The 144,179-nt window shown below is 49.9% G+C and overlaps 2 protein-coding genes and 7 non-coding genes across 13 annotated transcripts; 1 reads left to right on the top strand and 8 right to left on the bottom strand.

The window, feature by feature from the left end:
- Positions 1–34,358: 34,358 nt before the first annotated feature.
- On the bottom strand, positions 34,359–34,452 carry TRNAI-UAU (transfer RNA isoleucine (anticodon UAU)). Its single transcript has 2 exons — positions 34,415–34,452; positions 34,359–34,394 (listed from the first exon to the last, which is right to left on the bottom strand). It is a non-coding gene; the product is annotated as a tRNA-Ile (tRNA).
- Positions 34,453–35,309: 857 nt separating this feature from the next.
- Positions 35,310–35,403, bottom strand: TRNAI-UAU (transfer RNA isoleucine (anticodon UAU)). Its single transcript has 2 exons — positions 35,366–35,403; positions 35,310–35,345 (listed from the first exon to the last, which is right to left on the bottom strand). It is a non-coding gene; the product is annotated as a tRNA-Ile (tRNA).
- Positions 35,404–36,663: 1,260 nt separating this feature from the next.
- Positions 36,664–36,757, bottom strand: TRNAI-UAU (transfer RNA isoleucine (anticodon UAU)). Its single transcript has 2 exons — positions 36,720–36,757; positions 36,664–36,699 (listed from the first exon to the last, which is right to left on the bottom strand). It is a non-coding gene; the product is annotated as a tRNA-Ile (tRNA).
- A 1,068-nt stretch (positions 36,758–37,825) lies between these two features.
- TRNAI-UAU (transfer RNA isoleucine (anticodon UAU)) lies at positions 37,826–37,919 on the bottom strand. The gene is made up of 2 exons: positions 37,882–37,919; positions 37,826–37,861 (listed from the first exon to the last, which is right to left on the bottom strand). It is a non-coding gene; the product is annotated as a tRNA-Ile (tRNA).
- Positions 37,920–39,484: 1,565 nt separating this feature from the next.
- On the bottom strand, positions 39,485–39,578 carry TRNAI-UAU (transfer RNA isoleucine (anticodon UAU)). The gene is made up of 2 exons: positions 39,541–39,578; positions 39,485–39,520 (listed from the first exon to the last, which is right to left on the bottom strand). It is a non-coding gene; the product is annotated as a tRNA-Ile (tRNA).
- An 848-nt stretch (positions 39,579–40,426) lies between these two features.
- On the bottom strand, positions 40,427–40,520 carry TRNAI-UAU (transfer RNA isoleucine (anticodon UAU)). The gene is made up of 2 exons: positions 40,483–40,520; positions 40,427–40,462 (listed from the first exon to the last, which is right to left on the bottom strand). It is a non-coding gene; the product is annotated as a tRNA-Ile (tRNA).
- An 849-nt stretch (positions 40,521–41,369) lies between these two features.
- On the bottom strand, positions 41,370–41,463 carry TRNAI-UAU (transfer RNA isoleucine (anticodon UAU)). Its single transcript has 2 exons — positions 41,426–41,463; positions 41,370–41,405 (listed from the first exon to the last, which is right to left on the bottom strand). It is a non-coding gene; the product is annotated as a tRNA-Ile (tRNA).
- Positions 41,464–44,818: 3,355 nt separating this feature from the next.
- On the top strand, positions 44,819–68,080 carry HAAO (3-hydroxyanthranilate 3,4-dioxygenase). Of its 2 annotated transcripts, none has more exons than XM_078872220.1 (10): positions 44,819–45,412; positions 46,544–46,622; positions 51,095–51,178; positions 54,276–54,382; positions 57,163–57,252; positions 59,511–59,554; positions 59,941–60,089; positions 60,536–60,604; positions 61,362–61,444; positions 66,938–68,080. In XM_078872220.1, the coding sequence occupies exons 1-10, from the start codon at positions 45,330–45,332 to the stop codon at positions 67,029–67,031; spliced, it is 882 nt and encodes a 293-aa protein (XP_078728346.1). In that variant the 5' UTR covers positions 44,819–45,329; the 3' UTR covers positions 67,032–68,080. The 2 variants fall into 2 exon arrangements, with proteins under 2 accessions (XP_078728346.1, XP_078728347.1); XM_078872221.1 differs by having other exon boundaries at positions 54,315–54,382.
- Positions 68,081–71,621: 3,541 nt separating this feature from the next.
- On the bottom strand, positions 71,622–98,513 carry LOC144944038 (metastasis-associated protein MTA1-like). Of its 4 annotated transcripts, XM_078872059.1 has the most exons (21): positions 98,216–98,513; positions 95,780–95,847; positions 95,421–95,514; positions 93,007–93,151; positions 92,371–92,434; positions 91,985–92,102; positions 90,948–91,056; positions 89,459–89,558; positions 88,033–88,221; positions 87,130–87,204; positions 86,956–87,014; positions 86,200–86,312; positions 85,841–86,058; positions 81,316–81,544; positions 80,324–80,413; positions 79,309–79,458; positions 77,526–77,561; positions 76,911–76,942; positions 75,950–76,107; positions 75,522–75,552; positions 74,355–74,442 (listed from the first exon to the last, which is right to left on the bottom strand). In XM_078872059.1, the coding sequence occupies exons 1-20, from the start codon at positions 98,241–98,243 to the stop codon at positions 75,522–75,524; spliced, it is 2,106 nt and encodes a 701-aa protein (XP_078728185.1). In that variant the 5' UTR covers positions 98,244–98,513; the 3' UTR covers positions 74,355–74,442. The 4 variants fall into 4 exon arrangements, with proteins under 4 accessions (XP_078728184.1, XP_078728183.1, XP_078728181.1 ...); XM_078872058.1 differs by lacking the exon at positions 75,522–75,552 and having other exon boundaries at positions 71,622–74,442; positions 93,007–93,127; XM_078872057.1 differs by lacking the exon at positions 75,522–75,552 and having other exon boundaries at positions 71,622–74,442; positions 79,318–79,458.
- Between the last annotated feature and the right edge of the window lie 45,666 nt (positions 98,514–144,179).

Genomic DNA, 144,179 nt, shown 5'->3' on the forward strand with positions numbered 1-144,179 from the left:
ATCCCCACACTCACTTCACCTCACCTCCCCTATCCCCATACTCACCTCACCCTCACCTCCCCTATCCCCACACTCACTTCACCTCACCTCCCCTATCCCCACACTCACCTCACCTCACCCTCCCCTCCCCTATCCCCACACTCACCTCACCTCACCCTCACCTCCCATATCCCCACACTCACCTCACCTCACCCTCACCTCCCCTATCCCCACACTCACCTCACCCTCACCTCCCATATCCCCACACTCACCTCACCTCACCCTCACTTCCCATATCCCCACACTCACCTCACCTCACCCTCACCTCCCCTATCCCAACACTCACCTCACCCTCACCTCCCATATCCCCACACTCACCTCACCTCACCCTCAACCTCCCCTATCCCCACACCTACCTCACCTCATTCTCACCTCTCCTATCCCCACACTCACCTCACCCTCACCTCCCCTATCCCCACACTCACCTCACCCTCACCTCCCATATCCCCACACTCACCTCACCCTCAACCTCCCCTATCCCCACACCTACCTCACCTCACCCTCACCTCCCCTATCCCCACACTCACCTCACCCTCACCTCCCCTATCCCCACACTCACCTCACCTCACCTCCCCTATCCCCATACTCACCTCACCCTCACCTCCCATATCCCCACACTCACCTCACCTCACCCTCCCCTCCCCTATCCCCACACCTACCTCACCTCACCCTCACCTCCCCTATCCCCACACTCACCTCACCCTCACCTCCCCTATTCCCACACTCACCTCACCTCCCCTATCCCCATACTCACCTCACCCTCACCTCCCATATCCCCACACTCACCTCACCTCACCCTCCCCTCCCCTATCCCCACACTCACCTCACCCTCACCTCCTCTATCCCCACACTCACTTCACCTCACCTCCCCTATCCCCATACTCACCTCACCCTCACCTCCCCTATCCCCACACTCACCTCACCTCACCTCCCATATCCCCATACTCACCTCACTCTCACCTCCCCTATCCCCACACTCACCTCACCCTCACCTCCCATATCCCCACACTCACCTCACCTCACCCTCAACCTCCCCTATCCCTACACTCACCTCACCTCACCCTCACCTCCCCTATCCCCACACTCACCTCACCTCACCTCCCCTATCCCCACACTCACCTCACCCTCACCTCCCATATCCCCACACTCACCTCACCTCACCCTCACCTCCCCTATCCCCACACTCACCTCACCTCCCACATCCCCATACTCACCTCACCCTCACCTCCCATATCCCCACACTCACCTCACCTCACCCTCCCCTCCCCTATCCCCACACTCACTTCACCTCACCTCCCCTATCCCCATACTCACCTCACCCTCACCTCCCCTATCCCCACACTCACTTCACCTCACCTCCCATATCCCCACACTCACCTCACCCTCACCTCCCCTATCCCCACACTCACCTCACCTCACCCTCCCCTCCCCTATCCCCACACTCACCTCACCCTCCCCTCCCCTATCCCCACACCTACCTCACCTCACCCTCACCTCCCCTATCCCCACACTCACCTCACCCTCACCTCCCCTATTCCCACACTCACCTCACCTCACCTCCCCTATCCCCATACTCACCTTACCCTCACCTCCCATATCCCCACACTCACCTCACCTCACCCTCCCCTCCCCTATCCCCACACTCACCTCACCCTCACCTCCTCTATCCCCACACTCACTTCACCTCACCTCCCCTATCCCCATACTCACCTCACCCTCACCTCCCCTATCCCCACACTCACCTCACCTCCCATTTCCCCATACTCACCTCACTCTCACCTCCCCTATCCCCACACTCACCTCACCCTCACCTCCCATATCCCCACACTCACCTCACCTCACCCTCAACCTCCCCTATCCCCACACTCACCTCACCCTCACCTCCCCTATCCCCACACTCACCTCACCTCACCTCCCCTATCCCCACACTCACCTCACCCTCACCTCCCATATCCCCACACTCACCTCACCTCACCCTCACCTCCCCTATCCCCACACTCACCTCACCTCCCATATCCCCATACTCACCTCACCCTCACCTCCCATATCCCCACACTCACCTCACCTCACCCTCCCCTCCCCTATCCCCACACTCACTTCACCTCACCTCCCCTATCCCCACACTCACCTCACCTCACCCTCCCCTCCCCTATCCCCACACTCACCTCACCTCACCCTCACCTCCCATATCCCCACACTCACCTCACCTCACCCTCACCTCCCCTATCCCCACACTCACCTCACCCTCACCTCCCATATCCCCACACTCACCTCACCTCACCCTCACTTCCCATATCCCCACTCTCACCTCACCTCACCCTCACCTCCCCTATCCCCACACTCACCTCACCCTCACCTCCCCTATCCCCACACTCACCTCACCCTCACCTCCCCTATCCCCACACTCACCTCACCTCACCCTCACCTCCCCTATCCCCACACTCACCTCACCCTCCCCTCCCCTATCCCCACACTCACCTCACCTCCCCTATCCCCACACTCACCTCACCTCACCCTCACCTCCCCTATCCCCACACTCACCTCACCGTCACACAAACACTCACCTCACACCTCACCCTCACCGTCACACACACACACACCTCACCCCACACTCACCTCAACCTCACCCTTACCGTCACACACACACACACCTCACCCTCACCTCCCCTATCCCCACCCTCCCCTCACACCTCACCGGGGCCGCGTGAGTTGCCCACGTGGTTCTCATTCCCCCCGGCGGCGATGGCCGGACACGGAGCAAAACGCCACCGCGTCGCTCCGAACCGAAACACGAAAACCGACCAACCGATGAAACGACTTGGACATGGCAGACCACACACGCGGTGGGTTGTGGCACCAGATGACCACGGTGGGGGTGGTGGTCGTGGTTGGTGGTGGTGGTGGTGCTGGTAGTGCTGGTGGTGCTGGTGGTGCTGGTTGTGGTGCTGGTGGTGGTGCTGGTGGTGGTGCTGGTGATGCTGGTTGTGGTCCTGGTGGTGCTAGTGGTAGTTGTGGTGCTGTTGGTGCTAGTGGTGGTTGTGGTGCTGTTGGTGCTAGTGGTGGTAGTGCTGGTGGTGGTGCTGGTTCTGGTGCTGGTGGTGGTGCTGGTTGTGGTGCTGGTGGTGCTCTTGGTGGTGGCGGTGCTGGTGGCGGTGCTGGTTGTGGTGCTGGTGCTGGTGGTGCTGGTTGTGGTGCTGGTGATGCTGGTTGTGGTGCTGGTGGCGCTAGTGGTAGTTGTGGTGCTGTTGGTGCTAGTGGTGGTGGTGCTGGTGGTGGTGCTGGTGGTGGTGCTGGTGGTGCTAGTGGTGGTGGCGGTGCTGGTTGTGGTACTGGTGGTGTTGCTGGTTCTGGTGCTGGTGGTGGTGCTGGTTGTGGTGCTGTTGGTGCGGGTGGTGGTGGTGGTACTGGTGCTGGTGGTACTGATGCTGGTGGTGCTGGTGGTGCTAGTGATGGTGGTGGTGCTGGTTGTGCTACGGGAGGTGGTGCTGGTGATGGTGGTGCTAGTGGTGGTGGTGGTGGTGCTGGTTGTGGTACTGGAGGTGGTGCTGGTTGTGGTGCTGGTGGTGCTGGTGGTGAACTGTGAACTATTCAACTCTGTTGGTCTCGGGTATCCACAAACACAGCCGCCCAGCCACAACAGCGGGGGCAGGCGAGGCTGCTGCTGCTGTTGCTGCTGCTGTTGTTGCTGTGTGTGGGGGGGCATTCGGTTCAGTAACAGAGACCCTGACCCGGACGCTCGCAGTCCATGTTGTGTATCAGGTAGCGCGTATTCTGCGCGCAGAGTTTTGTTTTGTTCAACTTGGAGGTCGAATATCTGAAATAGAATGTGCACGATAATAATAATAATATCGAGAAGAATAATACATTCCAGCCATTCTCCAAAATTACCAGCGGATTAAGAAGGCCGCGTCAGCCACGGTTGGGGCATGTGGAGGATTGGGTGTGGGGGGGAGACTGTTTATGCCATACTTCAACACCGCTGGCCAGCGTGCGGGTTGGTGCAGACCATCACTCGTCACTGATGTTAGTCGTGACCCCGGAATCGAACCGAGGTCCGCCGGGTTTGTTGTGCAGTGCACTCGCTGACTGCACGAACTGCGTTTGTGACGAATCACCGTCACTAAGCACAGGCCCACCGGTTTGTTATCATGCAAAGCGGCCAGCATACTCTGATGGTGCATTGTCTTTGAGTTGTGCGCCTTTTGGCGTCATCTCGTCCAACACCATGTGAGACTAGGCTCTAAGAAAAGCTGTTTCGGGTGTGGACCAATCAACTTCAAGGACAGTGCATACATCATCAGAGTTGTGTTTTTGTTTGCATTCCGACTGCAGGTATTGTGGTCAATGCAAATATGACTACTTGTATAAAAAAAAGGTGTCAGTTTTGTTGCCAGATAAAAGGGTAAAAAACCAATTATCATATTTTGCTACTGGCAAATGAGGTTCCAATGGTGTAAATCACTCATGATATTGGGCAACATTTGTTCCCTGCGGAGTAGCCATCCACGGAGTACACATAGCTGCGTTGAGACGGACACGCGCATTAAAGGGCACGCGCCACTTAGCAGGACATCATTCTGACCGTTCACTCAAACAAACGGCGGGGTATCGGTACAGCCCACGTCGCTCGTTGAGTGGTCGAGGCTAACTAACTAGAAACTATCTCAACTTGTTATTTTTATTTTAGCAGGTGAGGCCCCACTGAGCTCTATAGCTCGGTTTCAGAAATGTACGGCAGCCTAATAATCTAAACGCGTGTCGATCATACACAGTGGAGGGGAACGAAATAACAACCCGCAGGGCTCGGAGAAAATTCCACGCGACCACGGGGAGAGAATTTTTGACTTTTAAACAACTTTTATTGCCGCCAGCAGCAAAAACACTGGAGGCGATTTCGATATGAAATACACAAAGTCACCAGCAAACAAATGAAAATAAACGCTACAAATCCACGCGCTGTGGCACGGGGAGAGAGAGAGAGAACACGCAAACTCCAAATATGCAGCAGGCGTCAGGGTCGGGATGGAACCCACGACCTCCTGTACACCAGGCGAGGTAGTAAACATCTCGCCACCGTGGCGCCCACGCCGGAGTGACAGCCGGAGGAGGACTGACTCGCACTCCTAGTCCCACCTTGCAGACGGAGCGATGAAAATCGGCCTCGTTGGAAGACCGGTGGTGGTGCTGGCTGTGTATTAACACACCGCACCGGGTACACATTTTTAAGGCTGAGTCGATGTAGGGTGACGCCCAAGAAAGTAGTTTAGATACTCGCCACCGTTGTTAACCGTGAGCGGGAATCGATCTCGGGTCGCCGGGTTCGTAATGATCACGTTCAACATACATACAGCAGCGCAGTGCGCTAACCGCAGCGCCACCGCTCCCCACGCATATGCACCCCTCCCTTCTTAACAGGCGCTCTATTATCGCGAAGGCGTGTGCACTGTACGTTGAACTTCTTTCGCACCGTACGTAGCCAACCGCGCTAATCGGGAAGTGCTCAGGAAGGATAACAAACTGAACACAAAAAAGCAGTGCTCAAGATTCAGAAATGATAGGTGGCGGTGACTGCTTTTTTTGGGGGGGGGGGGGAGGGGCATCATCTAGCAGTGGATAGATCACGGCTACTGCTGCCGCTGATGATGAGGATCGTTAGATCAATACGGGTGTAAATAACATTCCAGATACGAGCCCGTGGATCTCTGAATTTGACTCGTGCAGCTGTAAGCCTCGCGCCGTCACTCGCTCAGCCGCCAAGGGCTGGGCCTGGGACGAATTTGCCGTGCGTCAGTCGGCACGTGACCGTGATACTCACAGAGGCACACAAAGGCAAAGATCCCCCGTATAGCCTCAACGGACCGTTGGGGGCAAGTGCTGTTTGCGACTATGAAGGCCGGAACGGTACACGACTGGGGTGAGGTGACCAGCACCACGCCCGGCCGCCTTTGTCTCACGAGTGGCGATGTTTACACACCGCACCAGGAACTCATTTGAGGCTGAGTCGACCTAGGGGAGGCCCCAGGGCCGGTTTATATAATCGTCACTGGTGTTGGCCGCTGGGTTCATAGCGCAGCGCGCTAACCGTTACACCACCGCTCCCCACACACACGTGCACACACACACACGCATGCACGCACACATACGCGCACACACGCGTGCACACACGCACACACACACACACGCGCGCACACACACACGTGCACACACGCGCACATACACGTGCACACACGCACAAACACACGTAAACACACGCACACACACACACGCGCGCACACACACACGTTCACACACGCGCACATACACGTGCACACACGCACAAACACGCGTGCACACACGCACACACACGTAAACACACGCACACACACACGCACACGCGTGCACACACACACGTAAACACACGCACACACACACGTGCACACACACACACGCGTGCACACACGTACACGCGTGCACACACACACGTGCACACACACACACGCGTGCACACACACACGCAAACACACGCACGCAAACACACGCACACGCGTGGGCCGCATTTCTTGGAAGGAACGATTCAACCTCCCGTCTTAATTATCTTTTCGATGTCTTCTGTTTCGCGGTCGTCTTGGTTCCGCTTCATATTTTGTTGTGCACTTTTGGTGGGTTTGTTTTGCGCCGAGTTATGTTTTGTTAATGAAGGGTGGTTGACCGAGGTCACCCTATGCCGTTCTCTCCAGTGCTGCAGGCGGTTAACCGACATGGAAAGAGCAATCTCACGCGGTGCCAGAGGAGGAGGAGGGGGGGGTCCGTAGTCACACACATTGTCTTCATCATTGCATTATTACGGCTATTATTAGCATCATCATCATTGCGCAAGTGACCGACGAACGGCATTTTAACGTCATGGGAAAGACTTGCGTTTATTTTCCAGGACATCGACGACTTAAAAATAAAATGAAACAAATAAGACATTTAAAATATGAAGAGGACCTGGAAGGGAACTATGAAGAGGTTGGAACCCCGTGCCTCGTGAGTCACTCGTGGATGGTGCCTCCGGCTAGAGGAGGCTACGAGGTCCTTCTAGAGTTTTCCAGAACTCAGCCATCGTTGTAACACGTGGGATGGTGGCGGTGATGGCGATGCCGCACCAGTGCTCGCTTCACCGTTGCGAGTCTACGCGTCTCTGTGGGAGTCTGAGACTCATGGATCAGTGCAACACGAAGGCGATGTGATGATGATGATGATGCTGCTGCTGCTGATGATGATGTACTGGTGCTGGACTCCCACCGGACCAGTTCCCATGGGAAGCTGTGTGTACTGCGAGCGCCATTCTGATGGAGAAAGCGCTCACGATGAAGGCACTGCAGGCGTGGTGCAGACTCTGGGTGTCTACGTGAGTCTCTGATTCTCTTTAATAAAACTTTAAATTAAGTCTGGGTGAGTCGATGGGTCTCTGTGCGACCCTATGGTTCTGTGTGTGAGTCTACGGTGCTTTTTGTGAGTCTATGGTTCTCTGTGTGAGCCTATGGTTCTCTGTGTGAGTCTATGGTTTTCTGTGTGAGGATATGCTTCTCTGTGTGAGTCTATGGCTCTCTGTTTGAGTCTATGCGTCTCTGTGTGAGTCTATGCTTCTCTGTGTGAGTCTATGGTTCTCTGTGTGAGTCTATAGACCTCTGTTTTTGAGTGTCTGGTTCTCTGAGTCAATGGCTCTCTGCGTGAGTCTATGGTTCTCTGTTTGAGTCTCTATCGTTCTCTGTTTGAGTCTATGGTTCTCTGCGTGAGTCTATGGTTCTCTGCGCGAGTCGATGGTTCTCTGTTTGAGTCTATAGTTCTCTGCGTGAGTCGATGGTTCTCTGAGTATATGGTTCTCTGTTTGAGTCTCTATGGTTCTCTGTGTGAGTCTATGCTTCTCTGTGTGAGACAATGCTTCTATATGTGAGTCTATGGCTCTCTGCGTGAGTCTATGGTTCTCTGTTTGAGTCTATGGTTCTCCGTGTGAGGAGTCTATGGATCTGTAACTTGAGAAACCACTGCAAGGACATTCCAGATTCCCAGCGAATCCACGTGCACGGGTCACGCACATCGGATTGTTGGAAAAAAGCAGAACGCGGGAGGTGAACTTCTCTGAAGCCTCCTGGACCTGGACCAAAGGAGGAGCCAATGAATGTGAACCTAAGATGTGATGATGCTCATCATCATCGTCATCATCCTACTTACATCATCACCACCCTCCTCCTAACACGTAGGGCTTTTGAAACGTCGCGTAACTGATTGCTGCTAAATTCGGTGGTGAAAATTGTCCTGCAGCTGGAGCTGAACGCCTCGCCAAAGGCTTGCACGCGTGGCAATTTCGATTTAGTTTGACTCCGTCGGTCGGTGGATGGTCTTGCGACATCAGCTTTACATTAATATATATGTAACGCAACGACGATGATGACGATGATGTATGTGGCGAGATCAAACATTCGGCATGGCCTCTGCAAACACATTACGCGTGGCGTGACGCACAAAGCAGTCACAGTCACACACAGCCCCTCCCCCTCCCGCTATCACCCTCAGCTTCTGCTGCTTCTGCTTTACAGTACAGTAAAACCTTGGATTGCGAGTAACTTGGTCTGCGAGTGTTTTGCAAGACGAGCAATTTTTTAAAAAATATATATTAATTTGATAAACGAGCGAGGTCTTGCAATACGAGTAGTACGTGTATAAGCTTTGTCTTCCGAGCGTCACGTGATCACAACTGATATACGAGTGCTTTGATATACGAGTGCTTTGGGTTACAAACACGTTTCCGGAACGAATTATGCTCGCAATCCAAGGTTTTACTCTACTTTGTTTTAATTCCAAGTTCTTCGCAATCTCCTGGGAAATTCAAGTCGCTGAAGGAGGGGGTGAAACCTCAAACCCTTGGCAGCGATCGACAGTCGCCGGGTTCTCCGTTCAGAGAAGAGGAAGGAAGAGGGAGGAACGAAACGAAAATTTCGTTCGTTCGAGTTGAGTTGGCCGCATTTGCGCGCCGCCGTTCGTGCATGCGCCTCGATTTTTCACGGTAGTGTCCCGATTATGTCTGCCTTTGATTGGCATCTTGTATGTGCTGCGAAGGAAGGATCATTGCCCGAAACGTCGCCTATTATTAGAGGCCATCGACGCCTCTGTTGGTGTTGTTGTTTTTGATTGGATGGCATCGGTCACGTGTATCTCATTTCCACTTAAGATTTCATCACCCGAGTTTCGCATGCTCTATGGCAGGGGTGGGGCACCTGTTTTCTGCCAAGCGTCATTTGGATATGTATAACATCATTCGCGGGCCATACACAATTATCAACTTAAAAATTAGCCTGTTATATTTGGTCAAACATTTAATTAACTCACCCCTAATGCGATGGCTGGAACTGCTTCTCTTTGGGCGAGGCGTGTGATGTGAGCTGGTATTGATGATGTTGCTGCTACTCGCAACTGCTTTTCCAGGTTTGCTCCGAGATTTATTGAATTTCGAGTCCCGCCTTCGGTTGCCTTGGCAGGGCCACACCACATGATTCCGCGGGCCTTGTACAGCCCGCGGGCCGGTCGTTCCCCACTCCTGCTCTATAGAATTCACGTATTGAGGAGGTGCGGGGATGCCCAGCTGCTTGCGAATGGTATGAGAGTTTGTGTGGAAGGGCGATTGCTGGACGCGTGAACCATCACGTCAACTCCGGTCATCCTCGCAGCAGCGACTTTTGGCTGGCCATCGAACCCAGGCGGTCACCGCGTCGCACGGCGCTTTCAGAAGCGCGCTTCCGCGGCCGTACGTAGCCAATGGTGCTCATCGGAGGTTGAGGGGGAAGGACAAAGAAACCAAACAGGCAAAACGCATTTCTACAAGAAATTAGTTTGGCACTATAAATGGTTTGAAAGTGGCTTCCTAATATCGTAAGGAAGAGCGTTCCAGACGGCCGCAGAAGCGCGTCTGAAAGCGCGCGATGCGGTGGCCGTCCTTGTTCGATGGGTGGCACGCGTGTGCAGGGTGCAGGAGGAGGAAGGCGGAGACCCAGACCAGCAGTGGAGTGGCACTCAGAGATCGGTGACCAAGGGGAAGAGAAAACCAGACGGTGGTGGCGGTGGTGGCGGCGGTGGTGGTGCCGGATTATCCCAGTAGAAAAAGTAGCGTCAAATGCTGCGGGCCCCGCACTTTCAAGGGCCCCGCGCTAAACGCTTTCAAGTTATCAATTTCGGTTCAGTGATTCTGCACTTGCTCTATTATTATAGTACTATACCGCCTTCAACTTTTATGCACGACTGGGTGTTTAAGGTTAGCGATTTGTTGTATTATCTGGCTGTATAGCAAATGAAAAAATACAATTACTTTACTATGCAAGTAAAAAATAAAATATTTTAATATTTACGTGTTTTTATTATTCTGTAGGGCCCCTGTATAACAACGCATGCTACAGGCCCCGCACTAGCTTAATCCAGCACTGGGTATACCTACGTGACTTTACCGAAAAGTGGTGGTGTTGAGATTGCAAGAGCGGATCTTAAAGGTCACGTGTCAACATTACAACAGCTACAGGATCTGGCAGAAGGAAGGAAGCGATGGTGAGGTGTGGTGCCATCAAACGGGTATTCGTCATGATGACCCCTTGACCTCCCCCCCGCCACGTCCTCGGTGGCTCGCCGTGCTGTGAGAGTTGTAGACATCGCGGTGGAGAGAGACGCCTGGGAGTTTTTTTCTTTGTTTAATATTTCCGAGATGGAGTTGTAGTTTTTGTTGTTGTTGTAACAGCAAGGGAGGGGGAGAGAAAGGCAACGCCGCCTATGTGACCTTGAACTCGCGCCCTCCCCCCCACCCACCATCCCCGTGGGGGTGGAGGAGCGGCCAGATTTAGTGGGGGAGTGGGAGGAGGGGGGTAGAAAAGGGATATTAGTCCAGGGCCCAGCATTCCTCCTCTGATCTCCTAAATCAACTGCACTGGTTACCAGTTCAACAACACATCCTGCTTTTTTTTTCGATTTAAAGCTTTCGTGACTGCAGGGATTCATCTTCTTGGTTCTTTCGGTAAAGTCACGTAGAAGGGAAATAATAAAATAAATAAAATAAAAAACAATTCTTTTATTATTTTCCTTTTACGTGACTTTACCGAAAGAACCAAGAAGATGAACACATCATGTGCTGAGCGTTGCTCTTTCTCTGCCGTAGAGAACAACGCGCGTTGGCTGGCTCGTCACGTCCCATCCCACCGCACGTCCCCTCCTCGGTCTCCTCCTCGGTCTCCTCCTCCATCACCTCCTCGTCCTACTCTTCCTCCTCCTCCTCCTCCTCGGTCGCTCCTCCATCACCTCCTCTTTCTCCTCCGTTACCTCCTCTTCGTCGAGTCTGACACTCGAACCAGACGACGGGAACGTCGCATACCCCTCTGCAATGCACTCCCTCCATGGACGATTCCCCATGGACTCGCGCACGCGCGCACACACACACGCACAGACGTAGACTGTGCGTGTGTGTGTGTAGTCTGTGCGTGTGTGTGTGTGTCTGCTCACGTAGAGTGGAGCTCTCGCATCTCCGCTCATCAGGAGCTCATTCCCTACCTCCACTTCGCCCCACATCGCCGCGGGTGTCTCCCTGCTGTCGTGGGAATCTCAAAGAGCTTCCTCTCTGCTCCCAATGACCCTTGTTCAAGTTCGCAATGTGCGCGTCGTCAATGCTGCTTGCGAATGAGACTTCAACGGCGGCTGTAACGCTGCTGCTGATGCTGAAGCCTGCTGCTGATGCCTGATGCTGATGCCTGCTGCTGCTGAAGCCTGCTGATTCTGCTGCTGATGCCTGCTGCGGTTGCTGATGCTGCTGAAGCCTGATGCTGCTGCTGATGTTGTTGCTGCTGTCAAACAGGGCGGCAGCATCAGCAGCCAACAGCAGCTGTCAGCAACAACCATCAGCGGCAACATCTAGCAGCAGCAAGCATCAGTCTGATCCAGCAGCCTACGTAAGAAGCGGGGTGGGATGTGTGTGTTTGTTGCCCGCGTGGTTGTGGAGGCTGCTGTGAAGGCCTCTCTGTAGGGAGCGGTGGTGCCACGCGCGTCACGGATCAGCGTGGAGCCTGAAGCAGCAGCTGAGACAACACTCGGGGGGGGGTTGCAGTGGGGGGGGGGGCAGTTGGGGGGGGCAGTGGGGGGGGGGGCTGGCAGTGGGGGGGGGGGGGCAGTGAGGGGGGGGCTGGCAGTGGGGGGGCTGGCAGTGGGGGGGGGGGCAGTTGGGGGGGGGCTAGCTCCGATTAGCACGGTTGGTTACATAGGGTGCGAAAGAAGTTGAACACACTTACCTGTATGTGTGTTCAACTTGAGACGTTAACTACCTTGCCTGCTTTACAGGAGCTCGTGGGTTCGATCCCGACCCTTGACACGTGTTGGCTAAATTTCGATTTTAAGCTTTCGTGACTGCAGGGATTCATCTTCTTGGTTCTTTCGGTAAAGTCACGTAGAATGGAAATAATAAAATAATAAAAATAAAACATAATAAAATAATATAGTATAATAAAGTAAAATAAATTTTATTATTTTATTTTATTATGTTTTATTTTTATTTCCATTCTACGTGACTTTACCGAAAGAACCAAGAAGATATGTTGGCTATTTGGAGGTTGCGTGTCTCTTTGCCCGTGGTCAAGTGGATTTTTCTCCGGGTCCTCCGGTTTTTCCTTCCACATTTAGAATAAACGCGCTTTTCCGGTATTTGGCTGCTATAAATTTATACTTGATAAACCACTTCGCTGAGCCATCATTTTACGGTGGTCAGGTCGCCTACGCGGTAGCTCAGTTAACCTCAACCTGGTAAAATAAAAGCATTGTCAAGTTGAGTTCATACATCTCTCTTCCTTAGGCCCTTCATGTCATCGACTTGTCCGCCTTCGACAGCTGCCCTAGGTACGCTGACGTGTGCTGTTACCCCATTTGTTTAATACTTCTTGTTGTCATTGTTTAGTGTGCACAGCCAATGAAAGGCACAGGCGCAGCCCTGCAACGGCTTTGCTCACGACCCCGTTGGTGGAAAAGTCTTCGCTGAAGAGAGCTCAAGAGAGGCCCCGCTCAGTGGGGGGGGGGGAGAGGAGGGCAAGGGGCTACATTGGCCTACTCGTCCACGCTGCTCAAACGCCGTGGAAGATGTGGAAGTCGCCACACTTTACCCCACCACGCGCCACCTGCCGATCAGCTAACTGCGACGTACTGTGCTCATTGCAGAGGTCGCAATCGGGTACCCGATACCCGTACCCTACCCGATACCCGGCTACCCGTACCCGGTCGGGTACCCGGTCGGGTACGGGTACCCGTTTGCGACCCTGGTGCGGCCGGGTACGGGTGGGCCGTGAGTCACTGGTGAGTAACCGTTTGTCACTCATTTCCCAACGTCTTGTCTCTTCTCACAATTCAAGTTCCTAGAATCAACCCACCCGCGCCTGCAACATGGCTTCATCCCAGAGGTCGCAATCAGGTACCCGATACCCGTACCTTACCCGTACCCGGCCGGGTACGGGTAGGGTACGGGTACGGCCGCGTACGGGTACGGATACCCGTTTGCGACCCTGGTGCGGCCGGGTACGGGTACGGGTAAGGAATCAAAACCCGTTTGCGACCTCTGGCTCATTGACACTGCTGCGTACACAGAGGGTGAGGGATGGCGTGGTGGGGGGCGGGTGGATTGTGGGGGGCGGGGGAGGTTAGAAAACTCGACCCATAAAGAAACTCGCACAGTTGTTTTAGCTGCCACGCCGGGAGATAGAATCCAACCGGTAACTTTCTGGATTGCATTGCCCAGTCAGTGGTGCCCTGCACCCATTGCACCAACTGTGGCACCGTGCCACCCCTCCCAACAATTACGAAGTGACATTTTTTTTCTTCAAATTATTCGACCCTGATATAATTCGCTTTAATTGGCCATTCAAGGTCGAGAGAGAGATAGAGAGGGAGGGTGTTGGTCATCGAATGTCATCTCAGGCACACAAGAAGGACCGCTGCCCGACACATCGGCCGACCGTGATGTATTTCCTTTGAAGGGACCACGCGAGTAATCTCTATCTATGGGACCCCTGTTTTTTGCCGGTGTCAAGATGATGATGACGACGATGAATAAATGAATGGCACTAAAACAGGAGGCGTGAAGATATCCAAACGCCAAATAGAGAATTATCGCAAGGCGTCGCGTCCGCCTTAACTACACAGACTCGTGGTAAAAAAACACATGCACCGTGTTTTCGACGCGTGTTTTTTAAATATATATTTTTTGTTAATTCTTATAGCCGAAAACACTGTTTTGGCCTTAAAGTAAAACAATCTCGACGTATCGGGCAATGCCCCCCCCCCCATTCTTCATAGTTACGTAAGAAAGGGCCATTGCCTTAAACGTCGCCTATTATATATATACAGGGTGCTTAAACATGTTTTAAACACTTACATGGGACCATCGGAAAGAAAACAAATTCTCAGAAGTGTCATAACTTACTTTCGTGAAGCACCCTGCATATAAAATGCCCTTGAAATTGCCCACTGTGTTGTTTTTCTCTCTCTCTGGGGGTGACGCTCGCACAGAGACGAGATGTCTCAACGGGTTCCCAGCTGGTGCAACGTGTGGGGGGGGGGGGGGGTGCGAGAGGGGGTCCCGGTGCCGATCGGCGACATCGCTGCATTCCGCAGTAGCGAAAGCGAAGTGCGTTTAAATTTCGATTGAAAGCTTCTTTCGTGACTGCAGGGATTCATCTTCTTGGTTCTTTCGGTAAAGTCAAGTAGAAGGGAAATAATAAAATAATAAAAATAAAAATCATAAATTTCGATTTAAAGCTTCTTTCGTGACTGCAGGGATTCATCTTCTTGGTTCTTTCGGTAAAGTCAAGTAGAAGGGAAATAATAAAATAATAAAAATAAAAATCATAAATTTCGATTTAAAGCTTTCGTGACTGCAGGGATTCATCTTCTTGGTTCTTTCGGTAAAGTCAAGTAGAAGGGAAATAATAAAATAATGCAAATAAAACATAGTAAAATAATTCTCACGACGTTTCGGCCACAACGCAAGCAGCCGTCCTCAGGTGAAGACCAGGTCTGTCGGGGAGACAGCGTCTGAATGAAACACCACCACGCTTGGAGCGTATATTTAAGCTGGGTTGGACAGACCTGGTCTTCACCCGAGGACGGCTGCTTGCGTTGTGGCCGAAACGTCGTGAGAATTATTTTATGTTTTATTTTTATTATTTTATTATTTCCCTTCTACGTGACTTTACCGAAAGAACCAAGAAGGTGAAGTGTGTTTGTACGCTGCTGCGGAGCAACGAAAGCGGGGATCGCGACGGGATCGCCGATCTTTGCCGATATTTGGCAATCAAATGAAGGGGGTGGTGGGGGGGGGTCCCGTGTCACGTCGTTGCTCGATCCATGGATCCGTTGGCGGTGAATCGACAACAGTGAATAACTCAAAACAGGAATGGTCGCGGGTTCGATCCCGAGCCGCTGACGCCTGCTGTATATTTGGAGTTTGCGTGTTCTCTCTCTCCCCGTGGTCGCGTGGATTTTTCTCCGAGTCCACCGGATTGTCCCTCCACGTAAAAAAAACCCATGCGTTTAGAAGCAGTGGTTCTTATCCTGGGGTGCACGCATCCCCTGGGGGTGCAAGAGGCCCTTTCTGAGAGCAGTAAAAGTTAAGAACCACTGGTTTCGAAAAAAAAAATTGGCTGCGATAAATGTCCGCTTGATCAGCCACTTCGTTGAGCTATCATTCGTGGCCAGGTTGCTTCTGAAAACGAGCTGTATAGTTCAGTGGGGCCTTACCTGGTAAAATTATTTTTTGTTAAAGTATTTTTTAGTTTGGTGGTGCAACTGGTTATTATATACGTACATTTCTATGTATATTTACACTTTTGTACCAGGCTAAGGCCCACTGAGCTGTACAGTTCTTTTTTCAGAAGCAACCTGGCCACAAATGATTGCTCAACGACGTGGCTTACCATGTGGGAATTAATAGCAGCCAGAAATTCCAAACGCGTGTTTCTAAATGCGGAGGGGAAAAAAGTAAGGGACGCGGAGACAATCCACACGACCACGGGGAGAACTTGCAAACTCCAAATATACAGCAGCAGCAGGCGTCAGTCGGGATCTATCTCAGGCGCTCCTGCATAGCAGGCGAGAGAGATAACATCTCGCCACCGTGGCATTTAATTCAAGTCTAGGCAGACTTCCGCTCCTTGCCCCCCCTCCTCTCTCTCTCTCCACGTCCACACACGAATACAATGATTGCTTTGGTCCGTCAGCGTTTATGTTATTGGCTTGCCAGACCAATATCGCATGAAGCAGCGATTGTTGAAAGCGAACAAACTCTGGACCGATTTCAACCACCCGGGTATCATCAGTAGAGCCAGGCTTTGCAAAACAAAAAATGCTGCTGCGTTACCAAATGTGTTTTTGGCAAGGGAACTCCATGTTAGACATTGCACCTCAGTGAACAACGCAACGTGATGTACATGTGTGTGCTGTACAAAGAATCTGGTCGTGTGGAGCAGTGGATAGAGAACAGAAGGACAACTTTGTACATGTGTAAGGTTGCACTTTAGCCTGGCACACAGTGTGACGTCGTGGGTTCAAGGAGATGACCAGCTGGTTCAGAGGTCAGAGATCAGAGTCGGCACCGGGAAGATCCAAGGATCGGATTCTGGTTTTATCGGCTGCCCGTGGTTCAAACGGCTTCTCCAATTGAGCCGAGATGATGTGGCCTCAGCCCAGATACCAATTGCTCATGTGGACCCACGGACTCACTCAAGAGAGACCCACACATTTACCTATCGACTCATGTAGAGCGACTGCCCACGCAAACGTGAATAACTACAACCTTGGGTTGTTATACACTTAACTTTGTTAACTTAACTTAGTTCAACTTCTGCTATCGATATTTCACGCGACACACCTAGCCTGGCACCATGCTTGTTGGTGATGTCAACGTCACTTCCTGGCGAATGTTGTTTTTGTGTGTGTGTGCGTATCTGAGTGTGTCTGCGTGGAGCGTTAGCGCGGTGGTTAGCCCATTGCCCTACGGACCCGACCACCCGAGTTTGAGTCCCGGCTATGGTCAAATGTAGTTTACGATTATTATCTGCCGATTATCAGAAATTCCGGGTCAACTCCTAGGTCGAGTGCGTGGTGCAGTGTGTAAAATTTCAGCAATGGAGAGACAAAGGCGGCCGAGCGTGGCGACAACGACACCATCCTCGTGGCGGCTTTCAGACAAATACGCACACGTGTGACACACACACACGTGTGACACACACACATGCACGTGTTAGACACACACACACGTGTGACACACACACACATGCACGTGTTAGACACACACATGCACGTGTTAGACACACACATGCACGTGTTAGACACACACATGCACGTGTTAGACACACACACACACATGCACGTGTTAGACACACACACACACATGCACGTGTTATACACACACACGTGTGACACACACACACATGCACGTGTTAGACACACACACACACATGCACGTGTTAGACACACACACACGTGTGACACACACACACATGCACGTGTTAGACACACACACACACATGCACGTGTTAGACACACACACGTGTGACACACACACACATGCACGTGTTAGACACACACACACACATGCACGTGTTAGACACACACACGTGAGACACACACACACATGCACGTGTTAGACACACACACGTGTAACACACACACACATGCACGTGTTAGACACACACACATGTGACACACACACACATGCACGTGTTAGACACACACACACGTGTGACACACACACGTGACACGAACGTGTCATACACACACACGCACACGTATGACACAAACACGTGCGTGTCAGACACACAGACAGGCATGACATACACACAACAACAACATTGGCTACGACGTGGCGGTGACGTCACCACGGCGCTTGTGCCAGGCTAGGTGCACTCCGAGCTCACGTGAAGTGTCGTAGAAGGTTCGCTGACAGAATGTCACGGGACAGACCCAGCAGGTGCCATGGGTTGACTGACTGAGATGACTGGCAGATGCACCACCTGTGCCCCCTACTCTGCCAACGTTCTGTATTTTATCCGCCCGGCGCTCAGCTCGGCCGCCTTTGTCTGTGACAGTCCCACCTGATGACGGAGACTTGTGTTGCCTCCGAAACGTCGTGATTTATTATTTTATTTCTATTATTAGTTCTATTGTTTTTATTATTTATTTTTATTTTTTACCTACGTGACTTTACCGAAAAAAACATAAGAGTATAAACAAAACTAATCATGACTTGGCAGAAAACATATATTTTTTTAAACACCCAGTGAAAAATGACTCAGAGTGGTTATTTCTCTTGGACAAACAACTTTATTATTATTCTGATGGCGCTCGCTGCTGGTCATATTATATCCATGACTGGGAATTGCCGGCAGGTGACAGGCGGATATCGTGGGTTTAGCGAGAAGGGGGGGGGGAGGTTGAGAGAGAGACTGGCGGGAACTGCACGGGACGCTCTTGAAGAGGGCGAGTGCGATCTGGACATTGATCCGCGGGATTGCATCGGACTGGGAGCCCGGTTGGAGGGATGATGGGGAGGGAGTCCTGCCGGGGGTCACGTGCTCTCGTTTAGGGTTTGCAGGATGAGAGACGTCTGGCTGTCGCATCTGGTTTCATCACAATGGGCGCTTCGCCATCACTCAGCCGCGCTATTGATTTTCCCATGGTGCCTCTTCTCACGATGTACATTTTGATCAATTGACGCCGAATTCAAACCAGGTTGTACAACAACAGCAGCAGCCACCAAGTGGCGGTGACGTCAACACGGCGTCTGTGCCAGTCTAGGTGCCACTTTGAGGATAAGTGAAGTGTCGAAGGCTCGCTGTCGGCAGGAGATCACGGGACAGACCCATATGCCATGGGTTAACGTGTAGAGTATTTGACTGATATACATTTCCACGTGATAAGCCACTTCGTTGAAATATCATGTGTGGCCAATGGGCTTTACTTGGTAACATAAAAAAAATGTTGAATCGTTTATAGACTCCGATGACTTGCAGATGCACGACCCTGTGCTAATCCACTGTGCCATCTCGCTGCGTTTTATTGGCCCGGGCGCTCCGCTCGTTTGTTGGTGAACGTCGCTCCTCCAACCCCCGGTCGTTGTTGTCGTTGTTGTTGTTGTTGTCGTTGGGCGACTTCCTCCAACTGACCAGCAGTAGTAGCATAAGGCAACTTACAAACCCAACAACTACTTCCCACGCAACCGCGTGAAAAATTGCCGCAGACGGATTTTGTTGTTTTTCGTCTTCTTCGTTGAGCCTGACTGAACCCTCGCGTCTGAACGATGTCGGTGCGGCTTTGCGGTGGCTGCATCTGTTCTGAGCAAAACACTTCCTCCGATGTGACTAATCAGATGTTGGAAGGAAATGGCTTTTGGGAAAGGATAAAAACGCGCGACTCAGCGCAAAACACGAGCAGTTGGCTCGGAGACGAGATGCCACGCACATCGTCACGCACAGACCAACAGGTGCTGCTGGTGGGGTTATTGAGCGTCGTGTATTTGGAGTTTGCGTCTTTTTCTCTCTCGCTCCCTCGCTCCCCGTGGTCGCGTGGATTTTTTTTATTCTCCGGGTTTTTTTTCTCTCTCTCTCCACATTTAGAAACGTGCATTGAGATTATTCAGATTCAGTTTGCTGTTGTGGATTTGCACGCGATAAGCTACTTATGGCGAGCCATCATTTGTGGCCAGGTCGCTTCTGAAAAGAAAGTTAATACTTGAGTGGGTTTCACCTGAAATAAAATAAAAATAAGTTTTATTGAAATACTTTTCGGGACTTTGTACTCCTGTTGAGTTTCTTGTGCACGGTTTGTTGTTGCGACGTTCTTACCTGCCCCTGTGGGACATGAGTGCAAAAATAGCTTTTAGAGCTCATCGAAATCCTCCAGTGCGAATAAATATTCCCCATTCTGTTCAAACGGGGGGCCGGGCTATTTAAAGAGTGAGCGTGATGCCGGCCCGTGGCGGTGTAACGGTCATCACGCCGCACTCTTCAATCCAGAGGGCCGCAGGTTTCAATTCCATCTTGAGGCCTCGGCAAGTTCAATGAATCTCGAGCAATGCGATGGCTTCTTCAGCACCGCAGCCTTGGGGTTACATTAACAGATTGACACGCTAATCTCTAGCAACACAATAACGAGGTATGCCCAGCTCTGCGATCTTACATTTACTTGCAAATTCCATCTCTAGCCCCGCCCGCTTACCCTTGGGTTGTACCCAAATCAAACCTTTATAACCTTTGGCTGCAGTGGCTCTCTCGCTACATTTATTCCTGCCTCAGCAGTCTGCCTGCTGTATTTTTTCACCTGCAGACGATTGCTTGTGTTGCGATCGAAACGTCGTGATTTTTATTTACTTTTTAATAATTTTTTTTCTATCTACGTGGCTTTACCAAAAGACCCAAAGATTAAGTTTCTTAAATTATAATTTAATAATAAAAAGCCCCCCCCACCCCCCCCCCCGTCGTGTCAGCCATGGGGTTGTTGTTTTGTCCCCGCCTCACCACGCTGGTCGGTGCGGGTTGGTGATGTCTGCTTGGCAGGACCGGCAAGCAGACACCACTCACTACTGATGTTAGGCCGCGGCCGGGCCCATGACCTCTGCCCCCTCCCAGTGATCGCGGACCCAGATGAAACGGGTTCGGTGTGCACTGCGTTCCCCCGTCATCAACGTGTCCGACTCCTCGTCCGCCACTGCATTTCTGCGTCCACCCCACGTGTCTGTCCGTGTGATGAGTTGGCACAGTACGGGGGCACAGGTGGTGCATCGGCACAGTCATCTCAGTCAGCGGAGCCAGGGCACCTGGGTCTGTCCCGTGACCTCCTGCCAGCGGGCGTTCGAAAACTTCACGTGGCCTTAAAGTGCACCTAGCCTGGCACAAGCGCCGTGGTGACGTCACCGCCACTTAGTAGATAATGGCGGTTGTTGTTGTTGTTGTGTGGGGAGCGGTAGCGCAACGGTTAGCGCGCTCTCGCTACGAACGAACTCACCCACATTCGATTCCCGCTCACGGCAAACACCAATGATGATTGTCTGAACCGGTCTTGGGCCTTCCCTAGGTCGACTCAGCCTCAAATGAGTACGTGTTGCGGTGTGTAAACATCGCCACTGGGGAGACAAAGGCGGCCGGGCATGGTGCTGGCCAACCACCCCCTCGTGTGTCGTTCCGGCACTCATAGGTGCTCGCTAACAGCACTTTGCCCCACAAGTCTGTTAAGGCTACCCGGGGGATCTTTGTCTTTGTTGATTTGTTGTGTCCGCGCCGCACTCGGAAAGGGCCGTGTGAGCGCCACATCAAGTGCCCTCGATCTTCTCGACCCCCCACCCCGACCCCCCCTCCCTCCCCCTCCCGTTCCCTGTGAGCGCGCACAGGAGGAGGCAGTGAGGCACTCATCCCACTCAGCCACTCGCACCGGGGACACGGGCGAGGGGGGGGGGCGCGTGAGAACCGCCCCCCCCCCTCGCTCCCTTTGTTTCTCGAGTGGCATCCCCCGCCCCACCCCCCGCCCCGCCCCTCCCCCATCCCCCCCCGCCCCCTCCCCCGGGCTGTGGCGACCAGAGTGGTACATTGAGCGGTGACACACAGAGAGAGAAGGGGGCAGTGCAGGGGGAGATGAAAGGGGAGATGGTGGCGGAGGAGGCGGATATGAGAGGGGAGATGAAGGGAAGACGCGGGAAGGAATTAGAGGAGTAATAATGATGATGACGACGGCGGTGGTGGTGGTGGAGTTGTAAGGAGCGATACAGGAGGAGGTGTTGGAGGAAGAGGAGGATGAGGAGGTGATGGAGGAGCGACGGAGGAGCATGAGGCGGTGTCTTTTATTTTTAAAATCGGAATTCGTCACCCTCGCCCCACTGGCCCGCTGAGCCTGCGGGAAGCCAGTGAACAGCTCCTGTCTGCGGTCACGGAGTTTCCCGGTCGCATGGAGCCATTTAAACGTCGTGTTTTACCAGGTAAGGCCCACTGACAGCTCTTCTTACAGAAGCGACCTGGCCGCAGATGATGACCCAGCGAAGTGGCTTATAGCGCGGAAATGTCCAGCAGCCAAATACTCTGAACGCACGTTTCTAAAAGTGGTTTGGAAAAGTCAAAAATAATCCACGGGACCACGGGGAGAGAGACACACGCAGACTTCAAATATATACAAGCGCAAGGGTCGGGATCGAAACCACGACCTCCTGCATACCGGGCGAGGTAGTAAACATCTCGCCACCGTGGCGCCAGGCCAGTGGCAGATTACACGTCCCAGGCCTCCCGCCATCTCCACCGTCAAAGGGGAACGCAACAGGCGGCGTCCTCTGCTGTGTGCAGGAGGTGTCTGCCCACACCCCTCCACCCCCCCAAGGTGTCACGCGCGACGCCGCAAAGTCTCCCCGTGTCTGCCACAAGTCCTGGGGAAGGGCGTGGGGGAGGGGGTTGGGGCGTTGAGAGGGTGGGGGCGGGGGGGGTGGGGGTCAAGTGGACGTCAAAGGGTTAAACTGCCGTCCGCCGAGTGACGACTCGTGACGCCCCTGCCGCTGTGGGAATGAGACGTCGGTGGTGGTGGAAGGGGCTGAAGACTCCGTCAGAGATGGTCCTGAGATGATACGCGCGCGCGTGTGTGTGTGTGAGTGTGTGTGTGAGTGTGTGTGTGGGGGTGTGTGTGGGTGTATGTGTGTGTTGTGTGTGTGTGGGTGTATGTGTGGGTGTGTGTGTGGGGGTGTGTGTGTGTATGTGTGGGTGTACGTGTGTGTGTGTGTGTGTGAGGGTGTACGTGTGTGTGTGTGTTTGGGTGTGTGTGTGGGTATATGTGTGTGTATGTGTGTGTGGTGGTGTGTGTGGGTGTGTGGGTGGGTGTACGCGTGGGTGTGTGTGGGTGTGTGTGTAGGCGTGTGTGTGGGTGTATGTGTGGGTGTACGTGTGTGTGGGTGTGTGTGGGTGTGTGTGTGGGTGTATGTGTGGGTGTATGTATAGGTGTATGTGTGGGGGTGTGTGTATGTGTGGGTGCGTCGTGGTGACGTCACCGCCACTTAGTGGCGAATGGCGGTTGTTGTTGTGTGTATGTGTGTATGTGTGGGGGTGTGTATGTGTAGGTGTGTGTGTGGGGGCGTGTGTATGTGTGGGTGTGTGTGTGGGGGTATGTGTGTGCGTGGGGGTGGGTGTGTGTGGAGAGTGGCGGCGCAGCAGTTAGCGCGCTGCGCTACGAACTCCAGCAAACCGGGTTCGATTCCCGCTCACGGCCAACACTGGTGACGATTATATTATCTGAACCAGTCCTGGGCCTTCTCCCCTAGGTCGACTCAGCCTCAAATGACTACCTGGTACGATGTATAATCATCGGCATTGGGGAGACAAATTCGGTCGGGCGTGGTGCTGGCCACCCAACCACTCGTGTACCGTGCCTACCCTCATTGGTTCTCGCTAACAGCACTTGCCCCAACAGTTTGTTAAGGCTATACGGGGGATATTTGTCTCGTAAGTATTTTGAACTTCATTCGCACCGTACGTAGCCAACCGTGCTTATTTGAGGTGCGGTTATGAATTTTTTTTTTTGCTACTGAACTTTGGCTACACAAATCCAGCTCTGAGAAGAAACAATAATATTATTTGGTTCTTTCGGTAATGTCACGTGGATAAAAAAAAAACAAGAAATAAAGTGAATAAAAATGAAAAGAATAAAAAATAAAATAAAAATAATAAAAACAAAAAAATCACTAATGTTAACAATAAATATTGAGTTTCGCCATCCGGCCACGAAGGTTATGCCCGGTGGCAGGAGGGCCGCGTGCGCGCGGGAAAGTGTGCGGACCAGAAGTCGCTCGAAGTGGTCTCAGAAGTAGCTCTGTGATATCCCGCATCGGTGGTCCCGTTCCCCCGACGCGAAGGGCGATGTCACTGTCCTGCGAGCGATCTAAATGTGGCATTTCCTCGCAGACAACCTCGCGTCTCGTGTACGAGACGTTACGTGTTTGTTAGGCATGATGTTAATCTGCTCCACGTGACCAGAGCTCGGCTCTGTGGGTGACCGAAATATTCTCTGAAGACACAGCCTGTTTCCCCTGGCCCATTGAGTGGGTGAGTGAGTGGGTGAGTGGGTGAGTGGGTGAGTGAGTGGGTGAGTCAGTGAGTGAGTGGGTACGTGAGTGGGTGAGTGAGTGGGTGATTGAGTAGCTGAGTTAGTGGATAAGTCAGTGAGTGAGTGGGTAAGTGAGTGAGTTGGTGAGTGGATGGGTGGGTGAGTGAGTGAGTGAGTGGATGGGTGGGTGAGTGAGTGAGTGGGTGAGTGAGTGAGTTGGTGAGTGGATGGGTGGGTGGGTGAGTGAGTGGGTGGGTGAGTCGGTAACTCTGAAACGTGGGGGACCGAGCCTGTGCATGCACTGCGCCAAGACTCTGGAACTCCCTGCTGCTGCCACTCGTGGCTAGACAGGCGAGCTCACTCACCCCGTGTTCACGTCCTCTCTGAAGACTCAGCCTCTTTCCCCTGGCCCATTGAGTGGTCGAGTGAGTGAGTGAGAGAGTGAGTGGGTAAGTGAGTGAGAGGGTGAGCGAGTGGGTGGGTGGGTGAGTGAGTGGGTGAATAAGTGGGTGAGTAGGTGAGTGAGTGGGTGAGTGGGTGGGTGAGTCAGTGAGTGAATGAGTGAGTGAGTGGGTGAGTGGGTGGGTGAGTGAGAGGGTGAGTGGGTGGGTTAGTGAGTGGGTAAGTGGGTGAGTGGGTGATTGAGTGGGTGGGTGAGTCAGTGAGTGAATGGGTGAGTGAATGGGTGGGTGGTTGGGTCGGTGAGTCAGTGAGTGAGTGAGTGGTTGGGTGAGTGAGAGTGACTCTGAACCGTGAGTAATCGAGCCTGTGAGTGCGCTGCGCCAATGTTCTTGATCCGCCTGCTGCTGCCACTCGTGGTTCGACAGGTGAGGTCACTCGCCCTGTGTCCACGTCTTCTCTGAAGACTCAGCCTCTTTCCCCTGGCCCATTGAGTGGTCGAGTGAGTGGGTGAGTAAGATGGTGAGTGGGTGAGTGAGTGAGTGAGAGGGTGAGTGGGTGGGTTAGTGAGTGGGTGAGTGGGTGAGTGAGTGGGTGAGTTGGTGGGTGAGTCAGTGAGTGAATGGGTGAGTGAGTGGGTGGGTGGGTGGGTGAGTGAGAGGGTGACTCTGAACCGTGAGTGATCGAGCCTGTGCGTGCGCTGCGCCAATGTTCTTGATCCGCCTGCTGCTGCCACTCGTGGTTCGACAGGCGAGGTCACTCGCCCTGTGTCCACGTCTTCTCTGAAGACTCAGCCTCTTTCCCCTGGCCCATTGAGTGGGCGAGTGAGTGGGTGAGTGAGATGGTGAGTGGGTGAGTGAGTGAGTGAGAGGGTGAGTGGGTGGGTTAGTGAGTGGGTAAGTGGGTGAGTGGGTGATTGAGTGGGTGGGTGGGTGAGTGAGAGAGTGACTCTGAACCGTGAATGATCGAGTCTGTGAGTGATGCTGCCACTCGTGATTCGACAGGCGAGGTCACTGGCCCAGTGTCCACGTCTTCTCTAAAGAATCAGCCTGTTTCCCCTGCAGGCCTACACTTCCCATGTGTGACCAGTGGACTCCAGACTACCTGGTAGAATTTATATTTCCTAACTTTTTGCAAGGCGCACTGAGATCCCTGGAAACAATTTTGCCTATAAATACAATCATTATTATTCGATACTCTCTGGACACCATTACAAACGAGATGTTCTATCTCAAGGGATTATCCAAGTTAAGTGTTTTATGTTTATATGTTTTTAATGATGCCGACAGCACAATGGGGGTGAACGTTTTTGGTGGAAAAAAAGACCGAACTTTTTTTGTTTAAGTGCTCTGCGCTGAGTCAGTCCCATGACGATTTCAAGAGGGATTACATCATTGGGCTGGCATAGTTCAAAGGGCAAATCTCCCTCTGACCCTCTGGCAGCCTCTTAAGTAAGCAGCGACTGCGTTTTCTACTTTTTAAAAATTTATTTGATCTATTGTGCATTCACTTCAACTTCAATTGTTCACTTCTGCCAACTTGCAAAATAGGACCCTCTGAAGGGAACACACTCCACCGAATAGTCAATAACAATGTTTTACTTTCTTGGTTCTTTCGGTAAAGTCACGTAGAAGGGAAACAATAAAATAATAAAAATATAAAACAATGAAATGCTCACGACGTTTCGACTGCAACACAAGCAATCATCATCACCTCATCATCATCACCTGATGATGATTGCTTGTGTTGCAGTCGAAACGTCGTGAGCATTTTATTGTTTTATATATTTTTTTTCTTTTATTGTTTCCCTTCAACGTGACTTTATCGAAAGAATCAAGAATATGAATCCCTGCAGTCACGAAAGCTCTAAATCAAAAGTTAATGTTTTATTTGTATAAATGTGCGTTATTCGTGCAAACTACGTTTCAACATCAACGTAGAATCTGTAACGCGTGCAAGTTTCGCAGGGAGGCGCAAGGGTAAAGCACAGAAGGGCACCCCCGATGAGCACGGCTTGGCTACGGAGGGCGCGGTCGAGGGCGAATGTTCCAGTTCTGTCCAGGGTTATGGCGGGCCCCACGCAAGAGTTACGGCTGCATCTGCCGCTGGGGTTTGAGTTTTGACTCTACGAGGTCCGTGCAATCTCGCGTCGTCTCACGCAAACACCATCGCAGCCCTGCTCACCCGCTCGTCGCAGCTGGGGGGAGGGGGGAGGGATGGGGTGGTGGTGGTGGGCTGGATTGGACGCTCACTGATAAGGGGCCATCTGCAGTCCACGTCTCCTCTGCCCATTCTCCATCCATTGCTCTCGGGGCGATGAAACTGTCAAGTGGCTCCTCGACGCGGCGGCTGCGATTCGTGACAGCTGCTCGACGTTTCGCACGGCCACGGGGTAGAATGAATAGCAGGGGAGGCAATAGATAAATAAATACACAGATCAGCTGAGACACGACACAGACGCGGGCAATTGAAGCCTCTCTCCATTCGGTCTGCACGTGACGCAGCCTCTGAGCGCACTGAGTTGTTTCAATGCAGCAGTGCTGAGAACGTGGCGCGAACGTGAATTCGATGGATGGCGCTGATTAAGATCGTCAACTTTCCCAACGTCTCTTTATTTGCGATTGTTTTAATCCACGATGTCCAGTGTTATCAGGACACCGGAGTCTAAAGTGAAATCTCCAACCGACGACGAGTGAGTGAATGATTCACTCTCCCTGTTTCTGAAGAAGGAGACATTGACCGAAACGTCAGCCTACTGGGGTGTATCCTCACGTCGTACGGCAGCGTTACTGACTGGGACGTGTAACGGCGAGTGCGGCCTGGCCTCAATCCGGCAGTACCCTGAGTTGAATTCCCGTCCATGGCCAACATCCGTTGAGAGCTACAGTACATTTTAACCGAGACCACACTCCCGCCCAACTTGGGGAAGTATGGTCAAGCATCCCACAGCCCCACGACCCTCACGGCAAGGGGGAGGACGTCGTCCACCTTGGCGAGATGGTATCGCCCTCGCCTTGTGTTCAGGAGGTTCGTGGGTTCAATCCCGACGCTGACGCCTGCTGTTTTTATGGGGTTTTGCGTGTCTCTCTCTCTCGCGCTGTGGTCGCGTGAGTTTTTCTCCAGGTCCTCCGGTTTTTCCCGTCCACGTTTAGAAACACGCCTTTAGAGTATTCGGCTGCTATATATTTCCACGTGATTATCCACTTGGTTCAGCTATCATTTGTGGCCAGATCGCTGACGACAAATTGCAAAAGCAGCTCAGTGGGCTCCACCCGGAAAAAAATAATACACACGCAAATAGTTTAGTTTTTTCGTCCAGCACTCTTGAAGACGGGCTTGACGAGCTGATACCTCGTTGAATCCCAGCACCTCGTCGCGTCTAATATCGGATATGAAATGCAGACTCTGGACTCGGTGGCAATGTCCTTCTCTGTACCACGCCGGGCGAACTTTGACCCCGAGAAGTAGGGGCTGGAGGTGGGGGCTGATAGAGAGTGGGGGGGCGGGGCGGGGCATTTGCGTCCAAGGGAATTCACATGACCACTTAATTCGTGAATTCGTTCATTCACTGAGTCGCTCGTGGATTCGTTCGCCGAGTCGTTCGTGCATTGGTTCGTTCACCGAGTCGTACACTCGAGTCCCGCGTTCTTCACAGCGCGTGGCCACGCGTTCCCACCCAACCCAGTGAGAGCTCGCTCGCCTTCTAGCCCTCTGTACCAGCGGCCTCAAAGTGTACCTAGCCTGGCACAAGCGATTTGGTAGCGTCACCGACACTCGGTGGCGAAAGGCTGCTACTGTTTCGCTCTCCCTCCCTCCTCTCGTTCAGGGGTCTGCTTAAGGCGCGGCTCCGGCTGGAGCACGCATAACCACACACATGTCGGTGATGTGCACGTCTCCTTCGAACGCTGGGGAGCCGGAAACGCCCTCTGTACCAGCGTGGACGGCACCCTCGTGTTCACCTTCTAAAGCGCTCGCTCGTCACCGTGGCGTGCGCGATGAACACCACAACAACCTCGTGACTTTTCTTTCGTGTTGTGCGCGGTGCTTTTAGCGCCACAGCGCGTGGATTTGTAGCGTTTATTTTCATTTGTTTGCTGGTGACTTTGTGTATTTCATATCGAAATCGCCTCCAGTGCTGTTGCTGCTGGCGGCAATAAACGTTGTTTAAAAAGTCAAAAGTTTTGTATAAAGAAACACTGTCCACGGTGGATACATCTATCCCCCACTCCCCCCCCCCGTCTCTCCTACTCTCCTACTCTCTCACTCTCTCCCACTCTCTCTCAGGCTCTACGACTCTCCCTCTCTTCTCCCTCTCCCCACTATCTCCCCCACTCTCCAACTCTCCCACGCTCGCCCTATCTCGCCCACTCTCCCCCAGTCTCCCTTCCTCCCTCGCGTTGCGCAACAGGCGCGCGTGTTCCTCCTCGCTGCCGCTGCTGCTGCGAGGAAAGGGCGCGCCTCTTACCCAGAGGGGCGGCGGGGAAACGCGGAATGCCCTCCCTGCAGCAGCAGCAGCCGCAGCCGCAGGGAGCCACACGGAGCCACAGGAACGAGGAGGGCGGTGCGACCTCAGGGGTTCACAGCGGGGTGGCGAGGAGCGGTGGCGCAGCGGTGGGCGCACTGCGCAACGAGACATCGGGTGGTAGTGCAGTGGTTAGCGCTACGCTGCGCTATGAACCTGGCGGCCCGGGTTCGATTCTCGCTCACGGCCAACACCGGTGACGATTGTCTGAACCGGCCCTGGGTCTTCCCTAAGTCTACATCAGCCTCAAATGAGTACCTGGTGCGGTGTGTAGACATCGCCACTGGGGAGACAAAGGCGGCCGGGCGTGGTGCTGGCCACCCACCACCTCGTGTGCCGCTCCGGCCTTCATAGGTGCTACTCGCTAACAGCACTTGGCCCAGCAGTCTGTTAAAACTATAGGGGGAGCTTTGTATTTTTATGAGAGAGAGAGGGGGAGAGCGAGGTGAGTGTGAGAGACTGTGAGGGAGAGTGGGTAGAGCGAGGTGAGTGTGAGAGACTGTGAGGGAGAGTGGGGGCGAGTGTGAGAGACTGTGAGAGAGAGATTGGGGGGTAGCGAGGTGAGTGTGAGATACTGTGAGGCAGAGTGGGTAGAGCGAGGTGAGTGTGAGAGACTGTGAGGGAGAGATTGGGGGGTAGCGAGGTGAGTGTGAGAGACTGTGAGGGAGAGTGGGGGCGAGTGTGAGAGAGAGAGGGGAGAGCGAGGGGAACCGCTTCCTCCGGGGTTACCGGAGTAACGCCGCTTCCCGTCAGCAGTCGGGGGAGTGCGGCCGCGCAGCTGCACGATTTGTCCCCGTGCTCGACAAAGTCCGCCGAGAGGAGCGGTGGCGCAGCGGTTAGCGCGCTGCGCCACGAAACCCCGACCATCTGAGTTCGGTTTTTTCCGAGCACGCCGAATATCCGAACCGGTTCCAGGCCACCTCCATCCGAGTCGGCCTTCACTGAGTACTTGGTTACTGGGTGTAAAATAAATACAACATCAGCGCTGGGGATGCAAAGACCCCCACCTCCCACTGGCCTTTCGTAGGTGCTCGCTCAAAGCCCTTGCACAAAAACAATGTTGAGGCTACCCGGGTCATCTTTGTCCTTTCGTGCGTGCGTACATAGAGTACACGTGCATCTAACTCTGCGTCCAATGAGCACCTGGTGCGGTGTGCAAACATCGCCACTGGGAAGACAAAGGCGGCCGGGCGTGGTGTTGACCACCCGCCCCCCCCCTCGCGTGACCGCAGTGCCGGCCTGCATAGGTGCTACTCGCTCACAGCACTTGCCCCAACATTTTGTTAAGGCTATGCGGGGGATCTTTGTCTGTTTATGCGTTGGGAGTTTCTTCCAATTAATTCCGTTCAGCCTATTCGTGGGGGCAATCTGCGTCTTGTTTGTGCGTCTGAGCGCAACGTGTGCGCTCGTCTGTTGGGGCAAGTGCTGTTAGCGAGCGCCTCTGCGTACGCGCATTTGCCCGCCTAAGCTAACGCGGACGGTGCCAACGTTAACCTCGGGCTAAGTTCACGAGGGGTAATCCGGGATAACAGCTGGACACGCGGTGGTCGTCGTCGTCGTCGTCGTCATCATTAGCCGGAGTATTATTCATGGCGATAATGTCATCATCGTCCTGATTAGTGTTATATTGCCGCCGCTGTGAGAGACGCGGTTTCAGTCGCGAGTCGAGCGTTACGTTTCAAGGCCGTCCCACTTGCGGTGCAGCCCGGACAATAAATATGACGGGAAACTGGAGCCCTCTAGAATGTTCCACAATATAATACCAAAATAACAAAGAGCCAATAAACCGGCCCCCTTCAGCGTGAGTGCGTGCGTGTGTGTGTTTCGGGGAGTGGTAGTGTAGCGGTTAGCGCTACGCTGCGCTATGAACCTGGCGACCCGGGTTCGATTCTCGCTCACGGCTAACACCCAGTGACGATTGTCTGAACCGGTCCTGGGCCTCCCCTAGGTCGACTCAGCCTCAAATGAGTACCTGGTGCGGTGTGTAAACATCGCTACTGGGGAGACAAAGGCCACCGGGCGTGGTGTTGGCCACCCACACCCTCGTGTGCCGTGCCGGCCTTTATAGGTGCTCGCTAACAGCACTTGCCCCTACAGTCTGTTAAAACTACACGGGGGATCTTTGTCTTTGTTTCAGCAGTTGTGCTTGGAACCCTTGCGACCTGAGTTCGATACCAGACCGCCACGGCTACCATAACAGGCAGTGGCGAAGGATGTCAGAATCTGTGCTGGGAGCACCCCCCGTACCCCCATATATCCCACAACACCAACCACCACTTCACCAGGAATCCGCACTGACCAGCGTGGTGAAGTATGGTCAAACAAACCCCCATGGCCAACATCGTGGAGGCAGGCCCTCCTTCAGCGGTGGATTGATACACATGATATTAAAATACTCTGCAAGACTCGGATTTCTATTGTATTATTCACATTGTTATTGCCTATATTACGAGCCGTCACTCACAACCAAGTGACCGTAACACAATTTCCAGTTCTCTTCTCCAGTCGGCAAACTGCAGTGAGGGATGAGTGACTGTCAACACGTGGCATTGATGGACAGAAGGCGCTCACATGGGCAGGGCACGGGCTGGGGGCGGGGGATGGGCTGATGCGGTACAGGAGGATGTGGAGTTGGGTGGACGTATCGATAACTCGCTACCTCTCAGCGGTGTCAATGTCGGCCTCTGTGGAAGGAGGGACACGAAGGACGCTGCTCCTGCTGCTGCCCAGTTGGTGGCAGTCGCCCTCCGGCAACAACGGAGGGCAGAGGAGCGACGCTCACAACAGCGAGCGGAGCGCCGGGCGGCTAAAACGCAGCTGGGGAGCACGGGTAGCGCACCTCTGCCCAGTCATCTCAGTCAGTCAACCCATGGCACCTGGGTCTATCTCCGTGACTTCCTGTCAGCAGCGAGCCTTCGACACTTCACGCGGCCTCAACGTGCACCTAGCCTGGCACAAGCGATTTGGTAGCGTCACCGACACTCGGTGGCGAAAGGCTGCTGCTGTTTCGCTCTCCCTCCCTCCCTCGTTCAGGGGTCTGCTTAAGGCGCGGCTCCGGCTTGAGCACGCATAACCACACACATGTCGGTGATGTGCACGTGTACCAGCGTGGACGGCACCCTCGTGTTCACCTTCTGAAGCGTTCGCTCGTCACCGTGGCGTGCGCAATGAACACCACCACCACTACCACCACAACCACCACCACAACCACCACCACCACCACAACCACCTCCACCACCACCACGTGACTTTTCTTTCGTGTTGTGCGCAGTGGATTTAGCGCCACAGCGCGTGGATTATTAGCGTTTGTTTTCATTTGTTTGATGCTGGTGACTTTGTGTATTTCATATCGAAATCGCCTCCAGTGCTTTTTCTGCTGGCGGCAATAAAAGTTGTTTAAAAGTAAAAAGTATCACACTCATCTCGCTCTCCCCTCTCTCTCTCTCTCACACTCATCTCCCCCCCCTCTCTCTCACACTCACCTTGCTCTCCCCTCTCTCTCACACTCACCTTGCTCTCCCCTCTCTCTCACACTCACCTTGCTCTCCCCTCTCTCTCACACTCACCTTGCTCTCCCCTCTCTCTCACACTCACCTTGCTCTCCCCTCTCTCTCACACTCACCTTGCTCTCCCCTCTCTCTCACACTCACCTTGCTCTCCCCTCTCTCTCACACTCACCTTGCTCTCCCCTCTCTCTCACACTCATCTCGCTCTCCCCTCTCTCTCACACTCACCTCGCTCTCCCCCCTCCCGCACTTGCGAGTGCAGATACCCAGGGAAAACTATTGCAGCCCGGCAGCCCGGGGGTCAGACGGATGGAGTAGAAGGAAGGAGGGGGGGGAGGTTTGGAGTGCTTTATGGAAAGCTGAGCGTGGTAATGCAAAAGCAAGGCAGCAACGTGGCCTGAATGGAGCACCAAATAGAAATCGAAGCGATGGGTGGAACTGCTACCTCGGGCCATGACAGCTGAGATCAGAAACGTCAACTAGCATCGCCCGACAAAGAATATTGGAACACAAAATAAAATTTAAAAAAATGCGCAGAGAAGCGTGGAGAGGTAGGTAGGTAGGTGCACGCTTTGAATAGGGTGCAGAAAGGGGCGCCACGGTGGTTAGAAGATGTTAACTACCTCGCCTGGTATGCAGGAGGTCGTGTGTTCGATCCTGACCGTATATTTGGAGTTGTGCATGCTCTTCCCGTGATCGCGTGGATCTTTCTCCTGGTCCGTCGGTTTTTTCCCTCCACATTTAGAATCAACATCACGCGTTTAGAGTATTTGGCTGCTATACATTTACACGTGATATAAGCCACGTCGTTGAGCTATCATTTGTGGCCAAGTCGCAACTGAAAAACACCTATCTATTCAGCTCAGTGGGGCCTAAGCTGGAAAGAAAAAAAGTTTAGTTTCGTAATGAGGAACACGTGGATCAGAGAACAAAATCGAGTTGGAGACATCATATTGTATGCAAGTGGATAGATCATGGCAGAGGGACCACGGTAATTATGAAGTCAACTTCCAGAGCATCGAGTCAGTGAGCCACTGCTTGACAATGCTGCCACCTGCTGTCGGGAGTAGAGAATGAGACGTGGGCCCTTTGAGCGGTGGCCACGGCTTCATTTTGGCTTCGGTGTCGATGTCTCAAAGTCGCATCGACACCTCGAGGGATGAGTTTCGCAAAACCAGAATGGGCCCTCGAACCGCTTTGTCCACATCCGAGCGAGCGGCTGCGCAATCGAATTGCCCACCAAAATCGTCGTGGGTGAATCTCGTTTCATTTTCACAGCAGAGCACGCGCGGACGCCACGATACGGGTGGGTGAGGCGGGTGGCACTGTGAGTTCTGTGCAAAGCAACGGAAAATGATTCGTCATTGATTTTTCGGGTTCGGCCAAAGCAGAAATTATTTGAGCAAAATTATTTTTTTTGCGGCGACACGTCATAAATTGTCATGTGGTGTCGGAGCATTGCATGCCCTTATTTATTCGTGGTATTATGATGATTCATGATTGTAACAATTCTCTCCACCAAATCGAGCAACGGTTAGTAGACGCGACGTTATGGCTTAAGAACTGCGCCAAGCATCTGCAGGAAGATCCGAGAAGCCAGAATTAAATCCTGAAAGTCAGAACCGACGCGGTAAGTTAAGAACGAGACAATACGACCACCATGCTTTCTGCAAATCTCACCGCAGATCGATCAGATGTTTTTTAAGTGGCGAGTGTGGGGGGGGATGTCATGTATTCCCACAGCTCCATCATCACCGATGCCCCAGAAAGGTCAATTGAATAAAAAAAAAGCCCTCTGCTCCAGGTGAGGCTCGAACTCACAACCTCGGCATGGCCAGGGCAAGTACTGCCTTATAAGTACCGCGCGCTAACCGGTTGCGCCACTGGAGCATTGAGATGCCCTGCGAGTGTAGTGACCTCTTAAAAGTGGTTTAACAAGAATGGCACGGAAGAGAGATCATCTATGAGAGTGACAGAGCGGTGGTACAATGGTTAGCGCGCTGCCCTTCGAGCTTGGAGACCAGGGATTCGATTCCCCGCTATCAACACCAGTGACGATTATGCAAATTAGTCCTTGCGACTCCCCTAGGTGGACTCAGCCTCAAATGAGTGCCTGGTGCGATGTGTCACCATCGCTATTGGGGAGACAAAGGCGGCCAGGGGTGGTGCTAGCCACCCACTCCTCCGTGTGTCGTCCCGGCCTTAATAGGTGCTACTTTAAAGCCCTTTTACTGGTAGGAACCTCCTGGTTACACCAGCCCACAGGGGATTATTGTGTCCGTCCGTCGTGAATCAAAAAATGGGAGGGGAGGGGCTGGGTGGGGAGGGAGGGGCTGGGTGGGGAGGGTAGGGTGGGGAGGGGCTTGGTGGGGAGGGTGGGGAGGGGCTGGGTGGGGAGGGTGGGGAGGGGCTGGGTGGGGAGGGTCGGGAGGGGCTGTTTGGGGAGGGTGGGGCTGAGAGGGGTGGGGAGGGGCTGGTCACCCCGTGGTGCCCTGATAAAATTCAACGTTTAGCCTACTCACGCCGACTTGTGCCCGCCCTCACAGTCGGCCATATTTGCGGAATACACCACGCCGCCGTTGACCCTGGCAATTGACCGAGCAACCCAACGTTCCTACCAGCTCCCTCCGCAGGAATGTGTTTAAGTCGCGAGTGTGGAGGGGTGGCGGTGGGTGATATCATGTATTCCCACAGCTTCATCATCACCGATGCCCCTGAGAGGTCAATTGAATAAAAAAAAAGCCCTCTGCTCCAGGTGAGGCTCGAACTCACAACCTCGGCATGGCCAGGGCAAGTACTGCCTTATAAGTACCGCGCGCTAACCGGTTGCGCCACTGGAGCATTGAGATGTCCTGCGAGTGTAGTGACCTCTTAAAAGTGGTTAAACAAGAATGGCACGGAAGAGAGATAATCTATGAGAGTGACAGAGCGGTGGCACAATGGTTAGCGCGCTGCCCTTCGAGCTTGGCGACCCGGGATTCGATTCCCCGCTCACGGCTATCAACACCAGTGACGATTATGTAAATTAGTCCTTGCGACTTCCCTAGGTGGACTCAGCCTCAAATGAGTGCCTGGTGCGATGTGTAACCATGGCTATTGGGGAGACAAAGTCGGCCAGGTGTGGTGCGAGCCACCCACCCCTCCGTGTGTCGTCCCGGCCTTAATAGGTGCTACATTAAATACCTTTTTTAGAAGCGACCTGGGATCACAAATGATAGCTCAACGACGTGGCTTATCACGTGGAAATTTATATCAGCCAAACATTCCAAGCGTTTTTTATTCTAAATTTGCAGGGCAAACCCGGAGGACGCGGAGAAAAATCCACGCCACCACGGAGAGAGCGACATGCAGACTCTGAAAATACCGCAGGCGTCAGGGTCGCGATCGAACCCACGACCTCCAGCACAAGCAGGCGAGGTAGTAAACACCTCGTCACCGCGGCTTGATTCGAATAAGAATTCTCACGATCAAATCGAGCAGCGGTTAGGGACGCGACGTTGTGGTTTAACAACTGCGTCAAGCATCTTCAATAGGATCCGAGAAGAGAGAATGAAATCCTGAAAGTCAAAACGGACGCGGTAAGTTAAGAACTGGACAAGACGGCCACCTTGCTTTCTGCAAATCTCAGGGCAGATTGATCTGATCTTTTACTGGTAGGAACCTCCTGGTTACACCAGCCCACAAGAATAATTGTGTCCGTCGTGCAGGGAGGGGCTGGGTGGGTAGCGGAGGGAGGGAAGGGGCTGGGTGGGGAGGGTGGGGCTGGGTGGGGAGGGGAGGATGGGGAGGGGCTGGGTGGGGGGTGGGGCTGGGTGGGGAGGTGCTGGTCACCCCGTGGAGCCCTTATAAAACTCAAGGTTTAACCTACTCACGCCGGCTTGTGCCCGCCCTCACAGTTGGGTTTATTTTCAGAATACACCACGCCGCCGTTGACCCTGGCCTTTGGCCGAGCAACCCAACGTTCCTACCAGCTCCCTCCGCAGGAATGTGTTTAAGTCGCGAGTGTGGAGAGGGTGTGCGGGTGTGGTGATGTCATGTATTCACAAAGCTTCATCATCACCGATGCCCCTGAGAGGTCAATTTGAATAAAAAAAAGCCCTCTGCTCCAGGTGAGGCTCGAACTCACAACCTCGGCATGGCCAGGGCAAGTACTGCCTTATAAGTACCGCGCGCTAACCGGTTGCGCCAATGGAGCATTGAGATGTCCTGTGAGTGGTCTTAATAGGTGTTAGCGAACAGCACTTTCCCCAACAGTCTGTGTGTGAGACAGTGGTGCACGCTTGCAAATGCACTGAGAGAGACATACTGAGAGAGAAGACCCACGTCTGGTTCTCTGACCGAGAGGGTCAGAGACCCAGACGTGAGTTTGACTCTGGAAAAAAGGTGTGCAAAAATAGGTAAAACGAACAAAATAAAACATTTCTACTTGACCAGGTAAGGCCCACTATAGATCTCTTTTTCATGAACGACCAGGCCACGAACGACGGAGCGGCAGCCAACATTGTCTTATCACGTGGACATTTACAGCAGCCAAACACGCTGAGCGCACCTTGATTCTACATGTGGAGGGGAAAAATCGGAGCACCCGGAGAAAAATCTACGCCACCACGGGGAGAGAGACGCGCAAACTCCAGGAATACAGCAGGCGTCAGGGTCGGGATCGCACCCACGACCTCCTGCATACCAGGCGAGGCAGATAACATCTCGCCACCGTAGCATTGGAAATTGGGCAGGACACGTCCCTTGAACGGTTGATGGAAAGAGGTGGTAAGTTAATAACTAGACAATACGACCACCATGATTTCTGCAAATCTCACGGCAGATTGATCTGATCTTTTATTGGTAGGAACCTCCTGGTTACACCAGCCCACAAGGGATTATTGTGTCCGTCCGTCGTGCATCCAAAAATGGGAGAGGTGGGGCTGGGTGGAGAGGGGAAGGTTGGGAGGGGATGGGTGGGGTGGGTGGGGAGGGGCTGGGTGGGTAGGGGCTGGTCACCCCGTGGTGCCCTTATAAAACTCTACGTTTAACCTACTCACGCCGGCTTGTGTCCGACCTCACAGTCGGGCATATTTTCAGAACACACCACGCCGCCGTTGACCCTGGCCATTGGCCGAGCAACCCAACGTTTCTTCCAGCTTTCTCCGCAGGAATGTGTTTAAGTCGCGAGTGTGGAGAGGTGTCGGTGGGTGATGTCATGTATTCCCACAGCTCCATCATCACCGATGCCCCTGAGAGGTCAATTGAATAAAAAAAAGCCCTCTGCTCCAGGTGAGGCTCGAACTCACAACCTCGGCATGGCCAGGGCAAGTACTGCCTTATAAGTACCGCGCGCTAACCGGTTGCGCCACTGGAGCATTGAGATGTCCTGCGAGTGTAGTGACCTCTTAAACTGGTTAAACAAGAATGGCACGGAAGAGAGATAATCTCTGAGAGAGAGAGTGGTGGCACAATCGTTAGCGCCCTGCCCTTCGAGATTGGCGACCAGCGATTCTATTCCAGGCGTGGTGTTAGCCACCCAATCATTCGTGTGTCGTCATGGCCTTAATAGGTGTTAGCGAACAGCAGTCTGTGTGTGTGAGACAGCGGTGCACGCTTGCAAATGCACCGAGAGAGACATACTGAGAGAGAAGACCCACGTCTGGTTTTCTGACCGAGAGGGTCAGAGACCCAGACGTGACTCTTTGGTTCTTTCGGTAAAGTCACGTATGAAAAGAAAATAATAAATTAAATACTAGCATACGACGTTTCGATTGCAACACGAGAAATCATCATCAGGTATAAATGAAAAAGAAGCACAAATCTAGTATACTTAGAAATGTAATGTAATACAAGAGAGAGTCGATTAACATAACAGGCAACACCCTACCTGGTTGATTACGTTCTTCCTGAGAATGCTAAATTTGAGAGAGAGATAAAACACAGAACCAGAGACATATAGACAGACATATTAGTAGAGACAGATATCACAGAGATACATAGAGAGAGACAAAACATAGGCACACAGAGAAACCACGCCTCTGTGTCGAGGCCTTAAATAGAGAGAGGGGGCGGGGACGGAGAGAGAGGGAGGGGTTAGAGAAATTAGCATGTCAATGAGTGGCACGGTGAGTGGCACGGTGCAAAAGCTTGAAAAAATTAGGAGACAGGGAGAGAGACACACTAAATTAAATAACCTAGCAAAATTTCGAAATGTAATGTAATGCAACACAGAGAGTCGGTCAACACACAATTAACGCATAGCCTGGTTGATTACGTTTTTCAAAGATCGCTAAGTTAGAAGTTAAGTGTAAATCATTTTTTTAAAGAGAGACAAGACACAAACCCAGACGTGAGTTTGACTCTGGATAGAAGGTGTGCAAAAAGAGGTAAAACGAACAAAATAAACACATTTTTACTTGACCAGGTAAGGCCCACTATACATCTCGTTTTCATGAGCGACCAGGCCACGAACGACGGAGCGGCAGCCAACATTGTCTTATCACGTGGACATTTACAGCAGCCAAACACGCTGAGCGCACCTCGATTCTAAATGTGGAAGGGAAAAAATCGGAGCACCCGGAGAAAAATCCACGCCACCACGGGGAGAGAGACGCGCAAACTCCAGGTATACAGCAGGCGTCAGGGTCGGGATTGCACCCACGATCTCCTGTATACCAGGCGAGGCAGATAACATCTCGCCACCGTAGCATTGGGAATTGGGCAGGACCCGTCCCTTGAAGGGTTGATGGGAAGGGGTGGTAAAGTTAATAACTAGACAATACGACCACCATGATTTCTGCAAATCTCACCGCAGATTGCTCAGTTTTTTTTAAGTGGCGAGTGTGTGTGTGGGGGAAGGTGGCGGTTGGTGATGTCATGTATTCCCACAGCTTCATCATCACCGATGCCCCTGAGAGGTCAATTGAATAAAAAAGCCCTCTGCTCCAGGTGAGGCTCGAACTCACAACCTCGGCATGGCCAGGGCAAGTACTGCCTTATAAGTACCGCGCGCTAACCGGTTGCGCCACTGGAGCATTGAGATGCCCTGCGAGTGTAGTGACCTCTTAAAAGTGGTTAAACAAGAATGGCACGGAAGAGAGATCATCTACGAGAGATCAGTGGCACAATAGTTAGCGCGCTGCCCTTCGAGCTTGACGACCAGGGATTCGATTCCCCGCTCACGGCTATGTGCAACCATCGCTTTTGGTTAGACAAAGGCGGCCTGGTGTGGTGCTCGCCACCCACCCCTCCGTGTGTTGTCCCTGCCTAATAGGTGCTACTTTAGAGCCCTTTTTTAGAAGAGACCTGGGATCACAAATGATACAGTAGCTCAACGAAGTGGCTTATCACGTGAACATTTATAACAGCCAAATATTCTCAGCGCGTTTTGATTCTACATTTGCAGGGCAAACCCGGACGACCCGGAGATAAATCCACGCCACCACGGGGAGAGCACGCAGACTCCGAATATACCGCAGGCGTGGGGAGGGAGGGTGGGGCTTGGTGAGGAGGGGAGGGTGTGGAGGGGCTGGGTGGGGAGGGTAGGGGCTGGGTGGAGAGGATGGGGAGGGGCTGGGTGGGGAGGGTGGGGCTGGGTGGGGCTGGGTGGGGAGGGGCTGGTCACCCCGTGGTGCCCTTATTAAACTCAACGTTTAACCTACTCACGCCGGCTTGTGCCCACCCTCACAGTCGGCCATATTTGCGGAATACACCACGCCGCCGTTGACCCTGGCCATTGGCCGAACAACCCAACGTTCCTACCAGCTCCCTCCGCAGGAATGTGTTTTAAGTGGCGAGTGTGGGGGGAGGGGTGATGTCATGTATTCCCACAGCTTCATCATCACCGATGCCCCTGAGAGGTCAATTGAATAAAAAAGCCCTCTGCTCCAGGTGAGGCTCGAACTCACAACCTCGGCATGGCCAGGGCAAGTACTGCCTTATAAGTACCGCGCGCTAACCGGTTGCGCCACTGGAGCATTGAGATGCCCTGCGAGTGTAGTGACCTCTTAAAAGTGGTTAAACAAGAATGGCACGGAAGAGAGATCATCTACGAGAGATCAGTGGCACAATAGTTAGCGCGCTGCCCTTCGAGCTTGACGACCAGGGATTCGATTCCCCGCTCACGGCTATGTGCAACCATCGCTTTTGGTTAGACAAAGGCGGCCTGGTGTGGTGCTCGCCACCCACCCCTCCGTGTGTTGTCCCTGCCTAATAGGTGCTACTTTAGAGCCCTTTTTTAGAAGAGACCTGGGATCACAAATGATACAGTAGCTCAACGAAGTGGCTTATCACGTGAACATTTATAACAGCCAAATATTCTCAGCGCGTTTTGATTCTACATTTGCAGGGCAAACCCGGACGACCCGGAGCTAAATCCACGCCACCACGGGGAGAGCACGCAGACTCCGAATATACCGCAGGCGTGGGGAGGGAGGGTGGGGCTTGGTGAGGAGGGGAGGGTGTGGAGGGGCTGGGTGGGGAGGGTAGGGGCTGGGTGGAGAGGATGGGGAGGGGCTGGGTGGGGAGGGTGGGGCTGGGTGGGGCTGGGTGGGGAGGGGCTGGTCACCCCGTGGTGCCCTTATTAAACTCAACGTTTAACCTACTCACGCCGGCTTGTGCCCACCCTCACAGTCGGCCATATTTGCGGAATACACCACGCCGCCGTTGACCCTGGCCATTGGCCGAACAACCCAACGTTCCTACCAGCTCCCTCCGCAGGAATGTGTTTTAAGTGGCGAGTGTGGGGGGAGGGGTGATGTCATGTATTCCCACAGCTGCATCATCACCGATGCCCCTGAGAGGTCAATTGAATAAAAAAAGCCCTCTGCTCCAGGTGAGGCTCGAACTCACAACCTCGGCATGGCCAGGGCAAGTACTGCCTTATAAGTACCGCGCGCTAACCGGTTGCGCCACTGGAGCATTGAGATGCCCTCTGAGTGTAGTGACCTCTTAAAAGTGGTTAGACAAGAATGGCACGGAAGAGAGATAATCTCTGAGAGAGCGGTGGCACAATGGTTAGCGCGCTGCTCTTCGAGCTTGGCGACCAGGGATTCGATTCCCCGCGCACGGCTATCAACACCAGTGCCGATTATGTAAATTAAAATGAGTGCCTCGCGCGATGTGCAACCATCGCTATTACTTTAATTTTGTCATCTTTTATACAACGATTTGCAAAAAGCAACGCACAAATGTTATTGTTTGGCACTGCACATCCAATGAACACGTGGATGGAAACTGTGTTTGCGTAGTGTTAGATGCTTATAAACATCAGTGCAATTCTAAATCATTCTGAATGTGGTGGGAAGCGGTGGGATTAGCCCCTCTTCCTACCCCCCCCCATCTCCCCGAATCCCCGCGGACTCGGTCTCGGGGGTGAGGCACGAGAGTTGTGAATTTCATCTTCCCCAGCCACGATGCCCCCCCCCCACGCCCCCCCCCCCCCCCCCAGTGCGGAGCGCGTGCGCCCCCTGCTGGTGAACTCCACCCGAGGCGGCTCGATGGTGGCTCTCGGCGTCCCGTTTTGACAGGCGCAGCCCCTGCAAGTGCCGGCTCACGCCACTGCTGGCGGAAGGGCGTGCACTCGAGGGAGCTTCTTTCCGTTTCTCTTCCTCTCTGTCTGTCTCTCTGGCTATCGAAAGAGACGGTGCACTGGGGCCAATATTCCACGTTCGCCAAGACGTCTTGGCAGGGCCCCCACGCTTTACCCCCCCAGCAGAAGCGACCTGCTGGCCATCGCTTGAGGTGCAGCGATATACGGCGATGGTCCAGATGTCTTGTGATCCCCAATTAAATGACCCCCACCCCCCAAAAAAATGTACTTCCAAAAATATCAACTTTAAGAGAATTAAACGCGCTTCACAAGACATCTGGACCACGCTGGGTCCATTGCTAGGTGGTTCGAGGAGGGCGTTGGCGCGCTGCGGTGGGGCTGAGTCTGGATTCAGGAATCGGGCACCGTCGTTTCAAGTGGCGCTCCTGGAGGTCGCATGGCACCGGCGACCTCTGCAATGCGCGTCCAGGGTGCTGAGCCATCGGTGTCGAGCACTACACCCGCAGGCATCGAAGAAGGTGGAACGAGAGCTGAGCAGGGTGCCGAGATGTGAACTTCTTCGCCTGGTTATGCAGGAGGTCGTGAGTTCAATCCCGACCCCGACTGACGCCCGCTGTATGCATTTGGAGTTGGCATGTGCTCTCTCGCACAACGTGGTCGCTCGGATTTTTCACTGCGGGCTCTCCCGGTTTTTTGCCCCTCCAGATTTCGAATCAACGTGCGTTTAGCATAATTTGTCTTGCGTATACATTTCGAGCTATCATTTGTGATAGCCAGGTGGGCCTTCATCTGGTGGAGTGTTTGTGTCTCTTTGGCAGTCTTTGGGTCTCTAAGGGAGTCTATGAGACTCATGGATCAGTGAAACACGCGATGTGCGGTTTAGTTTGGAAGCGTGGAGAGGCGCGCGCTTGGAGCTACCCTGGAAGCCAGAAAGAAGAGCGCGTGGATCAGAGGACACGCGCAGCTTAGAGAGACGTGGTGAGGACTGCAGGGGGACGTTGGTGGACTTGGGCATGCAATGTGTCACGAGGGATGATGATGATGATGATGAGGACAACACGGTGCGTGGAAATGTCCAGCAGCCAAGTCCTAACAAACGTGTTGTTCATCTTCTTGGTTCTTTCGGTAAAGTCACGTAGAAGGGAAATAATAAAATAATAATAAAACATACGAAAATAATTCTCACGACGTTTCGGCCACAACGCAAGCAGCCGTCCTCAGGTGAAGAACAGGTCTGTCGGAAAGACACTGTCTTTCCGACAGACCTGTTCTTCACCTATTATGTTTTATTTTTATTATTTTATTATTTCCCTTCTACGTGACTTTACCGAAAGAACCAAGAAGATGAATCCCTGCAGTCACGAAAGCTTTAAATCGAAATTTAAACGTGTTGTTGTTGTTGATTCGACATGTGGAGGTGAGCTGGAAACCCGGAGGGACACGGAGAAAGATCCACGTGACCACGGGGAGAGAGAGAGAGAGAGACATCTAAACTCTAAATATGCAGCACACTTCAGGGTCGGGATCGAACCCACGATCTCCTGCGTACCAGGCGAAGGAGTAAACATCCCGGCACCGCAGCCACCCATAGGCAAGGGAACACGCGCGAGAGGACATCCATCGCGGAGATGGAGCGATGGAATTAGCTCGCGCTGGGCCAGGAGGAGGGGGATCGTGACATCACATCGAATGACGGCAATGGATTAGCGGAGGCTTTCATCCAGCAGTGGATTGATTATGACTGATGATGGCAATGGGCATTCGTTCAGCCGTGGCTGTGAAATAGCCAATAATCATGATGAGAGATGTTTTATTCGTGATTATTATCATTCATTGATGGTGGAGATTGTGCGCGTCATGTACATTGCGAGAGGCACTTGCAACAAAAACAATGTGATGACGACGACGATGATGACGACGACGACGAATCCGAACAAATCGATTCGCCGATGTTGTGTCGTTGGCTGTGGGTCAACAATTGTCGGAGCGTGGAATGCGCTGAGCTCGCAGAATCCTCGAGCCAATGGGGGGGGGGTGGACGAGGGGGGAGGGGCAGCGGTGGGGAGACGCCCCTCCCCGCAACCCGCCCCACACCCACCCTAATCAGCTGATTACCGACACCCCCAAGACGACCATCACCTGCACAGCTTGGCATTGCCATTAACACGACATCGCCAGCAGCACGGGCATCACCGCGACATCGCGAGCATCGCCATCGCAACCATCACTCACGCCACTAGCATATCACAACCACAGCAACATCGCCAGGAAATATTAATAAAATATCAATAACATCATCCCCACTCCCTTCCCCCGCCCCTCCAATCAGCCGGTGCACCAATAACAACAGCCGCCAGTCGCCACTGAGTGGCGCTGATGTCAAACCACAGTACTTGTGCCAGGCTAGGTGCACCTTGAGGCCACGTGAAGTGTCTGAGGCTTACTGCTGGCAGGTCACTGGACAAAGTGACAGACCCAGCTGAGACGGAGTTGACTGATCTGCGACGACTGGCAGATGCCGTCACCTGTGTTCCCCACTGCCAACTTGCTGCGCTTTTTCGTCGCCCTCCCCCCTCCCCCCCAACGCAGATCTTCCGATTATGCAACCACGAGTACACGAATGATCTCGTCTCGCTGGGGTTTGAGTCGAACGCACGAATCCACGCCTCTCTCCGCCTCCCGCGTCAAACTCTCTCTCTCCCCGATTGCATTCCGCGGAGTCAACACACCCGCCACTCACAGCGACGCGCTGTTCGCCGACGGGACACGCGGGGCCTTCGTTGGACGGGACGACGTTGTTGTTGTTGGTGGTGGTGGTTGTTGTTGTTGTTAGAGTTGGTGTTGGTGGTGGTGGTGGTGAACTTGGTGGTAGCGGTGGTGGTGGGGTTTCTGGTGGAGTTGCTGGTGGTGGAGTTTTTGGTGAAGTTGGTGGTGGTGGAGTTAGTGGTGAAGTTGGTGAAGTTGTTCGTGGTGGAGTTTCTGGTGAAGTTGGTGGTGGTGGCGTTTCCGGTGAAGTTGGTGGTGGTGGAGTTTTTGGTGAAGTTGGTGGTGGTGGTGGAGTTAGTGGTGAAGTTGGTGAAGTTGTTCGTGGTGAAGTTTCTGGTGAAGTTGGTGGTGGTGAAGTTTCTGGTGAAGTTGGTGGTGGTGGAGTTTCTGGTGAAGGTGGTGGTGGTGGAGTTTCTGGTGAAGTTGGTGGTGGTGGCGTTTCCGGTGAATTTGGTGGTCATCTTGGATCATGGAGCTTCAGGTGGTGGCCGTGAGAAGGTGGATCGAGGAGAATTCGCCTTTCTTCACTCCTCCCGTGTGCAATAAACTAATGTGAGTGACGCCGACGCGGGATGATCGGTGGGCTTACAGCGACATTCACTCACGCGGGGTGGGCTTCGTTGATTTCTCAGTGATTAGGCACCGTAATGAGAACCACGGCCATCGCGAGATGTACACTGGATGTGGGTGTGCCGCATGCTGACACATGTTCTCGGTCACCGCTCGTCACGAGTTGGTGGCATGTGATTGACTGACAGAGCGAGAGGTCCACTGGTTGGGGGCTGTGCAGGATTTGGACATTTCCTGCACACTTGAACGTTGTGTTTTAATCCGTCGTGAATTTGATGAGCCGTCCAAAAAAAAAACAATAACATCACCGTTCGTAAATGGGCGATATACTTTGACCTTCGTGGAAATAACGACGTTTTTTGTAAGCCTCATTGAGTCTCGTGACCCGTTTTCCAGGAGGGTCCTGCCACGTGGCGACGTTTGTCCCGTTCTGAAAGAACAATGCTCGCGTTAGGGGTCATGGTTAGCGTTCGTTAGGGGTGTGTGTGGGGGGGGGTATGGCTGGTTAATCTTCTTCTTGATCTTTCTTTCGTATGGATGATGGAGCTGCAGAGCAACAGCTACACTCTCACATTCAGGTGGTTCAGCCAGTTACCTGCGGCAGGAGCAACGGTGTGATGTTATCTTCTTCGCCTGGTATGCAAGGAGGTCAGGGATTCGATCCCGACCCTAACGCCTGGATGTTTTCTTTTTCTTTCTCCGGCTCCTCTACATTTAGAAGCATGCGTCTCGAGTATTCAGATAGTTTTGCTGCTATAAATGTCCAATATGATAAGCCACTTGATTGAGCTATCATTTGTGGCCAGGTCGCTACTGAAAAACAAGTTGATACCTCAGTGGGCTTTGCCTGGTAGGAGAGGGATGGTTTAGTTTTTCTTTGTATGTTGTTTGGGGTGATTTGTTTACCTTTCTTGTACTTTGAACTCCTACCGCGTGTTTGTACGGTTTGTTGTTATAACGACAGAAATTCATCACTCATCGTATCCCTCCAGTGTAAACGCAAGATTCTGATTCTGTACCCCCGCGATGTCTCCTTCGAATGTGTGGATCGGCCATTGCGTCGTTATATAATTATTATTATTTAAATGACGTCACTGCCCCCCCCCCCCCCAGGCACGCGGCCCAGCTCAAGGTGATGTTCGTGGGGGGGCCCAACCAGCGCGAGGATTACCACATCGAGGAGGGCGAGGAGGTAATCCACGGGGGGGGGGGGGTTGGTGGGAGGGGGGGTTAGAACGTTACGTCAGAGGGTGGGGGGGTGGGGGTCAACCTCCACCCCACCCCCCTTCTACTGAAGGCGAAGCCCTCCCGACCACGTCGAGATGTTAACTACCTCGCCTTGTACGCAGGAGGTCGTGGGTTCGATCGCGACCCTGACGCCTGCTGCTGTATATTTGGAGTTTTAGTCTCTCTTTCTCTCTCATCATCATCTCTCCGGGTTTTTCCTCCACGTTAAGAATCGAAATCACGCGTTTAGATTGTTTGGCTGCTTTGAATGTCCACGTGATTAGCCGCTTCGTTGACCTATTATCTGTGACAGCCAGATCGCTTCTGAAATAGAGATAGATAGCTCAGTGATCCTTACCTGGTGAAAAAGAAAATAGTTCAGTTAGACTAAATTGTTAAAAACATAGGTAGAAACACTGAATTCATGCATTCAGAAATAAATAAGAAATATTGTGAATGAGTGATTTTCGAAGCAACATGTTTTCACGATTAAACTACCAGAGCTCAGCATTTCCATTTAGCTCCTGTACACGTATATACATACATTTTGCCATCGTACGCGAGGATGGAATAAACATTTCTAACCCACACCCAACTGAACATGCAAAGAACATTCAGCCGCACGGGAGGACACCTGAGAAAGAGAGCGAGGAGAGCGAGAGAGAGATTGCTGCAGTGAGTGGGAGAGAGGGAGTGGATTAGGGAGGAGTCGCGCACCCTGTAAGGCAGCGGTCTTCATCGCAAGGCCCGCGGGCCACTGGCGGTCCCTGGTGGCCTCTAGTGCGGCCTCTGACGTGCGGCGCCCCCGACAGCCCACGAGGATTCATCTTCTTGGTTCTTTCGGTAAAGTCACGTAGAAGGGAAGTAATAAAATAATAAATAATAAAAATAAAACATAATAAAATAATTCTCACGACGTGTCGGCCACAACGCCGAAACGTCGTGAGAATTGTATTTTATTATGTTTTATTTTTTATTATTTTATTACTTCCCTTCTACGTGACTTTACCGAAAGAACCAAGAAGATGAATCCCTGCAGTCACGAAAGCTTTAAATCGAAAAGCCCACGCGGAGTGACAACACCGCCCATCACCATCGTCATCCTGCTGCTGTCAACCCCCTTGACAATGGGTTCAAATTTGTGGCTGTCCTCACACTGATGATGTCTTATTGGCGAAATTGAAGAACACTGCTGTAGAACTTAGTGAAGAACTCTGCTGTAGAACTTAGTGAAGAAAACTGCTGTAGAAATTAGTGAAGACCACTGCTCTAGAACTTAGTGAAGAACACTGCCCTATAACTTAGTGAAGACCACTGCCCTAAAACTTAGTGAAGAACACTGCCCTAGAACTTAGTGAAGAACACTGCTGTAGAACTTAGTGAAGACCACTGCCCTAGAACTTTGTGAAGAACACTGCTGTAGAACTTAGTGAAGAACACTGCTGTAGAACTTAGTGAAGACCACTGCCCTAGAACTTAGTGAAGAACACTGCTCTATAACTTAGTGAAAACCACTGCTGTAGAACTTAGTGAAGACCACTGCTGTAGAACTTGGTGAAGACCACTGCCCTAGAACTTAGTTAAGACCACTGCCGTAGAACTTAGTGAAGAACACTGCTCTAGAACTTATTAAGCAATGGGGAGTCGCAGCCTTTCCCCGTGTGCTGTGAGCACAGTGGCGCATCTCTTGAGAGCCAGGCCCGAGTGCGGGCTCGAACCCAGGCGGAGTGCGTCTCGCGGACTCGTTCCGTGCAGCCTTGAACGTCTGTTTAAAGTTAATTTAACGTCGGCCTTCTTGCCAACGAGCCGTTGAATGCCTTTCTCTTTCAAACTGGGTCACGCTACAGGGCTGCGTGGGTCGGGCCAGCGCAGAGGGTCGGTATTTTGTATTATTATTAAGGACCCACCGACCCTATGGGAACCTCATTTGCCAGTAAAAATATGATAATTGGTTCTTTACCCTTCTATCTGGCAACAAAACTGACACCTTTTGACAAGGAGTCATGTTTGCATAGACCGCAATACCTGCAGTCATAATACAAACAAAAGAACATAACTCTGATAATGTGCACTGTCCTTAAAGTTGATTGATCCACACCCGAGACAGCTTTCCTTAGAGCCTAGTCTCATATGGGTTGGACCAGATGACGCCAAAAGACGCTTTTGGCGTCATATGGGTTGGACCAGATGACGCCAAAAGGCGCTTTTGGCGTCATCTGGTCCAACCCATATGAGACTAGGCTCTAAGGAAAGCTGTCTCGGGTGTGGATCAATCAACTTTAAGGACAGTGCACATTATCAGAGTTATGTTCTTTTGTTTGTATTATGACTGCAGGTATTGCGGTCTATGCAAACATGACTCCTTGTAAAAAGGTGTCAGTTTTGACCCACCGACCGTCTGGTATTCATCCAGGCGCATAGCGGCTCTTCAACTACCGAGTCATTTTTTTTTGTATCAAATTCGACAAAAAATATTCTCTCTTCTTGTCAGTTTGGTTGCTGTGCCCTGGGCTAGGGAAAGGTTCAGATGAGTTGAGGGTCAAGGCCGGGGGGGGGGGATTGTGAACTGTTGATGGGACTGTAGTCAGACTGGGAAGATGACCAATAGCCCCTTCGCCCGGCCCCCACCTTCATCCAGCAGTGGATTAACGACGGCATTGTCAATGTGAACGAGCAGAGGACCACCCCTTCGTCGTCGTTGTTGTTGTTACCCTGCAAAGGAAAACAATAAACTGATGTCAGTGTTCATAGTCGTTGTATCGCAATGCTCCTGTAATGATCGGAGCACTACAAGTTATCTGCTTTTATGTAGTCGAGTAGTAATAACAAAATGCCAAGATAATGTATTGTAGGTTATTTTTTTTATGTATTCTCAACGATTTTAAAAATAAATTCGGGCGAAAGAGTAACATTAGTAGGAGCACAGATTGAAAAGGTAGAGGGCAATTCTAGATTGGAAATTTTCGTGACTGCAAGGATCCATACTCTTTGGTTCTTTCGGTAAAGTCACGTGGGTATAAGATGAATTAAATCAGGAGGAGCATTGTTAAATGAACCGTGGTAAGTCTGCTGTGTTCGTTTTCCCGTCTCTTCGGCAGAGGTCGCAAACGGGTTTTGATTCCTTACCCGTACCCGGCCGCACCAGGGTCGCAAATGGGTACCCGTACCCGGCCGGGTACAGGTAGCCGTATCCTACCAGTACCCGTACCCTACCCGAAATGAGTGACAAACGGTTACTCACCAGTGACTCACGGCCTACCCGTACCCGTACCCGGCCGCACCAGGGTCGCAAACGGGTACCCGTACCCGGCCGGCCGGGTACGGTAGCCGGGTAACCGCCGTTTCAGCTCAACTCGGTGTTGATTTGTTACGCAGAACAACCCACGTGGCCAGCTACCCATCTAGTGTCGGTGGCGACAGCCAACAGCGGTCACTAACAACAGAGCTATCGTCATGGGACCTCCTTTGCCAGTACCAAAATATATTAATAGGGGTTTATCCCCTTTTTTCTGGCAACAAAACTGACACCTTTTGCAAGGAATCATGCTTACATTAACCACAATACTTGACTGCAAGTATTGTGGTTAATGTAAGCATGATTGTGGTTAATGTAAGCATGATTCCTTGCAAAAGGTATCAGTTTTGTTGCCAGAAAAAAGGGGAAACCCCCTATTAGTAGAGCTATCGTCGGCGTGGAGAGGAGGCCCAGCCAGCAGCCAGCCAAGATTCTCGACGAATATATTTTGTTGTTGAATAGCAGCTTCATGGCGATCGCTGTTCATACTCTCCCTATCAGTCCACAGTTCACGTGTTCCCTCGAGTTACTAATTCACCTGCGTCAACTCACGCCATGCTGCATATGGTTCAAGACAAACGTGTAAAAATATATTCCCCATTCCATACGGTAAAACCTTGACCAATGTCGCGCTCTAGTAAATCCTCAGAGAGCCACAATGATTTGCAACGATCAAGGTCCAGATTCAAATTTCATCGCAGCCAAATCTGTCAATGCCACCACCACCACCATCACGGTCGTCCATAGTGGGGGGGGGGGGTGGTGGGAGGGGCGGGGCACGTGTGTGTGTGTGGGGAGCGGTGGCGCAGCGGTCAGCGCGATGCGCTACTAACCCGGCCACCCAGGTTCGATTCACGTTCACGGCCAACACCAGTGACGAACATCTAAACCCGTCTTGGGTCCTCCCCTAGGTCGACTGAGCCTCGAATGAGTTGCAGGTGCGGGCGGTGTGTAAACGTCAGCACCGGTGGGGTAGACAAAACAAAGACGACCAAGCGTGGGTTCCTTACCGTGAGTTCTATGCCGTGGGTCCCTTACCGCACCCCGCCCCTCCTCCTCCTGCCAGCGGTCTGTTGAGATGACACGGGAGCCCTTCGCGTCTCTCGCTGTGTTTGTGTTGCCCACCGCTCTGTGGCGAGCAGCTCTTCTTCCAGATCGAGGGTGACATGTGTCTGAAGATAATGGAACGCGGCCAGAGGCGGGACATCCACATCAAGGAGGGAGAGGTGAGGGAGCCGTTGCTCGGTTACCCCCAGTGGCGCAGAAACTAAACTAAACTACTAAACTCTTTAAACCAGCATTGGAACCTCATTTGCCAGTAGCAAAATATGTTAATTGTTTTTTTATCTGGCAATAAAACTGACACATTTTTTTTTTACCAGGAGTCATGTTTGCATTGACCACAATACCTGCAGTCGGAATGCAAGCAAAAAACATAACTCTGATAATCTATGCCCTGTCCTTGAAATTTGAAGGACAGTGCATACATTATCAGATAAAAGGGTAAAAAAAAACAATGATCATATTTTGCTACTGGCAAATGAGGTTCCAATGGTGTGAATGCTCACCCCGAGCTCTCATACTCTGATGGTGCATTGTCTTTGAGTTGTGCGCCTTTTGGCGTCATCTGGTCCAACACCATGAGAGACTAGGCTCTAAGGAAAGCTGTCTCGGGTGTGGACCAATTAATTTCAAGGACAGTCCATACATTATCAGAGTTGTGTTTTTTGTTTGCATTCCGACTGCAGGTATTGTGGTCAATGCAAACATGACTCCTTGTAAAAATAAAAATAAAGGTGTCAGTTTTGTTGCCAGATAAAAGGATAACAAATTAACCCGTAAAAACAAAGTTTTTCACTATGAATCCTTTATATGCGTGGCATCGGTTTAATTTTATTATTCATTTCTGTTTTTCTTGAATAAGAGTTTCATTTTTATCACATTGGTATCTTAAATAAAATATTAAATTTTATTTTTCCTAAAAAGTGGAAAATTTAGGGAAAAAATTTTCACGAAAATAAATTGTCACGCACAACGAGTCTGTGCAAAATGTCAACTCGATTGGATCACGGGAAGTGGGTTAAAAAACGACCGAAAGATTTGCACGGTCGTAAGCGCGCAAGCAAGCAAGCGAACTTAATATAAAGGATTTAAAAAACAATTATCTTTAAACCAGGTGTGGCCCACTGAGCTGCCTCGCTCTAAACCAGTGGCTCTGCACCTCGGCTGCACGCTGCACCCCCTGGGGGTGTGAGATGCCCTTTCTGGGGGTGCGAGGCAAGGCCAGATATTGTTCTTAGAGGGTAAATCATCGAAAACACAAATTAAGCACGGCCACGTAAGTTACAACTAATTTATTTAATCAAAACCAATGTAGAAGGGAAATAATAAATTATAAAAACAATAACATTCTCACGACGTTTTCACACCTGATGATGATTGCTTGTGTTGCAATCGAAACGTCGTGAGAATTGTATTGTTTTATTGTTATTATTTTAATATTTCCCTTCTACGTGACTTTACCGAAAGAACCAAGAATATGAATTCCTGCAGTCACAACAGCTTTAAATATAGACAAAACCAATGTAGTTATTAACATCATAATTTTTTTTTAAGATTAAGAACCAAAGGGGTGCATGGCTTCAGTAAAGGTTAGGAACCACTAATCTTAACGCACATTGATCCTAAATGCGGAGGGAACACCCAGAGAACCCGGAGAAAAAAAACCCACATGACCACGGCGAGAGAGACACGCAAATTCCAAATATACAGCAGGCGTCGGGGTCGGGATCGAATCCACGACCTCCTGTATACCAGGCGAGAGAGTTAACATCTCCTAGCCACCGTGGCGCCGACATTATCAGCTCAGGCGGTGCGGCGAGCGGTCACGCGAGACCCCAATGTTTGATTTGTCTCACACGGCCGCACCTCGGGCTTGTTCCTCTTGCCTAGTCGCAGCATCACTGCGCTCACGGTCTCGAACATTTCAACGCTTGCAGGGGCGCTCCGCCTTCGCCAAGACGCAGCCGTTCGCGATCTTTGAGTTCACGAGCCCGATGCTGAAGTCACCTCGCGACCGCCGCTCATTCTCCCCAAGACGCTTTTGTTCACGCGTCTAAATGCATAGGGGGGTGACGTCCCCCCATGGTGGTTAATTATCCGATTGTAAAATCGTGGCGTTGTTGTGCGTGCAGCGATTGGTAGCCTGGTTGAGACCACGGACTGTCACTTCATTGGGGAGCCTGGTTTGAATCACATTGGCGTTTTGTCAGTGCAGAGGTCTCTGTGTAAGTCCATGGAACTCTATGTGAGTCTATGGGTTGCCACGCAAGCTATCGGCGACCGGGTACAGACAATCAACTCGCTACACTCGTGAACCCGGTGTTCATCGCAATGACGACGGCTAAATGTAGAGATTCATATTCTTAGGTTTTTTCGGTAAAGTCACGTAGGTAAAAAATTAAAATTAATAAAAGTAAAATAAAAATAAAATAAAAATCACGACGTTTCGGAGGCAACACAAGCTTCCGTCTTCAGGTGGAACCAATGGTTCCACCTGTGATGGTTCCACCTGAAGACGGAAGCTTGTGTTGCCTCTGAAACGTCGTGATTTTAATTTTATTTTTATTTTACTTTTATTAATTTTATTTTTTTACCTACGTGACATTACCGAAAAAACCTAAGAATATGAATCCTTGCAGTCACGAAAGCTTCAAATCTAGAATAGATGTAGAGAGTCTATGGATCTCCGAGTGAGTCTGTGGGCCTCGGTGTGAACACGTGCTTCTCCACGTGAGCCATTGGTGCCCGAGCCGAGCCCATCAATTCACTACAGTGCATTGACCTCGAGGCTACTACTCCAAACAAATACAAAGATCGCCCGTATAGACATAACGGACTGTTGGGGCAAGTTGCTGTTCGCCAGGGCAGGTTCATCGCTGGTACTGCCCGTGACCGGGAATCGGACTCGGGTCGCCCGGTTTGTAGCGCATGCACGTTAACCGCTGCACTACCGCTCCCCACACACATTCACACACGCGTACGCATTGACGTACACATACATACAAAGATCCCCCGTATAGCCGACACAGGCGAGCTGGCAAAGTGCAGCTCGCGGGAACCTCAAACCGGAGAACCCGGTTTCATCACAGGCGGCTAAAACGTCAATTCGAACGCAGAATCAAAGCGGTGCCGACGAAGCTCCCTGACCTCTGACCTCCACGGCTGCCTCATGCATTCCCAAGTCACCCCCCCCTGATCACCACCTTGTGAGCCCCCCCCCCGACTCGTCCCGTGTCTCTGACGACCCCCGCCACCTCGTAGATGTTCTTGCTGCCAGCTCGCATCCCGCACTCTCCCCAGCGCCGCGCGGGCACCGTGGGTCTCGTGGTGGAACGAGAGCGCCAGGAGTCGGAGCTCGATGGCCTCAGGTTTGTGGGGGGGGGGCTAGGGTGGGGGGGGGCTACGGTGGGGGGTGGGGCGGTGGAGGGTGGGAAGAAGGGGGGATGATGATGGAGGAGGGGGGATGGGTGTGTGGTGTGGGGGGGGGCGGTTATCGTCCGTGACGGTGGTGCCCTCTTCTGTGATGCCACTTGGCCACGTGGTTATGTTGCCAGTCATATTGTAGAGAGAGAGAGAGATTGGCAGTCATCGGCACAGCAGTGGAGTCTTGAGCCCGAGCTCTAAGAGTGGCAGGGAGCCCACAGCACGAACTGCTGGGGGAGGAAGTTTCAGGCAAGAGGGGCACCAACAGCGGCAGGGGCGACACTGGCGATGTTGCCATTGTCTTGGTTGTAGAGATGAGCCCCAAGCTTTTAAAAATGATATTTTTTCTTTATTCCTTTAATCTTTATTTATATTTATCCAGCAGAGCCACACTGAGTCGTCAGATAATCTTTCAGGAGGGTCCTGCTGCTACAGTGGGTTTCTATTATTTAAAGATGCTTCCAGCTGATTAATGATGGGTGTGTTTATTGTTATCCACGTGGGAGAATAACCGGATGAACCAGGAGAAAACAGACGCCTTGCGCGAGGCGAGCAAACGCTCTATCCCCGTACAGATGGAAACAGATGGCGACTAGTCCACTTGCTCTAGCCAGGGCACGGGAAGAGAGTTTCACCGCAACATCTGTGCGGTGGTGATCCATTAACCACTCGCTGCTCCTCCATCAGCAGCGTAGCCACCACCACCACCGTCAATCGGCAGTCTCCCAGATCTATCACGACACCGTGGTCGATCCGCTGCTGGATGACTGATGCCCTCCACCCCGTTGAAGCCTTGTCGGTCAGAGGGGTCATTTGGCCACACTTCCCCCACCCCGAGCCTCCCACGCTGGTCACTCAGGGTGGGTTGTGCCGTGGTGAGGGCCGGGGCTGGACCACCTCGTGACGGTGGTCGTGGCCGGGATTCGACCTCGCCTTGCAACGGGCTCGGCTCGCTTCATGTGCACGCCCTCGTTTCGGCGCAAATCTATTGAGCCGCGCGCGGCCCAAACGAAACTGGCGAAGCGATGCATCCGCTCGTGAGCGTATCAACAACCTCTCATGTGTCTGATGGCCATCATCATCATCAGCAACAGCAGCAGTCATTTTATATCCACTGCTGGATGAAGGGCCTCATCATACTCAGTCGCTATCGCTCACGATCCGGTGCCGTCACCATCCATCTCGTGGTTTTTTTTTTCTTCGTATAAACACGGACCCCAAAAAAAAAATCGTTGTTCGATCCGGAACTCGGAGGCTGCGCGCGATCCGATTCCACCGCTCCGTCTCTTCCACCGGTGGGGCGGTGCTCGCAGTCAGAGAGCGCGCACAGGCGACGGATGCCGCAGTCACTCCCCGTCCCCCCCGCCCCCCGAAGTGACTGCGGCACAGGTCCAATCGGCGCCGCGGAAAACCCGAACCGGATCATTGGCCCGCGGCACGCTGGACTGGAGTCGCACCCGTGACCCCGGGGATGAGGGTTACCTAACAGGCAGAACAAAGAGACGCGCACGCACACACGCACACACGGGGGCAGGGAGGGAGGGCACAGTATGAACCAATGGGAGCACGAGCATCCATGCAGCCCAGGGAAACGCCCATCGAGAAACCTGCCCTGAATGAGGGGCATCAGTGTGCGCGCGTGTGTGCGCGCGTGGGGAGCGGTGGCGCGGTGGTTAGCGCGCTGCGCTAGGGACCCCCGGCAACCAGAAATTCGATTCCCGCTCACGGCCACCAACACCAGTGACGATTATCTGAACCGGTTCCTGGGCCTCCCCTAGGTCGACTCAGCCTCATATGATTGTGCACTTTGTGCGGCGTCTAAATGATTAACACTAGGGAGACAAAGGCGGCCGGGCACGGTGTTGGCCACCCACTCCATTCGTGTACCGTGCCGGCCTTCATAGGTGCTCGCTATTTGGGGGGGGGGGGCGGGGGTATTTGTCTTGTGTGTATCAGTGTGTGTGTCACATCGTGCAACACTGGGGAGACAAAGGCGGCCGGGCTTCTCTCGTGCGTCCTGTCAGCCGCCAAGGTGCCCGCTAGCAGCACTTGTCCCGCCAGCCTGTGTGAGCTATATGGGGGACATTTGTGTTTGTGGGCATCGATGTGCGCGCGCGTGTGCACACGTGTTTCAATTGTGAATGTGCGTGGGGAGAAGTGTGGCCTCGAGGTCAGTGACGAATATGTGAACTGGTCATGTGCCTCCTCTAGGTCGACCCTGGCTTAAATGATTACTGCCGTGTGCAAATGATTAGGGGGGCCACGGTAGTGAAATGCTAACTACCTCGTCTGGGATACAGGAGGTCGTACGTTCGATCCCGACCTTGACGCCTGTTGTATATTTGGAGTTTGCATGTTCTCCCCATGGTCGCGTAGATTTTTCTCCGGCTCCTCCTGTGTTTCTCTCCACATTTGTAAACACGCGGTTTAGATGATTTGGCTGCTAAACATCCCCACGTGATAAGCCGCCACTTCGTTGAGCTATCATTTGTGAGAGCCGGGTTGCTTCTGAGAAACAACCCTATAACTCAGTGGGCCTTACCTGGTTAAAATAGAAAAGAAATAACGTTTAAGTTAACATCACCACCGGTTAGTGTTTCTGGCCACACCACCCCTTCGTGCCCCGTGCCGTCCGTAACAGGTGCTTGCTTGCTTGCTAACATCACTTGCCCCAAGAGTCTATGTAGGCTACATGTGCGGTTCGGATCTTTATCTTTGACCCCAGATACTACGTTGGCGGATCATTGGAGGTGCTGTTCGAGCGATGGTTCCGCTGTGAAGACCTGGTCATCCAGCTCGCTCCCATCATCAAAGAGTTACGTTCGGTCTCGCCGAGTGCCAATGCTGATTGCCAAGAGGTGTCCTGCCGTGGTTCGTAATAGATTCCAGGGTCGTAAGATGGTGTGACACTGCAGAGGCGAGATGTTAGCTACCTCGCCTGGTATGCAGGAGGTCGTGGGTTAGATCCCGACCCTGACGCCTGCTATTTTTGAGTTTGCGTGTCTTTCTCCCAGCTGGTTGTTCTTTCTCCAGCTCCTCCGGTGTTCCCCTCCACATTTGGAGTAAACACGCGTTTAGAGGATTTGGCTGCTATACATTGCCACGTGATAAGCCATTTCGTTGGGCTCTCATTTGCGGCCAGGTCGCTTCTGAAAAAGAGCTACATAGCTCAGTGGGCCTCATCTGATCAATTAAAAATAGTTTCGTTTTAGCTTAGTGTGTCGTAAACCCCCATACCACCCGACATGGCCGATTAATAAAGCGGCCGATGTATTACTACTTTAGCAGCAGCAGCGGCGCATTGTTAGAGAGAGATCCACAACATCTGACAATATACGCATGGCGCGTTTACTCGCGGTGTCTTCATCACAGACATCATCCTCATCATCATCGTTGTGAGCAACATCATCATTCGCGTCATCATGACTTTCGGCGTCATCATCATTGGCATCATCGTCCGCGTCATCGTAATCATGATTATAATCATCATCATCATCGCCGTCGTTTCCATCTTCGGCGCAATCAGCATTTTTGACAGCGACATCATTGGCGAACTTTGAACATCATTAGACCTCCTTTTCCAGTTCCAAAATATAATAATAGGGTTTTTCCCCTTTTTTCTGGCAACAAAACTGAAACCTTTTAACGAGGAATCCTGTCTGCATTAACCACAATACTTGTGGTCAAATGCAAACAGAAAACACGCTCTGATAGCATATGCATTGGCCTTGAAACCGATTGATCCACACCAGAGACGGCTTTCTTTTGAGCCTCGTCTCAATTGATGCTAGACCAGAGGGCGCCAATGCATATACTATCAGAGTGTGTTTTTTGTTTGCATTTTGACCACAAATATTGTGGTTAAAGCACACACGTGATTCCTTGTATAAAGGTTTCAGTTTTGTTGCCAGAAAAAAGGGGACAAACCCTATGATGAGCTTTGAACACTTTCATCCTTGGAATTACGTTTGTATTGTTCGCCTTTTGGCTTCCTCTGGTCTGACACTGCGGGCGAGACAAGGCGATAAAGAAGGCTGTGTCTGGTGGAAGCCAGTCAGATTCAACGACAATACATATATCAGAGCATGATTGTTTGCCTATTTTACCACGAGTATGCAAAGTGTATGGAGACTTGATGCCTTACAATGGGTATCTATTCGATGGTTCAACATCCTAACACCCGTTTTATTGCCAGAAATGGTGAAGCCTATTAAAGCAAATCCATCATCATCATCATCATCACCGGCGCCTTCGTCACAGAAGAGGTAGGGAACCGGTATTTGAGTGTCCCCGGTGCGTTTTGGCCCAACTCCAACACCGGCACCTCGGCCAAGTGCTTGGGTTGCCCGGTGACACAGACCAACCGTGGCCAAGTGTCACCCAGCCAGATTCACTGCCATAGATTTGCCTGCGTGTGTTGTGCCTGCGTGTGTGTGCCTGTGTGTGGCGAGCGGTAGTGTAGCGGTTAGCGCGCTGCGCTACGAACCCGGCAACCCGGATTCGATTCCCGCTCACGGCCAACACCGGTGACGATTGTCTGATACCGGTCCTGGGCCTCCCCTAGGTCGACTCAGCCTCAAATGAGTACCCGGTGCGGTGTGTAAACATCGCCACTGGGGAGACAAAGGCGGCCGGGCGGGGCGCTGGTCACCCACCTCCTCGTGTGCCGTGCCGGTCTTCATAGGTGCTCGCTAACAGCACTTGCCCCTACAGTCTGTTAAGCTATACGGGGGATCTTTGTATTTGTTTTGTGTGTGTGTATGTCAGTGGGTGGAGCCTCAAATGAATACCTGGTGCTTTGTGTAAAATAATCGCCACTGGGGAGACAAAGGCGGCCGGGCGTGGTGCTGGCCACCCACCCCCTCGTGTGCCGTTGCTGGCTTGAATAGACGCTCATGAACAACACTTAACAGCACTTGGCCCAACAGTGGCTCATAGCTTGGGTTTGCATGGCCACATGGTGGCACAAGGTGGCTGTACTTTAAGTCCAACTTACGCGACAAATTACGTGCTGACCGCCTGAGCGTCACCCCTCCTCCTCCTCTTCGTCCTCAACGTATTTGTCTCCCTCAGGTTCTTTTCTTCTGAGCAGTGCCGGACCAAGACACCACTTACCGGTGAGGATTTCGCCGTTTTGCAGGCACCGAGTCAAAGATAGTTGTTGGGTGGAGAGACCGGCATTTCTTTTTCTCAAGAGAAACTTCCTTGCGCGTGGCCTGCAATGCAACACTCTGAGAGGCAAGGGTTGGTGGATCACCGCACGCGTGACAAAGTTGCGAGACTCCATGGGCATCGAGTTGCAATCACTGCGATTTAAGATGACGTTGGAATTTTCATTGTGAAGAATCACCCACCAATATGGCAGGCGGAGGAGGAGGCGCTCATCAATCCAGCAGTGGATTTACAGAAGGGCTTGTACCTGTAGCTTGCTCGTTTTCCTGATTCATCACTGCCCCCCTCGCCCCCCCCACCCCCACCCCTTGTCCCTCCCCGCCCCCCATAGCTGCCCAGAGAGTGGATCCCCCGTTCCCGTTGGAGGTGGAGCGCGAGGTGGAGCCTCCGCTGCTCTTCTCCCCGTGGCTGGAGCGCCAGCGCCTGAACCTCCAGGAGGGGCGTGCCCAGTGCCCCTTCCAGGGCCGCTACGAAACCCAGGTGGGCCAACCCCCCCACCCCCCCATGTCCCCCTTCCTCTGAATCCCCCGGCCCCAAGTTCCCCCCCCCCAAAAAATCCCCCCCCAAATCAACCCCCCCCCCCCCCCCCCCCCCCGCAGACGTAGCCGGACCAGCTCTGTTCCGAGGGTTTACGTAGCTCGGCGCACGTGGGGACATCCCTCTGTCTCCCTTAGCAAACGTCCACTGACCGGCGCGGTGAAGTATGGTCAAATAGAGGTCACGACCCCTCGCGGCGTGGATCGGGCCCCTCGTCATCCAGCAGTTGATTGGCAAAGGGGAATGTGACGCCGAGGGAGAAAGACAGCGTGCGCATGGGCGGAGCGAGAGGAGGTTAATTTGTTAAATATGCGTGGTTTTCACACATTTTAAATTCGTCATATGTTGTGTTGTATAACATACGTGTTGCGTTCGTTCGTGTGTCGCAGCTTAAAATCTACGGAGCCGGGCAGAGCGAGGGTGACGGGGAGGAGGCTGACACGTGGATCTGGCAGATGGTGCGTCCACTTGGGCTGCAATGCTCGCTGAAATGTTAGCTCCCTCGCCTGGCATACAGGAGGTCGTGGGTTCGATCCCGACCCTGACGCCTGCTGCTGTATATTTGGAGTTTGCGTGTCTCTCTCCCAAGTGGTTGTTCTTTCTCCAGGTCCTCTGGTTGGTCGCGTCGACTCTTCTCCGGGTTCTCCACTTTTGCCCGCCACATTTAGAATCAACGCGCGTTATAGAGTAGTGGGCTGCTGTGAATGTCCATATGATAAGCTATCACTTGAGGCCAGGTCGCTTCTGAACAATAGCTATATAGCTCAGTGGGCCTTGCCTGGTAAAATAAACAAAATAGTGTAGCTTATAGTTTAACATGTTTAATATGGTTAATGAGCCTCATCCTGGTCTCATGGGTTCTAAAATAATAAACTAAAAACTATTTTATTTTACCAGGAGAGGCCCACTGAGCTTCATCGCCCTTTTCCAGAAGCATTCTAACCACAAATGGTCGCTCAACGAAACAGCGGCTTATCACATCGACATTTATAGCGGCCAAATGTTGAGTCTAAACGCGGAGTGGAAAACCCGGAGGACCCCGTGAAAAATCCACGCGACCACCACGGGGAGAACACGCAAACTCCTAAATACACACGGGTCATAAGGGCCGGGATCGAACCCACAACCTCCTGCATACTAGAGGCGAGGTAGTTACCATCTCGCCGGCCGCGGTTACACAAAACCACTTTGACACTTGTCGTGCGGACGATGCAGGAAGGGACGTCTCAAGTGGCGGTCGGAGACGTGACCCTGGCCCTGGGTCCCGACGACAGCTTGCTGATACCCGCAGGGACCAGGTACACGCACTCTTATTCCCTGCTCTCCCACCCCACGTTTTGTTTTCACGATTCGTATTATCATTGCGTAGTTGCAGAACACAGGCCGAGGGGCCCAATATGTTAAGCGGGCGACAACACACAGTCCTCTACTGTCGGCAAAGTTCGGAATCAGAATCAGCATTTACACTGGAGGGATCCGATGAGCTATGAAGCTATTTTGTCACAGATGTGAAAAGTATAGGACAACTAAGAAAATCACACAAACAGTAATTTGTAAAACAAAGTTTATTTCTTGCTGTAGTTGTCCCACCTGTTGACGATTGCTTGTGTTGCAAACGAAACGTCGTGATTTATTTTATTTCTACCTACGTGACTTTACCGAATGAACCAACGAGCATGGATTCCTGCAGTCACGATCACGAAAGCTTCCAATCAAGTTAAAATTGCATACGTACACCAATTCACCAAGCGAGGGCAAGGCAGCAGAACAGCAGCAAGAAGAGTCCCAGACCACACCAAACATCGACACACAGCCCACCGTTAGAATCGCACATTACGAGTGTGACTCGTTTATTGAATTGAGCGAGATTATCGTTGTTATACGCTCGTTGGGGGGAAAGAGACGACGATGATGACGATGATGGGAGGAGCGAATTCCAGAGTGGAGCAAATAGAGAAGTGAGGGTCAGTGTGGTTGGTTAGTGCGTTGTTGTGACCTGCAGTGTGGTGAGTGGGTGAGTGTGTTGCTGTGACCTGCAGTGTGGTGGGTGAGTGAGTGTGTTGTTGTGACCTGCAGTGTGGTTGGTTAGTGAGTGTGTTGTTGTGACCTGCAGTGTGGTGAGTGGGTGAGTGTGTTGCTGTGACCTGCAGTGTGGTGAGTGGGTGAGTGTGTTGTTGTGACCTGCAGTGTGGTTGGTTAGTGAGTGTGTTGCTGTGACCTGCAGTGTGGTGGGTGGGTGAGTGTGTTGTTGTGACCTGCAGTGTGGTGAGTGGGTGAGTGTGTTGTTGTGACCTGCAGTGTGGTGAGTGGGTGCGTGTGTTGTTGTGACCTGCAGTGTGGTGAGTGGGTGCGTGTGTTGTTGTGACCTGCAGTGTGGTGGGTGGGTGAGTGTGTTGCTGTGACCTGCAGTGTGGTGAGTGGGTGCGTGTGTTGTTGTGACCTGCAGTGTGGTGGGTGGGTGAGTGTGTTGTTGTGACCTGCAGTGTGGTGAGTGGGTGCGTGTGTTGTTGTGACCTGCAGTGTGGTGGGTGGGTGAGTGTGTTGTTGTGACCTGCAGTGTGGTGAGTGGGTGTGTGTGTTGTTGTGACCTGCAGTGTGGTGAGTGGGTGCGTGTGTTGTTGTGACCTGCAGTGTGGTGAGTGGGTGCGTGTGTTGCTGTGACCTGCAGTGTGGTGGGTGGGTGAGTGTGTTGCTGTGACCTGCAGTGTGGTGGGTGAGTGAGTGTGTTGCTGTGACCTGCAGTGTGGTGGGTGGGTGAGTGTGTTGTTGTGACCTGCAGTGTGGTGGGTGGGTGAGTGTGTTGTTGTGACCTGCAGTGTGGTGAGTGGGTGAGTGTGTTGTTGTGACCTGCAGTGTGGTGAGTGGGTGCGTGTGTTGCTGTGACCTGCAGTGTGGTGGGTGAGTGAGTGTGTTGCTGTGACCTGCAGTGTGGTGAGTGGGTGCGTGTGTTGTTGTGGCCTGCAGTGTGGTGAGTGGGTGCGTGTGTTGCTGTGACCTGCAGTGTGGTGAGTGGGTGCGTGTGTTGTTGTGGCCTGCAGTGTGGTGAGTGGGTGCGTGTGTTGCTGTGACCTGCAGTGTGGTGGGTGAGTGAGTGTGTTGCTGTGACCTGCAGTGTGGTGGGTGGGTGAGTGTGTTGTTGTGACCTGCAGTGTGGTTGGTTAGTGCGTTGTTGTGACCTGCAGTGTGGTGAGTGGGTGTGTTGTTGTGGCCTGCAGTATAGTGAATGGGTGTGTGTGTTGTTGTGACCTGCAGTGTGGTGAGTGGGTGCGTGTGTTGTTGTGACCTGCAGTGTGGTGGGTGGGTGTGTGTGTTGTTGTGGCCTGCAGTGTGGTGAGTGGGTGCGTGTGTTGTTGTGACCTGCAGTGTGGTGGGTGGGTGTGTGTGTTGTTGTGACCTGCAGTGTGGTGAGTGGGTGCGTGTGTTGTTGTGGCCTGCAGTGTGGTGAGTGGGTGCGTGTGTTGCTGTGACCTGCAGTGTGGTGGGTGAGTGAGTGTGTTGCTGTGACCTGCAGTGTGGTGGGTGGGTGAGTGTGTTGTTGTGACCTGCAGTGTGGTTGGTTAGTGCGTTGTTGTGACCTGCAGTGTGGTGAGTGGGTGTGTTGTTGTGGCCTGCAGTATAGTGAGTGGGTGTGTGTGTTGTTGTGACCTGCAGTGTGGTGAGTGGGTGCGTGTGTTGTTGTGACCTGCAGTGTGGTGGGTGGGTGTGTGTGTTGTTGTGACCTGCAGTGTGATGAGTGGGTGAGTGTGTTGTTGTGACCTGCAGTGTGGTGAGTGGGTGAGTGTGTTGTTGTGACCTGCAGTGTGGTGAGTGGGTGCGTGTGTTGTTGTGACCTGCAGTGTGGTGAGTGGGTGCGTGTGTTGTTGTGACCTGCAGTGTGGTGGGTGGGTGTGTGTGTTGTTGTGACCTGCAGTGTGATGAGTGGGTGAGTGTGTTGTTGTGACCTGCAGTGTGGTGAGTGGGTGAGTGTGTTGTTGTGACCTGCAGTGTGGTGAGTGGGTGAGTGTGTTGTTGTGACCTGCAGTGTGGTGAGTGGGTGCGTGTGTTGTTGTGACCTGCAGTGTGGTGGGTGGGTGTGTGTGTTGTTGTGACCTGCAGTGTGATGAGTGGGTGAGTGTGTTGTTGTGACCTGCAGTGTGATGAGTGGGTGAGTGTGTTGTTGTGACCTGCAGTGTGGTGAGTGGGTGCGTGTGTTGTTGTGACCTGCAGTGTGGTGAGTGGGTGCGTGTGTTGTTGTGACCTGCAGTGTGATGAGTGGGTGAGTGTGTTGTTGTGACCTGCAGTGTGGTGAGTGGGTGAGTGTGTTGTTGTGACCTGCAGTGTGGTGAGTGGGTGTGTGTGTTGTTGTGACCTGCAGTGTGGTGGGTGAGTGAGTGTGTTGTTGTGACCTGCAGTGTGGTGAGTGTGTGTGTGTGTGTTATTGTAGCCTGCAGTGTGGTGAGTGGGTGAGTGTGTTGTTGTGACCTGCAGTGTGGTCAGTGTGTGTGTGTGTGTGTTATTGTAGCCTGCAGTGTGGTGAGTGGGTGAGTGTGTTGTTGTGACCTGCAGTGTGGTGAGGTAGTGCGTTGTTGTGACCTGCAGTGTAGTGAGTGGGTGGGTGTGTTGTGACCTGGAGTGTGGGGAGTGGGTGAGTAAGTGCGTTGGTGTGACTTGCAGTGTGGTGAGTGGGTGGATGAGTGCGATGTTCTGACCTGCAGTAAGGTGAGTGGGTGAGTGCGTTGTTGTCACCTGCAGTGTGTTGAGTGGGTGATCTTCCTAACTTTGATTTAGCTGTACAAATCATGTATCGTATAAAACAAAAAAAACGGGAACTTACATAACCCGTTAATATACAAACGCTGAGTCAACGTTGGGCTAACGTTGAGTGAACGTTGGCATGTGGTTGGTACCATTCGATCAACCTCTGGCCCAGCGTTCCATATATCTCCTGGGAACCAAGTTGAAAACTATGCAGTGTTTAGCATCAAGGGGAGGAATTGTATTTCATACGAAGAAAGCCCCCCACCCCAAACAACTATATGAGAGCACCCTAGATCTATAACAGCCCTTGGCCCCCCAATCAAGTAACACTCATTGCATAGCCCTTTGGAGCCCTGGCAGAGATAAACTAATTGGCACTCGAAATGTATTTCTACGGCAGGATACTGCATCTAAGCTTCTTCACCCAAAGAGTGACCAACGTGGAAGTAGCAAAAAGGTCGCACGTAAAAGAAGACCTCGTGACGCAGGCAGCGATGAGAAGGAAACTGGAACGAGTTGAACACACGTGTAGGATGGAGAGCAACAGGACAATTTTAAAGTGTGCTGTTCGGTAAGGTAAAATGTAAGGAACCAGAAAGAAAGGAAGACCTAACAGAGAATGGCTTGACGACGACGTCGTGAGAGATTGGTGCCAGAAAGATGTGGCCACCACTACTTGAGCATATTGGCACAAGACAGAGGAGAGTGGAAAGAAATGTCGAAATGTGCAGTGTACACCTTCGAGCGATCTGCCCATTAATCCTGGTCATGATGACGATGGGGCCCTATTGCCACGATGTTACATTTTCTTAACATGGGCCCTTTGGCCTGTCATGCATCCATTTAGAGGTGAAGGTTGGCAGAATTGAGTCGAATTTTGGAAACGTTTCAAAAAGCCCCCTGGGGCTGTGAGGTGGCAGTACAGAGAGTGGGTCAGTCAACCCGCGTGTACAAGAGCATTGGGTGTTCTTATCTCAGGCCCCGCATGTGGCACCGTTGGTCTTGGCCGCGTGGGTTTTTAATCTCTGCGCTGCAGCCGTTGTTTGTGAAACGCAAAAAAAAAACGGGCGCCACATTCATCGTCAGCTGCTTGTCCGCTCAGTTCTGAGATCTTTCGACGGAGGAAATTTGACGATCGCTCAGAGTCACCAGAAGCTCTCACGTAGCTAAAGCAACGCAGGTGTACGTTTGCAATCGTTGCAACGCAGCCATACGCACCAAGATTACAGTGCGGGCTTCCCCTTGCTTCATGCGGCTGTAGTAGATGCGTTCCAAAACAACGGGCGCGCAAAGCATAACACTGGTCAACACACTTTTTCTGGCATAAGGTATTCCAACGGTTTTAAGGTAATTTTGGGGTGCTGATTCCAAATCTGGCATCAGTTTTTGTCTATAACATCAGGTTTTTGAGATATAAAATATTGCATTTTCAATAAGAATTGCAGAAGAAAAATATTAAATAAATGTGGATATCTACATGAAATGATATTATAAACACACTATCCTAAAAATACAGCACCATATTTTAACACTAAAGCAGTCACTGACTCGCAACAACTTGCAATCATAAGTGACAGGAGTTAATTTCGGGTAAAATCAATGAAAATGGGGAGTGCCGATAGCATAAAAATGAGATGTGATAGAGCAAATCTGAGATCAGATTTGGAATCAGCACCCTGAAATTAGTTTAAAACAGCTGCAAAAGTCCAAGCCAGAATTTTTTTTTTGTTGACCAGTGTTATCGTGTCGCGTGGACTGCACAGTCACCCAACCCACAATGCACCGTACAAGACAACCGCCTGCCGACTAGTGCATACAATACACACACAATGTTGTCCCACGTCCGACCGCTGAGTGAGCGAAGTCGATGAGCACGGTTGGCCACGTACGGTGCGAAAGAAGTCCAACATACGTACATAGAATTCAATAGGCATGTAGCGAATTTTTTGGTTGAAATATGTTTGGCCGCACATACGGGGAATCGTGGAAGCCGAACCCGCACACAGCGAGGGAAACATGTGCTGTTATCACCCCTCTGGTCCGTGCCACGCCAGGTACCAGTGGAAACGAGACGCGGGCTGTACGAGTCTCTACCTGGTGCAGAATCCTTCTCGCAAGCTGCCCTACAATTCCCGCTGGCGCAGCTGAAATCAAATCAAGCTCTCGAATCATGTGTCCGCTTGGTATGAGCGCCGTCAAAATGTTTTAACTATTTAAATTGTACAAGGTAAGGCCCGCTGAGATATACAGCTCTTATTCAGAAGGTACGTGGCGACAAATGATAGCCCAATGAAGTGGATAATCGTGTCGAAATGTATAGCAGCCGAATACTCTAAACGCGTGTTGTTGATTATAAATATAGAGGGTAAAACCGGAGGGCCTGGAGAAAAATCCACGCGACAACCACGGGGAGAACACGCAAGCTTAACGTATACAGCAGGCGTCAGGGTTGGGATCGCACCCACGACCTCCTGTATACCAGGGGAGGTAGTCAACATCTCGCCACAGCAGGCTAACTCGCGAAGGAAGGCGCTACGCTTCACAGGCGGGGATTGTCCGCAAATGTTCTCGCAGTAGGGGGCGATGTCGCTGCGTGGTTTTACTCAATTAGATCATTTGAGATTTAAAGCTTTCGTGACTGCAGGGATTCATCTTCTTGGTTCTTTCGGTAAAGTCACGTAGAAGGGAAATAATAAAATAATAAATAATAAAACATTATAAAATAATTATATTATTTTATTTTTTTGTTATGTTTTATTTTTATTATTTTATTATTTTCCTTCTACGTGACTTTACCGAAAGAACCAAGAAGATAGGTCATTTGCGAAACTTTTTTACTTAGCAAATTTGGAGTGTGACGTCAGCAGGCGTGAACTTACTCTTTTTAGAACGTCATGCGATCTTTAAGGTTCACTGTAAAGCTGACGGTGCACGGAATTAACGGTTAATACACACACGATTAGTATGGTTGGCTACGTACGGCGCGACAGAAGTTCAACATACATGCATACACCCCACAGTGTTAATCAGGGCGGCCTCTGAGTTTGAACCGCGAACCTCTGCAACGAGCTGTAAACGCGCGACTACCGCTCAGCCGAGAGACAAACGAGTCGTGTTACCGCGATATCGGACGATGTAAAATCCACGATAATTGTATCGGCCGTTTTAAATATATATCGTCCTCGTGATTATATAATCGTTTAAATTTTACGAACAAATATATATATTTTATCCTGAAATAATGTTTTATTGAAATAATAACAAACTTGATCATTAAAGTTGCGAGCAAAAAAAAACCGTTATCCATTCGATTCATGTGTTCGGGAGGAATTGATGGCATGGCGATTATGTGACGTCATCACTTGCGTAATTCATTTACGGGAATAGTTCAAATAGTTTTAACTCTGACAGCACTGTGCTTTCTAAGCGTTATAAGTCATAACGACTCGACATACGTAAGGCCTGCCTTAATTTGAGCGAACTGCAGTTGAAAAACTTGAATATAATATGTATTTGTACTGGACGTACAGCACAGCACAAACACAATACAACGATTAGGGGCCGTCCATAAATGACGTCACGCACCTAGGAGGGGGTCAGAACATTTGTGACGATGTGTGACGAGGGGGGGGGGGTTGAGAAATGTGACGTCACATCAAAATGCGCAACTTTAAGTAAATAAAGACAACACGTTCTACTTAATTAAATAGACTTTTTAATAAATGTTTTCCCCTACAACATCAGAGTGCAGCGGCACATTAAATACGCACTACAATGACAATAGTTTAAAGCGATTTGAAGCATGTTTTATTTTCGGGGGGGGGGGGGGGGCAGAGCTTTGTGACGTCATATTTGAGGGGGGGTCTGACTTTTTGTGACACCGTGTGACGATGGGGGGGGGGGGGTCAAAAATCTCCAAAATCGCGTGACGTCATTTATGAACGGCCCCTTATGCTATATCCAAATAAGAGTGTTTTGCATGTGGGAGGGAATTTGCGCGTGCGGAGTAAACGCGCGAAAGGGGCGACAAAACGAACATTGTGCACAGATGGGTTCATGAACCCACTTTGTCCAAATCTCGACGAATCTGAGGGCAGCTCAAACCGAGCGGGCAAACCGCGATGGCAACGTCCAATAGGATCACAGATAGAGGTCACGTGACGGCACGAGGTTATGCGATCTGTCGACCAATCAAGATGGCAGCCTCCACGTGGCCCACTCTGTTCAGTGAGAAATCACGACGAATTCTATCAACGTGGCGACCGAACATCGATCATCGATCTCCCGGTCTGCTGGGCAACAACGCGCAGTAGCTCATCACTTTTTCACAATTGTTTTCACTGAATAGACACAATTGTGCCAATCTATGGCATTGCCTTTTATCGCACCGACTTTTTGTTGAGATCGAGTGGGCTTGGACATGACTCCGTCGCTCGAAGGGATGATGGCCGGTGGACAAGACTGATGACCGAATGGCAGCCAAAGGAGAGAACGTGCTCAAGAGGACGATGCCCGCGGAGATGGAGTGAAGAAATCAACTCGCGCAGGAGCTGGATTGTGGTATCGCGAGAAAATCGAAGGGGGTGGTGACAGCGTGGGTAGGCCTTCATCCAGCAGTGGGTAGACTATAGTTATTGATATTTGTGGTATATCATAAATTAAAATTTAAATGACATTTTACGTAAAATGACGAGCATTGCTTTCAGGTAAAAAAAATTGCCGTTGAAATTTCGTAGCTTTATTTTCTCGACTGCGTGCAATGCTTTGTAGTTTTATCAGAAAATTTAAGCAAACATTTCCCCCATCTTTAACTATAGACGGCACATGCGAGCAGATCATAATTGTCCCAAATACTCTTCCTCAGTATTCCCCTATTTTTTGTATACAATATTTGCATATAAAATTGTTGAATATATTCGGCAAATACAATTTTTTGAACAAGCTAACGGAATTGTCAGGTTTTTTTTAGGGATTTTTTTTCAAACAAATGTGAAAAATGCTGTTCCACAGTGTGTAAATGTTTGGCTTTAACTGTCACTCGCCAAATAAGTCCTCAGAAATTGAAATTAACAAAAGTCGAATTATATACATATTTATTCATCACGCTTCAAAACTGCCAGATACAAACTTTCCTAGGGTTGTGTCGAAAAACAAGCTTAATGTAAAAAAAACCCCTATATTTTTGTAATCAAACAACCGTTGCACATATGCGATATTCATAAATACAGTAGTTTTTGAGGGGAAAAGACATGTCAACAATGGTCCCAACAAAAAAAAACCCCACTGAACCTTTACATAATCTTTCAAATGTATACATTCAGCCCGAGTGCGGTACATATTTACATTGTCAGACATAGAAAACAGGCGGCTGCATTTAACAGTAAACTGCATTTAACAGTAAACTGCATTATCTGTGGGCCAAAAAAACCACCCGAATACTAATGCTCTCCGCTTTCCCTCCGTATCACTAGTCACCGCCCCCACTTCATCATACAATTACCTACCGCCCACCTCATCCCAGTGGCACTCCCCACCCTCATCCATCTCTGCCACTTGTTTAGTCACGTGGCCCCAAACGCACACCCGATCTGGGACCCCCAGACCCCCCCCCCCTCTTTATCCCGTACCGACTTGGCTGTCTCTTCACACAATTCCCCCGGCCACGCGTGACGTCACCGAGATCGACGCCGAGAAGGTTAGGATCGTGTCCCGGGCTGATGTCACAGCCTCCATTTGCTTTTCGCAGCCGTTGTTGGACTCGATGCGCGCATGCACGCACGCACACACATGCACCCCCCCCCCCGGCTGCCCGAAAACTTTGACCCACGATCATCGCGTTTCCATCGCAGCAAGGGAGTCATCCCCCTTGTCCGCATTCCACACGGCAGGATTTGCTCCCCAAAAAGGGCTTCTCCTGTACATTGAGATTGCCAGCCAGAGCCGCGTCCGTTTCAAGTTTACGAGCCGTTTTACGTCCGCGTCGACGCCTGTGAATGCACTTCGTTCATCTTCAGCCGCGTGGGGGTTTTTCAATTCAATCCATTTGCGAGCGAGACACTCTAAAAGTGTGCAGAGCGCCACCTGGCGGACACACTAAGGGTAGTGGCAACTCAACGCCAGCATTAAACGATACATGCTTTTGCTGTAAAGCTGTTGAGTTGTACCGCGTTGTTGTTCGACGTTTCGCTCCATGCGCTTTTGGGAAAGGAAGCTTCTTCGTGAACTCAAGCTCCCAATACGCGAATTGAAACCTGACACTTCATGCCCAACAAAGCGTACAACCCAAAAACAGGTCAGTGCCAACACACATTGAGGCTGTTTCAGGGAGACCCAAACAAATACATCTATACACCAGATTGGACTTAAGGGAGACAGCCTCAAAATCAACTGTGCTTATTTTAATACTGAAATGTAACGTAACGTAAACATTGCAAGACCAGAGAAACTAAGGAGTGGAAGAGGTTTTGTGCAACCCAATTGTCAGCTGCCATGCGACAACTGACGGGAAGACAGACATTCGAAGGCTTCAGTTTATATTTGGAAGCTTGCGACTGCCGACCGATGCAAACGTGTCAACGTTTTGCAGTGTTCCTCTAGCACATCCGACTTTTTGGTCAAAACGTGTTCACGCCTCCCATCAACAAGTGGGGGCAAATCACGAAAGAAACAAGGCTTCGGCCATTTCTTCAAGATGCGACTGTGAGGGAGGGAGGGCGAAACTTAACAAGACGAGGCAGATTCCGAAAGGGTACTTATTTTATTACTGAATACCGTACACGGGGCAGATGGCAGAACAGCCAGTATATTCCAAAGGGCATGCGATTAACACTCCGCTCAATCCTGGGGTAGCGGCCCAAGCCCGCTACCGTGCTTGAAGCGCCACTTGCCTCCCGGGATAGCGCTGGAATGCATTTACCATTACACAAAAAAATTCAAACGAAACGGAAGAAAAGTGTATATACAGATGAGCAAAATTCAAATGGGTAAACCAAGCGTTTGAACAAAAAAAAGTTAGAGGAGGTATCGCGTTACACTTCAAAATATAGTAAAAGCAGGGAAATTACAACTTGCACAAAAAAAGGACAATTTCAGCTCAGGCCACTGGACTTGGCAGCATATGCATTGATAATACACACGCGCCAAGAGCCCAAGTCGCATTTGGATACAAAATGTAAAACCTTTAAAACAATTAGGTCCGTGTGGCATTTTGCGCCACGTTGGGGTAGTGGCTCGACCGTGTTCAATTCTGCCAAATACTTTGTTGGAAAGCGAATGCCGCAAAAGCAGTCTACCAAATGTTAACCAGCAGCAGGCTGGAAAACCACTGATCACTCGGTGCAGAAGTTCAAAGCACTGCACAACTACACATGAACATCAAAATCAATTTATTGTATACCGTAAATATATATAAAAAAAAATAATTGCAAAGTTTCCGCTCATTTCTATTATATCCAAAGAAACCCTTTCAATGCACTGCAAAAACCCAGATGGTTAAAGTGTTTGCACAAGGTTGGGCGTACATTTCGCAAATTGCGTTTTCTCCCATGCAAAAACTGAACATGTACAATTACTACAAGGCTAGACACAGAAAGAAGAGACGGGGCCGCACACGGGGCAATTCGGTGAGTTTTACAGATCGACTAGGGATTGCAGGTGTGCTGGTCTCACGCGGTTTCTGCACCATAGCAGCCGCACGCATAACTTACAGAACTGTACACAAGGTCCGTATTCGTTGGGGCCGATGGCTTGGACGACACGGGGTTGTTGTGGAGGTGGCTTAGGTGAACGAATGTGGAAACGCTCGTTTCTTAACCGGGAGGGATCAAGATCCGGTGGATTTGACACAACGGAAGGAAACATTGCCGCAGCCTCTCCCCCAACGAATACACCCACCGGTTGGAAGAGACTCAAAAGCAACATGGTAAACGGTAAATGTGTATTTTTCACACACAGGTCAACGTCTACCAAAGCGGTAATACCTGAATATGAAAAAATTACGTTATCAACGGTTAAATAATATTCAATCTGAGAGAAAGAGAGTAGACTTCTAATTGGTACTCGTGTGATTTTGGAACCATCAACAAACACGGGCGATGGAAACTATAAAGCAGTAGACAGGGGTGATGCTTCATTTACTAAATAAGAATCGGGTGCAAACAAAATAGAAATCTGTCTGTTCCTGAACTCGAGTAAAATTTCTTACCCACCACTTTGTTCTATTTAATTCTCCTCCCTTCTGTGCCCTGCACGTGCCATTGCTTGCCATGGCGCACTCTTCCACAGGAGCCTTGCTCATACAAAGCGGTGTAAATGCTGCAGCAGGTCACAAGCGTTAAGGCTCCACTTTGCACGCACGGCTGGTGCTTTTAAGATGCCGCACACCTGAAACGTAGCGGTCGCGAACGCAACCGCGCTTGTACACAAACTACGCCAGTTAAACAGGGAGGCAGCGGAGTTGCAGCAACACAAACATGACCGTGGTGAAAAACGGCCGAAATGGGAAACATTACTTCTGCATGAGTTTGACACCAATGGGGAACTGCATTCATAACCTAAATTGTTACAAACACGTTGTTACAAATGCCTGACGAGAAGAACACCACCTTTGGCTGAACCCCACTTCAAATGTTGGAACTCCAAACGTCCATTTGCCATTTCAAGTAAAACAAATCCACCTTCATTACACTGACCAACTTTCTAACCTGGAGACAATGAGTCAACCTGCCATTTGCTCGACACCTACGCCCCTCCCAAACCCCCCCCCCCCCACTACTCCATCAATGCCCATCCCTGCCCCTTTTAACTCTTATAATTGTGCTCAGCCTAAATGTACACCAGCTAATGTACACGAATTTAACGGTGACAAACGAAGATCATAACTTATCAAATGCGTGATAAAAAAATAAAGTAGAACTGCCGCCCCCAATAAGTGGCAGCGGCTTCACTGGAGAGAAGGCAGAAAACAGGGCTGGTTATCCACTGTTCGAACCTTACAAATTACTGCCAAGGCATTCCACACAACTTTCTATTTAAAGGGTTCCAAAAAAGTTTTTTTAAAGTTTTTTTTTCATGTACTGTCATTTTTTTTCCTTTTTATTTTTTTTACATTTAAAAAGTATTTACTCAAGAAGATTCCGCCATTGCAAAAGCACTACCCGACTTTATGTTAATGACCACACGCATTTTTAAATGACAAATAAAAATAATAACAGCAATAGTATTAATAACAATATATTAAAAATAAATCATAAGACCGGAGACAGACGAGGGCTCAATGGTGATTTTTTTTAATAAGCCCTAGTTGCATTCTCCCGTGCAGCCCGTGGAGCTGCTGAACGAGGGCAACCGTGACAAGAGGGTGCGCTTCTTCTGCCGCCCCCCCCCCCTCAGCCGCAGAGACATCACTGCTGCCCCCCCTCAGTCTTCGATGACGATGGGCTCCGTGTTCACGGGCAGCACTGCACGCTGGGTGGACGAGCTGGGACGAGTGGCGATGCGCTGGTAGGGACGCCGCGCCGAGCGTTTCATCTCCAGCGCCACCAGCAGCTTGCGCACTTTCCTGCGAAGGAGATAGACAACGGATGTAGCGATTCGGATTCACCTGCTTCACGATGCGATAATTACGCGAGAAAAAGCTGGTCGCGTACAGGTCTGTTCTTGCAGTCGTGAACAGCCCTTAAGTCAGTTCGGTAATGTAGTGAGCCCCCCCCCCACACTATGGGTCGTGAGAGAAACCTGATCATCCTCAACACGCGCCGAGTCGGTGCAGGGTGGCGAGGGCACGAGTTACACCTTAAACCCTCAAGGTTTTGCCCACCTTTAATACTGCCCTATATTGGTAGCTCCTCAAAAAACATAGTTTCATTATTGTCTGTCGTCAGAATAAGCCTTCAACTCAGCTCAGTACAACAAAAAACACTCAAGGGTGCTGTGACTGCGTGGCAGACTGATGTGCATATAAAGGTTCTTATATTGTCAACCATGTACAAGTGAGTTGTTACAATTTAGGGTCATGATTTGAATCTGGGTATGTACCAAATATTACAATATTTAATTACATGTCAAATTCGATGAACCTCGAATGTTTTCACAATTTGATTATTTTAATTCTCTCCTGTGTGTAAATTGTGAAGTGATCAGACAAAAAAAACTGTGGTTAAATTGAAATAAACTATATGAATTGAAAATAAATTTCCACACTCACAAACGGATGAAAAATATAAGCATAGCGCACAAAGCCAAAGTTAAACAGTACAATTTTCATGCAAAAACATGGAATAAAACAATGCTGTCCTTCTCAGTCAATTTACAAGTATGAACATCGATAAAATAAAGTTTCACTTATCTCTACGACACATAACTTCATTGAATCCCAGTTTAAAATGTTTTGTTGTGAAAGCAAAAACTCCCCTAATTGGCTAGACAGGTTCCCATTGTCTTTATGGCAACAATACATCGAACGTAGCTAATTTAATTCTTTCATGCATGGCAGTGTGGAGATTTTTCATTAAAAAAAACTGGATTCATCTTTGCTTAGGCATATAAGTAAATTACCTGAGTTATTTCCCTTATATTTGACCTTAAAAAATGCCTGATTCTGTTTTTCTATTAATAGGCCGAAGCAGTGCCTTTTCTTACCTATATCCCCTGCTGGACTCCCTGGGCCAGGCTACCCAGGCGAGAGAGGAGAACGGGGGTCAGACTTACCAGGCTTTACTTTCTTATACAAATGGGCCAAGATTGAGTATAATGGATCAGTAACAATCAACCGTGTTGCAAAATGAAAGCAACTGAATGTTTTCACGTGAAATGCTGCGCAACATTTGAACAATGCAATAAAACTACACGCGGAAAAGTTGCACCATCTGACGTCACAGAATAAATGTTAATCGTTACATCCTGAGCAATCAGGGTAAAATGGCATTGGAGGTGCAATGGAGGACATTTGGGTCCAATTAGACACCAGTAAACCACTGAGTTCACCAAAAACGTAACCCTTACATTCATGAAAAATCCCGAACATCAGCAACACCAAAGGGCCTGCGCCATGTGAGCCTTGCACACACCTTGTATCTGCTGTGGCCATGAAAAAGACGTCGTCTGGTGCATTGATGCAGTTGAGTCTCCGCCGCTTGGCCATCGGAGGAGTGGCCCCCTTGGCCACGAAACGTGCGCTCCCCGCAAACGGCTTCCCGTTCACCAGGTAGCAGCGGTTCGCAGACACCTGTCGAGATAAATATCCCACATATAATCATACACCATAGTTTTGGGGCAAGTGCTGTTAGCGAGTACCTATAAAAGCCATCACGGCACGTGAGGGGGGGGTCGGTGACCAGCATCACACCTGGTCGCCTTCGTCTCCCTAGTGGCGATGTTTACACACCACACCGGGTCTCATTTGAGGCCGAGTCGACCTAGGAGAGTCCCAGGACCGGTTCAGATAATCGTCTGGTATTGGCCATGAGCGGAAATCAAACTTGGGTCGCCGGGTTCGTAGTGCACTAACCAATGCACGACGATGGAAAGCAATTAGTGAGCAAATATAACACATGAGGGGGTGGTGAAGTGATTGCCATGTCTGGCCATCTGCCTCCCCAGTGCTGATGTTTAAATACACTCCACCAAGTACTTCTTTAATTAGGGGGCTAAACCCTAAATATCACCGCATCAACTTTCTACACACATACATTCACCACAATATAATGTAAACAAATATTTATATAGTGTCTAAATCCAACGACATCTCAAAAAGCTGTACCTGTGCAGGAACTGTAGGTGTATTTGGTTCATAAACAGTCATAAGCGGAATAAAAAATAGGTCTCAAGTCTGGACTTGAACAAGGGCAGGGAGTCGGACAGCACGGGTGGCTGGGGGAAGGGATTTTTTAAACTATTTCCCATAAGATAATCAGTATCAACTTCCCATTAAGCTAAACGGAGTCATTTACATTACAATTATGAGCATTATAAAAATAAAATATTCCAAACAGACACTACAGTGTTTGCATCCAAAGCAAAATTACTCACCGTTGGTTTCACTTGAGTGTGATTCTTCGCAACTGTTAAAAGACAAACAACATTACTTATAAGTTAACAAACCATGCACGTATGCTATAAATATATAAACCGAATTGTAAATGTTGTGTGTTTACTCCCCAACACACCACGTGACAAACCGTACTAATTGGCTGTGTCGGGTGGTGGCGGGTTTAACGACACATTTATATTCACACGATCTAACCCCCCAAAAAAAACCTCTATTATGGAAACCTAGTTTTGTCGATTTGGACTATAAGAATTCGGAGCACACAAGATGACAAACAATAGGATGCTGTTGGAAACACACTACGAAGAATACCTGCACGAGAAAGATGCTGGACTCGGGGTGTAACATGGAGAGGGAAAACGTGTACCGAAGGGGGTGAGGGGAGCCTTTGTATGCACATTGCAAACCATCTTAGCATAGCCCAAATGCCAACAGCAATCACGACAAGCCAGTGGAAACACTGACACATAAAAGTGTTTGTTACGTGAAGCTGTCCATAAATGACGTGCAAATAATACAAATATATAACCATGACTTGCTCCAACAAATAAAGAGGGAACTTCCAGCCATACTATTGCCCATAATGTTAGACTTACCACGACAAGGCATCAGCATTCTCTTCTTTGTGTTGCCTGGCAAGGAGAAGCATCACAACAGTCATTAGAACTTGCTCATTGGAGAGACAAAGCCATTAACTTTTTTATACAGAGTAATAGTTTTAAAGTTTTACACAAGACTGACTAATGCACATGTACACAGAATGGATGTATTGATTTAGATCCATAAAGGAGGGTATTATCTGAATTGTAAATATCACTATATTCCAAACCTACATATTTGTGTTCCACTTTGCATGCTGCCTGTTTTTGGATTACACACAATTATGGATGTGCTAACAGTGACGACTAAAAATCGAAGGACATCCAACATTTTAAAAGAGGATGAGAGAAGGATGACGTGTCGATGTTAGTAAAATTAATGGAGAGAGATTGATGAAAAAAATAAGCTGTTCACAGACCACCCATTCGCAACTTCCGAATAGCAGGTTCCATGACAGTGGCAGTGGGTTTCGGCTCTAAGCAGTTCCACAAATTTGTCAAAATCGTACAAACCAATTTTGAAATTAAACAGCCTGCAGAAAATATGTATACATAATTGCAAACATCTTAGCTGCACTAATCGGGTACAAGAGGAGAATAGTATTAAACTGGCAACACTTCTCATTTTAAAAACGCAGAGTACAGAATTAAGAATGAATGCATAGTCCCAGCATGATCAAAATGTAACGTATTTCCCTGCATGTAACCAGCGGGGTATACCACTTTTTACAAACAAAACAAGACCCTGCAGGGTATATGGAGGTGCGGGTTATTCCAAAAATATTTTACACGTGTGACACGTCATAACGCGTTTAATTTTTTCATGGTAGGACTATCCACTATGCAACACTTACCTTTGACGAAAGCACTGCTGAATAAACCACTCACACTAAAATTGCACATGTTATCACGTTTTAAATTATTCGAATTGTTTGTACAATGAAACGACAATGTTTGAAGTTGGCGCACTTTGATTACCGTAATACTTTCCGTGGCTGTAGGGGGGTGCGAAAGTTTCAGCTGAGGCTATGGATTGCACAATGGGAAGGGCCTTAACAAGCGTCTACCAGATGCGGAATCATAATTGCTGAGTCCCTTAGGCCGCTGCTATTGGCTGAGCACTATACAGTCACGACCATGAGCTTTGTTTCAAACTTCCAATGGCTTTGTTGCCAGGAGGCAATGGCGTTACCGTAGTGCCGCTATTGTCTGCGCAGTGCACAATCTACCAGTGCTAAAACTATACAGGGGTAACTATCGATCCAGTAGCTGTAATATGATGAGGTCGAATGCTGGTAAGCCTAATAGCACGCTTACTTACTTATCTACCAGTTATGTGTTACTTATTTATTGTATATTTACTTGTTACTTATTTACTGTTTTAAGTTAACTCGTTTCCGGTTAGTTTGTTTTCTTTGTGCACGTTATGATTTTAATAGTGGAATGTATTACAAATGTAAACTTTGTATTAATATGATGGAATTAAGCTGCAGTAACGTCGTTAAAGATATGAATGCATACGGGGTATATGGAGGTGCGGGCTATCTGAAATTTGCTTTACACAAAACGCTATTTTTGCGGGGTATATGCGTCTGCGGGTTATATGCGTATGCGGGCTATATGCGGAAAAATACGGCACATGTGGCCTGTCAAAGGTATATGAAAGTCCTATTTGGCCCTCGGAAATGAAAATGTTCCTCACCCCTGTGCTAGACACAGGTCTCGCAATGTACCACAAACACCCAGCCAGCACGCTAGTAAGCGCTGCTTGGGAACTCACCGTCCGTACCGTTGTGTTGATCGTAGCTACGTTTGCCCAGGATGGTGGGCGAGCCGTGGTTGAGCACCGAGAGCACCTTGGTGGGGGTGATACTGCTCACAGTGCGTGGCGGTAGGGGCTGTGCCACACGTATGGGGCACGGGTGTGCCTCTGCATGGGGGTGGAAAGGATGGGGGGAAAGTGGCAAGGGGACACAGGGATGACAACTGTCAGCGATGATTTTTTACACGTAAATGTCAATATACTGCTGGATGAGGGCCACCCCAAACCATGGAGTTTGTGGGGTTTATTCACTCATGAATCTGCATGATCCACCAATTCTTACCCTCAAAGTGCCGAATCAAAAGCATGCAGCAACATCCTCGGTTGATTTGGTATACGTCAGGGGTCGGCAGACAAAATAACTCGAGCCCTTTTTTTTTTGGTAGATAACTCAATATTTCAAGAGCCGTAATAATGTAAGCTATTGAATAACGTCACTATGCAGTCCTTAAAGAGCTGCATGCGGCTCTGGAGCCACAGGCTTCCGACCCCTGGTCTATGCGGACATCTCAGTTGCAACATTTAACACCCAAGGATTTCAGAATAATTTCCATCAAAACCGATTTGGTGAATGCAGTGTGAAATGCTTTCATTTTTCTTTTACAAAAATGAGTGTAAATATGAATTTTTGCCGCAATCACAACATTTTTTGTTGAACTTTTTTTTCAAATGCATTGATAATAATTGTGGGAGTTACTTTGATAAAGACGTTTCCATTCAAATTAGAACAGATCCACATGAGTGTTGTAAGCCTCTCTCTGCCGTGCATTATACCGGAGGACCCGTGTATTTACTGCACGCCCTAAAAACCCTGCCAGCCACAATAGTTTGTCAAGACGCCAATGCTGGAATGTCACAACATGTTTACAGTAGTGACGGTGATGGCACAACGGTCATTCGGTCGGTAACGTGTACAGGCGTGGGTCGACGGTGGTGATGGTACGTTGTGTACATGTGCAATTCATGTATATACCCATGTACTTGACCACGCTCTCCAATGGCTTCCGCACCACAGGCTTGACCTTGAGAGGGGTTTTGGCTGCTTCAGGCAAACGTGCCGTGCCTGCACGACAACAAAACACAATGACAAAGATCCCTACGTGTAGCTTTACGGATGGTACACTTATTAAGGCAGCAACAGCTACAAGTACTCTGGCCAATTGCTTTTGTGTCCCCAATGCCAATTTTCACACACACTGCAGCGGATACCCATATAAGGTCGAGTTAACGTAGTGTAAGGTCCAAGGCAGGTTCAGACATCACTTGGCACAAATTATTGCCCATGGCTGGGAATCAAACTCGACCCACTGGGATCACAGGACAGTGCACCATAATTTATTATTCATACCATGTCTCCCATGCAATGTATTTTGAGCATTAGTAAAAGGGGTATTTGCAATTACAGCGTAAATACATTTAAAAACAACACAGTATAGACAATATACACAGCAATTGAGAATAAACATTTTTAATCTAACCACTGTATCAACAGTCCTGACAAACACAAAGGAAGACTGTCACTATTTCTACCAAGAACAAATGTTCCACTATACTCTTTGCCAAACTGTTGGGACAAGTGCCGTTAGTGAGCACCTAAGGCTGACATGGCACGCAAGAGAGTGGTGTAGCACCGGCCCGGCCGCCTTTGTCTCCAGAGTGATGATGTTTACACACCGCACCAGGTACTTATTTAAGGCTAGATCGACTTAGTCAAGGTCCAGAACTGGTTCAGAAATGCATCACAGATGTTGGCAATGAAGCGGGAATCAAACTCGGGTAGACGAGCTCATAGTGCAGCGTACTAACCATGACAGTACCACTCCCCTATGTTTTGTTTGACAACACACTCATACGCTGGCAATACCATCCACGTACACAGGTTTCATCACCACAAGTGGAAACTGACGAAAGACATTTATCACTGGTTGGGCGTTCATTCCGGATGACTGCAATAAGTTGCCTTACACTCTGTCTTGATGGTCGTTGCATTGATGGGCTGGAAAGGGCGACGCGCTGCCTGCCGCCCGCTGAAAATGTCACAACAGAGACGGCGGGCGATGCGCGTCAGCTTGGTCGTGTGCAGGTAGAAGGCCTGGCGTGTCTTGAGGGCCACGCGCGAACTGCCCTGGCTTCGCACCGACAGACCGTGTACTGCTTGACAGTGGCGGTACAGGTGGCCCTGTGTGCGGAACTCCTACACACAGAGGTGCAAGACAGAGCATCCATGATGGTTAAGAACCAACAATGAGAGGCGTCGTCTTAGTGAATTTAATAAACGGTACAGGGTACTTTTTATCAGGAAGGTCCCAAACAGGGTGGCATATGTAAATATCACTCAATGATATTTTGTAAATGTTAATTCACAAAGCTCATACTACCATTAAGACAATTTAAGATGCTTTTTTCCAAAAAGAGGTTTCTGTTCACCACTCAGAAATGTGTATAAATATAAAAAATCATCATCCAGACAAGCATAAACGCAATATAACAAATAAACTATTTACATACGTAAAAACATGTAAATATGGAAGTAAAATTAATTACATTTATAAGCATAATGGCAAGTTTTAATGGGATTGTTTCGTCTCTGGATAGCTTCAAATTGTACAGAAATTAAGACAGTAGGTGGCTCTATTTATTTCTGACATGGACATCGGCTCCAGAGACCAAACAAGCCACAATAATGGCCAAATTCACATCCTGATTAAATGGCCAAAATGAATTGCCTTGCCATTTTCCCTCATTATTGGTGGTGGAGCCATTGGCACATTTTTGCCAAAAATCGGATGAAATGGAACATTTGCCAGACGTGAACTTCGGAATAAACATCCCATTATTTTAACAAGAGGCAATGTTCCAAATGTGCTGATGATACAGTACCTTCCCAGAGAGACTTAGAATCCCACTTCTCCATAATTGCTGTGAACCCTCCCCCGATAATAGAAAAGGATACCACTTCTCAGAAGTATGGATTGCTTCTCCCCTGTCTGAGGCCAGCTTTCCCAATTTATTTTTGTAAATTCAGCCACCAGTTCACCAAGGTTTGATTCTTCAAATGGAGTCTGCACATTGTATGTTGCAATGGCCAAATCGGGAAGGCATCCTGCTCTCAGTAAATTTTAAGAGCATCCTCTACGCCTACAGCTACCCTGCAATGGACGTGTTTGATGAAATTAGAGTTGCAAGTGACCGTGATTCAGGCTGCACTACCAGTCTGTAATGATGCCAGCTACGACTGTGTTTACAGGGCAACGTTCAACCTGGATAACAGTATATAGCAGGTAATTTTATTAAATATCACAGCATTTATATTATAATTATATGAAGATCTACAGCCGTTTTGTTTTTTCAATACTGGATGAGAGCTTCCTAACGCCATATTGGTTATGGGGTTTTTGACCGCTCTTCACTACACTGGTCAGTGCGGGCCAAAGAGAGCGAAAATAGACGCGAGAGCATAGATAGTACAGTATAACGGATTTAGCTAAACTGCCCTAATGCTTCTTGGTTCTTTCGGTAAAGTCACGTAGAAGGGAGAAAATAAAATAATACAAATAAAACATAATAAAATAATACAATTCTCCCTTCTACGTGACTTTACCGAAAGAACCAAAGAGATGAATCCCTGCAGTCACGAAAGCTTTAAATCGAAATTTGCCCTAATGCTGTTATATAAATACTAGCCTTTTGCCTGTCCAAGGACGGGTGTATTACAGTAAATCTGAAACTTGCAAGCGAAAAGCAGACCGCGACGTGATATTTATTGCATGAACGCGCGTGTGCAATTTGTAAGGGCGCGGTGACACAGATCTATTTCATTTTCAGGTTATAATCCCTTGTTCATCATGACGTCCTTTTTACTTTGATGTCTCAATAGCGTTACGGAGATCGCCTGACGTGAGGGTTCTGCCTTTGTCGTGAGGGTTGTAAGTTGACGCCGAGGAGGGGGGAGGAGGCGCTTCGGCCCTCCATGTGGAGTGACGTCAGCCGCTAATTATTATGAATGGGGGGTCCATTTGGAGGACGTCACCTGCTCATGATTATTAATGAGGGGGGCTGTTCGATGTGGAGTGACGTCACTTGCGCGTGATTATGTGAGGGGGGTAGTGCTCCATATTGAGTGATGTCACCCGCTCATGATTATCAATGAGGAGGGGTGGGGGGGTGTCCATTTGGAGGACGTCATCTGCTCATGAATATTAATTAGGGGGGCTGGTCGATGTGGAGTGATGTCACGAGCATTAAGGGCAGACATTCCTGGGTGATTATAGTATGTATAACGATATGACCAATATGCTTTTTTGCCATTTATTATGTTGTTATTATTGTTATGCTACACGATAAAAATTGCCTTGAAATTTCTTCGCACCGTACGTACCCAACCGCGCTAATTGGAACCTTGACTGATTGTTTATGATTGTGACTATAGAATATTTCAGAAAGGTCACTATTGAATATTCACTATTGCTTGACATTGTCATTATACTATTTTATTATTACAAATTAACTATAGCCACTTTTACAATAATGTATTATAATCGCAAAAATACAGTCTTGCCTTAATGTCATCACAATGAATGAAATAGTATCAATAATAAACAAAACAAGGGTAAACAAGAATAATTTATCACAATAAACTACCAAATATTCAATTTCACGAATAAGTAATCATGTAGTTTCCAGACTGTTTTAGGTTTCAAGGGCACATGGGACAGTTGCCCAGATAATATGGAGGTTCTTGAACCACGACAAGTTGAAGATAATTCAAATATAATGCTCCAAAAACAAGCCTTGAAGCAGTAGACCAAATGTGAAGAAATGAACACATTTCTACGGGAGAGTAAAACACAACAACGTAATGGGTGAATAATGTAAAAAGTCGGTAAAAGGTGCAGAGAGTACAAAAGGTAAGTTGGGCATTGAATCGAGGAATGAGAGGGGTGAGCGTCTTGCTGCATTTACAGTGAGGTTTCTCTACCACCGACAACACACATACTGCGAACCCGATTCTGGACAAGACTATATCAATTCCCAATACACCTAGCTCTTGTAGACTATGGAAACGTATTTGCCAAAGAGGATATTGATGCAGTCATCCCACATCACAATCCAAGGCTTAAATAAAATAAAGTACATCCAAATTAAAACCATTTACAAAAACTGAACATCTACAGAGGTTGCATGAAAAAAGTAACAATATAAGTTCCCTGAACAAATGAGTATATCTGTTGGAGGAACACAACTGGAAGACAGCATAACCTAAGGCCCGTTATTGATGGCAGATTAGGGTTTAATAGAGGCAGACGAGAGTGGGTCGGAGTGCCTTTGGTAATCTAACCTTAAGAAATATTTGAATCAATGCTAATTAACTGCTATATCATATAGAAACATGGACATTCACACAGAAAATTAACAACTGAAGATTATGCAAAGCAGCGTAAAGATATGCATGCTTGGAATAACAAATGTATGTATGTTGAATTTCTTTGGAACCGCTAACTGTGCTAAGCGGAGGTGCGGGTTGGAGGTAGAAAATACACTTCAATCGTGCAAATTTGAAAAGATTGGCCAACATGTGAATAGTAAGTACCGTGAGATGGTGAGATTACACTGAGACACAGGAAGAGAAACACAACATTAGAGAGATTATATTGACTTTTGACTTAAAACTTTCGTGACTGCAGGTATACATATTCTTTGGTTCTTTCGGTAAAGTCACGTAGAAAAGGGGGGGCAACACAAGCAGTCGCCCTGATGACAACCGCTCGTGTTGCGATCAAAACGTAGTGGTTTCCATTTTTGCTATTACTTCTATCTACGTGACTTTATCGAAAGAACCAAAGAATATCATATTTACTGTCAATAAAAGTGGGCTTTGACAGGACAGGTCGTTTGGACAGATAACGGCCAAGACTAACAACGGAGTGGCAGGCAAGAGAGAACGGACCTCCTACAGCTTCTGCATGCAACCATCAGACTGTGAGCGCTAGCAAGGGACTTTTCTTACCACAGTTGCTGAGGACTGGCCCAAAATGCCAAGTGACCAGAAACAATATGCACAACACATATGGAACAGATAAGAGTTAATAAGTTTATTGAACTGAGAACTTGGGGAACTTATAAGAACTTGGAAAAATAGACGATTAGAAAGAATGCCAAGTGGAGCAGTGTGAGATAAAGAGAAGTGTTGTGAACTGCCGTAAGGTGCTAAAACAAAGTATGGATGACAGTCAGTCTCGTATAGGGGTTGGCAACATGTGGCTCCGGAGCTGCATACGGCTCTTTAAGGACTGCTTGGTGACATCATTTATTAAGGACCACCATCTCATATTCACTTGCATTGCAGTTCTTGAAATATACTATTTTCATTACCGAATTCGAAAAAAAGGCTCTTCTTATTTTGGTTGCTGACCCCTGGTCCAGTAGAGCGAATCTGCAATGCCTGCATTTAGCAGTGGACAAATCATGAAGATGATGATGAAGACAATACCTTTCCACAACCATTGACGGCACACTTGAGAGTGCCTTCGCTGGTCTGGATGGATAGGGGCAGGCCAGTGCTGGCACGGTTCGGGCCCGGGCGCTCCCCGTCGAGGCGCGTAGGGAGACGCAGCCCGCCGTACTTCTTCCAGTAGGTCCAACACGAGGAGCACAGGCGGCACTGCATGGCAGGCGGGCCCCACGAGTACCACTGCTGTGACTGCGATGCTGCACACACAGGCGCGCACGTCACAACCAGTGTCATCGGCACGTGTCACACAGGTCTGGAAGCGAAGTAGGACAAAAAGTATTTGTGCAGCAGCATGGGTGAAGTTAATGCATGCTCAGACGTAGTGGATGGTGACTCACCAAAGCAGCTCTCACAGGCTCTGCCGGTTCCTGAAGCCTGGCCGGGCCCTGCGGTGCCCGAGCCATTGGGCACCCCCTGCTTGGTGAAGATCTGGTTGGGGTTGGGTTTGTTGCTGCACAGAAAATGTTGAGGGCAAGATCGGAACAACAGATGTTCATTTGGCTTGTGAGAGGCCTTCACACGAAGGCTGATAAAGAAAATGATGCTGCACACATTGTTCTACAAGCATTATCTTAAGAATGGCCAAATTATCTCAATAAAAATCTTAATAAAAGGGTCTCAAGAATGTGAGGCTTTCCTTCACTGAATGAGGTTAGATAATTTAGTAATAGAAAATGCTATTCAATGTAATGACACAAACTTGTTTATAATCATGTGAGCACTCACCGAGACTCAATGATCTTTTACAAATACAACCTAGGATAAATACACAATGCATATTTACTGAATTTCTAGTGCATACAAAAACGGCAGTCTAAAAATGTTTTTTTCACCAAAATATTAAAATGAAAAAGACAATGCAATTCAAGGGTGTTTCAACAGTCATATTATAACTATTGAGACATCAAAACACAAGCCTCAATCACTCAGGGAACCGAGTGATTCTGGCACGTATTTCAGCTCCTCTAAAAATGAATCCTTAAATCCTCCCAAGAAGGTGAAACACCTTGTACCTGAACCATTTGGATTATGCGATTGTGTGTGACAGCTACAATGGCAACACTCTAAGGCAGAAGAAGAAAAGGATTACTCACTAATTGGGGATGTACACCTGCTTCAATTTGCTCTCCGCTTCTGCAGCCTTCAGCCGCTTCTGTACAAAAGTAGACAGAAAATCAATTTCCTGTCAATCGGGACTGAACATTGGCATGCACAAAGAAACAAGGCAAAAAATATCAACGTGTTTTTTCATGGAAGCAACGGATTACCTGTTGCACGTATCGGTCTGTCGTTTTCCACATGTAGTAATATTCGATGATGCTGGTGAGCGACTTCCAAGGAAGCTGCACAAAACAGCAATGTTTGTTCATACAAATTACAGGCCAGGACTTTATCCTTTAAAAACAATGGTCTAAAGGAAAATACATCTCAAAGATTTCTGCAGATAAGCATGCAGGATGTGTCTGAGTTTGTCTGACAAGTTTTATTGTTCAACAATGAGAAAATACTTTAAAATCACAAACATGTGTGTTTTAGATTATGGGACATCATTGCATTGATACATATCACTCACTTGTTACTCTACTGACATCACTAAGTACCATAAAGGCACAAAAGACATTTAAATAGCTTATTTCTCAAGGTATATATCAAAAACCTAACAGCTATTTGTTTTTTGTGTACTCTCCTTTAAATTGGAAATTCAAGGAACCCTAGGAAAAGAATGCATGGCAATTAACATAGATCACATCGCTGCTTTTGCCAACATTAACAAAATAACATTTGGGATTTCCTTCCATCCTTCACGAACAAAACGGCTATTTATTTTTAATGAGCAGTTCTTCATTTCATGTTCCCAAACACAGTGGTGTCCTTGACTGCCAGAGCAGTGATTGATAAAATAAATGTTTTATACAAATATTTATTCAGTTCCATGTATTTCTTTGGGCTGATGGATAAGCAGGCAAGACAAGGGCCCCTGGACGTTTGCTAAATGAAATAGGTAAGGTCGGCTTTTGGGAAATAAAGCAACTACTCCCAAGGAGCACTGCTGCGGATAAAAATGTGGCTATTCTAAGCCTTTTCTAGGAGCCATGGGGGGGGGGAAGAGAGGAGTTAGACACGACCGCTTACAAGCATTGCCACCAAAGCAGGGGGGGGGGCTCACTTACAAAGTCGAGTCGAATGTCGGTGAAGTCCTTCCCATACTTCTCAAGTGCCTCCTCGAAGAGGTTGGCCTCAGCGGCTGACCACTCCTCCATCTCGTCGCGGCACAGGACTGGCCCGCCCTGTGGCACGAGAAGGCCGATGGCCTTCGCCACTTCATACGCGCTCCGGTGAAGCGTGTCCATCGCGTGGAACTATTTGGAGATGCATGGAAGAGCCATCGAGCATGAGTCACATTAAAAAAAATGCTGCCTTTCCCAGAAGTACCCACAAGAAGACGACAATATAAATATATGTTATTGTCATCATCCATTTCCTATTAACTGCTTCTACGTGGAATGCCACAATCCATCTCACTCCTGCACTCTAATTGATTTATTCGATTCACATGTATGGTGGTCCTCATCTCTGGCATGTTCTCTTGGCTACCATTCCATAACCTAGGCTCCCGCCTTCAGAATCATTATCTACTTCTTGGTCAAGAAACCTTGAATTGAAAATACATTCTAACTCATCTAAACTGCAAGCTAATACATGGCTACATGGTCACCAATTGTACTGCAATACAAATCTGTCCAACAACAATAATTATAATTAACTGACTTTAACATAAGCCAAGATCATGATGTCACCACGGCCAATGTCGATGTGGCCACACCTATCAACATCCTTTTCTCTTGATTTGAAGCTTTCGTGACTGCAAGGATTCACACTTGAGACAATAAATCTAGCTGTGACGGTCCCACCTGATGACGGAGACTTTAGTACATGATACGATGACATCTTGCGCTGGTGCCCATCTCCTCCACCCAGGTTAGGAACTGGACGTTTCATTACTTCTGACAGTATAACATTGGTTTACAGCAAAGGTGGGGAAAACTCTTCCTTCCTCAAGGCTAATAGAACTATCAATAACTGTTCCGGGGCCAGCCATTACCACACACCTCAAAGTCACATCCACCCCACAAGAGGCCCTATGCAGTAAGAAAAGGGACTATGCATGCTAAAATTAGAAACAGTCTTGCAGGTCAGAAATGTTCCTCTAATACAGGGGTCGGCAACCAAAATAACAAGAGCCATTTCTTTCCAATTCGGTACAAAATTCTGTATTTCAAGAGCCGCAATGCATCTGAGTACATACTGTACATACGTACATATCGTCAAGAAGCAGCCCGTAAAGAGCCGCATGCGGCTCCGGAGCCGTAGGTTGCCGACCCCTGCTCTAATACCTTACTAGTATGGCTGAGATGCTTGCAGTGCTGACAAATGTTGTTTGCGGGACCGTTTACAAGGGGTACGCATGTGGCTGCGGACAGAATTAAATGAAGTTGCAGGTGAGTTATGGCTCATGAGCCGCAGGTTTTCCTCCTCAGCTTAACAGGATTCAGTGACAAAACACGGGCCAGAAGGGGGCGCTGGGGCCAGGCTCACCAGCGTGATGTCGCGGGAGGCGGCAGCGGCACTCATATGCAGGCTGGGCTGCCGGACGGAGCTTGTACAGTCCAGTGCACGGGCAAATGTACCCACCGAACTGTGGGACCATGCATACAAAAATCAGGCAGTGACACCCACGAACACAGCACACATGCACATAGACATATAACACTGAAGCAGCATGCCATCATGTGAACATTACGTGTTTTTATCATTAACCAACAATTACAACACATCCTTAAGATTCAATTGACATGCGTATAATACTCTGTGCACTTGTAAAATATATAAAACTTTAAATCTTATCCAGACATGGCAGGCTGCACTGCTTTGGAAGTATGGGTTGGTGTACATAAACATGTACAGTCGTTTTGTTAATCTACTGCTGGATAAGGGGCTCCCCATGCCATGCAGGTTGTGGGGGTTATTTGACAACATTTCACCACGCTGGTTAGTACGGAATAGTGAAGGCAGGGAGCCTATACACAAGATGATAAATGGTTTTGCTATAATGCACTCAGCTTGCCACCATTTAGCAACAAGATCCTAAAACAACCTGTCATGCATAGTTGATCTGTGAGACTACCAAACACAAGTTGGTCATGACAACAATACAGCAAATGGCTTTGCAAGTCGTCTTTGTGGATATTTGGAGGGTTATCCCCTCGAATCGGTGCATTATGAATTTCATCCAGGAAGTGAAGTATCCTTCCACATCTAAAACCCTCAATAAAAATAAGGAATTGGTCAAACATGCCAATGCAGGAAACCACTGGGGCTTTCCTGCAAAAACAGCATTTATTCACTGAAGCTTTCCTGAATAAATCCCGCCACAAAAAAAAAAGAATTTAAATACCATATCAATACAACCATATCTTATTATTATTTTATTACATCTGGTTCATTTATGGAATACACCAACCGTATTTACGGCACAATCAAAACTGCCATTCTAACAAACAGGTGGAAAGATATTGTATACATGCAGAGCCAATAGCACTGGCTCCATTGTGTAATTCTATAAATCTATCAAATGCATTCGACAAAATTAAGCGTAACACGCCTTTCACAGATGGCAACCTCCCCAGCACATGCCTCACTACACTGCCTGCAATAGCATTCATAGAGGCAGAGGTATCACCATGGTCAAGGAGATATCACCATGGTTCCAGTTACAGGTTTGTTTCACAAATAGTAATAATGTCTGGGCTGAAGCAGTGGTATAGTGGTTAATGGACTGCCACATGAACCAAGTGACCAAAGTTCCATGACTGACCAGCGTGGTTAAGTATGGTCAAACAACCCCATCACCAACATAGCATGGGGAGAATTTCACCCAGTAGTTTTACTGACAAAGGGCCAAATATTTACAACAATATTCACACAATTACCCAAAAAGAACAAACACAAAGCTCGAAAGAAAAGGAATGCACAGCCCTCCCTGTTCCATAGCTATTCTAAGGTTAGGTGATCACGAATGGCATACCGAGCGATCACCATAAACTGGTCAATCTGCCGGTCCGTAAGTGGGCTCTCGGGGTCCCAGATCTTTGTTTCCAGCTTCACCTGGTCCCTGTCATCTTCAAAGTCGGGGCCTTGATTATACATACACACACACAAACATACAAACATACCAGTCTCAGAACCAGTCGTACACCTAACAGGACTCAACTACCGGGATTCCACTAATTTGGTCTTTCACACATTGATTGTTCACAATGGCATTTTACAATTTTCACATTTCCTACCCCCCCCCGCCCACAAAATTAAAGATGCATAACCACCCATGGGTCAGGAGCAGCATTATTCTTATAATTGAGACATTTTATCAGAGCTGTTGCCAGTGCTGTGTGAAATAAATTTTTCGGCTGTTTAGGTGTGAAGCCTCATTACTTGGGTGTCCTGCAGCTTTCCAAGCAAAGCGCAGGGCATCCTAGTGTCACACCACTGCAGCCATACGACACAACTGCCACCACCACCATCACTATTTCACAACCACCATCGCAAAAAATTAACAACTGTTGGGAGGTTTATCTTACTGAAATTTAAGAAAATGCAGAGATGATACAATGCCCCAATACAACATTCTAAGCATTCATCAATTAATGAACGCACACTTCAAATGTTGACATTTACAGTATTTGCTTTTGGTGTTTGTATTGAAATTTTCGCCAAAATTAACATGGAACAAATCTAATGGGGTTACTGTTAAAGTTAAATATTTATAAATACGTGACAAACAACAGTGTTCCCACAGGAAGCAAGCAGCCATGCCCATCCAACCCTTAACCAGAAGTTACGCTACCATGTGATGTTGTTTCGGCCTGGAGAATATTGCCTGCTCAAACTGAGATTGACAAGCTGGAGAGAAGAGCAAGGTGATAGATAGATATGCCAGTAAAATTAAGGAAAAACGTTTTTTTTACATTTTAAACCGTGCCCAATGACATATAACAACTTGAAATAAGGGTAATAGAATCGTTGGTCTGGCTAAAATATTGTTTGAAAATGTACTCAACGTACCTTCTTTCAGCATGTCTGGCACATCTGCCTGGTACCTTGGTCCAACACGGATTTCCCCTTTGTCGGCTAGTAAGGTTTTCTGAGCTGGGTCGTATACCAGAGAGTAGTAGAAACAGTCCTGTTTATGAAATAAAAGAAGCGTGTTGCTTAGAGATGCAAGGCAGTCTTATAAACAGCATCATTGACTATTCCTTTTGATAACACCATACCGCGAGAAAGTAAACAAAGTGGAGAATATCATTTAAAATTTCAGCCACGTGCAACAATCTAGAAACAATACATTCGCTATGAAGCATCAAAGTCAACAAGTCTACAAATAAAACGAACAATATATATAATTTTACAATCTCAAGATACACGATTCTCTAACTCTAAGGCGTTCTCACCTCCCTCTCCAGGTACGATGACAGGGCTTCAGTTTCATTCAGCAATGTCACACTACACTTCCCCCTAAAAGCAGGAATGGGCATTACGTTAATTGCTTTGCACTGATTGGCTATTGCAGACAGCCTAATGGACGAAGGAAAAGTGGCTTCACATTGACAATGAACAACTTAAATAATCCTTATGATCAGCAACCAAGCAAAATATTACTAAGTAAATTATAGCGGCAACCAAAGACTATTGCCAGTGTTAAAAATGCAACATAAGGCGATTTGCCCGAAGTAAACAAGTCTATGGCAAAATCTCAGGTAACCATACAACAGCATGAGGTGTAAAAACATATCTTGCATACTTGATTTAGCTGGTTAAAATATGGGGAAAGTATCCGAAGTATGGGGGTTTTAGTCATTGTAACAATTTTCAGCCTTCTGGCTGTGAAATTAAAACCCACCAGCTCCTTCATTTTAGCTAAGGAACATATCATACACATAACATGTAAATATCTGCTCCAGCCGAACCAAAATTGTATCTGCATTGCAACAGCTGCCACAAATCCAATGTGAAACTGGCATAACGGACCCTGACAGAGTTCCACATGGCACTTGGGTGCTGAAATGAAGTGAGAGGTATTCACGCACCTGATGTGTGTGGCAGCGAGGCTCTCAAACTGTCGAGAAAGGAAGAGCTCACGGTGTTTGAGCTGATGCCTCTGCTTCTCAGAAAGGTCATCCACACTCTCCATTTCTTCTTCCATCTCCTCTGTTTCATGCAACAAAGAACCACCTAACGTGCGTCAGGTCAGTTTTACGCATTAGAAACGCAAGCCACATCACGGCAGCATGTGACAGAAGTAGTTACACAGGTCCTGGTAGTTTTACCTATTTGTTTCTCTTACAACCTTTGTCAATCCACCGCTGGATGAAGGCCTTACCACACCATGTCAGCCGTGATGGTTGTTTGAAACCACTTCTCTACGTGGGTCGGTGTGCGATGGTGAAGTGGGGGGTCCCCAGGACAAATTCAGGTATCACTCGCCACCGATGTTAGCTGGAACTGGGATTTGAACCGAGGCTGCCAGTGCGCTAACACAATTGCATCACCATCATCGCTCCATCCGCCATTATATGTTTACGTTCATAAGACACAAACAGGGGGGGTGAACTAATTGGAGCACTTTATCAAAAACTGTGCTGTTGTAAATATGATATTCCATGAAAAATTTGAGAATATACAAAAAAAAAGGAAAAACCCCAGTACAACATTCCAATTTTAAAACGTATGATAAAATAAGTGAGTGTGGCATCCCTATTCCCAGGTCATTCTTGCAAATAAGCCTACCCTGGTCTATTGAATTATTACCTGGTTAAACAAATAAACTTGACTATTCATACACTGAATGATTTATAGGATGAAAATGCATTTATACTCTTCAAAATCTCTCTTGGTGAAAACAACCAGTTACAAAAACTTGAAAGCATCAATAACTATAAAGCCAACTAAATGTGATTTACCAAATACCACTCTGCAATTGCTCCTACAGTATTAATCACATACATTTCGATGATACAAATATGCTCATATGAAGGATATTACCTACTATTTAAGCCAAAATGTAGAAAGGGGTTAACCTTTTTCTACATCCACAGCCATGGTCAGTAAAACTCTAAGGCAGAAACAATAGATGTTTGTATTAAATGTCCATTTGCTCATCCTCTTTCAGATGGGATATTAACTCTTTCTGTATTCACCCCCTCCACTACCACCCCGTCCCCCTGCCCCCACCCATTATTCCACGCAGGCGTCAAATGCGGAGTGACCCAAGCCACACGACTCGGCACGTCTCACTTGCCGTGACCTGTCTGCACAGGTTACAGCCCCTGCCAGCCCAACCAGGAAACCCCTTACATGCTGCGCTTCAAAAACATCTGCCTAATGACTCCAGCAAAGCTTAACCCCTTCCCAGCCCCAGTCTTTGCCTGCAGGCACAAACGTCATCTACAAGGCCCAATGCTGCACATTTTTCTACATAAAATGACACAATAGAGATCAAGATTATACTTTCCAAGCATTCGGTCACTGACGCAACATCCATCTTCTTTAAAAGTGCTGTTAGAATTAAACAAAATAACCACTACTTTTGGAGCACATTCCTTTGACAGTAAATAACCGCAAGGCCTGATGGAACAATGCACTGTATGCTGTAAACCACAGCTGCATCTTTTTACACCACTAATAATGTAATGAACCTTAACTGATCTAAAAAAAAATCACATCAGCAGGGTTCCAATGCTTTCCTGTTCTCAACGTTATTTTTAATGATGATCTGAGTAAATGGAGAGCTACACAACAACGCCACATCTCCATACACGAGTTTGGTTAGGGCATGGAGACACTTCTTTTTGTTCCTGAATACAACTCTTCACAAGGCCCATGACACATCTTTGTCCACTGGAAATGAAAAGTATGCAATGTGGTACTGGTTTTGCAAAATGGTGAGGCTCTACACACGTGCAAATTTCAGTAAGTGCTCAAAAAGGAGGTCACATTGAGAATCCTAGGCTCTTTCAAGATGAAGGGCAATCATCATCGTTAGCCTGAATCAATCCACTGCTCGACGAAGATCTCCCAAGGCAATGCCATCTCTCACGATTCTGCTATGCAGTATTCCACCTCGCGCCTGCACACGAATCTGTTTTACTCACGCCATCTCTTCGGTCGACATTCTCTCCGACACTTCCCATTCTTTGGCTGCCGCTTCATTACGATGGGTGTCTTTATTTAATGGAATAATTTGCACCACAGTTGTGTCTACTACTCACAACGAGGCAAATGCCAATATAAAACTGAAACCAGATAAATGTGCCAGATTGCTTCAGTCTAAAGCTAAGGCAACAAAGCGATGTGAGCCATCGTGTTTACGGAATACAAAATCTGCTGGTTCAATTTCAGTGATGGATAATTAAGAGGATATATTTTTTTTCTGAGAGTCCCATTAGGAATGATATTGCCACCTTGCCTCAATGTTGCGTTGAAGGCTCTCTGCAGCACTTACTGGCATGTTTATCAGCGAGCGTGATCAACGTGCTGGAGATGTCCCTTCTCCTGTAGAAACACACGACTTTGGCCTCCACGTTGCCACTCGGCGTCTGTGACCAGCGACAAACACATTCAGAATTAGTACAAGTCTCAACTGCCTGGTGTTAATGTGGTGAAACCGCACAAGTACATAATGACCACTAAAATTATACATAACAATCAGTAAGTTTGTTTAAAAACACTGAAAGAAAAACATTGCATTTGGGGACTTTTTTTTAAAATACTATCAATGACTTGTTGGGTTCCGGAATGGACAACACTACTCTATTATACCATGGGGCATTTCAAAGTGAGCAGTGGGTCAGTGAAGTTCACCTTATTGAGTTCTTCAATCCTTCTGATCAGATAGGGGTTGCTTGAAGAGTTCTCAAAGAAGACATAGTCTGCAACGAAAGCAACAGATGTGGTTACAATAAAGGAACTGGGACCAGCGAAGACCCACAACGCAGCCTTCAGGGGACGAGACACAGCAGTAACCCTATGCTGCTCTCAAGAGTGAGGCAGGCAACCTCAGGCTGGTGCAGTGGTCATCCACGTACATGTACGGCCCTTTTGTAATCCACTGCTGGAAGAGAACATCTCCACGTCGTGCGGGATCGTGGTAACTTTTTGACCATACTTCACCACCGTGGGTGGTCATTCCCCACCCGATAACGACCGTGCACATGTGTACGTTAATGTATAACAAGTATTGGTGTACATAGATAGGAGCCAAAACGTTTGGTCAAATTACGAGTGAAATTCAAGCGTGGGGGCAACAAACCCCAACGCAGAGGGAGGCGACTACAATGGCACAGGATTTAATGTGGTCTTTCACTGCCCCCTACACGTGTACATACGTGAAATACTGTTTACGGTGTGTATATAACTTCCAAATATATGTACAATGTACATAAATTAGAAATTAAAACGTTGAGGCCAAGTGAACCCTGAACCAGGTAAGGACCCAAGGTCCAGGCATCAGTAATGGTGGTGGTTCAGAGCCCCACAAATGGACACGTGCGACTAAGCAGTTACATGTAGGTCCTTTCGGCAATCCACTGCTGGACAAGGGACCTCCCCCTGCTGCGCAGTGGTAGTTGGGTTATACTGACCATCCTTTATTTACAAAGCTCGTCAGTGCGGATTGGTGAACGTGACTATATATTAGGACACAAATAACATTTATTGGATACGAAGCAGTAATAATGATAAACGTATCTTGGCCAAAGTGGACGACACATGGCCGAGTAGATGAAAGTTACTCTCGTCCCCCTGTGTGAAATGGATACTGCCGTACAACTCTAAAAACTATACACACGAATAGTACAACCAATGATACAATTAAAGTCAAATAACGTCAATAAAAATCACAATTGCATTGCGGATAAGTGAACAGTGAACCAGGACCAAGTGCAGAGGGGAAGTGACCCCTTCGCTCTCAGGGCTGAGTATCAAGTTGTTTTACTGCCCCACGAATGTACCTGTGGCCACATTGTCGTACGCGAAAAGGGACGAGTTAAAAAAACACACACACGAGTTAAATTATAAACTAAAAGTACCGTGGACCAAGCGGACCCTTACGCACACCGAAGGAAGCGACCGGTGTTGTGGTCGCTCACAACTAAGTGTGAGCGAATGCACTCAAAACTACCACACGTGCAACCACCATGAGTATAGGAGAGAAGAAAACACCACGTAAAACCGCGATTATAACAACAATAAATTAACAGCAAGTGTCGCGAACCAAATGAACCCTGACGCAGGACCGAAACGAAGCGACCATCACCAAGTCCCCGGTGTGGGTACATCCACAGAGACCCAAACAAGTGGACGAGCGACTACACTACAGACCCCTAAGCCAGTACACACAAACAAGACGGGCTTGACCACTAAATGAGTTGTGTTAACAACAATAATAATGATTTAATAACAAAGTGTGTCGCGACCAAGTGAACCCTGACGCAGGGCCGAAACGAAGTCCCCGGTGTGAGGTCGTGCACAGAGACCCAAACAAGTGGACGAGCGCCTTTACTACAAACCCCTAAGCCAATACACACAAACAGGACGGGCTTGACCACTAAATGAGTTGTGTGAACAACAATAATAATGATATAACAACAAAGTGTGTCGCGACCAAGTGAACCCTGACGCAGGGCCGAGCCCTCGGCTATCCTGGATGTGTCACCATCGCCATTTTTAATCCCGGACCGTGTTTCTACATCGGCGACCACCACCACCACCCCCCTCGCTCTCTCTCCTCCTTCTCCTCCTTCTTCCTTTACTATCTCTCTCTCTCGCTCTCACGCACTCCATTCGGTCCACACTCAGGGCCGACATCGGCTGCAGAAGCGACCGACGCCGACGACGAGACATTTAAGGGAGTGATGTGGTTTGGTTGTATTCACGACGGCGTGTGCCGTGCTGGGGGTGCTTTGTTAAGTTGTGGGGGGCCCAAGGGGGTGCCCCCCACTACCCCCCACACACAACACAACAACGCGTGAGTGTCTGGAAAGCGAGTGGGATAGGGGAACAGGGGACCCGGCGAGAGGACGGCAAATCGCGAGAGGCCGCCGCGATCCGAGACGACTTTCGTCGGCGGCGGCCACGACTCTCCTCAATCGCGCACGAACGAGACTTGCAGTAGTTCAAAGACAACAATAACAATCTTAATCGCGTAGAACCCCTCGCGAAAGGGGACCCGTGCCGTCGTCGTCGCGAAGGGACTCTCTCCCACCCCCCCCTCCTCAGGGGTTAAATCCACTCACTCACCTCCAACCCGGTACATGTTCGCCGCCATCCTCGCGACGTGAGGGGAAAAAAAAAACCCGGACCGACTCCGCTTTTTTTTATTTCTTCTCCTTCTTATTCCTTTTCGTCTTCCGTCACTTTAATGAGGTAAATTTCGTCGCCTACTGTTGTTTTTGTTGTTGTTATTGTTGTTATTGTTATTATTGTTGTTTATCGCCGACAAAATTGGCGGGAAAGGGGTTCGGCCGCGCGCGCGCGCGTCGTCTTCACCAGCGCCGGGGCAGCGCTCGGCGAGAGCGGCTGGGGGGGGCGGGGCGGGGGGTAGGGGGCGAGGGGCGGGGCGAAAGGGTCGGTGGGGGGGCGAGGGGCGGGGCGAGAGCTGAAAGGGGGGGGGTGAATGCAATGGATAGAGCGGTGGGGGGAAAGTGGGGGGGGGGGACCGAGGAGCGCGTGGCGAGTGCGGGGGTTGGGGTGGGGGAGCGCGAGGCGAGAGCGAAGGGGGCGTGTCTAAGAAGGGGCGGAGCGTGTTGGTTGGAGGGGACGGGGGGGGGCTTGCGCCCTCCCTCCCTCCCTACCCGCTCGCACGCACGCGACACCCGAGCGCGAGCGTCTAATGCCCACCACCCCCTCCCCCGAGCGAGTGGCCGAAGCCGAGGCCCACTTCCGCCGAGTGACGTCACGCCGTCTTCGGCAATCTTCGGAAGAGGACTCGGTCGCCCGCGCGCCGACTTGGTGGGGCCACACAGCGACCAACCCCCCCCCACACCCCCAAATGCCCCGCCCCCTACCAACTCGTGCCCCTCCCCCGCCGAGAATGGGGGGCGGGGGGGGGGTTTACAATTTTGCATGAAACTTTCAAGAATTTTACTTTCTAATAAATTAATTTATTACAATTTTCGTTGTGGGGCGACGTTGAAATGTTTTGCACGGGGGTATCAGAATACTGCCTAAAATAAATGACATTATTGTTTTTTTCCCCTCGCCTGACTAAATGAAGGGTTTTTTTGTTTATTAATCGGTTACCCTTGAACGGTATCCAGATATAATCTCTGACACTCATCGTGTTATGTTTGCACACACCTCCCTCGCACTTTTGCACAATCGAAACATCTATTGAATTAGGCCGCCTGCAGTCTTTCACGAATTAGGCCAAACGGACCCCACCACCTTGTTTTTTAATTTATTTTTTTATCCCCCTTCAAACTCAGCGGCGTTGAGGTTCATATTGGCAAAAGTTCACTTGGCGCTGCAACTTTACACGACGCTGTTCGAATTCGGCTAAAACGTCGCACGAAACGAACGCAATTTCACATTCACTGTAATTTGGGGCAATGTCGTTGCCCTGGATATGGTGGCTTGCGTTGCCCTGGCAACCGCGATAGGTGACACGGATGTTGGGAGTTTTGTGACACAAAAGCCACTCAACTTTCGTGTCCCCTGGACCAGAATTGTGCTGCAACATTAATTGCCCCCCACCCCCACCCACCCTGCCCCTCAATTAGAACAACAAAAACAAACTACACAATTCGCAGGATTGCGTTTACGTCCAGTGATAATTAATTTATAATCAGTAGTGAGTTAATTGGCCCGTGATTGTTCACCTGAGGAACTGCAACTGTATTGCTGCGCAGATATTAATTGCTCACACTTCTTAGCACACGTTATGATTCGACTGATTATGTGAAGCAAACCTGCCGCAGTGGGTTTTCGCCTAGCTAAATAAAGCATGTTCGTAAATATTAAGTGTAAGTGGCTGAGATAGAGATGGAACCTTTGATAAAAAATAATAAAACCATAGAGTCCTCTTTTTAGGATGTAGCATCCCCGATTAGCAAGTTTGGCTATATAGTATCTCCGATTAGGACGGTTGGCTACGTACGATGCAAAATAGGTAAAACATTCATACATTTTAGGCGCCAGTTTCGGTGATTAATTCTGTAAACTGTTTCGACCATACATGGATTTTATTAAACACAGCTCTCACATTGACAAAGCAGGATTGAGGCTGGTGATTACCCCATGGATATGGGACACACTGTCTCAGTAGTATCAGGTGTTATAGGCTTTGGCAGCGAATTGGCCAGGAGGTGGCAGTACAGCAATGGATTTTGGAATCCAGCCGTATGATGCTTTGAGTGCGATCTCCTCCTATGCCATTGCAGGTTATCTCCAAGATCTCCAATTTCCTCCCACACGAAGCCCACTCATTAATAATGGAATTGGCCTAACATCCCAAGAGTCCCAAGGCTCGGTGATGCTTTCCCGTGTAAATTAAAGGCATTATTATCACTCATACACCGATATCAACAAATCACCTCGTTATTCGCCCGATTTCATCACAGGGGGGCCAAGGCAGCGATATGTTAACTCCCTTGGCTGGTATGCAAGGAGGTCGTGGGTTTGATCCCAACCCTGACGCCTCAATATTTGGAGTTTTCATGTTCTCAGCGTGGTCGCGTGGGTTTTTCTCCAGGTCCTCCGTTTTTTCACTCCACATTCAGAAACACGCGTTTAGAGTATTGGGCTGCTGTACATTTCCACGTGATAAGCCACTTCGCTGAGCTATCATTTGTGGCCAGGTGGCTTCTGAAAATGTATCTATACATCTCGGTAGGCCTTACTGTGCGTTATCATAGGCAGTACCGTGTCAAGTAGTCTCGCTGTGGGCTGCAGAGGCGAATTTCAGAACAATTCAACGCTGTACTGTTCTTCTATGCTCCCCGTCTTCACCAACCCGCACTGATCAGCGGGGTTGATTTATGAATGGTCAAACAACCCCCACCGACCAACATGGTGGATTGAACATACTGCCTGTACACGTCCATGCTGTGGGTTTGACAGTGGGGTTAGTTTTAATTGTGTATCACACTGTGACGCCATTCCAAGTTTACCCTCACACACAGAGAGAGGTGGGAGGGGTGGGGCTTTTTTATTTATACACGGAGCTGTGCGAATTATTTATAGTGCCCTGGAAATGTGGAATTTCCACGTCTGTCTCAGGGCCACCCGATCCCAGTTTGGGCGCGGAGACGACGTGTCAACGTTTGCTTTCGACTGTACGTGTCGTTTTGTAAATAACACCAACTTATTGGTCTTTCTGTTGTTTCGGCGTCAAACATGGAAAGGACTAAAATCTGCCAACTACTCCTTGTGCCGGGTTTAAGTGCAACATCTGCGCAAACTAAGTTAGACTTAGTGGCGAGATTTCGATTTAAAGCTTTCGTGACTGCGGGGATTCATCTTCTTGGTTCTTTCGGTAAAGTCACGTAGAAGGGAAGTAATAAAATAATACAAATAAAACATAATAAAATAATTCTCACGACGTTTCGGCCACAACGCAAGCAACCACCAAGCTTGGTGGTGTTTCATTCTTCACCTGAGGACGGCTGCTTGCGTTGTGGCTGAAACGTCGTGAGAATTATTTTATTATGTTTTATTTTTTATTATTTTATTACTTCCCTTCTACGTGACTTTACCGAAAGAACCAAGAAGATTAGTGGCGAGATGTTAACTACATCGCCTGGTATGCAGGTCGTGGGTTCGATCCTGACCCTGACGCCTTTACTGTATATTTGGAGTTGGCAGTGCCTCTCTCCTCTGTCGCGTGGATTTTTCTCGGGGTCCTCTGGTTATTCCCTCCACATTTAGAATCATGGGTTTAGAGTATTTGGCTTGTATACATTTCCACATAAGCCACTTCGTTGAACTATCATTTGTGGCCAGGTCGTTTCTGAAAAAGAGCTACATAGCTCAGTGGACCTTACCTGGTAAAATAAAAACAGTTTAGTTAAGACGAGAGGAGACGGAGTGATGCATTTAAGCTGATCAGGGGTGCAAATGATGATCAGTTAAATTCAAACATACGCGTGCATACCTGTAATGACCTCTTCTATACAGCTACATAGGTATAGAGGTCACACAGATACACATAACAACAGCCGCCGTTCGCCACTTCATCGACGGTGACATCACCACAGCGATGGTGCCAGGCTAGGTGCACTCTGAGGTCACGCGAAGCGTTTGAAGTCTCGCCGGCAGCAGGTCACCACAGAAGTGATCGAGGTTTTGTGGGTCAAATGACACGAACACATACGCGCACACACACACACTCTAACACCAAATACTCTCAACAGTTACCGATCTCAGGAAATGCTAAACAAATACATACCACGAATACCGAAGCCCATTTTAAAACTTCCTGTTTCCAGTTGCCCTAGCCTATTTTTGGTGGATCGGTCAAAACTGGTACTTCTGGGAGGAGGGGGGGTGGCGGTGGGGGGGGGTAGTGAGGGCAAGTGAATGCTGCAAGACAAACTCCCTTTTGTGATACCACTCTCCGTGCTACTCTGGGTTTTAAAAAAGTGCAGTGCAGCTATACGCTCTCGATGTGCCACCAAACTCTGAACTCCACGCCGGGTGTTGCGAGATGCCTTTTGTTTGTGGCCCTCCGTGCTGACTCACGCGCCTCCGTGTTGCATCGCCGTGCGCGCGGTAATTCCCAATGACCGGCGTGTATCAGTTTCCCTCCTGGATTCTGGATCACGGCGCAAGGTCAGCGCGCGTCACACGCTCAGCTCGCGCGTTCTGACTGCAGGCCAGGTTTTGCTAGGGGCCCTTTGTGTGTGCCAAGCGCTGCTGGGCCAAACACTGTCAATTAAGCTCGGGATGACCCAGCGCCCGGGATGGACTCCAGATGAGTGTGGATTATGGATTTCTGCAGGGCACCGCATCGCCGAGAGGCATTATCCTGGAACGCCACCTGCATTCACCGCATTGTGTCTCTATTCAATACCAACCCCCACCCCCACAACCCCCAAAGCTTGTGCAGTGCACGTCGCTCTTGCAAAACCTGGAATGGATTCCTGGATAGTGGACTCTCGTAAAGAGCAGCTGTTGTCTTTGGGTGCCAAGGTATAACAAGACTTTACATACTTTTCCTGAAATGTAAATTATTATTTTTCTTACTATTGTCTCTAACCATGGAGGCTTCCCGATGCATTCATCCAGCAGTGGATTCACCATGGCTGATTATGCTGATGATATATTCTGCCCAAGGCTCACCGAGCTACAATAAAGTAATCAAGTGAACAAAGCTACGGCAAACATTTTGAAACTGGCTGCCTTATTCTGAGCAAGCGAACGCCGGTTGACATTTGCACCACGATTGAATGAGTTGATGTTGGTCCCTATTGACTGGTACCTGAGCCATTGTGCTCTCAAACCAGGCACATTGGGCAGATGATGATACTGTGTTATAATTCAGCTATGGCATCATCGTCATCATAATCATTATCCCGAGTCATTTAATTGACTTGCTTACCCCGTCGCCATCCCTTACAATCCTGCAATCCCACCATCAATTGTTCTCTTGCGTGGTCGTAATTTCTGGCCCATTCTCTCCCTTAGTTGCCGTTTCCTCACCGGTCTCAACCTTTTTGCAAAATCCCTTCTAGCCACGACGCGTCCTGCCCGAGCCCACTTGATTGCCCTGCACGTTCACTCGGATGCATCTGGTTTGATTTGGTTTACTGATCCGCGTGCGACTAATCTACCAGTGTAATTCCGAGCACGCATCTCTCATTGATACATCTGCAGAACCGTGAAAGGTGACGGCTAGGGGCGAGGCCTTCGTCTAGCAGTGGATCGATCGTGGCCGATGATGATCTCTCCTTCCTCATTTGCGCACTTTAAAACAATTCATCTTTCATTTTTTGTATGTTGATGCATACGATCCACATGTGCAAAGTAGGCTTTGGGCCTGAGCGAGCCAGCGGTAGAAATGCCACGTTTCTATGGAGATAACTAATACGTCCATAGCTCAACAATTGCTGACTCTCCTTTAAACCGTGAACACGTATCGACCACGTGGCGTCTCTCATTTTCTGATTTGCATTCCGTTCCGTGCTGGATGAAGACTGGATGAAGACCTGTCCATTCTGTGTGGGTCATGGAGGTTATTTGAACACACCTCACCACGCTGCTCAGTGCGAGTTGGTGAATGTGGGGGAGGGTGGGCGGCAGGCCAAGGACCGATTCAGATATCCCTCGCCGCTGATGTCAGCCGTAGCTGGGAATTTAACTCAGAATGCCGGATTCATCCAGGAAAATCTCACCGAGTAATTAGGAGGGTCCTGCTACATTTCGGTGTTGGCTGATACCATGAGAGTTTGACTTCGTGTGGATGGAGAAGAACCCAGAGAACACCCAGCGTGCATATGCGAGGAGCTGGCACTCGGCACTGCCATCTCCTGGCCACACCACACAGCCCCACCCTATAACACCTGGCAAGCCTGCTGGTGGTCAACAAGTACTTACCAGGTTCCAACCTGCTTAGCTTCAGAGATATGACGAGAGCGGGCGCCTTTAGTGTTATTTGGTCGAAGGCTGGTTACAACTCGTTCGGCCTCTCACCGAACAATCCCAGGTTGGTATCCCTTCCTGGTTCTCCTTAGTTCTGTTCCACCTCGCCTGATCACCGCTTGCTCTCCCTCTCATCTCGCCTTGTCCTCCCCTCTTCGCTCAACTCACTTCCCCCTCTCCTCACTCGCCCCTCTCGCTCCCATATCCTCCCACCTCGCTCCTTCTCCTCTCACCTCGCTCTCCCCTCTCCTCTCTCTCCCCTCTGTTCCCATCTCGCTCTCCCCACTCATCTCTCACCTCAATCGTTCCTATCCTCTTACCTCGCTCGTCCTTGTCTCACGTCGCTCTCCCCTTGCCTCTCTCCTCGCTCACCCCTCTCCCCTCATCTCGCTCTTCCCCCTCCTCTCATCTCGCGTTCCCCTTCTCCCATTTCGCTCTCCACGTCTCACCTCGCTCTCCCATTTCTTCGATCTCTCATCTCCTCTCTCTCTCCCCTCTCCTCTCACCTCGATCTGCCCTCTCCCCGCGCTGTGATGGTGGTGGTGGTGGACAGGGTGGTGAGTGATGTCCACTTCAGTGCGCACGCGTGTGACGGTGTTGCAATGAGCGGCGGGGACAATGCCTGTATCCCATTTGCGCGGCTGCGTGTTGAGTGCGTGACACTCATTAACGGAATTGGCCAAACATTCAAATGCAGGACCCTACTGAAAACTATATAGAAAAAAATGTTTTATTGTAAAATGTCAACGCGTGTATTAGCGAAACGTACCGAAATGAAAAGTGCGCAAAGAAGCACACAGAGAGACGCGTGCTCGGAATTACACTGAGACAAAAAGTGGAACACACGGATTAGAGGACACACGCAGCTCGATGGCATCAGTCAGCCCGTTAAGGAAAGTCGGCGTGCGGCTTGGGCAGGACGCCCGTGGGGCGAGAATAACCACGGAGTGGCAGCCGAAGTCGGCAGTTAGGGACGGGCACATCCTCCACGGAGATGGAGTGACGAATTGAACTCGTGCGGAGCAGCTGGGTGCAGTTACATCTGCAGGGCCGTGAGAAATGGCGACTGCTTCCAAGAGGGCCTTCATCCTCTTCTTGGTTCTTTCGGTAAAGTCACGTAGAAGGGAAGTAATAAAATAATACAAATAAAACATAATAAAATTATTCTCACGACGTTTCGGCCACAACGCAAGCAGCCGTCCTCATTCTACGTGACTTTACCGAAAGAACCAAGAAGATGAATCCCTGCAGTCACGAAAGCTTTAAATCAAAATTTGGCCTTCATCCTGTCGTGGCCGATGATCGTGATGATGTACAATACACACGCAGCACTTTGTCGATACACTGCTGAATGAGGTGCTTCCCCACGACGTGGAATTTATTTGAGCATACTTCACCACGCTGGTTAAATGCCAAGATGGAATGCATTCGGGTTGATTTGGTAATTGGCAAAAAGTGAAATAACAATTCATGTTACTTGCCCAGAATAACCTCAACAAAGAAGGCTCACGCTTATTACTTTTTCTTTCAGAATGGGCCTGCAGAGATGATCGGTTCTTGAATCTGTCTGTGCGGAGGTCAGGGTTTAGCCCCGTACGCGTGGCTTTCTCTGGAAGCTCTGGTTCCCCTCACGCACGGAGCCACCCACACTCATTATTGGCATTGGCCAAACATCCCAAAAATAGCAGCACCCTCATGAAAATCAGTTTTGAGACTCGCTGAGGCTTGCCTGTGTGTAAATTAGTGGACATATTTAGAAGAAAAAAAAACTGCTCATATAGCTCATCGTATTCCTCCATTATGAACACAAATTTAGATTCTGACATCGTAGTGAAGTATCGTGAAACGAGCCCTCGTACCGAAAAGTATCGGACGGACTTCATCCAGCAGTGGATTATTGTTACTACTGTACCATATACTTTCAGCAGGACAAATTGCGGAGTTTGAAACGACATCGCGCTGATCAGTCACGCCCTGGTCCACAGACCCACACAAACAAGGGACGCCAGATGATCCACAGTTACCGTATTATCAGTCTTTAACGACCCCCCCACCTCCCATCCTGAATTTTAATGCAAAAGTTGGGTGTGCGTCTTAAAATACGGTAGACGTGGTGTCCGAGTGTTTGTATGCGCGGGTGACCAAAAGTGTACGACTTTATTGGCACCGGGCACAAGTCTTTGACGCGTCTTAATTTCCCATTGCGTCTTATAATCCAGTGAATACGGTAATGTGTGTGTGGACTCACGCACACTCACCACAGCTCACTTTGTTCAAAGCGGCCCCCCCCACCCCTGCTGCGTGTTGTGTTGAGTGAGACACAGTGAGGGGGAGGGGTGGGTGTGCATCTTGGGTGTGTTGGACTGTGGGGTGTAGGAGAGATGAGTTAGGGGGTATTTATGGGGTTGTGCGGGCTCTGGGTGTGGTGTGGGGAGCGGTGGCGGAGCGGTTGACGCGCCGCGCAAAGAACCTGGCGACCCGATTCGCGCTCACGGCCACCAACACCGGTGACGATTATTTGAACCGGTCCTGGGCCTCCCCTAGGTCTACTCAGCCACAAATGAGCACCTGGGGCCATGTGAAAACATCGCCACTGGGTAGAGAAAGGCGGTCGGGCGTGGTGTTGGCCACCCACCCCCTCGTGTGCCGTTCCGGCCTTCATATGTGCCCGCTAACAGCACTGCCCCAACAGTACGTTCAAGGCTATACGGGCGTCTTTGTTTTGGTGGGCGAAGCGGTGGCATAGTGGTTACAAACCCGGCAATCTGAGCTCGATTCGCAGCCACAGCCAACATCAGCACGTGCAGAACAATGCATGGGCTGCTCCTAGGTATACTCGGCCCTAAATGAGTACCCGCTGAGGTGTGTGACATGTCAACACTGGGGATACAAACGCGGCCGGACGTCGTACTGACCACACAACCCACTTGTGCAACGTGCTGGCCCTTAATAGGTGTGTGCGCTCGCTATTAACACTTGCCCGAAGGTCCGTGGAAGACTGTACAGGGGATATTTGTCGTTTGTGACTTGGGCTGTGCATGGGTGAAGGTGTATGGGTCTGGATGCGTCGTTGTTGGGCTGTGTGTTAGGTGTGTTGCTACGTGGGTGGTGAGGGCAGTGGCTCAGTATTGTAAGGGGGGTGTGAAGAGTCTGAGAATATGTGTTGCAGGATGTTGAATATTGGTAAAAGTGTGCAGCAGCATGTGTGCGTGTTTATACAGATGAGTAGATGCCAGTATAGTGTGTTCAAGACTATACGGGGGATCTTTGTTTTGTGTGGGTTTGTATGATTGTGTAATGCTGTGCGGAAGCTGCCCGGCTGGTCACTCTGCACAAAGGTCTGGGTCTTCTCGGCCTGCGCAATTATGCCCTCTCTTGTGTACTCTTGCGAAATGCGGTCTCCTTTACGGGAAAACATGTGCCAACATTGAGGCTGGCCTGCCTACGATCTATCTTGGCTTTCGCCAGACTGGATTATGCGAGGAGCTCACAGAAGCTTGAAAGATCTGAACACAGTCCCATCAGTGAACTCCTCAGGCTGACTAGGCTGCGTTGGCTTGGGTCATGTAGCCCGCATGCCCAGCCACCGCATGCCCAAGCAGCTTCTGTTTTGGCCGGATAGAGGGAGCTAAATGTGCGCGGCACGCGCTGGAGAAGAGATGGGCTGATGCGGTCCGGGAGAATGTGGAGCTGAGTAGACTTGCTAATGATTGCTACCAGTGGGGGCAAGACCGGCCTCTGTGGAGGAGACTTGTGAAGGACGCTGCTGCTACTGGGCAATTGGCAGCATCCGCCCCCAGCATTAACGGAGGGCAGAGGAGCGACGCTCACAACAACGAGCGGCTGCAAGCAACTTGTGCCATCAATTGGTCCATCTGCCAATCATCTCAGCCAGTTAACCGATAACACCGGAGTCTCTCCCGTGACCTTTCAGTGAGCATTTGACAGTCCACGTTTTCTCAACGTGCACCTAACCGGGCACAGGAGCTGGGATGACGTCACTGTCACTTCGTGGTGAATGGCGGCTGTTTTGTGTGTGATTCTGGATGTATGTATATATTATTTATATTCTTGTTAACCCTGGAAAGTCTCACCGAGTCTCAATACTGTGTTTTCAGGAGGGTCTTGCCGTGTTGTCGTAGTTGGGGGAGGGGAAGGCGACGTTGCTGCTGTGTGTAATCCCGATTGAGTAATTGCAAGGAAGGTTTAAACATCGGGATGTTTTGGCAAATACGAGTTAAATTCGATGTGGGGTTTCTTCTTCTATGGGACGAAACCGTGGAACCCGGAACGAAAACCCAATTCAGGACAGGGGGGGGGGGGAAGGGCATACAAGCTCCATGCAGAATGAATTGCGCCCGAGTCGGGATTTGAACACAGGAACTTTTTGCTGTGAGGCGTCACGCGGTGGAAACACCGTGTGCGTGTGTGTATTGTAGGGTATGTGCATGAATGTGTTGCAGGGTGCATGCATGTGGCGTGTGTGTCCGGGCGTGTGTGTCCGGGCGTAGGGATGGCCACCCACCCCCTCGTGTGCCGTGCCAGCCTTCATAGGTGCTCGCTAACAGAACTTGCCCCGACATTCTATTAAGGGTATACGGGGGATCTTTGTTTGTGGTGCTGGCCACCCACCCCCTCGTGTGCCGTGCCAGCCTTCATAGGTGCACGCGAACAGCACTTGCCCCAACAGTCTGTTCAGGCTGTATGGGGGATCTTTGTCTTTGGTGTTGGCCACCCATCCCCTCGTGTGCCGTGCCAACCTTTATAGGTGCTCGCTAACAGCACTTGCCCCATCAATCTGTGTCTTTGTGCCTGCCCTAGGTCGACTCAGCATCAAATCAAATATATGATGTGCAGTGTATAAACATCAGTACTGGGGAGACAAAGGCGACCGGGCGTGGCATTGACCACCCACCCCCTTGTGTGTCGTACCGGCCTTAAAAGGTGCTCGCTAACAGCACTTGCCCAAACAAGTCTGTTGAGGCTATATGGGGGATCTTTGTACAGTATTGTGTCTTTGGTCAGTCATCTAAGTCAGTTAACCCTTGACAACAGGGTCTGTCCCGTGACCTGCCAGCGAGTCCTCGACACGTTACGTGGCCTCAGAGTGTACCTAGCCTGGCACAGAAGCTCCGTGGCGACGTCACCGCCACTGAATGGCGAGTGTGTGAATGGGGCCGAGAATGGTCCCAGGGAGTGTTGCGTGGAGCGACATACCAGGCGGCTTCCGTACATTACGCAGCCGATGGGAAAATAAATAAATGCATTTGGTATCGGTGCCATTCTTACAGCGCAAAGGGTATCACGCAGGGAAGGCAATTATGGTTATGCTTTTTAAGCGTTACTGACGAATTTCCGTCTTGAGTCTACGAATGCAAAGCCGGTTGAAAAGATAATGTGACGATTGATTCACTGTGAGACCTCTGTTGCTGCCGCCAAACCAGACCAAATAATTAGCACACTGCCCAGATACGGGAACTCCAAAGACAAAGATCCCCCGTATAGCTTTAACGGAATGTTGGGGCAAGTGGTGTGGGCGACCAACGATCAAAACCGGCACGGCACACGAAGGGGTGGGGTGGCCAGCACCACTCACTACCGGCCGCCTTTGCCTCCCGAGTGGCGATGTTTACACAGCGCGCACCAGGTACTCATATGAGGCTGAGTGGACCTAGCGGAGACCCAGGACCGGTTTACATAATCGTCACTGGTGATGGTGGCCGTGAGAGCAAATCGAACGCAGGTCGTCGGGTTCGTAGCGCAGCGCGCTAACCACTGCGCCACCACCCCCCCACTGCCCAGGAAGTCGTTCACCCGCTCGACAACCATCCATTACTGATGGAGAGTTCAGGCGGGGGGGGGGGGCAGTTCGGTGGCGCAAAATACCCAGGCAGGTATTTTTTTATTATTATGGTGGGGCTCATAGTAAATCCTCATGTTTATTCTTTTTTAAATCCTTTATATTAAGTTCACTTGCTTGCTTGCTTGCGCGCTTACGACCGTGAAAATCTTTCGGTCGTTTTTTTAACCCACTTCCCGTGATCCAATCGAGCTGACATTTTCCACACAGACTCGTTGTGCGTGACAATTAATTTTCGTGAAAAAAAATTCCAAAATTTTACACTTTTTAGGAAAAAAAAAAGATATTTAATTACCAATTGCTTAATGGTGGCAGGCAATCATCTGACCCATACATAAGTGGCAGCCATCTCAAGCCAGAGGACGAGAGGACTCTAGCCGCCACGCATATAAAGGATTTATAGTGCCACGTTCGATCCACCGCTGGATGAAGGCACCCTCCAATCCGCCGCCTCGAGCGCCAACCTCGCACGATCCCCTCGAAGCGCGACAATCCACCCGGACGGTCGTACAGCGAATCGAATTCATGGCTCCATCTCCCTCGCCGCCGTCTGTCACGCGGTCCTCTTTCGGACGCGTTCCATTCCTTGAGCTGCCGTTCCGTTATTACTCCCGAACGGCGTCCGTCATCCCTTCGAGTCGCGACGCATTCCTGTGCAACCCACAACGGTGTGGATCACGGCATTCACCTGGCCTGTCTCCTCTTGCACAGTAAATCCAGTCCCGTGTATTTGGATTGGCCAATGATTCGTCTGCAAAGAGTAGCGACGCGGTGTCAATCCACTGCTGGACGAGGGCCTCGCTACATCCTTAAACTTGACCATACTTCACCGCACGGGTCTGTGCGTGTTGGTGAAGACGCGGGAGTGTACGCTACAACCGTGGTTTCTTTTTTAAATCCTTTATATTAAGTTTGCTTGCTGGCTTAGGACCGTGCAAATCTTTCGGTCGTTTTTTAACCCACTTCCCGTGATCCAATAGAGCTGACATTTTCCACACAGACTCGTTGTGCGTGACAATTAATGTTCGTGAAATTTTTTACCCAAAATTTTACACTTTTTAGGACAAAAATATTATATTTAATTACCAATTGCTTAATGGTGCAATGCAATCATCTGACCCATAGGTGGCAGCCATCTCAAGCCAGAGGACGAGAGGACTCTAGCCGCCACGCATATAAAGGATTTATAGTGAAAAACTTTGTTTTTACGGGTAAATTTTTTTGACTTTGCTTCTGAGTAGGGTTCTCATTTGCTTGGTTATGTATGTCGATGTGTGTCGCACCGTGCCAACCGCGTATACGGGATTTGTTCCTTAAATATAGTTAATGTACAGCGTTGTGGGATGCTGTTGGCATAAATGATTATATATAACATGATAGTATTATTATTGTGATGTATTTCTGGCTTCAGCTCAAGCAGCAGAGTTTCCAACTCCTTCTCAAGAGTGAGCAGCAATCACCAGATCATCAGAATACATAACACGGTTGATCAGTAGACAGGACCCAGGCATATCGCAGCCTCCCATTGTAGGAGAAGAACATTTTTACTCGCATGGCCAATTACATTTAAAAAAAAATACGTGATAAAAAAAAATATGTTAAGCCAGAGGACATCTCTGTCACACCCCCGAACGCGGACAGGGAATGGCTCTGACTTCAAAACATGCAGCCTTACCCGGGCCGAACCACCATCACGAAAGTCCTTAATGATTGTGAGCAGAGCGTCAGGGACCCTGAAAGAATGAAGAATAGCACAGAGTCCTAGCCTATTGATAATGTCGGTTCTGTTGAAATTCCATATACCTCTGTTGTCGCAGACGGACAGAGAATATGGTGTCCGTGCAGGGCCGCCCTGGTCTGAAGCCACATTGAGGCTTCATTGCAAGGCCATGATGTATAATACTTTTCGGGGCCCTTTTTTGCACACTTAGGAGGGAGATGACCTATCATTTACCGTGAACAGTGCGGTCTTTCTTCTTAGGAAGGGAACAATCAGGGTATCCTTCGAATATTATTGATACCGTCTATTGATCCAAGCAGTTATAGCAATGTAATATAAGGCAGCCTGCTCACAAACACCACCCTCGCTCAGCAATTTACTTGGAAGATCATCCCTGCCCAGAGCGTTATTTGGTCCCAGGCTCTGGGTCACTATTCACACGTCTTCGGCAGCTGCACACAAAAAAATCTATCGGTCTCCTGCCATTCTTTCTGAGCTGATCTAGCCCATGCTTTCATCTCACTACCCATCATAAAACTGCTAACATTGTTGCAGGCATTATAGTCCCCCAATAAGATGACTCTATCCCAAGGGGCTCCCACTAGCCAACACCTACGACAAGAGATCATAGAAGGCATCTGCTTCATCAGCTTTGCCCGTGTCCCTTCACAGATGTTTTTTTTTGTTGTAGGGGAATAGGCAACTATCACTGAGTGCCTCTTATTGATAGCCCACAACAGATTGAGGCTCACGGCTTCTACACCTCACCTCCGTGCTCCCATGCGACCTTCATTATTTAATTTAGTCGAAGAGCCACTCCCAGTTGTTTGACGTCCTGCCATGAGTAGAGGGCTAGCCACCCCTCGCGGTGACTGGAATCAGACCCAATCATCTGGACCTCCCGTATTCTTCCACAGAGATCCAGGCGATACCGGTGCAGCTCCATCCAGTGGAATGACAACATCTCCTTCCCAGTGAGAATGGTGGAATTCCACGTGGTCAGACGTAGCGATTGCCTGTTGTTTTCTGGAGGCTTACCAAGACAGGGTTTCAACTCCCTGATTCAGCCAGAAGGTTTGTATGTATGTATGTTGAACTTCGTTCGCACCGTACGTAGCCAACCGTGCTAATCGGAGGTGCGGACCAGGTGACGTCGGGGGCATCCGTTCCTTTGTGGCCTCTGGCGCATTCCTGCTTTGATTTGATAGATGGTGGTGATGAGGTTACTAGCCCCTTGCACCAGACCATAGCCACCGTCTGCCCCCGTGGTGGATGTGAACGCGCCGTGACGACAATCAGCCGACTAGCGTCAGCCTTTCCCCCTGTGGTTCCGCTCACAGCTCGCCACAGCGTTACTGCACGTCTGACACCACGTGGAGGCGAGGGCAATTCTGTTAGACACAAACAACAGCAACACCGACTCACACACACACACAGCAACATATCCTCACCCACGCACACACCATTAATACGCCCTTACCCACACAAAATCAGCAATTAAACCCTTATACACACGCAATCAGTAACGAACCCTTCCCTACACACTACTAGTTACAAAAAAAAACAAAGATCCCCCGTGTAGGCTTCAGACTGTTGGGGCAAGTGCTGTTAGCGAGCACGCATGTAGGCCGGCAGGGCACACGAGGAAGTGGGTGGCCAGCACCACGTCCGGCCGTCTTTGTGTTCCCGATGGCGATGTATACACACCGAGTCGACCTAGGGGAGGCCCAAGACCGGTTCAGATAATCCTGACTGGTGTTTGCCGTGAGCGGGTGGCCAGGTTCATAGCGCGGCGCGCTAACCGCTACACTACCGCTCCCCACCCAGCAACACACACAGACCCCCAGCAACACAGAACCCCCCACACACAACAACAACACAAAGACAAAGATCCCCCGTATAGCCTTCAGAGACTGTTGGGGCAAGTGCTGTTAGCGAGCACCTATGACGGGCCGGCTGGGCACACGAGAGGGTCGTGTGCCCAGCCGTCTTTGTTTCCCCACAGCTAGATCCACACACACACGCTACCGAAATCGATTCTCCCTTAAATTAGTACCTGGTGCGCAAGTCTGTTCGCTGTTCAGGCTTTTGCGCGGGGGGGGGGTATCTTTGTGTTTGTGTGTGCGTGGTTTAAGCATAATGCTGGATGAGTGTGCAGATGTTCATGGGAGTATGTATGGGTCTGGGTGGGTGTCTTTGGTACCTGCCCTAGGTCGACTCAGCCTCAAATGAATACCTGCTGTGGACCGTGTAAACTTCAGCACAGGGGAGACAAAGGCGGTCGGGCGTGGTGTAGGCCACTCACCCCCTCGTGTGCCGTATCGGCTTTCATCGATGCTCGCTTACAGCACTTGCCCGCACAGTCTGTGAAAGACTATCCGGGGGATCTTTGTTTGTTTTCGTGAATATCTATACCGACCTTGGGCCTCCCCTAAGTCGATTCTGCCTTAAATGAGTATATGTTGCGGTGTGTAAACATCACTAATGGGGAGACAAAGGCGGCCGGGCGTAGTCACACCACCCCCCTCGTGTACCGTGCCGGCCTTCACGAAGGTTATCGCGAACAGCACTTGCCACGAAAGCCCTGTGTAGTCTATACGGGGGATCTTTGTCTTTGCTTTGCTGTCTTTGTGTGGGACTGGATGTGCTCGATCGCACCCGAGTTCGATTCCGGCTCACGGCCAAAAACAGGCGACGATTGATGATCCGAACCGGTCCCGGGGTCTCCCCTAGGTTAACTCAGCCTCAAAACGAGCACCTGGCGCGGTGTGTAAAACATCGCCACGAGGGAGACAAAGGCGGCTGGGCGTGGTCGCTGGCCACCCACCCCCTCGTGTGCCTTGCCGCCTTCATCATAGGTGCCACTACCCAACAGCGCCCACAGTCTGTGAAAGGCTATGGTGGTGGGGAGGTCTTTGTTCGCTCACAGCACTTGGCCCCCGCAGCCTGTTGAAGGCTACACGGGGGATCTTTGTCTTTGCATGTCTGCGGTGGACCCCCCATTTGCTGGACGGGTCACAGCGTCCTGAGAGCTGCACTGCCCCCCTGCGGTCGATCACTGCACGCGCGCACGCAGCCCCCCCCCCCTTCACCGCAACAAACAGCCGCCATTCACCACCAAGTGGCGTGGACGTCACGCTCTCGTGCCAGGCTAGGTGCACGTGCAGTGAAGGTGACGGAGACGAAACCCAGCTGATTCATGGGTTCATTTACGGAGACGACTGGCCAATGAATGCGCCCAAAACAGTCCTCCCGCAGACAGCCACACGACCTTCCCTCGGCCCCGTACAAAGACAAAGATCCCCCTTATAGCCTTGCACAGAGTTTTGAGGCAAGTGCTGTTAGCGAGCACGTATGTAGGCCGGCAGGGCACGCGAGGAAGTGGGTGGCCAGCTCCACGCCCGGTCGCACCGGGTACTCCTTTGAGGCTGAGTCGACCTAGGGGGGTCCGGGACTGCATCAGATAATCGCCACTGGTGTTAGCTGCTGAGCGGGTTCGTAGCGCAGCGCGCTAACCGCTACACTACCGCTCCCGATACGCAGAATCACAACCCTTCCAACAACAAAGACAAATTTCCCCCGTATAGCCTTAACAGACTGTTGGGGCAAGTGCCGTTAGCGAGCACCTGTGAAGCCCGGTACGGTACTAATCGTCATCTCTGTTAACGGTGCAGAGTCCGAATCTAACTCAGCAACACACACGGACGGAGCTGTTAGCACTGGGTCGCAATTCTCTTGAACAAGAGCCGAGAAGCAGTTGGTCAATATCTCCTCCTAATCGATTTCAAATAAATAATCATCCGGCCACGTTCGATCCACCGCTGGATGAAGGCACCCTCCAATCCGCCGCCTCGAGCGCCAACCTCGCACGATCCCCTCGAAGCGCGACAATCCACCCGGACGGTCGTACAGCGAATCGAATTCATGGCTCCATCTCCCTCGCCGCCGTCTGTCACGCGGTCCTCTTTCGGACGCGTTCCATTCCTTGAGCTGCCGTTCCGTTATTACTCCCGAACGGCGTCCGTCATCCCTTCGAGTCGCGACGCATTCCTGTGCAACCCACAACGGTGTGGATCACGGCATTCACCTGGCCTGTCTCCTCTTGCACAGTAAATCCAGTCCCGTGTATTTGGATTGGCCAATGATTCGTCTGCAAAGAGTAGCGACGCGGTGTCAATCCACTGCTGGACGAGGGCCTCGCTACATCCTTAAACTTGACCATACTTCACCGCACGGGTCTGTGCGTGTTGGTGAAGACGCGGGAGTGTACGCTACAACCGTGGTTTCTTTTTTAAATCCTTTATATTAAGTTTGCTTGCTGGCTTAGGACCGTGCAAATCTTTCGGTCGTTTTTTAACCCACTTCCCGTGATCCAATAGAGCTGACATTTTCCACACAGACTCGTTGTGCGTGACAATTAATGTTCGTGAAATTTTTTACCCAAAATTTTACACTTTTTAGGACAAAAATATTATATTTAATTACCAATTGCTTAATGGTGCAATGCAATCATCTGACCCATAGGTGGCAGCCATCTCAAGCCAGAGGACGAGAGGACTCTAGCCGCCACGCATATAAAGGATTTATAGTGAAAAACTTTTTTTTACTGGTTATACTTATTAAAAATTGGGGATTTGTTTCGATGTGCCCACCACACCACACTCAATAATGCCCTCTCGATGTGGTTGTGGCTATGCACGTTAGTAGCGTGCCACCTGCGACCGCACACGGCGTTTGAAGGCGGTTATACTTCCCCACGCTGGTCGGAGTGTGTTGGTGAACACGGGGAGGTCAGTACCGGATTAAGCTAGTGCGGGGTCTATAGCATATGTTGTTATAAAGGGGTCCTAACATTTAAATAAAAAACACAAATATTAAAACACAATTTTTTTAACTTGCATAGTAGAGTAATTGTATTTTTTTATTTGCTATACAGTCAGATAATACGACAAATCGTTGAACTTAAACACATTCGTTCATAAAAGTTGAAGGCAGTATAGTACTATAGTAATAGAGCAAGTGCAGAATCACTGAACCGGAATTGCTAGCTTGAAAGCTTGAAATGTATCAATATGCTACTTTGCTACGAGGATAATTCGGCACTGGGGGAGGAATGCCAGACGTGGGAGCATGGAATGTACAGTACAATAATCCATTTTGCAGCCAATGTCAGCTGCCCACCGCGTAGCGCAGCAGCAGCCGATAATAACCTGTTGTGCATAATCAACACACAACTAACATTTGTCAATAACGCTACCGAAACAGAAACATATATAACAGGCGACGTTTTGGGCCATGGCCTTAATTAATACAAGTTTTGTCCATTGCCCGAAAGGTTGCCTATTATATTTGTTTTCTTTATCAGGCAGTGCCAGCATCCGCTGTGCTTGTTCACCACTGCCATAGACGCGGGGGCATAGAAGTAGGGCACAACCATTGATGTGGCTGCACTGCCCTCTGCTGCCCACAGTGTAACCCTGCAGCAGCAGCAGCAGCAGCCTATGGCACCTGCTTTTTCTAATGCATGGTGGCGGTCACACATCCGAGCCGTATTTATCCATGGGGCACAATCCAAATCCTTCACTTGTTGGTGCCAACAGAGATAACTTCTTTCGCACAGTACGTAGCCAAGCGTGCTAATGGGATGTACTAGGGAAGGACAACAAACTAAATACAAAAAGCAGTTCTAAAGAAATGAGTTTTAAATCTAGATGTAAAATTGCATACCTCCGATGGCTTCCTAATATCGGAAGGAAGAGCGTTCCAGACGGTCGCCGACGCGCATCCGAAAGCGCGCGATGCGGTGACCCTCTTTGTTCGATGTCCGAGTCAAAAGCCGCCGCTGCTGCGAGGATTCCCGAAGCGCTTGAGTTTTACGAGCATCTTTAAATCTCTCTAGGTGAGTAATGCAATAACGCTATTTAACAAGGATGTCATCACAGAACCCACAGCCATTAGCCGCACATTGCCACGGAACCCACGCTCTCGACCACACAGTAACCCCACTGCAGCCTGCACTCTCATCAACGGAAAGAGGAAAAGGAAGAGCAAAACGACACTAACTCTCCTGAATGAATGCGTGTTGAACGTCTTTCGCACCGCACGTAGCCAACCGTGCGAATGAAATTGTGCCGAAATTCTGCTGTGGCCCATGGGACTCTATCCGGCCTCGAACCTTTTGCTTCGCTGACGCAATCGGGGCGCATTCCGAGCGGTTCCTTCATCGGCTAAACGGTGGCCGACCCCCTTGTGACCGACACCCCCCCCCCCCCCTTCTCAGTACTGCAGTCCAACCGTCCAGGCATTGCCGGGCAGGGTCAAAGTTCAAGCGCAGCAATGAGATCTTCAGCATGCAGCTTCTACTGCGTGTCTCCTGTACCCCCCCCCCCACCTCCCCCCACCCCCACACCTCTGACCCCTCCAACCCATCCAACAGCCCCCACGACCCCCCGTGATGATGACCCCTTTATTATAAAAACACTGGAGGGCGTGGTCATTGTTTGTGAGATCCATATCAGGGCAATTGAACTCAAAAAGCTCATCGCCAGCAGAGGCACCATTGAGATGCATTACCCCACGTTTGTAATGGTTGCCTAGGAGACTAATAACGTCGGGACTGTTTTGGTTAGTATTGCTATCATTATTGTTGTTGATAAAATCCAATATCATTGATTTATGTGTGTGGCGTGTCTCTCTCAGATGGAACATACCACGCGTTGTTTGGCTCGCGGCGCACTAGAGCCGACTCTTATAATATTCACGAAAGGACCCCCATATCGTACAGAGGCCACAAGGTCTGTAGGATCAGCACTTCACCAACATTGATTCGAGCATGCCTGATAACTATGCAACTGATGAGACACTGTGTGTCAAAACCAGTCCCTTGCCTTTAAGATCGGGACTTCACCAGCACTGATTCAAGCAAGCCTGATGACTCTGCTACCGATGAGACACTATTTGTCGAAACCAGTCTTTGTCTGTAAGATCAGAAGTTCAGCAGCATTGATGGAAGCAGGCCTGACTCTGCGATGAGGCGCTGAATGTTGAAACTGGTCCAGAGTTTTGCTCGTCTTGAAGTAATGCTGTTGAAATGATGCACTTCTGGAAGGCCGTGTGGCTGATGGGTTGTAAAATAAATACTTACCGTTTATTTTTTTTATGTGGAGAGACAGAGATGTGAAGGACACAATGATTATCTTTTCTGTTATCTATCTTCTCCGCAATGACGCAAATGCTTACTTTGAGTCAGTGTTCGTCGCACATTTTCGGAGGGAGCCACTTTCGCTGACAAGACATCGTCAGTGTCAGGGCAGCCACACATTTGAAACCATTGGGTTTGGCAGCATGATGGGGCGGTGTTGTCACTCGTGTATTGTCGGGGTCCCCGCGTCAGGGGCAGAGGTCGCAACCGGGTACCCGATACCCGTACCCTACCCGATACCCGGCTACCCGTACCTGGCCGGGTACGGGTACCCGTTTGCGACTATGGTGCGGCCGGGTACGGGTAGGCCGTGAGTCACTGGTGAGTAACCGTTTGTCACTCATTTCCCAACGTCTTGTCTCTTCTCACAATTCAAGTTCCTAGAATCAACCCACCCGCGCCTGCAACATGGCTTCATCCCAGAGGTCGCAATCGGGTACCCGATACCCGTACCGTACCCGTACCCGGCCCCTACCCGTACCCGGCCGGGTACGGGTAGGGTACGGGTACGGCCGGGTACGGGTACCCGTTTGCGACCCTGGTGCGGCCGGGTACGGGTACGGGTAAGGAATCAAAACCCGTTTGCGACCTCTGGTCAGGGGCCGCACTAAAGGCCACCAGGGGTCACCAGTGACCCGCGGAACTTGCAATGTAGAACGCCGCTTTGAGTTAAGTCCTCTTGTAATAATTGTTTTTTTACCCTTCTATCTGGCAACAAAACTGACACCTTTTTTACAAGGAGTCATGTTTGCATTGACCACAATACCTGCAGTCGGAATGCAAACAAAAAACACAACTCTGATCATGTATGCACTGTCCTTGAAATTGATTGGTCCACACCCGAGACAGCTTTCCTTAGAGCCTAGTCTCACATGGTGTTGGACCAGATGACGCCAAAAGGCGCACAACTCAAAGACAATGCACCATCAGAGTATGAGAGCTCGGGGTAAGCATTTACACCATTGGAACCTCATTTGCCAGTAGCAAAATATGATAATTGTTTTTTTACTCTTTTATCTGGCAACAAAACTGACACATTTTTTACAAGGAGTCATGTTTGCATTGACCACAATACCTGCAGTCGGAATGCAAACAACATAACTCTGATAATGTATGCACTGTCCTTGAAATTTCAAAACAGGTGTCAGTTTTGTTGCCAGATAAAAGGGTAAAAAACCAATTATAATATTTTGCTACTGGCAAATGAGGTTCCAATGGTGTAAATCCTCTTGTAATATTTATACATGGGGAGGCCCTCATCCAGCAGTGGATTGACAAGGGCTGCTGCTAGTGATGACGAAATTGAATATTTGTTCACAATCAGCTTCGCGCCTTTAATAGTGTCCGAAAAGCCTCACTGAGACTCAAGATTAGTTTTAGGGAGGGTACTGCTACACTGGAATGTTTCGTCAATTCCATGATAACGGGAAATCGGATTTTCGCGGGAGGCAACCGGAGTTCTCAAAGACAACTTCAGCGCGCAGACGGGGCTGGCGACACTCAAAGCCGATCCGCACAGATGGGCGCAATAATCCGTTGCTGTCCTGCCATCTCCTGGCCACCGAGCGGGACAAGCCGACAATTATCCTCCAACAGGTCCCACACGGCAAGTACTCCAGACTGATTGGGGGGCTCTTCCTAAACCGTGACATACTCCAGACCGAGTGGGGGGCTCCTCTTAAACCGTGACATACTCCAGAATAAATCGGGGGCTCCTTCTAACCTGTGACATACTCCAGACCGAGTGGGGGGCTCCTCCTAACCCGTGACATAATCCAGACCGAGTGGGGGGCTCCTACTAACCCGTGACATACTCCAGACCGAGTGGGGGGCTCCTACTAACCCGTGACATACTCCAGACCGAGTGGGGGGCTCCTACTAGCCCGTGACATACTCCAGACCGAGTGGGGGGCTCCTACTAACCCGTGACATACTCCAGACCGAGTGGGGGGGCTCCTTCTAAACCGTGACATACTCCAGACTGAGTGGGGGGCTACCTCCTAACCCATGACATACTCCAGACTGATTGGGGGGCTCCTCCTAAACCGTGACATACTCCAGACTGAGTGGGGGGCTCCTTCTAAACCGTGACATACTCCAGACTGAGTGGGGGGCTACCTCCTAACCCATGACATACTCCAGACTGATTGGGGGGCTCCTCCTAAACCGTGACATACTCCAGACTGAGTGGGGGGCTCCTTCTAAACCGTGACATACTCCAGACTGAGTGGGGAGCTACCTCTTAACCCGTGACATACTCCAGACCGAGTGGGGGGCTACCTCCTAACCCGTGACATACTCCAGACCGAGTGGGGGGCTCCTTCTAACCCGTGACATACTCCAGACCGAGTGGGGGGCTCCTCCTAACCCGTGACATACTCCAGATCGAGTGGGGGGCTCCTTCTAACCCGTGACATACTCCAGACCGAGTGGGGGGCTACCTCCTAACCCGTGACATACTCCAGACCGAGTGGGGGGCTCCTTCTAACCCGTGACATACTCCAGACCGAGTGGGGGGCTACCTCCTAACCCGTGACATACTCCAAACCGAGTGGGGGGCTCCTTCTAACCCGTGACATACTCCAGACCGAGTGGGGGGCTCCTCCTAACCCGTGACATACTCCAGATCGAGTGGGGGGCTCCTTCTAACCCGTGACATACTCCAGACCGAGTGGGGGGCTACCTCCTAACCCGTGACATACTCCAGACCGAGTGGGGGGCTCTTTCTAACCCGTGACATACTCCAGACCGAATGGGGGGCTCCTCATAAGCCGTGACATACTCCAGACCGAGTGGGGGGCTCCTCCTAACCCGTGACATACCACAGACCGAGTGGGGGGCTCCACCTAACCCGTGACATACTCCAGACCGAGTGGGGGGCTCCTACTAACCCGTGACATACTCCAGACCAAGTGGGGGGCTCCTTCTAACCCGTGACATACTCCAGACTAAATGGGGGGCTCCTCCTAACCCGTGACATACTTCAGACTGAGTGGGGGGCTACCTCCTAACCCGTGACATCGCACCGCTGATGATTCGCGTGCGACGACCCCGAAGTCGACATTGATTCCCTCGCCCCTCCACTCCTTCCCGTCCCTACCCGACCCCTTTCGTGATCCCTCTATCGTCGCGCTCACTCATTCCTCAACCCTTCCAAGCCCCGTGCCTTCTAAATCGTTCGATTGTGTCACCGTTGTTTTGTTCTTATTCAAACTACGTCGAGGGCGGTGAGCGAAGGGGCCTTATTACACTGGTCAACAACAAAAACAACATTTTTTCTGGCCTGGACTTTTGCAGCTGTTTTAGACTAATTTCAGGGTGCTGATTCCAAATCTGATCGCAGATTTGCTCTATCACATAATTTTTATGCTATCGGCATACCCCATTTTCATTGATTTTCCCCGAAATTAACTCTGTCACTTATGATTGTAAGTTGTTGCGAGTCAGTGACTGTTTTTATGTTAAAATATGGTGCTGTATTTTTAAGATAGTGTGTTTATAATATCATTTTATGTAGATATCCACATTTATTTAATATTTTTCTTCTGCAGTTTTTATTGAAGATGCAATATTTGATATCTCAAAAACCTGATGTGATAGACAAAAACTGATGCCAGATTTGGAATCAGCACCCCAAAATAACCTTAAACCCGTTGGAATAGCTTATGCCAGAAAAAAGTGTGTTGACCAGTGTTATATATAATAAAATATCAAGTGAGATTCGATGCTGAGCTCCCCCATCTCCTGCCCCTCGCGTCTCAACTCTGCAGGAGCTCGTGGCCACACCTCAGAGGTCGCAAACGGGTTTTGATTCCTTACCCGTACCCGTACCCGGCCGCACCAGGGTCGCAAACGGGTACCCGTACCCGGCCGTACACGTACCCTACCCGTACCGGCCGGGTACCGGCCGGGTACGGGTAGGGTACGGGTATCGGGTACCCGGTTGCGACCTCTGCCGCACCTGCAGGGCATCGACCCGGCGTCCGCCACTTCCTCAGCCCCAAGCCGATGCCGAGCGAGGCCCCTCGTCACCGACTCGACGTCTGCGAAACGTCACGGTTACTCTAATTGGACAATGTTGCGGTTTACTCCCCAACACGTGACAAACCTCACGAGTTTGCTGTGTGGGAGGATGGCGGGGTTCATGACACGTTCATATATTCCACGCGATCTAACCCAAAACAAATCCTTGATTATGAACTCTCTCCACTGTGACCTCCCCCACCCCCCCCCAACTACGTGCCCACATGTCTAATCAGGTTAAACTCGGGCACGTGGAGTTCGGCTTTCGCCACGAACGCTACTGTTCACATGCGATGCTGTTTTTTTGGGGGTGGGGGGGGGGCAGATCTCCGCGTAAGTAACGTGGCAAATCAAGTAAAAGAGTCACTTTTATTATCGCTTACACACGTGGCGTCTTTTTGGCACAAATCTGCCACCCGAAGCGCCATCGTCACATTTAAAGCTCAACATAAAAATTACAAAAATTCTAAACAATGAGACAATATTTATATACTTTTCACAGTTGTTTAAAATAGAACAATAAATAAAAGCACGTTGTAGCCGCGAGCTAATTGCTGTATGCAATTGCAAAGCGATGTGTTGTTGTTGCGTTATGACTATCAATGTAGTGATGATGGAGTCAAGCGTGTAGTTTGTATGTTGTATGTACGTACGTATGTTGAAATTTTTTCGGCATCGTACGTAGCCAATCGTTCTAATCGGAAGTGCGGGGAAAGGACAACAAACTAAACATGAAAAGCAGTTCGAAAGAAATGAGTTTTCAATCTGGATTTAAAAGGGCATAGCTCCGGTGGCTTTCTAATATCGGAAGGAAGAGCGTTCCAGACGGCCGCGGAAGCGCATCTGAAAGCGCGCGATGCGGTGGTCTTCTTTGTTCGATGGCCAGCCGAAAGCCGTTGCGAGGATGCCCGGAGTTTGCGTGATGCTTCGGGGAGATTGTTCCAGAGGAGTGGTGCTGCAACTGAGAAAGATCTATCCAACCACGTGGTAAGTATTATTGGTTATTTCGGTAAAGTCACGTAGAAGGGAAAAAAACTATAAAATTATCACGACGTTTCGATTGCAACACAAGCAATCATCATCAGGTGTGAAAACCACAGCAAGACAATTTGAAAACCACAGCAAGAAAATTTAAAAAAAAATTCCTGCTGTGGTTTTCACACCTGATGATGAATGCTTGTGTTGCAATCGAAACGTCGTGATAATGTTATTGTTTCATTTCTTATCATTTTATTATTTCCCTTCTACGTGACTTTACCGAAAGAACCAAGAATATAAATCCCTGCAGTCACGCAATCTTTTAATCGTAATTTGACCACGTGGTAAGTGTTTGGTGGTTTGGAGGAGGAGTGTTTGGGTTGTGGAGCTACGTGATCTGTAGGTATTGCAGTCGCCTGATGAAGCTAGTTGTAATTACTGGCGAAACGTCGTACTCAGATTGTAGATGTTGTGGCTTGGCTCTCCAACACACCGGTTAGTGATGTACTAGTGACGAATTGGCCACGTTCTGTTTCCGTGACAACCCTTACTAGTTGGCTGTGTCGGGTGGTGGCGGGTTTTAACGACACATTTATATTTTTACGCGATCTAACCTAAAAAAAACCTCTCATGGATGACATTGGTCGCGAAAGCCTACGTATTAAACATTGCTTGATCTGTATGAAGTTTCTGGTGTAATGTGGATTGAGCTCGGTTGTGTATTGCTGCGCATGTTAATAGGATGCAGATTTTGAAGTCGAGTCTGTATTTGATGGGTAACCAGTGGAAGTTGTGAGATTATTATTTCTGGAGGTTGCGTCGTAAAAAAACAGCCCTCAGCCACACGACACGGCCGATTAATAAAGTTGTCACGTGAACGAAGGGTGCCAACGCAATGACTGAGTCAGCGGCAGCACCACCGGTAGTGTTGGAAAGTAAAATCTCAGACCATTTCACAAATGGGTCCGGACGTTTTTTTGGCTGATCGTTACAACCGGCATCGTCAGGCTGTTTTCATGAATTGTGAAAGGGGTCCTGCTTTAGCTTCCGCGAGATCTGACGCCACAGGGTGCATAATGACGATTTGTTCGTAAGAAAGAAAAAAAAGATGTCGTAGCTTTAAAAAGGCTGTCGATGCTTGGCTCCTTGGTAACATTTTATAGCCATTCGATATTTTCTCAACTAAGGCTCGTACAGTGTAGCATTGCTATTTTTAGCACATGACCAAATCAGTCCGCAATGCGCCCCGATCGCGTCAAATCTCGAAAGCTAAGCAGGCTTTTTGAAGCCTGGACAGTGCTTGGATGGGCGACCGCCATGCACAACAGGTTTAAGAACGAAACAGGAGGATGTATCCACAAATCCGGCTGTCTGTCGCCTGATGATGCTAGTTGTGATTACTGGCGAAACGTCGTTAACTCGAATTGTAAATGTTGTGGGTTTACTCTCCAACACACCGGTGCGCTGAATACGTAACGGATCGAATGTTTTTGTTTACGTGACAAACCTCACTAACTGGCTGTCGGGTGGTGACGGGTTTAATGACACATTTATGTAACATAATGATATTTTATATTTCACCCAACAAACCTCGATTATAGATAATATTCCTCGCGAAAGCCCACTAGGGTGTGAAACTGATGTTGCCATCGACTGCTGTTTGCCGCGGTGCAACATTACATTGTTGAACCGTACGGTACTTCTATGACCCCCCCCCACCCCACGTCTATGCTCCATCGCCTTCACCAATCAACCCCGCACTGACCAACGTTGTGAAGTGATGGCTAAAGAGCGCCACATCCAGCAGTGGATTTCACAAAGGGGCTCTACGCTCGCATGCATCGTTGCTCGTGTTCTGCCCGCGCGCATGGCGGTTCAAGAGCTGAATGCCACAATACCAGGGTCTGAGGCTCACGACGAAGAGGGCTTTAGGGGGGAGAGTTCTTTCCATGCCTGGCCACGTGAGGCCACCAGGTGGCGACAAGGCCACGTGTGTGCCCACGTTGCATCAGCTCCTGGCAACCACCACCACCACCAGTCCATCTTCCCTCCATTTAGGGGTCGGCACGGTTTGAACCGACTCAAACTGGTTTCAAATTGAGCAATCCAAACCAAACCAGCGACGACTGAACCAAACCAAACCAAAACCAAACCAAACTAAGCTAAACCAAACCTCTTAAGTTGGCTTGAACCAAACTAGTTTGAGCCGGTTCCACCCTGTCCGAGCCAAACCGAGTCGGTTTTCGTAGCCCCAAACCAAACCGAACCAGTTCAAACAGAGCCAAACCAAACCGATTTGGTTCGGTTCAAACCGCGGTTTGGTGGTTTGAGCCAAACCGTGCCGACCCCTACCTCCATTTGACACGCGGTCACCACCCCCACGACCATCCATCCCACAAGCACTATCCAGGCTCAGAGCTGCTTAGCTTCTGTAGTTACTCAACAGAAACGTAGAGACATATTTGAAATGTTAATTTAGAATCAGAATCTTTATTTATCCGTGGAGAAATCCTATGAGCTATTAAGCTACATTTTTTTTAACAAATGTCCACTCGCCCATGGTCAAATTTACACCCCCGACTCTTTGAGACCTCGGAAGCTATGCAAGGTTTTTGTTGACCCACCGCGCAAAGACGGTCACCGCAGCCTGCTGCTGCAGAGATTTATCGTGGGCAGCAGAGAGCAGGTGCAGGAAAATGAGTTGTATTGTACTTCTATGCCCCCCCCCCCTGCCAAAATTTGATCCTAGATTTGAAGCTTTCGTGACTACAAGGATTCATATTCTTAGGTTTTTTCGGTAAAGTCACGTAGGTAAAACATTAAAATTAATAAAAGTAAAATAAAATAAAAATCACGACGTTTCGGAGGCAACACAAGCCTCCGTCTTCAGGTGGAACCGTCACAGCCACTTGATACAGCTGTCGTGGCTGTGACGGTTCCACCTGAAGACGGAGGCTTGTGTTGCCTCCGAAACGTCGTGATTTTTATTTTATTTCACTTTTATTAATTTTAATGTTTAACCTACGTGACTTTACCGAAAAAAACCTAAGAATACAAAATTTGATCCTCGCCTTCAGCGTGTTGGACGTCACGGTTCAACTAACCGCCACGTGACCTGCAATGGTGTGAGGAGGCCCTCATCTAGCAGTGGATTGACAACATTATGTTGTATAAAGTTCGTGCATTTTATACAAAGACAAAGCTCCCCCGTGTAGCCTTAGCAGTTTGTTGGGGCAAGTGGTGTTAGCAAGTAGCACCTATGAAGGCCGGTTCGGTACACGAGGAGGTGGGTGGCCAGCAGCACGCCCGACCGACTTTGTCTCCCCAGTGGCGATGTTTTTTTTTTACACACCGCAGCGTGTACTCATTTGAGGTTGAGTCAACCTAGGGGAGGCCCACTGGCGTTGGTGGTCGTGAGCGGGAATCGTTGAACTCTGGTCGTCGGGTTCGTAGCGCAGCGCGCTAACCACTGCACCACCATTCCCCACGGATGACGCGCAAACACACGCACTCTCTCGGGATGTGAATACGGTACAGTGTGTACATGAATAGCCTCGCCGTGTGATGTGTACGACATTAACTCCGCTCTCCCCATCCACTCGTGCTTCTATCGCCACTCGACATCGTGCCTGCCCCATTTGCTCAGAGCAATTAGCCGCGTTCCTTTCGCCAGCGGGCTTTGCAAAGTAAATAAACCATGGCAGGTTCGGTGTAAGAGCCTGGATCTCACGTAGTCCTCGGCAAGGTAAGGTAATTTACCCTTTTTACCGGGTAAAAGGGTAAAGGTAAAGGGTAAAGGTGTCGACATGCCAAGGGGTAAGGGTAAAGGGTAGGGTAAAGGTAGGCTCGTTGCTTTTTAAATCATTTATATTAAGTTCGCTTGCTTGTTTACGACCGTGCAAATCTTTCGGTCGTTTTTTAACCCACTTCCCGTGGTCCAATCGAGCTGACATTTTCCACACAGACTCGTTGTGCGTGACAATTAATGTTCGTGAAATTTTTTCCCCAAAATTTTACACTTTTTGGGACAAAAATATTATATTTAATTACCAATTGCTTAATGGTGCAATGCAATCATCTGACCCATAGGTGGCAGCCATCTCAAGCCAGAGGACGAGAGGACTCTAGCCGCCACGCATATAAAGGATTTATAGTGAAAAACTTTGTTTTTACGGGTTAATTTTTTCCTTTTACCTTACTTGCTGAAGGGTAAAAGGTAGGGTAGAGTGATTGTATTGTGGTAAGGTAAAAGGTAGGGTAAAGGTGGGCTCGTTGTTTTTACACTTTTACCTTACCTTGCCGAGGCCTAATCTCACGCACCGCTCGGACCACGCATCATCACGATCGTCAGCGCCGTGAGCCATGATCTATCCACTTCTGGATCGAGGCCTCTCCACGCCGTACCAGTCGAGGAGGTTGTCTATCTCACCAGGCTTTAAACTGTCGTCGACCAAGGCAGCGGAGCATAGTGGCAACGTAGAAGTACAGTACAACTATGGGTATATGGCTGCACTGCCCTATGCTGTCCACCACGTAGCATTTGCAATGGATACACTGGATACGGAGACGGATTGCTTTCAAAAATAGTTTATTTATCCAGGTGAGAATTCACGAGTCATGGATGCCCAGTAAACGTGGATCAGCGTTGGGTCAACGTCAGTCCAACAGCTACAACCACGTGGCAACCTTGCCACGTGTGCCGCGGTAATTGTCCCGTTTACAAAAGTGACTTGGGTCACGGGAAAATGACAAGAAGCAATGAGGTCAAAACAAGTGCCGCCGAAGCAAGCGAAACGCGCGGCTGCAGACGCGCGCACCTCGCATTCGTGTAATGTGCACTGATGCCTACTTTATTCGAGGGCGATATTGGCAAATAAAATAAAGGTTTATTGATTGAGACAATCCCCGAAACGCCTTCGCATCCCCACCCTCCGCCCACCTCCTCTCGTCTCGTGGGCTTCGATGAGGTGCCATACCCTGGCTCGCCAGCAGACGGCAGTAGAGCAAGTGGACTCATCTCGCTTCTGCTTTCATCTGTACGATGTAGGGGGGGGGGGATAGAGCGTTTCCCCCTCACGCAAGGCGTGGGTTTTCTCAGTATTCTCCGGTTTCCCCCCGCACCTCCGATTAACACATTCCTGCGGAGGGAGCTGGTAGGAACTTTGGGTTGCTCGGTCAATGGCCAGGGTCAACGGCGGCGTGGTGTGTTCCGCAAATATGGCCGACTGTGAGGGAGGGCACAAGCCGGCGTGAGTAGGTTAAACGTGAGTTTTATAAGGGCACCACGGGGTGACCAGCCCCTCCCCACCCAGCACCACACTCCCCACCCAGCCCCTCCCCACCCTCCCCACCCAGCCCCTCCCCACCCTCCCCTCTCCACCCAGCGCCACCCCTCCCATTTCTGGATGCACGACGGACGGACGGACACAATAATCCCCTGTGGGCTAATGTAACCAGGTGGTTCCTACCAGTATCACGGTTGGCTACGTATGGCGCGAAAGAAGTTAAACATACGTAAATCGGCTGAAAACATCTTCAAATAAAATTCCAATGTCGCAGGACCCCCCTGACAACGAATCATTGGACTGAGTGTGACCTTCCTGGCGAAATGAGTAATTATTACAGTGAGATATGTTTTCATTTTTCTGCTTGTTTAGTTTGTTACGAATGTTCAGTGCCCACCACTGCAGAAGCCACGTGGCTCTGGGAATGAACTTTGACTTACATCCTCTCTTCCCCACGCGTCCCAAGACGTGGTCTGTCTCTGGGATTCCTCACCCCCCACCCCACCCCGATCTTGAGCCGTCGCCCTCATCCAAACACGGATGAAATGGAAATAAAATATTGACTAAAAATAAAAGAACATATAGACGAGGGGAAAAAAAAATAACTCGACCTTGGAAAATGGAAATAAATCATGAGAATGTTTGGTCCAAAAACGGCTGCGTTTCCGAACGATTCCGCGTGGACCAACCACACTGCGATACAACAAGAGGATGTCCATGACAAATGACGCCTCATTCCTACATCTGTCGCTGCACATACATAATAAATAATAGACATTTGTTTGTATAAATAAATGAATGATATTCTTGTTACACAACCCATCGACGGCATGGCCTTCTGGGAGTGCATGGGCAGGCCGTTTCAAATGAATCCTCGCCCGCTACGTCACGTGAGACGTGTGTTAGTAATCATCAGGCGCGAGCCGCTTGGCGAGATTGTAAACACCCTAAATTCTCCGTGACAAAATAAAACGCGCAAACCACACACCTCAGAAAAGTACGTTTCACACTTCCCGTCAGTCGCCCGGTCCTCTGGGAGTGGATATTCTCATCAGCGTCGGTTCAATACAAGTGGAATGACAATAAAGCCTGCACGCGGTGTGAGTGGACTAGTGGCCACGGGAGGTAATGACGGTTGAGTCAGCCTGCAGTGCGAATGCACTAGTGGCCATGGGAGGTAATGACAGGGGAGTCAGTTGTGAGTGTGAAGGGACTGGTGGCCACGGGAGGTAATGACAGGGGAGTCAGCTGTGAGTGCGAAGGGACTGGTGGCCACGGGAGGTAATGACAGGGGAGTCAGCTGTGAGTGCGAAGGGACTGGTGGCTACGAGAATGTTCGAGAAGGGGCGTGGTCAGGTGACGGAAGAGGCCGGTGGAGTCTGCCGGTGGAGCGAGCTTCCAGAGTCAGCGAGAATGATCGAGAAGGGGGGCGTGGCCTCGGTCGGTATGAAAGGGAGATGCGTGGGAGACTCGGGGCTGTTGCAGTGGGGGTCTCCGCCTGACGTCAAGGGAACGTGTCTTCAATAAAAGTGCCATCTCAAGAGAAGTGTGTCAAGTTGTCATTACACAAGCAACACTGCACCGGTTTCGACATTCAGTGTCCAGTTAACTTCACCGCCACTCAATGTTGATGTTGCTGCTGCTGTTGATGCCGCTGATGAGACACTGAAAGGCAAAACCCGGTCCAGAGTGATTGTCAAAGATGCCCTCCCCAGGAGGCCGTGGGTTGTGTAAAACGTACCTTTAGTAGTTATTTATGGAGAGAGACAAATATAGGAAGGATGTGTATTGTCTGCTCATTTATTTTGTGATAGAGAATGATGTTTATAAACGTTCAAATACAAAGTGGTTACACGCGGCACGCGCCTGATGCTTGCTACACAAGTGTCAAGTGACTTCGGGGAAGCGAATTAATTTGAAACAGCCATGCCTCACGGTAGACAAAGATATCCCGTGTAGCCGACATGGACCGCCGGGGCAAGTATTGTTAGCGAGCACCTATTCCCACATACATAGACAGATTGAAATACAAACATCCCCCATATCACCTCTTAACAGACTGTCGTGGAAAGTGCTGTGAGCGAGCCCCTAAGAAGATGGGCACAGCACACGAGTGGGTGGTCCGCCAACACCACGCCCGGCCGCCTTTATCTCCCCATTGTTGATATTTACACATCCCAGTAGATACTAATTTAAGGCTCGGTCGACCTAGGGGAGGTCAAGTATCGGTTGAGATATTCGTAAACCGATGTTGGCCTTGAGGGTTGAATCAAATTTTGGCTTGATGGGTCCATAGCGCAGTGCGCTAACCACTGCGCCACCGCTCCCCAGACGCCACTACGGGCACCCCCACAGAAACACGGAGCTTGCAGCTTTCCCCGTGTTTCCCCCCCCCCCACTCTTCCCACGCAAACAAACGACCCCACGCCTCGCACTCTTCGTCGAGCACGCCAGCGTAGATCCACACGATTTCAACCAAGCCCACCAACATCACCCCCGCTAATTGCTCAATTTGAATAGCATCAAATATATCCCATTAATTACGATATGTAAAAAAAAACTAAATACCACAGTTGGTGTAATAACGCTCGTGGCTTGCCGGGAAGTTGGAGTTTGGGTTGGGGTGCCTGGGTAACAAATTAAAACCAAAAACTCATGATCAATATTTGACCTGGTTAATCATTTAAAAGTTTGTCTCCCCCACCATCCCCTGTGAGGTCAAGGGCCGCGAAGTCATTGCTACCCCCCACCCTCTCCATAGCCCACCCACCTCCCCTATCAATGAATTATTAATTGACCCGGCCACCCTTGCCGGCGTGGGATTCCGATGTTGTGCCACGGTCGCTTGGATCGGCTGTGTGAATGTCATACCCCCCCACCCCCCAATACAACCGATGAGACCCAGGGAAGTTGCAACCATTGACTTTGCGAAATTGCGGTGTTGTCCGCGACCGGGGGGAGTCGAATCCGTGTCGCCGCTGGGGATTGCGAGCGGCATCGGAGTGAGTTAACCGCTGCGCCTCGACTCCCCCCCGCATTGACAACTCAAAGGATGAGTACATTTCGCATTCGTGCCGGACTTACAGTGCAATGCTACCGCGAAGGAATGAACCGCTGTGTGTAGCAGACGGGTATAGTCTGTAGTAGTTTAGGAGTAAGTATGTATGTTGAACTTCTTTCGCACCGTACGTTAGCCAATCCTGCTAATCGGAGGTGTGGCGGATGGAGGAGGGTGGAGGCAACAACCGAAAGACACACACCAAAACAAACTTGAGTTTCATTGATTTTTCGATTTAAAGCTTTCGTGACTGCATGGATTCATATTCTTGGTTCTTTCGGTAAAGTCACGTAGAAGGGATTTAATAAAATAATAAAACAATAAAACTCTCACGACGTTTCGATCGCAACACAAGCAATCGTCATCAGGCGTGAAAACCACGGGAATAAATGTTTTGTTGTTGATTTGTTTACACGGATGATTGTCCCGTGTAGCCAAGTCGCCCCGGGGCTCTCTTGCACGGGAGATCCGTGGTGCTACCCGAGCCCAACAGCAGCAGCGACACAACAAAGCAGAGGTGTGGACTCGAGTCATGTGACTTGGACTCGAGTCAGACTCGAGTCATGAATTTGATGACTTGCGACTCGACTTGGACTTGCATAACAATGACTTTGTCCCACCTATGAGATGTGGACTCGAGTCATGTGACTTGGACTCGAGTCAGACTCGAGTCATGAATTTGATGACTTGCGACTCGACTTGGACTTGCATAACAATGACTTTGTCCCACCTCTGAGATGTGGACTCGAGTCATGTGACTTGGACTCGAGTCAGACTCGAGTCATGAATTTGATGACTTGCGACTCGACTTGGACTTGCATAACAATGACTTTGTCCCACCTCTGCAACAAAGACACGGACATCGACATGGCAGAGGACGAGTAGACCAGGCTCCTCCTTAAACAAACTTCTCGCAACTTAACAAGCGGGGCGTCGAAACGGTCGCGCACGGAACGCACGCGAATGAAAAAAATAAGCAACTAAAATCCCGTTGCGAACATAATAATGTTGAGAGCAAAATGCGCTGGAAAAAAAGTTGGCCGCACTTTCAAGTAAACTCCGCGTCCTGGTCTAACAGAGACATTGTCGCGTTGAGCGCCGTGCGGTTTTAATAGGTGCTCGCTAATAGCACTTGCCCCGCCTCCCCTCCCACCGTCTATAACGGCGACACGGGGGACCTTTGTATTTGTGTGTGGTTTAACGGGAGGTCAGTACGGCGTGGTGTGCGGTGTGTGCGTAAGCGATTTGGTTATCCCACGAATGCGACCCCCCCCCTCCTCCATGTCCCCCCCCCCCTCTAGCTCCCTCCTCCCCCTCTCACGCTACCCACACCCCCCACCCCCCTATCTCCAATATCCCCACCCATACCCCCCGCCGCCGCCACCCTACGCTGGCTGAAAGGGGCTTATTCATGGACATGCTTTGGGGAAATGAAGTTGATCCGCATACAGAGGGGGTATGAGGGGGCGGGGGGGGTATGAGGGGGCGGGGGGGGGGTATGAGGGGGCGGGGGGGGTATGAGGGGGAGGGGTGTAGAGGGAGGCGGGGGGCGGGGCGAGAGATAGGGGGGGCACTCGCCGGGCGCCGCTCAATCCGGTCGAATCTTCTACTGGAGTTTAGATGATTATGAAGATCGTGAAGATCGTGATGATGATGATGAACGCGATGATGATGAGAATTGTGATGATCATCTTGGTGATAATGATCGTGATCACTACGATGATCGTCATAATGATGATATTGATGACAATGATCGTGGTGGTGATGATGATCGTCATGATCGTGATGATGATGATAATGATATTAATGCGTTTGTCGTGACGATTGTGCTGTATATCTCTCACACGTGTTCCCGGGTTGTATCGCGTGTTGTTCGGCACGATGTCCGACGTTCAGAGCTGAAGAAGCTCCTAGCACGTGGGGCGAAACGTCGGACACATTGGGCCGGGGGGGGGGTGGAATCCGCCGCCCCTAATTCATCATGGAATGAATGACTTCACTCTCCGAGCCAACCTTCTTCTCTCGCGGTTTGCAGGGCCGTGTTGATCATAGAAACCGAGTCATTTTATTGCGTGGAATAAAATAACGAATAGAATGTGGGGGGAAAAATAATTAATCAAAGTAACTTTTCCACACGCACACACATATATACAAACATACAAAAGCAGGCATTGTGTCACGGCCTGTCTTAATTATTTATTTTTTGTATGTGTGTGTGTGTTTGTGTTCACGGATATTTTTAGAGTCGGTATATAAAACGTTACACCCGATCCAGAATCTCGCTCCACTCTCCTCCTCCGCTCGGGCTGGCCTCTCCCATACACCCCACGCGCCTTCCTGTGGAGGGCTTCCGTGGTGACAGCCGTGTCCGTGGATGGACCGACGCAGGTTCCATCGCGGGCTGGTGGTTGTCGGCTGCCTGTAATCGCGCACTGCGGAGGAGTTGTTGGGTCACCACAGCGCGGATGATTTTGAGAAACTTCCTTCCCGTATGGGCGTCGGGGAGGTGCCTTACCCTGGCTCGCCAGGAGTAAGGTGGACTAATCTCCATCTGTGTCCATCTGTACGGGGATAGGGTGTTGCCCCCTCGCGCAAGGCGTGGGTTTCGTGCGGGTGCTCCGGTTTCCTCCCCACGTGAATAATAATAATCATACTAAACACAACTTATCATCAATTAGCTGAAAACATCTTAAAATAAAATCCAATACAACTGCAAAAATGGTCCTACGGCTCAGTGTGGCTATACGCTTGGAACTAATGTGTTGTGAGCGAAGACCAAGTAAGGCCGGAACGGTGCATGAGAGGGGGCTGCATGTGGCCCGGACCACGCACAGCCGCCTTTGTCTTTCTAGTGCTGATGGTTACACACCGCAGCAAGCACGCGGTTGAGGCTGAGTCGACCTCGGGCAGGCCCAAGACCGGTTCAGAGTCGCCCTAGTAGACACCTATATCATGGTATCATTACTACCAGTGAGTTCTGAGCCTCACTGAGTCTCAGAACTCTTTTGCAGGAGGGTCCTGCCAAGTTTTAGAGGTAGGGAGGGATTATGCTGCACGCTGCGTGTAAACCCGATTGAGTAAATTACGGGCAACTGTTCAGCATTGGGATGTTGTGGCCAATACCAGGAACGTTGTGCGTGTTGTATTACCTAAGGCAGGGGTGGGGAACCTTTTTATGCCAAGGGCCATTTGGATATTTATAACATCATTCGCGGGCCATAAAAAATTATCATACTTAAAAATTAGCCCGTTAGATCTGGTCAAACATTTAATTAACTCACCCCTAATGTGATGGGCTGGAACTGCTTCTCTTTGCTGAGGCGTGTGTGATGTTAGCTGGTATTGATGATGTTGTTGCTACTCGCAACTGCTTTTCCAGGTTTGCTCCCAGATTTATTGAATTTCGAGTCCCGCCTGCGGTTGCCTTGGCAGGGCCACACCAAATGATTTCGTGGGCCTCACGCGGCCCGCGGGCCGGATGTTCCCCACCCCTGCTCTATAGGAAGGCACCGTAAATAAAAAAAACGAGAAAACCCGTGCAGCACAGAGGGAATACGTACAAACTCCACACATAGATGCGCCTGAGACCCCGGGTTCGAACCCAGGCTCTTCCTCGCTGCGAAGGTAACGAGCGTCATCACCACGCTGCCACCCGTTGTGAGGGTATCACAATCGGAATCTGGATGTATACTCGGAGAAATCCGATGAGCCTTTTCACAGATGTCCAGCTATAGCTGCTTCATTCCTCGCACTGTTGAACACCGCGCGGGGGCGAATCCCCGATTAACCCCCCTCCCCCCTACCCCGATTAAACCCTCAATGGCCCCCTTTGTGCGTCATACAAAGTCCAGGGCTCACGCTCGCCGCGCGAACCGGCCCAGGTAAATGCTTGACGAGAAGGCTGGAGGCACCCGCGCCTTCAGCCCGAGTCCGTGCAAGTGTCCAACGCTCCCCTCCTGACCGATGAATACAAATGAGTCGTCACGTTCATCTTCTTGGTTCTTTCGGTAAAGTCGCGTAGAATGGAAATAATAAAATAATAAAAATAAAACATAATTAAATTATTCTCACGACGTTTCGGCCACAACGCAAGCAGCCGTCCTCAGGTGAAGAACAGGTCTGTCGATAAGACAGAGTCTGAATGACACGTCCTAGGCTTGGAGTGTCTATTTTTAAGCTGGGAGGGAGGAGGAAGAGCGCCTTGACAAAATAATTCGCATATCAAGAGGAAAACATGACTTTAAAACCCCCCGCAAAACCTCCTACGCATTTCACAAGTAGTACTAGTCGCGAAAGCTTTAAATTGAAATTTAGTCGTCACGTTTTTAGGTTTTTTTTGGCAGTCCACCACCGGTCCCTCCCGTGAAGGTTGTCGCTGCCTTGGCTGGGAAGCCGTGGTGTGGGACGTCATCCCACGGTCGACAGTATTTTATTTTGTTTGGTTAACTTTTGTTTGCTGTTCTTTTTGGTTTGTTGCGATTGCTTAATTTGTTTTTATTCATTTTGTTTTTCATTTGCTCGGTGGTAGGGTTTTTCATTTGCTCGGTATGTGTGTTTGTGTGTGTGTGTTGGGGTTCTTTCACGCCGTGCATAGCCAAACACGTGTATGGGATTTGGTCCTTATATGTAATTAATGTACAACGTTGTGGGATGCTGTTGGCGTGAATGACGCTATATGAAATGAAGGTATTGTTATTATATCCAGGGAGAGGCTCGCCGAGTCGCAAGGCTCGTTTTCAAGAGGGTCCTGCCACATTAGCCGATTAGGCTTTTTTTTTTTATAAACAACGTGCAATTGATGTCTTTGTGTGTGTTGGTTTAATTCTCAAATATGTTGTGTGACTCGGTGCACCATGGGCCTATGAGTAGAGATAAATGCGCAGCCCTGCAATTGCTTTGTTCACGCCCCTGCTGGCAGAAGGGCCTCCACTAGAGGGAGCTCTAGAGAGTCCTGCTCGGGGGGTATTTGGCCTAATCTTCCTCGCTGGGAGAGGTGGTCATTATCTACACGTCACTCCATGGCACAGTCTTGCTGTGTTCATTATATAACTGACACGTGTATTGACTACCCTTTTCGATTTAAAGCTTTCGTGACTGCAGGGATTCATCTTATTGGTTCTTTCGGGAAAGTCACGTAGAATGGAAATAATAAAATAATAAAAATAAAACATTATAAAATAATTCTCACGACGTTTCGGCCACAACGCAAGCAGCCGTCCTCAGGTGAAGAACAGGTCTGTCGAGAAGACAGAGTCTGAATGAGACACCCCAGGCTTGGAGCGTTGTGGCCGAAACGTCGTGAGAATTATTTTATTATGTTTTATTTGTATTATTTTATTATTTCCATTCTACGTGACTTTACCGAAAGAACCAAGAAGATGACTACCCTTTATTTGATCCAAGACAGTCTCAAGGCTCGTTCTCAGAAGGGTCCTGCCACATTGGGGTTGATGGCCAATCCGGGCGTCTGCCGCCCAGCCGCGATTAGTCCCGCTTCTTAAGCGGAGTCGGCTGATGGTCTGGTGCCCCTGGTCACCAGTGACTCAGCGAGTGCGTAACGAAACACGGACAGAAACACGACTTGTTCAATGTGGGGGGTTTTTCACTGAAATTTGGCTTAACTCCAACTCCGAAAGTGAGATGAATCTCTGAGTGGCTGCCACACGAACCAGCGTCTCGATCAGCAGCAAGCAGACGCCTTAGACACACGAGCACCGCTGGTGTGTCTGTGTGTGAAAAGATGGAACTCTCTGGGGAGTGGTGGCGAAGCAGTTAAACGCACTGCTCTACGAACCCGGCGACCCGAGGTCGAATTCCGTTCACGGCTACCAACACCATTGATGATTTTTTTAACCGGTGCTGGGCCTCCCCTAAGTGGACTCAAATGAGTACCTGGTGCGGTGTGTAAACGTCGCTACAATGGAGACAAAGGCGGCCAGGCGTGGTGCTGGCCACCCACCCCCTCGTGTGCCACAGTGCCGGCCTTCATATGTGCTCGCTAACAGCACTTGCTCCCAACAGTTTGTTAAGGTCGAACGGGGGATCTTTGTCCTTGCGGTAACTCTCAGGACTAAGGATTCTCCCCACGTGCTTCTGTAATATCTTCTCCGGCGATGCGAGGGTTTCCAGTGGACGCGTGCTATCGCACGACACGATGCGTCCAGCACAATTGGACTACATCGACAAATGTTCTTTAAAAACGAATACACGCCCAATGCTCAGTCGAGCATTGGGCCGGCGCTTATTTCAATGGGCGATGGAAATTCCACATTAGCATGGCGAGGCTTTTATAAATTTTCATAGAGCAACGGCTCCGAGATGTGGGAGGGTGGTGGGGTGGGGTGGTTGGCAGAGCCGCTGACTTTAATTTTTTTAAATTCGCAAAAATTACCGCAGCTGCGCATGGGTGGCGGCAGCAGTTTTAAGAAGCGACAGCTGCTTCAAACTGCTGCTGCTGCTCCTGTTGCTGCTGCTGATGCTATTGCTGCTACTCATTCTACTCCTCCTGCCGCTGCTGCTACTCCTGCTGCTACTCTTCCTGCTGCTGCTCCTGCTGCTGTTCCTCCTGCTGCTGCTGATACTCCTGTTGCTGCTACTCCTGTTGCTGCTACTCCTGCTGCTGCTACTGCTGCTGCTGCTACTGCTGCTGCTGCTACTCCTGCTACTCCTGCTGCTCCTGCTGCTGCTACTCCTGCTGCTGCTCCTGCTGCTGCTACTCCTGCTACTCCTGCTGCTGCTACTCCTGCTGCTGCTACTCCTGCTACTCCTGCTGCTCCTGTTGCTGCTACTCCTGCTGCTGCTGCTACTCCTGCTACTCCTGTTGCTGTTCCTGTTGCTGCTACTCCTGCTGCTGCTACTGCTGCTGATGTCCCTGCTGCCGGCCGGTGCCGTCACCGGCGCGTGGACACGGGGTCCTTGAGCTCGCATCGCAGTTCGCGGCAGAGCTGAGGGCCCCGCCCCTCCCCCCACCACGTGGTGAATTCGCGACGTTCGCACGTGTTGCGTACAGGTTATGTTTACATTGTGTATGTGTTGTGTGTGTGTGTGTGGTGTGCATGTGGTGTGCATGTGTTGCGTACAGGTTATGTATACATTGTGTATGTGTTGTGTGTGTGGTGTGTGTGGTGTGCATGTGTTGCGTACAGGTTATGTATACATTGTGTATGTGTTGTGTGTGTGTGTGTGGTGTGTGTGTGGTGTGCATGTGTTGCGTACAGGTTATGTTTACATTGTGTATGTGTTGTGTGTCTGTTGTGTATATGTTGTGAAGATGTTGAGCGCACGTGTGCATGTGTTTATATTTGGGGAGCGGTGGCGCGGCGGTTACAAACCTGGCGAGCACGAGCAGCATTTTCCGGCTCACAGCCAGCATCGGTGACGGTTATCTGAACCGGTCCTGGGCTTCCCCTAGTTCGACTCAGCCTTAAATGAGTACCTGTTACAGTGTGGAAAACATCAGAATTGGGGAGCCAATGCTCGCTAGAAGCATTTGTCCCAACAGTCTGTTCAAGGTTATAGAGGGGATCTTTGTCGTTGTTACGTGTGAAACGTAGACCCCTTTAAAGGAGCATCTGCGCCGTTGTGAAATAGTCAGGCTGACCTGCTTACCATGCAGCCTGGGTCTAACCAGGCCGGATTGTATGGATCTTTGTAAGATCAGAACACGGTCCCATCGGTGAGCTCCTCCGGCAGTCGAGGCTGCGTTGGCTGGCTCATGTAGCCCGCATGCAGAAGCAACTTCTGTTTGGGCGGGATAGAGGAGGCACATCTTAGAGATGGGGTACAGGAGGATGCGGTGCTGAATGGATTTGTCGGTGACCGGTACCAACGGTCTCAAGATCGTCCTCTGCGGAGGAGACTCGTGAAGGACGCTACTACTGGTCAGCTGGAAGCAGTCGTTCTCCAACAACAGCAACTCACCACCACTACACGTGGGAGCCCAGCTTAATCAGAGTGTGGGCGACTGAACTCACGGATCTTAACCCAGCAATCTCAGGGGTGCCCGCTCAGTGTCTCTAACCTTTGAACCATCCGGCCATCTCGCTCCATCGCCGAATTGATTTTCCCAATTCCACCTCTCAGGCTCTGCCACAAAGTGTCTGCAGTGTGGTGTGTGGTGAGACCACGCCGTATCATCCATACAATTCGTGAAGAAGACGAGCAGAGTTTCCCAGCCAGACCCACCCCCCCCATGATTTCTCTCCGGCAAGAGACCGCATGAACCACAGAGCACTTTGCATTAAACTTCCACATTCCTGGAAGGCTCAACGGAGGACACGCGGTCAGCCTCGCAGCCCCTCCCTCCGTATACCCCGCCCGCTACACATGTAGCCCCGCCCATCACTTCAGGTAGCCCCGCCCACCACCCAGGTAGCCCAGCCCACCACCCAGGTAGCCCCGCCCACCACTCTAGGTAGCCCCGCCCACCACTCCAGGTAGCCCCGCCCACCACTCCAGGTAGCCCCGCCCTCTACCTGGGTAGCCCCGCCCTCTATCTGGGTAGCCCCGCCCTCTACCTGGGTAGCCCCGCCCACCACCCAGGTAGCCCCGCCCTCTACCTGGGTAGCCCCGCCCACCACCCAGGTAGCCCCGCCCACTACCATGATAACCCCGCCCACAAGGACTGTTGGAAGGTCACGTGTGTGTGTGTTTTATGAGCCAGGCGTGGTGGCTGTGCACGCATGTGACCGGCGACGCTTTCGAGGCGAGGATTGGTGGTTCACGCAGAGATTTATGACATTACAAAGGGCCCCATGGCCAGGAGATGGCAGGGCAGCGAGCTGGAGCGCCTGCTCAGCTGTCTCCAACTATTCTTCCAGCACGAAGCAACGTGCTGCTTTTTTAAATGAGATTCAACGATTTAAAAAAATAAACTTTTACCAGGTAAGGCCAACTGAGCTATCAGAAGCGACCTGGTCACAAATCATAGCTCAACGAAGTGGATCATCACGTACAAAATGTATAGCAGCCAAATACTCTGAACGCACGCTCCTAAATGTGCAAACTCCAAATATACAGCAGCAGGCGTCAGGGTCGGGATCGAACCCACGACCTCCTGTATACCAGGCGAGGTAGTTGACATCTCGCCACTAATTAACAAGACATTGGTCAAACATCTCCATGCACCAGGACCCACTTGAAAAGGAGTCTTACGTGTTACAAGAGGATGTGGGCCTGAGTGGACTTGCCGATGACTGGTAGCAGCGGTGTCAAGATTGGCCTCTGCGGAGGAGGCTCGTGAAGGACGCTGCTGGGCAGTTGGAGGCAGTCGTCCTCCAACAACAACGGAGGGCGGAGGAGCGACGCGCATAACAACGAGCAGAGCGCTGTTAGAAAGCAGCAAGTTTGGCACAGTCGGGAACACGGGTGGAGGAACTGCCGGTCATCTCAGTCAGTCAACCCATGGCCCGCACCTGGGTCTGTCCCGAGACCTCCTGCCCAGCGAGCTTTCGACACTTCACGTGGCCTCAAAGTGGACCCAGCCTGGCACAGTCGCAGTGGTGAATGTATGCGTGTGTGTGTGTTTACTTTGTTTTGTGTGCAGACACAACAAAATCCCCGCTGACGGCCAAAATTGGTGAGGAATATCTGAACCGGTCCTGCGCCTCTCCTAGGTCGACTCAGCCTTACATGCATACCCGGTGCAGTGTGTAAACATCATCACTGGACAGACAAAGGCAGCCGGGCGTGGCGTTAGCCACCCACTCTCTCGTGCACTGTGCCGGCCTCAATAGGTGCTCGCTAAAAGCACTTGCCCCAACGGTCCGTTAAGCTTACACGGGTGACCTTTGTCTTTGTTTGCGTGCGCAGCCGAACGCTCAAGCTAGTAAGTCACCGCATGGAAGTGGCGCATTGATGCGGATGCGGACAGCCGCTGGGTCTGTGTGCTTTGATTTAAGAGCCCTCTTTTGCAGAAGCCAAACCTCGCATTCAACGTTCAACTCTCTCACTCTCTCACTCTCTTTATACTGCCTAATATGGGCCTTGAGCCGTTGGCTCAAACATGCGCTTAGCGGTACCGCGTAGGGTGGCAAAGGCTAGTAAGGCTTCCTTTAAAGAATGCAATCTCTAGATCTCACGCATGTGTGATAGCATTGGTAGCGTGGTAGCTTTTGTATGATAATAAATGTCATTAAATAAGGAAATAACATGGGTTGGAAAAACGACAAACTGTAATGTGAAACACCCACCACCCTTGGTGGACACTGCCCGTGGTGGACACTGCTCGTGGTGGACACTGCCCGCGGTGGACACTGCTCGTGGTGGACACTGCTCATGGTGGACACTGCTCGTGGTGGACACTGCTCATGGTGGACACTGCTCGTGGTGGACACTGCTCATGGTGGACACCGCCCTTGGTGGTCACTGCCCATGGTTGACACTGCTCATGGTGGACACTACCCATGGTGGACACTGCTCGTGGTGGACACTGCTCATGGTGAACACTACCCATGGTGGACACTGCTCGTGGTGGACACTGCTCGTGGTGGACACTGCTCATGGTGAAAACTACCCATGGTGGACACTGCTCGTGGTGGACACTGCTCATGGTGGACACTACCCATGGTGGACACTGCTCATGGTGGACACTGCTCATGGTGGACACTGCTCATGGTGAACACTACCCATGGTGGACACTGCTCGTGGTGGACACTGCTCATGGTGGACACTGCTCATGGTGGACACTGCTCGTGGTGGACACTACCCATGGTGGACACTGCTCATGGTGGACACTGCTCATGGTGGACACTGCTCATGGTGGACACTACCCATGGTGGACACTGCCCACGGTGGACTCTTAGTAACATTCTCCACCGCATGTGGTACCGACGCAGAGCTTGTGTCGAACCAACGCGGCTGCAAGGATGCGCCGACACGCACGTGGCCGCGTTTGCCGAGGGGGCCGTGCACAAAACACTTCGCAGCGCTCCACCGTATCAGCCCTCGGCGCCGTTGTGCCCGACGCTTCCCGCTATTGTGCGGAGCGCTCGCCTCGCTGATTGATTTCGTTTCGGGATTATTTTGGGGTTTTATTCTTCTTCTTCTGTTGCACGCGCGCACGCGGCGCTTGGGAGGAGAGAGAGAGAGAAAAAGCAGTCAACAAAAATTAGCAAAGTCTCGACCTTGGCACAGAAACGCGGACGGGAAACGGCGACAAACAGAATGAGAGGAAGGAAACAGGGAGGGAGGGAGGGAGGGGGTGGGGGTCACGTCCTGGGCTCGCAGGGGGCCCAGGCGACCTCCCCGATGGGTCCAGAGACCCCTAAGGTCAAGTCTCACGGGGACAAGAGATGCCCAGAAGTCAAACCTGACGGTGCTCCCAGATAACCCCCCACCACACTCCGTCCCCTAAAAACTAAACAGACAAGACAAACGAGACGGACAACACAAGCGAAACGGACAATACAAACGAGACAGGCAATGTAAATTTGACTAACAATACAAACGAGACAGACAAATATTAACGAGACGGAACAACATATTCATGGGTCGTTCGGTA

This window comes from Lampetra fluviatilis, chromosome 33, assembly GCF_964198595.1.
Source record: "Lampetra fluviatilis chromosome 33, kcLamFluv1.1, whole genome shotgun sequence".
Classification (NCBI taxonomy): Eukaryota; Metazoa; Chordata; class Hyperoartia; order Petromyzontiformes; family Petromyzontidae; genus Lampetra; species Lampetra fluviatilis.

What these genes read in the sequence shown, in the direction of transcription:
- HAAO (XM_078872220.1), top strand. Translation starts at nt 45,330, where the DNA reads ATGGAGCTTCAGGTGGTGGCCGTGAGAAGGTGGATCGAGGAGAATTCG. An exon ending in CCCGTGTGCAATAAACTAAT is followed by an intron (nt 45,413 to 46,543) that starts GTGAGTGACGCC and finishes CCCCCCCCCCAG; the next exon opens with GCACGCGGCCCAGCTCAAGG. An exon ending in ACATCGAGGAGGGCGAGGAG is followed by an intron (nt 46,623 to 51,094) that starts GTAATCCACGGG and finishes TGTGGCGAGCAG; the next exon opens with CTCTTCTTCCAGATCGAGGG.
- LOC144944038 (XM_078872055.1), bottom strand. Translation starts at nt 98,243, where the DNA reads ATGGCGGCGAACATGTACCGGGTTGGAG. An exon ending in GCTCGCTGATAAACATGCCA is followed by an intron (nt 93,152 to 95,420) that starts GTAAGTGCTGCA and finishes GACGCACGTTAG; the next exon opens with GTGGTTCTTTGTTGCATGAA. An exon ending in CAGGTGTACATCCCCAATTA is followed by an intron (nt 86,313 to 86,955) that starts GTGAGTAATCCT and finishes TTTTCTGTGCAG; the next exon opens with CAACAAACCCAACCCCAACC.